General features: G+C 38.3%; 2 protein-coding genes across 2 annotated transcripts; both read left to right on the forward strand.

Moving 5' to 3' along the window:
* Positions 1-8,431: 8,431 nt before the first annotated feature.
* Positions 8,432-34,952, forward strand: LOC139692523 (uncharacterized). The gene is made up of 11 exons (XM_071590744.1): positions 8,432-8,653; positions 11,454-11,637; positions 13,165-13,346; positions 15,463-15,664; positions 18,530-18,610; positions 22,085-22,323; positions 25,713-25,929; positions 28,793-29,016; positions 30,433-30,831; positions 34,516-34,617; positions 34,856-34,952. Exons 1-11 carry the CDS (start codon positions 8,432-8,434, stop codon positions 34,934-34,936), a joined length of 2,133 nt encoding a protein of 710 aa, XP_071446845.1. The 3' UTR covers positions 34,937-34,952.
* A 1,170-nt stretch (positions 34,953-36,122) lies between these two features.
* Positions 36,123-65,100, forward strand: LOC139692524 (mutS protein homolog 4-like). Its single transcript, XM_071590745.1, has 16 exons — positions 36,123-36,186; positions 42,557-42,705; positions 45,098-45,288; positions 45,376-45,497; positions 45,991-46,110; positions 47,547-47,824; positions 50,249-50,467; positions 50,978-51,164; positions 52,035-52,174; positions 54,363-54,466; positions 55,528-55,747; positions 57,765-57,866; positions 59,986-60,099; positions 60,215-60,423; positions 60,655-60,892; positions 64,621-65,100. Exons 1-16 carry the CDS (start codon positions 36,123-36,125, stop codon positions 65,098-65,100), a joined length of 2,937 nt encoding a protein of 978 aa, XP_071446846.1.
* The last annotated feature ends 55,393 nt before the right edge of the window (positions 65,101-120,493 follow it).

Here is a 120,493-nt window from a genome sequence, read left to right on the forward strand (position 1 = left end):
TGCGCCGTGGCGACGACACGCCGTGGTCTTTCGTCTGTCGGCATATCCCAGCAGTACAAGTTGAACAGTAATGGGGACAGCACGGTACCCTGCGGTACCCCAGCAGTTGGAAAAAAGGGTGTTTAGTATTTGTTAGTGATTTTTACTCTGGCAACCCTATCGGAAAGAAATGTGTGGATAAGGGAAATGAAGGCTGGTGAAACACCTGGCATTTTGGAAAGCTTGAATATCAGTCCGTTGTGCCAAACATGATCGAATGCCCTTTCTATATCGAGGAAGAGAGCCGCCATGAAGTGTCCTTTGTTTATATCCTCTGCCGCTTCAGTTGTGAGCAGTGCAAGAGGGTCTGCAGTGGTCCTTCCTGCACGGAAACCGTGCTGATGTGCTGGCAACACTCCATTTGCCTCGAAAGTGTTTCTCATCCGTCCTGCGATGATTCTTTCGAACTATTTCCCCAGATTACTGGTGAGGCTTATTGGTCTGTAGTTTTCCGCCCTCTTTGTATCTTTGCCAGGTTTGGGTAGCATGACGGTGGTCATCTTGCGCCATTGTTTAGGATAGTAGCCAAAGGTGTTGATGGCGTTAAATATTTTCATTATGGCTGGGTAGCAGGAAGGGGCATGCTTTATCTGTGTGCTTGTGATTCCATCTTCACCTGGGGCGGTGTTCCTCCATGGTCTTGCGTATTTTAGGTCGTCTTCGTCTATATTTCCTAAAATGTCGTGCTGTGTTTCCTGTTTCTGCTGTTGTGGTGATGATTGTGGGCTGCAAGGGAAATGTGAGATTAGCAACGTGGTCTTCCACCGTCTGAGCGTGGTCGTTCCGGAAAAGGTTGTCTGCCAATGGTTGGTAAACGAGGCTCAGTACCCGCCGGAACTCTTCAGCCTTCTCCTCAGGGAGGGCGATCGGGGCTCCGTCGGGGACAATGAGACTACTGGCTTCCCTTCTCTTTTGGCCAGTGAGGACCTTGAATTTATGCCAGAATTTTCCCCCGTCTTTGTAGTCGAGGTCGTTGCACGCCCTCTCCCAGGCCGCCTCTTTGTGTTCTATTATTTTCCTCCTGATTATGGCATTTGTTCTGTTCCATTCCGTTTTGAGTGCAGGGTCTTTGATTTTGATCCAGTTCCGGTATAGTTTTCGTTTACCCTTGATGAGGGTGATGATGTGTTGTGGCAGTGGTGGTCATGCGGGGTTGGTGGTCTTTGTTGGGAAGTCCTTCCTTGCATCCCGCAATGCATCCTATACTGTTTTTATGGCTGCATCAATGTCCTCGGTTGAAGTTGGGTTGGGAATGTTATTGGTAGCGTGGCCAATTTTTGTATTGAAGGACTTCCAGTCTGCTTTAGCGTAATTTATTCGTGTGTAGGATCGGGCGTGTGTCCTTGTGGTAAGGCGGAACGGAAATGAAAATGGCAGGTAGTCTGATGTGAGGAAATCATCGACCGTGACGTCGCCTAGGAGGTGTATTATGTCAGGTGAAACTAACGCATGATCGGGGAGGGAAGTTCCGTTACTCAAAAACGTTGGAGTGGGGATGTCCAGGCAAATGATGTCGTGTTTCTGTAAAAGGTGTTCAAGCGCTTGACCTTTGCTAGTGGTTATCCTGTCCCGGAAAGATTGGCTTCTGGCGTTGAGTTCGCCGAGGATAATATAAGGTTGCCTGAGAGAAGTGATATGTTCAATGGCTTTAATGGAGAGACTGTCTTGTTTCCTGGAGTATAGGACTGCTATGTGTATTTTTGTCCTGCCTAGCCTTATTTGTGTAAGGACCCCCTCGTTTTGGTCCTCCATTGTGTCCGGAAACTGCATCCTCACTGCCGGTATGTCGTCCCTGATGAGAATGGTAACCCCACCGCATCGTGGTAACAATCGCGGAGTGCCGAATTCCTGAAAGGAAGGTAGTTTGAAAGGTGAGTATGGGTAAGTCTCCACCAGCCCCATGATGGAGACTCCCCTGGACCTCATGTGTTCCTTGAGTAGCGCCAGTTTTTGCCGCACGGCACCCCGAATATTGAGAAATGACACCGTGGAGTACTTATCCATTTCGGGTCACTGCTGCGTAGGAAACGCTGGGATAAACGCGGTTCCCAGAGTAGAGTGGTGTCACTGTGACCCCCAGCACCGATTCGGCCGCTTCCCTGATGATCCTTGTCATCAGGTCCTTACTCTCCGGGTGAAGGTTGATGTTGATCAGGGTCAACATCCGGAGCAGATCCTCTCTTGTAATCGGCTCCTTTACCTCTGGGTCGTCTTTTTCTGCGGCCAGAAAAGTAAAGGGATCTGCATGAATAGGGGCGGTGATTGCGAGCGACAACGGACGTGCCGGGCGTTTTGAAAGTTCCGAGGGCGCCTGGATGTTATACGATAACTCATACAACAATGCCCAAGGAGTTGCATATACATCCCGTAGAGCCTAGAATGGTAATCATTTTCTTATGCAGTGCACTAAGAATTTTTAGGACCAAGTGAAATTTCACCCATTCCTCCAAACTGAAAATTACTCCTATGAAAACATATTTTCATGGCATTTTTTCTGGCATAAATTTGGAAAATTAGTTCATGCTAAAAAAATGACACTGAGTAAGGACGTAAATAAAATATATAAAGAATACTTCGATAGAAAGTTAAACACGACAAGCAAATGTGATCTTGAATAAATAGCATGAGCGCATATAGGAATTTGATAAGGTAGATTAGGAAAAGAATGGGTAAAATAGGTTTGGACACGAAAGAAGATTTGTTAGATGTGATATAGAATGAGAGGACATGCTGAAAAGCAACAGAATATCAAAAATTGAGAGAAGAGAGAAATTACTAAGGATAATGCAGAGGTAAAGAATACACATTTTAGAGAGAATGGCTGGTAGTATGAAAAAATAAAAGTTATAGAAAGTTAGTAACGCTAAACAGACATTTTATGTTTTAGGGGAAATCTTAAGAAACCCGTTAAATGGCGCAAAAGTCTTCAGGAGCCATTCAAAATCTTCCCATAATCGATCAGCATTTCACCATATGCTGCTTTGTATTATTAACCCAATGCTTATTAATGTGAAGAACGAAATTGAGAACATAATTGAGAACTAACCTATCTCAGGATAATAAAGCAATTGACGGAATGAAGCGTTAGTGAAAAAACGCTTTGGTATTAAACATGCCCCGGGACTATTATGGCCGAGATAGAGCACCGATTCTTAATGATCAAGCAAGACAGGACAAAAGAAATTAATTTATTCTGATGTTTTGTCTTAAGCAAAGTTTCATAAATCTGTGCCGAGATCATCCAAACAGAGTCAATCAACTAGGATATTTAATTTTTTTTACAGCGTGGTAAAACGGCTTCTTATTACCTCCAACACCCTGGGGAAATAGACCCCTCACGGCTCCGGTTCATCCCAGAAGCCCCGCGAATAGCGCCGTCCTCTGAGGAAACCGGGATCACGGATTCGGCCTTCTGGGTTTCCTGGCGCCTGATCGCACCTCCAGCACCCGGGAAGAAGGAGGAAGGACCCAGGGAGAGGAAAGCGCCGGCTGCGGAGTGGCGGGAGGAAGATAGGGGGGAGTCGCGGCCGCGGGAGACAGAGACTTCGGTACCCGCTGAATAAGAGCCCCCCGAGACCATCGGTGATTTTCGACACTGCGTGGCGAAACGAAATTTACCAGATTACGGAATCAAAGACAACACGCATGAAATACACGTTTACCTTTACACATTGTATTACGGACATTGATAAAAATACCGAACAATTTTTTAACGATATTTCATAAATATCGTTCAATGCGATATGGCTACATTGATTGGTAAAAATGCTAATAAACTATGCATCGACTAATTTCTTCTGCCATATAAGTCGATGAATCTACATTTTATAATGCATACAGATGGTTAAATTGAGGCACATTGTTTGCTAGAAATATTAAAGATGTGCATGCACGTTTCCACGACAAATTACACAATACCTTGCCTCACCTTTCATCAATTTTTTTTCAATTTACTGCCCACTTATACACTCGAAAATGGAAATAAAAGAACACGATTAGTAGCCCAAAAACCCCCTATTGTAATGGATTTTGAGATATTTCGGTTCATACTTTGAACAGCTGACAAAACGTACGATTTTTAAATTGAATATCTCCTCAAGTATTTAGCACAGATTAATTGTTTCATAAATTTAACGAAACTTTGTTTATTTAGCATATTACTGTTGGTCTATTTTTTAAATAGCGAATAAAACATAGCTATTAACTTTTCATTAACATTTTCAACCGTTTTTCGACCCTCACACCTGAACTAAATAATAAGTGTGTCCACTCTAAATAAATCACATTCTATTTCCGATAAAACAGTCGCTATTCATGGCAGCTCGAGAAAGAAGTGAACGCTGCTTCCCACTTCTTTTATTCGTCGGCAATCACAATTTCAAAGGATGTATTTTAAAAATTACAGTAAATCGTATAAACAGTATATATTTTTAAATTCCGGCAGGAATTATGCATTAGAATTCAATTATAAACGGCTGTCGTAGAAATAATACATATCTTATTACTCTATAGGTAACATTTTAGCGTTCGGAAAAACAAAATTGTTAATGGGTGCTTTATTTTAATATTGTTGCTGAGATTTGTCACCGTAAGACCCTGCAAAAGTAAACTTTTTGAAGTTCGCGGTTGTTTGGTGAGGTAGAGTCGCCATCGTTCATCGTAAACTTATATTTACTCAAAGTGAATTTATTTAACCCCGATTTTTCGCTCAGATGTAAATTCGTTAAAAAATATGTAGTAAAATAAATTTAAAATAAAAACATCAATTAAAATACTTTACAGAGCCTTTAAGATAATTGATACAGATGAGGCATACATTCCTTCACTAGTTTTTCAGTAACGTCAATTTTCTGTCACATTATATTTTACGCGTGATGCACAAACAAAACCATTCATCACGTGGGAAAATAATAGCTGTGTGCGTAATTTATTGCTGGGTTCAATTAACCAATAATATCCGATGCTTTCGTAGGAAGTGTAGGCCCTATAGCGATATATTGGCTACCCCTACTATTTAATACTTCTATGACGGACTGTAATCATTTTCGGGTTACTTGATCTATCGCCAAATGTACTACAGAAAACATGACTCAGGATTGAATTTTTTGATGAAATCTCGTAACTAGACGAGAGGTTGCATCTTTTAATTATTTTGATAAACATTTCAAGAAAGTGCTGCCGTTTTCACAAAAAATCATCAAAAGAGAGGTGGTTATAACCGAGTTAACGATAGTTAATCCTATGAAGCACTGTGTTCGTCTCAAAAAAGAGGGACTTAACGAAAAAAATGATCACTAGTATCATGTTACGGGATGGTTCAGCCGACAAATTTATTAATCGGGAGTATGAAAACCACATTTTTCCCCATCACGTGAGAGATTCCAACGACCGCAGAATCTTCGCGTTTCTCCGCAGGCTTCTGGAAGGTCTCGGGAAGAGGAGGAGAGTCCGCCGACATCAGCGGGAGCAGCCGGCACCCCCGAGCAGTCGCTTTCCGAAGCACCCTCATCCCCGACCCCCGAGCAATCCCAGGCCGCCGCCAACCCCTTGGTGGACGCTTCCACGTCCACCGCCTCGGCCCCCAGCACACCCCCTCCAACTTCCCCAACTCCTACTTCGCCTCCTCCTCCCCCCGCTTCACCTCCTCTTCCCCCTGCTTCGCCTCCTCCTCCCCCCGCTTCGCCTCCTCCTCCCCCCGCTTCACCTCCTCCTCCTCCTTCCCCCTCACCCCCTTCACCTTCCCCCTCGCCTCCTCCTCCCCCCACTTCGCCTCCGACCCCCCCGCCGCCCAACGACGACTGCGACCCTTCCCCGGCGACTGATGACGACGATCACCAAGAAAGACTGGAGCCCTCAGGGCTCTCTTTAGGCGGCAAAGAAGAGGCAAGTGACACAAATCCCCTCTACACTAGCTCTTGGTTAATATCAACAAAGATTTAATAAACGACATTGAGATCCGAATGTTCGCATCGAACAGATTAGCACTAGTTGCTATAGCTTTCAATTATTCTCATGGGACTTCAAAATGTCCAGTCATCCGGTATGGTAATTTCCATTATGTGGTACGGTAATTGCCACTCTAATTAGATTAGTGGTGGTTCGTTCATGTGAGAGTTTTCGTATTAGTTACATCAAAATGTAAATTTCGTGATGCATATTTCAGTGTGTATTTCCTCCCTCTAGTTTAAGGTAGATAATATATCTGATTATTATAGGTACATTAGTTGATAATACCATTAAAAAGTTTGCAGCCTGTAGATTTCGTCCATACCTAGAGTAACTTTAAATTAGTTCAATAGCGGCTGTTGAAGCAACTCATATACTTTATTAATTAAAAATAGCAATTTTACACAAAAATAAAATTTAATGCGACCGGCATTAAATTTTATTTTTGTGGAAAATTGCTATTTTTAATTAATCATGATATTCCACCATATCACGCCTGAAACGTCTCTTTTTATTCATATACTTTAGTCAGAGCTTGTTAATGAGATGGATCAACATGCCCCGGCATTCTCTTTACTTAAGAAATATTAGTGTTATTTGTTTCCTGGACTTAGTATTAGGGATATAGCATTGAAATTAGGGAAAAGTAATTTTTATCAAGTTATTTCATTTATAGTGTTCATTTCAAAACTTCGACGTAACATTTCCATTTACCCCTAAAATGTTCACTTGTTTAGCTACACTAAACATTAAATTTAACATTTAAAAATAGTAAATTATCGGCTGGAAAAGTAAGCAAGTTCAATCAAATTGTTCAAACTTGGATGGCAGTTTTTTCAAATCAAAGATGACGATTTGTTGTGGATGAATGCTGGTTAAAAAATGTTTTGATGCAAAAACTTTTATTTCTCTTAGCATTATTACTTTCAAGTGTGGTATATTTTGGGCGCCTATAGACGTCTAAAATAGATTCATTATGCTCAGCTTTAATGGATGGATCTCTTTTAGAATTAGAATCCAAAGAGGAATCAGGCAGAATTTCTGACAGGGTTACAACCAGAAATAGCCAACAAGAATATGCAAAATAGCCAATACGTAGGTAAAATAGCTGACTCATCAAGCAACAGCCGAGGAATAAGCAAATAGGGGCGCAGCAACCCTCTTGTGCTCGGAAGCCGAAGGGCCGGGCGGAGAAATTGCTCCACATCTGACGCAGGCTATGCCATCAAAAAAGGGGGCTGCCAGTTCTGAACAGTAACACCAATACCGAAAACCATGAATTTGAGATTGAGTTCGAAAGAGTCGGGATAGCAAAAAAAACCGGTAATTCTTGATGGCGTCTCAGAAAAATAAACCTTGAATTATAAGGAAATGGAAAGGAAAAGACTAGGAAGAGGAAGCGAAAGAAGATAGAATTAAAAAAGTATAAAAAATTTTAAACAGTAACTCAAGTCAAGAAATAAATTTAAGAATAGATCAGAAGAGGATTATGCTGTTTGCATTTTGTTTACATGCAGTTTTTTTATAACTCATTCGGGGGAGAATCATGGGTACGAAGTACATAATAAAATCCAAAAATGGGCAAATGATGTCGGATGTGGCTCGAAAGATATATTTTATATATGCATGAAACACCGTCATTCTGAAGAAGAGTCTGATGTAAACAATTGAGCCTATAATGATGAATAATAACAAGTTTCTACAAAAATTATTGATTTATGAATTGTATTTTAGCACGAAAAAACCATTTCTATGAATGTTTACGTTGACAAGATAATAAATGAATGAAAACTAAATAATTAAGATTTCTATAAGCAAATTGCTGTGGACCGGAACTTAATTCACACATGTGACAACTACGCAAACATGTCATTTTAAACTAAAACATTATGGCTAAAAATTCTATTTTTCATTAATCAGAAAACAATGCATAATTGTTCACTATGCAGTAATTACATATGACGTAATGAGGAAAAACTATCTATGAATAATATTATAATCAAGTCATCACCCCAATTCTAGTAAAGAGAGTTAATTGAAAATTCATGTCACTCTTAATTTTAGATGTTTTGATTCGTCATACTTTTCAGCTCATATGGACGAAAACGCCATTATCATGCATCGGCAAGCCAGCGATAAATTTTAAAAACACCCTCACGAAAGTCCCCCTGTGAAAACCACTGAATAAGGGTTAGATAACGTAATGGAGTATCGCACGAGACTATGAAAAGAGGCCCAACTCATTAATTATTCATCATTGGGTTGTAAGAATAATTCAGCGATGAAATAAAAAGCTTAAATCAATTTCCTACCCAAGAAAGATTTCGGAGATCAGATGTTCAGTGTGTGATTTTAAGGGCGGCGCTCATCTAAACCATTTCAGTTCATCGTGAGACAGTATTCCATTGACGAGGAAAGGACGCACGAAGGGGTGGAGGACACGGGCATGGCCTCCGGGGGAGACTCTCCCGGCGGAAAGGGGCGGCGTGGGGCCGCGGAGAGGAGAACCGGTCGCATCGACGACGCGGAGATTCGACGGGCGGCGAGCGAGGGCGACATCGGGGTCATGGTCAGCGTGGTACTCTCCGGCGAGGGGAAGAGGCTCTTGGGCCTCACGTCGCCAGACCCCAAGACGCAGAACTTCCTGGACAACGTGCCAATTCACATGGTCAGAGAAAGGGAACTAGGCTGTCTGCGCCCCTCATATCGATTTCCTCACAACCAACCGATTACATGATATCAAATGCTTTTTTTTATATTTCGTCCAGTAAATTTTCCAAAGTAGTAATTTCATCAAGTGAAATTACGTCGTCATTAAACTCCCGACGCTCATAATACGAAGGCTCGTAGACATTTCAAGCTCAGGAAATATATCCGAAATTAATTTTTTGTTACTTTTCTCTTAACATCCCGCCAAATTACGTTCACCAGTCTTTCAAAATTCAAGTTAAGGAACTAACGCTACACTTAATTTTTAAGCCGCTATCCAAGGTTTGTCAAAACTTTCTTTGGTCTTCACCAATATTTTTTCTTTACGTCATATATACTTATGATCAGCTCCCTCTTAGAAAATATTTCTCGCGTTCATGCAATCAATCATGAAACATTGCATTTTTAACAATTTGTTTCCACCATTGTTTAATCTTAATTTTGAATCTAATATAAACTTACATTTTTTAAGTTGTGCAAAACATTTTCAACAAAAGAGCATCCAATTAAAGAATAAAGAAATAAATATTGGATACAAAGATATATATGCCTGCAGACACAGGACACTCTAATTAAAATTTAAGAAAAAAAAGGATATAAAGAATATTTTTGACGAAAGAAAATGCAAAGGAGATTGGAAGAGAATGACTTGAAGGAGGAGGAGGAATTTTGTGAGATTTTAGTGGCCAAAAAGGCGAAAGAAGATTCAAAACAATAAAAAAGCATTGGGATGTGATCACATCTCAGTATAGTTGAAGGTCTTTGGAAAGAGTGCAATACAAAGATGAATGCATCTGAGCAATGATATATGTGAAACAGAAATATAGCCGAATGTTTTACAAAAGATTATAACGGTGCGAATACAATAGAAGATAAAACTGCAAGGACTTTAGAACAATTAGTCTTAATATATGTGATAAAGCCTGTGACTAGGATAATTTTAAAGAGGATTGAAATTAAAATGAACGAGAACTTCTTCCGAAAATAAATTCGTTTTCAAGGAAAGGAGGTGATGCATGCAGTAGATGATTTTAAAAATACTGTACCGTACAGACCTTGATAGTTATCTAAAAGAGGTTTACGAGTGACTTTGCATATTTTACAGAATGGCTGAATGCATTCGATAGGGTGAGCTGAAAATGTGTCAATGAATATTGTGAAAATGTAAGGAATAAACAGAATATTTATGAAGGGATTATAAAAAGGACAAAATAGAGAATGAAGAAACAGATAAAATAGGCCTAGAGAAAGGAGTAAGGCTGACCAGTGCTTTTAATATCGACAGAGAAAAAGTGGACGAACTCTTGTAACAAGAACTAGCAAATGAGAGCTGATTAATGGGGGGAGGGAATGAAGCTTATAAAATGTACGGATGCTGCAAAATTGATAGAATGGAGTGAAAAACAATTGAATGAAAGGAGATTAGAGATGAAAATCAACGCTCGAAAAGAAGGCAGCGAAGAAAATATTAATGAAAGTGACTATCGAAAGTTAGGAATGGAATCGCCCCAGGAAAAACAGCTTGCAAAGGAATAAAACAGCCTGTAGTAGCTAAAGATTTAGTATACAACAGAGGAAATAATTGCTAATGATTGGCAGAGTTATTCTGTACTAATTAGGGGATCGTACAAATTGAGAAGAAATGTCGGAAAGATTATAATATAAGTAAATAGAAAGCTATAAAATGTGGTTGCAGCGAAAATGGAAGATGTTTTGGAAGGATGATGAAGTAAACCACGAAAGGTTTCCGCAAGGAATATATGAGAGCTACAAGAAAGAGGAGACGGAGTTTGAGTGAGCGCATTTAAAGGACTGTCAAAACTACAGAAGAATAATAGAAGGTTATGGGGATGAGAGACCGAGGAGGACTCTATCTTTTGATGACTAGGGGAGAAAACGATAGGGAGGGATCGCAAACAGTTAAAGGAAGCTGCGCAGGAAGGGACAACATGGGGAGAATCTTTCAAACGAAACCTAAACTGAGGACAGATTCACCGGGGATGATCTGAGCCTTTCAACATAGCAGATTTTCTTTTGCATCATAGTAACAAATGTCCGTGGAAGATAAGGTTATTGATAGATAGAGTTATTTTTATCAAAGAGAAATGAGAAATGTTGTTGACATCCCTTACATTTAATTATAATTAGTCTGTTCATATAAAATAATACAACCGCGAATCAATCTCAAGAAAAGCTTAGCGTGTGAAGAAGACACCAAATACATCGCTCACTGTATATTCGAATTTACTATGGATCCTTCTGCCTTATCCTTCTTCGAAAAAAATAATTAGGGATATTTAGAAGAGAAGATGGAAAACGCAACTGAAATGAGATTTCCACGGGCATGAAATCCAATTTGCGTCACACAAATTTTGCGAGGTCGATAGAATTTGTGAAAAAAAATTCCATCTATGTTTACTTAATATAACTGTATTATTTAGGATGACAACAGTGACAGGTTTTTCCATGAATATACTACCATCGTGCCATGGAAAAGGAAGCGATCAAGAAATGACAAGGAAGAATTTTTAATGCTGGAATACTGAGGAGTTAAAAAAATGTATGCTGGTAAAAATAAATTCATATTTATTTCAAATTTTAATGGCATCTACAAAGCTACGATATTTCATCAACAATTTAAAGTGATTTACTAGTTAGCAAGATTTTTTTAAAATTAACACTTAAGATCAGAATAATTATCCATTAAAAAACCTCTCTGAGGATAATGGTATTTATTATTTTTGCGCGCGCCATTTCAGGAGATGATCAGCAGCATCCACGAGGCAGCGTCCAAAGGAAAACTGAGGGAAATCCAAGCTCGGTTGGACAGGCGAAAGTTCGCCATCGCCAAAGAGCCAATCGTCGGGGCCACCCCGCTTCACTCGGCCGTGCTGGGCGCCTGGCTGCGGGGCGAGCAGCCCGGTGACGGCGGCGAGGAAGACGGTAAGTTGCGAGGCGCCAAAATATTGCACTGCCTGGCTCGTTACCCCGGGGACATCGTCTCTGCCAGCCCGCGTAAGAAAGTTTAATCCCAAAGCGCTGGATGCTATTCACTTAACAAGGGACTGTCGCATCAATTTATCTACAGTACGAATCTAAAGTGTCCATTTTTCGTGTTAATAGTTTTACTACAAATCACACCACAAGTCATTCTAATACTTTCACTTATGACATTTCATTGGCAGCAAGGATGACTGTCCACAAGAAATCACAAAGGTACCGTGACTGCGTTCTACATCGTACCTAAGTAAAATCAGTACCCAAAAATTTCCAATGAAAATGTGTATATATATATATATATATATATATATATATATATATATATAATTATTATATTATAATATATCATTATGACCAATTATATCTTTTTCCGGTAATTCGCAACGGCTGCCAATCAGCTTTCAACGCTTTCAGCATGTGAGCACTGTCAGGTTTTTAAAAACGATCGTTATTTTCAATCAGCAAAATAATTTTCTTTAACGAAAAAGTGAATGACCACGAGAGTGGCACTATGGCGTGTCGGTCACAGTGAGAATGTTACTCCGAAGTTCCCGCACGCTATTTCAGGTCGAAGGCAAAAATAAAGCACGGATGCCATTTGAATTCTGCACTGGAGTGAGGGAGGAGCGAAAGGAGGGGAGAGAGTCTCCAGGAACAAGCGGAGCATGAACAAACAAGGATGCTTTAGTTTGCATCAAATCCCAATCTGGGATCTGGATTTACCAATGAAAATAAGACGCATTGCGCGGAGTCCATAAGATTCAACGCAATAGAACCGCAGCCCATAATTCCAATTTTTGCGGGTGTAGAACTTTCGGCTATTATAGCCATTTTCTTTAAACAAGTATTTTTCTCTTTTCGGTTTCTTATTTCTGACCCCACGTAGCAGAAACTTAGCATTTACTGCCCTGTGGTCACTAATTCCTTTTATAGTTTCTATAAATGACGTTTTCGGGTACGTTCGTCGTTAACAAATGAAGAATATTATCGCTCCTAGTCGGTGAAGTGAAAGGCTGATGCCATGAGTTCAACGTAGAAGAATTCAATGCTATAAGAAACCTTTGATTTGCTGATCTAATTCTAGAATTGAATTATCTTCGTCGTCCGGCGATCTGGAAAATGCACATGCATAAATAAATTCTCTTGGATTGATTACTTTTAATTGAGCACCAAACGCTTTCCAAACCATTACCTGGAATCACCTTAGCCCTACTAACGCGCGAGTTTTTAACTGCAATAACAACACCGCCCCCGATCTATTTGATTTGTCATTTCTGCAAACGAATTCTGTAAATTCATTATGGCTATAAGAGTGCCATTCTGTTTCACCCATTCTCGAACAATGAGACCAAAAACTGTGCGTTGAAAAAAAAGGTCTGCCTCGAGTGGGTGACGAATGCTCGCAATGTGAACTACTTGGGACTAAGCACCGCTCACATCACATTCAAGTGTTTACTTTGCATTTGCCAGCATTTAAGGTAAATGCGATGATCCGCTACCTGGGAGGTCGCTTTCCGGAGAGCCTCAACCAGAGGGACCGCTTCGGCAGAACGCCCCTCCATTACGCATGCGCCCTTGAACGTGACGACGATCGGCTGGGCGTGTACGAAACACTGCAGGGGCTAGGAGCCGACCCAAACATCGAAGACAGCGTGAGTTGGTGTCCTCTCACCCATATCACCCACTCCACACATTTTAGATGAGTATATTTTAGTACCCTGAAAGCCAATGCTTGGGTGTGTGGTAGGGAGTTAATACACATCAGACTAATTTTGACTCGATGACCCTACCGCGGTCGGATAATGTTATACTGATCCCTTATCGTTCGTGGAAAAATAACATATTAAATCTATATGATCTACAATTGATATTTGTAATTTTATTGACACGTATACAGCATCACTGCAAAAAGACATCCTTCCATTTAATGCAAGAGATTTAATCTGTAATTTAACCTTTGCTCAGTAAGTGAGCACCATTCGACCGGCCTATAAGCACCATTGGGTAATTTTAGACCGGACGAAGCATGTTGATTTTTTTCCATGGACACGGAGTCAAATTCAAAGCGAGGGCATAGTGGAGATAGTCTGAAAGGTTATGCCTGATGGGGCACTCTTTCGGATGGTAAGGGTCTGATGTTGTATCGAGAGTAGGAATGGTGTCAGCCATGTTCACTAATTGCATATATACTGTTGAGAAATTATGTGAAGACGTTTACTTCACACATTGCTTTTGTTTAAAGAGTATTTTTCAAAGGTTGCTTTACTTTAAGTGACGATATCCTTCCATGGCAAATCAAATGCCTCTCTACTCACAGAATATGATTTAAGGCCTCTGTAATAAGTGGTAGATACCAGATTCTCATTATAAGGTAGTGGGTGGCTTTTTTTAGATATAAGAATCCAACACCTTCTTCTTTTCCTCAAGATGGTTCCAAATCATCTTAAATACTTTACGTTTTCGGACTTCACCTTGTGGAATTGTTTGATTTCCATATTAAATGAGTTTATTTTAAGCTACAATGCCTTTCACTGACTTACCGCATCATCAGATACAAGTTCCTTTCACCTGCAGCAGTTGAATATACACCCTTAGGACAGAGAATAGGGGGTGGCTATGTAGGGTGGAAAGGGAGAGTGGGAAGTTGAAGGTGGGGGTTGGGAATGCTTGGGTAAGGGAAGGGAAAGGTGCTGGTGACCTGGTTATGATATGACATCGGGTTTATTCAAAGGTATGAGGGGAAGGGGCGAATGGGTATGTTGAACTGTTAGGTTTGCTTTCCCTCAAGGTCAGTTTGTCAGAAAGGAAAAGGGAGGGATGAGAGTATAATTACTCATTACTAAGTATTGTTTTGATTGGATTAAAAATGGATGCTCTCGAGCAAATCGAGATTTAAAGGCACTTGGCAGACCCTGAAACAATACTTTGTAATAGCAATTATACTCTCATCCCCCTTCTTCTTTCTGAGAAATTGACCTTGAGGGAAAACAAATCAAACAGTTCAACGCACCTGTTTTTCCCAGCCACTAATCACACCCAATGCCACTTTGCACCCTCCCTCTCCCTCTAACACAGCCACCCTTTATTCTCTGTCCTAAGGGTGTATATTCAACTGCTGCAAGTGAAAGGAACTTGTACCTGATGATGCCGTAAGTCAGCGAAATGCATTGTAGCTTAAAAGAAACTCATTTAATATGGACATCAAACAATTCCACTAAGTGAAATCTGAAAACGTTAAGTATTTAAGATGATTTGAAATCATCTTGAGGAAAAGAAGAAGGTGTTGGATACTTATACATAAACAAAAGCTACCCACTACCTTATAATGAGAATCTGGTATCTACTACTTACTACAGAGGCCTTAAATCAGATTCTGTGAATACAGAGACATTTGGTTTGCCATGGAGGGATATGGTGTGATATGGATGAAACACACTGCAACTTAAAATAAAGTCTGTGGAAAACCTAAAACATCTTCATTGCTAAATGAAACTATATTATCTTAGTGACTAACCTTTCTGGTTGCGAATGGAAAAAAATTATCCTGAGTCATCATATCATATTTATGTTCAATTCTTTCAAATTTCATTGATACCAATTTGAGTAGGCAACTAAATTACTATCTTATAGTACATCTGTTTTTGTAGGCAATTAAAAAACCATTCATTTTAGTCACTAATGTGGGATTCATCTAAATATGTTTTGTCAAGCATAATATGCTCAATATGCATTTTTTAATATTGCATGAACTTTTTTATTTTATGGTAGCTGGGTCTTACTCCAGAATACTATGTGAGCAACCCAAATGAATTTCCACATGAAGACTTGCTCACATTTGTGGAGTATCTTAAAGGGACGGATGCAGCTAAAGAAGCAAAAAACAGTTTCTCATCTACCCAGCTTTCTCATGAAGAACCAAGCAATCCCACAGCAGATGAAAGCCAGGAATCTTCTACAGAGACAGATGAAGGTGCAAAACCTCTATCATTATTTGAAATACTCTCTCTTCAATATTTTCCTGAACTACTCACAAAAAATCCCAATGCCACGTACAGATTTTGTCACTTTTACCAGAAATGTGATCAGAAATACATGCAAAGCAACATTTGGTGACACTTGCACTGAAATCCCATTTCAGAGGAAAAGTTGATTTTCTCAATTTTAGAAGGGGAATCGCTTAGTGTCCGACTGGGCACTTTCTTCAATTGCCAACTACAAAATTTGAGAAAAATGAACTTGCCCACTAATATTTTCCTAGAGTAAGAATCTTCCGGTTCATTTTGGTTTTAAAAGGCATAAATAAACACAGCTTAAGTTTTAATTGCAAACAAATTAATTTGTATGAACTCAAATATAAAAAACAAACAGTATTAAGAGAATGAGGTCTTGTTATGTATGTACATGTAATCAAAATCATTATTGCTAGTTTGATTTCAAAATAGTCATTCAGACTTGCTGTATCATCATAATTTCAACACCCTCTTCGTCGCATTGAGTCCTTGAATCAACAAAATCCAAGTTTTCCTACTAACTTCAAGGTTGGTACCCTGGCTAGAGCTTTTATAAACATGCTAGCAGACATATTTTTTTCAAAGCAGAGATATTTCATGTAGATTATCCCCTTTTCAGGAAGATATCAAATTTTATAGTAGGCAACATCAATATGTTTAGTTCCTATATCAAATTTATCCAATTCAATGAGTTTGATGCTCCCTTGATAATCTTCATATAGTTCCATTAGAAGAAATACTCATATCTGCTGGCAATTGAGGCAGCCATTAAAGTTCCTTATTCACATATGAAGTCGCTATGGTGCCACCTTCTGTCAATGATAACTTCACATACGTTTTTTGCTTGACAGGTTATTACATTGTTTCCAAAAAAAGTCATATCTGTTTGTCAATTTTCTGTCTATTTGTCCCCAGCTTAGTCAGCTTCAACAGTTCACTTGAAATTGAACTCACACCTTGCTGTAATTTCTAATTTCTTTTTAATCATAGTAGTAAGATAGTGAATTGTGTATTCTGAAGCCTTCCCATGACTTTCTATGGCTGATACAATACACCTCCATGGAATCCAACAGCTGGTGCAATATCAGGTTTTGAAAAAGTAGTAATGCATAATAAGGATCCAATAGCTTTTCTAAACATTGAATCATTAGGAAATTTGGAAATATTTTCGATCACCATTGATAGAGAATCCATCTCCATCAGAGAAGCTGTTGGTCTTCCCTCCAGATGGAGGGAACATTGTGTTTTCTGGCCTATATTATTCTATGTCTTCTTCTTTTTGTAATTCCATTATCATAAAATTAAGCACTTTAAAACCTGGAGAATTTAAAAATGAAGAATTTGAACTCCTTTTGAGTCTAGAGAAACTTAAAATTTTCCCAGAGAATAATTTTCATTCTTACAATGATTGCTGCTGAATGACTAATCCAAACTCAATTCATTACTAGATTCAGGATTCGATATCCTTTGCTGCATTATCAATTCCCAAGCCAACCAAAGCCTTCTTCATATCTCTGACTAAATTTCCACCTTAGAAACTTAAGACATGTATGCAAGTGGTACACACACATGCATGCTTTTTGCTGCAGATTTTGGAAAAACCACTGCAAAATTGCAATTATGTTATAAAAATGAATAAGAAAAACGTTCCTCATCCTCCCTATAGCCTAGGCTTAACCCCATGTATTTTTTTCCTGTTCTGCATTGTAAAAAGCAATTTTGTGGAAATGTTTTTCACTGTCAGAAGAAGATACAGGCGAATTAAGCATGTTTCAACTTGCAGAGGCTGCAACTGATGCAATACTGGGGTCAAATCAATGAAAAAAGTCCACATATAGATTACAGATTAAACTAAAACTAATACAATTAGAGTTTTGCACAATAAGTTAGTCAAATAAAAAATATGATCAGTATTCATAGAACAGCTCCCATATATAAAGAATTCTAGCTGATTGGCAATGAAGGTAAAGTTATCTATCGGTGATGAGCTCCATATAAACAGAGGGTCTGTCAAGGTTATGACTGTTTTCCGTATATTTTCCGTAACATCTAGCTTATTAATTTTCCATATATTTCACCTTTGTATGAGATTCAATATTAAATATTCTATTCAATTAGCACCAAAGAGATGTATTTTGAGCAAAATAATTTCAATTTAGCTTCAGTTCCATTACTGTGCTTAAATGATATGCTGACAAATTTTGTTTACATCTCCCAAGAATACGTAAGGGGAATACTGTATACACTCTCGTGAATACTTGGAATTTTTTAGACTAAATTTTTGGCAAAAACTCTGGTTAACCTATGTATGAGTATTACTTTTGAGTCATTAACATCTCAGCTTCACAAATTCAAATACTGTAATTCTGCCATAGAATTTGATATTATGATGCTCTAAACAGCAGAAAATAAAATGATTCACTGTACTCATTTGACGGCTAGCATTGAGAAATTAAAATGAAAAATGGTGACAATGATGAAAATATGGGGTTCCAAAGAATAGAAAACTAGACGAGCTATATATAAAACATGTAGAAACAAAATTTTTCTGTGAGATATATGGAGTTGTTTTATACAGAATTATATATAGTGATCTAATTTTTCACCGAATGTGTGTTCTAAGTGAGTATATTGGTCAGAAAAGAGAAGAACAAGTTTTCTGTTTTATATTGTTGTTAGTTTGTCACCTAATGGCAAGCTTGAGGAAAAATAAATTTATTTGTGAGTTTGGAATAAAAACCTATATTCGTCCATGTGACAAGCAGGTAAAGATTTATGTATTACCAACCAGAATTTAATTCTTCTCTCTTTTCATCCTATTTCAGCATCAACAAGAAGCAACGAAATCCCACAGCCAATGGACATGCATGTCCTGTGGACCGAAGAAGGGCAGTATTTGGCACAGAGTAAGTTTGCTGAAATAAAGCATACAATTACAAGGTGATCCTCCATGAGGAACAAAATTGAATGTCAAAGAATCAGTATGGACCCAAAAATTAATCTGAATAGGCCTAAGAAAACTACAAGCTGTAAACTGATTCACCAAAATGCAGGCCTATCAATATCACATTCCAAAACTAAAATTATGCACAGATGGATTGGTATTATAGTTTACAAGAGTTTCCATTCTGCTAACAATTAAAACATGACCATCATGAGCAATTTTTATTATTTTCATAAATAAATATTTTCAATTAATAGCCATAGCTAACTAATAATTATGCTGTAATTACGAATACTTATGATTGATGCTTAATATGGTTAATAATAACTACAACCATATATATGTATGTAATTTTCTGATGATTTTTCATACATAAAAACAAAATCAGAGTAGGCACTTTGCAGCTGATGAAAGCAACGATTTTCATTGGTCTTGTTATCTGCATTCACCAATACGGGAATCACTACTAAATCAAAACAATACGTTGAGTTTCTTTTGAAACAATAAATAGATGGTGCTGAATGCATGCAACTTTGTTCTGACCTGCCAATATTTAAAAATAAGGAAATGGTTCTCACTTTCTCATATATGCCTTGCATATACACCCATGTATATAATGTGTATGGGACTTGGTAGTCCATAGTTGGAAAGTTGGACTACTGACCAGAGGGCCCCAGTTCAATTTCCAGGGATGCCTCTGGGCACCCCCAGCTCCACCCATGCTGTGTAACTTTTGGGCAACAAAACTTCCCGGGAAAGCATAGAAAGCACAGGAATGGGATCTGACTCCCCTATCCTGATGTGTGAATTTCAACACCATCAGGCTTAGTATTAGGTTGACTTTAGCAACACCTATCAAATCAACCTGAGAACATCATTCTGATGAGGACGGTAGTGCTATCGAAACATCAAAACTACATATGTGAGTGTCCTTTCTTTGTGTTTCTATGTTTTAAAAATCTACATCTGTTTTTTTACATATTTGTGCATCGCAAAAGATTATTCCATTTTGAAGATATTTTTATGCATACATATTTTATATATATATATATATATATGAAGAGGGACCTGATATATATATATATATAGATGAAGAGGGACCTGATATAGAGTAGGATGATGGATTTTGTGTTTTGTTAGGAGTAGTAAAATATTTGTTTGGTAGTTGTGTCCATCCAAAAACCTACCTTAACCGGTGGATTACCTTAAAAAAAAAAAAAAATATATATATATATATATATATATATATATATATATATATATATATATATATATATATATATATGTGTGTGTGTGTGTGTGTGTGCATGGGTCGTGGTAGTCCAGGGGTAGAGCATTGGACTACTAAAGGGAGGGACCAGATTTGATTCCAGAGCAAGCCTCTCTGGACACCTGCAGCTCCACCTAAGCTATGTGATTTTTCAGGTACCAGATCTTCCTCGGAAATCATAACTGGCACAAGGAAAGGAACTGGCCCCCCTACCCTGATGTGTGAATTTCACATACCATATAGGGCTTAGTACTGGGTGAACCCTACCATCACCTATCAAACCAACCTTCAGGCTGATTACCTTGTTTATGGTTTATATACATGAGGGTGGTCACAGAAGTACGCAACCTGACCTAGAGATGGCTATAGTTGTTTAAAAAATATCACTGTATTAGAAATTATGCAATCTATGAAGCATAAATTTCAAGTTTGAAGATGTCACATTGTTTAGTATTTGTTGGGCAGCCATCAATAGTGAATATTTTCAGTGAATTTTTTAAAATGGAGAAAATTGGTCATTGTTACGTGATACAATACTTTTATTTGAAAAGCCTCAGCCCAACCAATATAAAAGCTGTACTGGATTCTACTCAGGGAGAGTGTGCTTCTTTGTTTACAACAGTAAATTATTGGGTGGCAGATTTTTAACAAGGCTGTACAAGCTATCAAGATGAGCATAGCATTGGTCGACCAAATGAGGTGACAACTCCAGAAACGGTGAAGAAAATCACTTAAGTGATACTGTATGATCGTCGACTGAAAGTGTGCAAGCTAGCAGCATATTGACTGAAAATTTGGACATGCTGTGGGCAAGATAGGTGCTCAAACTAGAACAAAGCCAGTGTCATGAAGGTGTTTCAATTGAGTTTTTTAAAATTTTCACAGCAACAAAGCAGAAATTTGGCACCATTTGGATGAAGCACGGTTCCATTATTTCAAACCTGAGACAAAAGAACAATCAAAACAATACATTCAATAGGGAGAAACGCCTCCAAAGAAGGTGAAGACCGTTTCATCTGCAGGCAAGGTTATGTGGTTGGTTGTTTGGGATGCGCATGGGATAATTTTCATTGAAAAAGGAAAAACATACGCATGGGATAATTATCTTGAAAAAGGAAAAACTATCAACAGCGAGTATAATATGAACTTATTGCTACATTTGAGCAAAGAAATCAAGCAAAAGCGGTCACATTTGGCGAAGAAGAAAGTGTTGTTTCATCAAGACAATGCACCAACTCACAAATACGTTATTGCAATGGCCAAAATTCATGAATTAAAGTTTGAATTGCCACCTCATGCACCCTATTTGCCAGATTTAGCCCCCTAGTATTATTTTCTGTTCGCTAAATTGAAAAAAAAAGCTCAGTGGGTCAAAGATTTTCCAACCGTGAAGAAGTGATGTCAGCAGTTAATGGCTATTTTGAGGAGCAAGGCAGTTCATATCATAAAAAGGGTGTCGAACTTATTGAACATGCCTGGGAAAAGGGTATGGAGCTGAAAGAAGATTATGTTGAAAAATAAATTCATTTTTTTCCATATTTTTTGTTTTTTCTTTGTTGGGTCAGGTACTTCTAGATTACCCTTGTATTTGCGCATGTGTATATGTGTGTGCGCATGTATATATGTATGTCTGTGTTTACATACACATATAAATATATCTGTGAGCATGCATGTATGTGTGCATGTGCAAGCATGCATGTATACATGTATATACACAGACATACACATACATACTGTTTATTATGATAAAATTATATATATATATATATATATATATATATATATATATATATATACCACGATTGTACGGAAAAACTCACACGAGCGGCACAATAATGGGCTGACACAATATAACACAAATAGAAAAGAATAGACACATTTAAAAGAACACTCACACGGTAAATTGTTCTTTTACCGTGTAATTTACCGTGTGAGTGTTCTTTTAAATGTGTCTATTCTTTTCTATTTGTGTTATATTGTGTCAGCCCATTATATATATATATATATATATATATATATATATATATATATATATATATATATATATATATATATATATATATATATATATATATATATATATATATATATATATATATATATATATATATATATATGTATAGTCACCCTCCACTGAGTCATCCCAATGTCCTACTCCTAAAAAAGGTCTTGGAGAACCACTGGTGCGGGGTCTGGCTGAAGTATCACAGAAGAGGCCCAAGGACCCTGTCAAATTCCTCGCCCATTACCTTCAGTCCCTGGCAGTGAAGGAGGATGTGGGGCATGGCAGTGAGGCATTGGGGGATGACAGTGTTCCCACAGGGGGCCTTGCACCTCTGCCCAGCTCCCCACTGGCCATCGATGATGACATCTTGCCACACACCATCCACAGTCGGGAAGAGAGAGTAAGTGGCACTCCTTCAACAGCAACTCTATCTTCTCCCATTGGCCCCAATTTCACCCATACTTGCAGGAGAAAACACTATCTGATCATATCAGTGCGTATCAGAATATCAGAATGTGTATGCAACTAGGAGGTTTATTCATGGATTCTAATGCTCGGTTTTACGCAGGTGTTAAGAATCAGACTTCTTCCATCAGTCATTAAAGGTCTTTATTGTCTCAATAGTAAATGGAGGAATGGTTTCTGACATCCACCCAGGGGCTAGGTATTAGAAGAGACTGCATAGTCTCCATCTCAACCCAAAATAAAGACGACTAACTGTCTATCTATCCATCCACTTCATTTGCCAATAGTTATTAATGAAAATTTACCAACATAAAAGCAAACCCTAATATTCACATTTTACAAGCATTCTTATGTCATCGCTGAACTCTCTTGTTTGGATTATTAACTTCTTTTAACAATTGCATGCCATATACTTTTGCCAATTGAAGAAGTATGACAAAATGATAAGTAAATCAGAGATTGATCAATGTCAGAGTATTGATGCACCTCAGTAGGTTGATGGATGCTTAAATATTAGCACATGTTGATTTAATATGCAAACAGTTAACTATTTGATGGTGGTTTCATTCTGTTCTGGCTGTTAGAAAATAATTCCTTAAATTGCAGTTCAACTACATGAAGCCCCTATACATTTTCATTCACTGGCAAATCATATTCTTTTTCAACTTAATTTGAGCTTAATTCTGAACCATTACAAACACGACAAAATCAAACAATTAAAAAACATGAATCCAGGAAAAAGTTCTTGATTTTATGAGGAAGTGGTGAAATAAAGGAATCTGTCCAGTATTCAAAGTATGTACTTAGGCTTGATGTATCATGATACCAAAGTCAAAAATCTTGTTTTTTCTTTATGGGATTGGTTAGATACCTTCACAGCACCTATAGAGTACCATCAAAATACTGGATGGCAGTCAATTGCTAATTCCATGTCAGTAAATTGTTGATGATATGAAGAGAGCTGCCCATTAGGATTTGGAGCATCTAGAAATTCTGATCTCAGTTAAATTCCATGCTCATTCGATTTCTACATTTTGAAGACTAGAAACAAAGTACCTGTCGCGTCGAAAGTAGCGTCGAAACTAGTCGTACCTGTAATAAAGTGGTGGATTGGAACAAAGTGTTTCTTTTTCATTTACTAGAAACAAATATAACTGTATCCAATAATGACAAGTGCCAACAAAATCACAAGCAACCAGTAAATTTTGTTCAGTAAAAATACACTGATTTTGATCTTTTAATGTTGCTGAAATTGAAAAATGAATGTTCCTCTTTAAAAATTTGATTAACAAAAACAGTCATTTCAGCCAAACATACTACCTTGATCAAAAATTTCCCGGAATTTATTCAGAAAATTAAAAATACAAGTTTATTCCTCTAAATCTATATTGTCCCCTTCAAAGTAATCCCCATCGACTGCAACACACTTATGCCAGCGCTTGATCCAATCCTCGAAACATTTTTTATATTCGGTTTTCGGTATGTCCATCAGTGCTTCCTGCGATTTTTCCATTACTTCCTCTCGGCTGCTAAAACGCGTTCCCCGTAATGGTTTTTTAACTCGATTGAACAGAAAGAAGCCACAGGGAGCCAAATCAGGTGAATTCGGTGGCTGTTGGATGGTATTTGTTGCATTTTTCGTCAAAAAATTACGAATAATGATAGCACTCTGCGACGGTGCGTTATCATGGTGCAAAATCCACGAGTTTTCTGCCCACATTTCTGGTCTCTTTCGGCGAATTGCTTCACGCAAACGTCTCATAACGCCCAAATAATACTCTTTGTTTACTGTCTGGCCTTCTGGCAAAAATTCATGATGCACTACACCGTTGTAATCCATGAAAACCGTCAGCATTGCCTTCTTTTTTGACTGAAAACGACGTGGTTTTTTTGGTCTCGGCTCATTTGGTGAACGCCATTCACTTGCCTGATGTCTGGATTGCGTGTCGTACTCATAAACCCACGTCTCGTCTCCAGTAATGATCCTTTTGATGAATGTGGGATCGGATTCAGCCTCGCAAATCATGTCTTTTGCGACGTCAACACGGTCTCTTTTTTGCATGAAATTGAGGTCTTTTTGCTGCTACACGACGGAAACCCAAATCATTAACCACAATGTCTTGGGCGGATCCATAGGCAATGTTCAAGTCCTCCGCTATTTCTCTGATGGTTAATTTGCGGTTATTGACCAACATTTCTTTTACTTTATCAATTTTTTCACCGACTTTCGATGTCGATGGTCTGCCACTGCGTTCATCATCTTCGATTGACTCACGACCACTTCTGAACCGCTCGTGCCACTGGTAAACGACCGTTTTTTTTAGAGAATCGTTGCCGAAACACTTTTCCAACATTTCCAACGTCCGTGCGCCACTAAATCCGTTTTTTAAGGCAAAATTTAATACAAGTTCGTTGTTGCAAATTTAAATCCATTTCTGAAATTGTAAAAAATCGCCAACACACACAGAGATAGATGTACTCTTGGCTACGTAACTTTTGAAAATGTCAAGTTATGACACTAAGATTTAAAGGGAATATCAACAACAGATGTACCAATTTAACAAAAAAAAAACAACTCAAATCGGAACGATGGGAGCGCCACACGGTGGTTATTCCGGGAACTTTTTGATCAAGTAAGTATCATTTAACACTCATGAAATTTGTCCATGCTATCAGAAAGCAGCTGAAATTAGGAATATAATGGCAACAAATGTGCTATGCTTGTAAACACACACACATATATACATGGTTGGGAGAAGCTTACAATGCATATATTACACAGCAATAGATATGAATTCATGTAGTTTTCTCTTTTTAATTATAAACATTATTTTATTTAAGTACAGCACATAGATATTTCTCTTGTGTAAGTTCTCAATGTATCACAATATTTTAATGACCACAAGCCAACATCTATTAATGAAATTTCTGCAGCCATGTAAAGATGTATTCAAAGCCACTGGCAGCCCCTTTTATAAGGTGTTAATAGTGTTAAAACTCCAAAATTTTATCATAAAAGCACACCTTGTTACAACTGAATGAAATTATGTAAAGGACTCTAGTTATTTTTTTTTGTTTGAAGGTGTGATTACTTCAATAGAGTAAGGCATTCCTCCATTCGTTTCAATTCAGTGCCTAATGATAAGTAAAAAGGGGAAATTTCCTGTGTCCCTCGAGACATTTCAGAGACAATGAGATGAGATAACCAAAGTCGGAACAATACCCTATGATGCAGAATATTTTGCAACCAGCAGACCTTTATGAACATCATTAAGAGAACAAGCTTATTTTCTTAACTCTGCACTCTTTCCTTTATTCTCCCAGGATGAGCACGGCCAAACAGCAATCCATGTGGCGGCAAGCCGTCCTAGTAACCGGGGTGCCCTCTTGCAGCTGATCCAGGAGACCAGAGCAAATATAGCATTGAGGGATGAACTCTATAAGACCCCAAGAGATGTGGCTGTAATGGCTGATCTCCAACAAAATGTCTTCGAGATTGATGTATGGATCCAGATGCTTGTTAGGCCTGCGCCTTTCAATGGTAAAACATAATGGTGCATTACTCTTAGCAAAAAACAATATTGTGAAATATGATTTTTCCAGAGTTACCTGGGAAAAACGTGATCCCAGAAAGATATTGTTCCATAAAACTGATACTCTGTATTGTAAGCATGGTGTAAATATATGATCAGTATATATTAACAAACTTATATGCTTTATGATCATCAATAAGGCCTTTAAAGTTACATAAAACAAGATAAAAATTACGTGAAATAACTTTTTAGTTGGACGGTACATGCTTACCATAGAAAATTTGACATAACCCTCCCCATGGACTATAACCTTGATCCGGAGGAAGAGCTTGTGAGTTCTAATGACCCCTAGAGCTGTGCTGGCTGGCAGCAGCAGTGTAAATTGCTCCTGCCAGAGTCACTCATACCAGATCAGTGGAATGGTAGAACCTGGGCTAAAAGTAGTCCTAGCAGCATCTGTTCCTCAGTGAGGCAACTGCAAAGGCATCTGACCCCAGTGGGGCTGCCATTAAGTGATGGTGTTACATTAAAAACACTATCCAGGAAGGCAATGGGAAATCAGCTTGAATAATTATCCCATTCAACAATGATGGTACTGATTTGAGTAGTCTTGACAATAATTGAATTCAGCCCAATGGGGTCCAGTGTTGTACACCTGGCAGTGAGGCAGGCAAGGTTTCTGGGGTCATCATCTCTAGAAACCCTTGCACAGCAAAATCGACAGTAGCAGCAGCACAAAAAACACATTTTATTGCAACTGAGCCATTTAGAAAAGATACTGGGAATGTTAGGACGGTGTTGATACTGGCAATGAGCAAATACAATTTATAACTTGGGTAAAGCAGGAGACTGAGAGGGGAAAGATATGTATTTTGAGGGATGTGTGACGTGAGATGGAAGGAAAGAGGAGATAAATAGTGATGCACAGGGGAGTGAAAGAGAGTCAAAAGATAAGAAGATGGCATAATAATGTAATAAAAATAGAGTTAACAAGTGATAGAACATTATAAGAAGATGTAAAAGCTGAACCTATTAACTTGGTCACTGCTCATGTCTACATGCAAATGAGCAATCATAGAAAAGAAGAAGTTGATAGGATATATAATCAATAAGAGGACATAATTACAGGTGTTCCTGGAAGGAAGCATTGGTAGTGATTGGGGACTGGAACATGAAGGTAGGTGAAGGGGGAGATGGTAGTAAGGTAGGAGACTACAGCTTTTACGGACTATGGTACAAGGAACGATGGCAGGGAGAAAGCAATAGAATTCTGCAGGAGAAAGGGGTTAACCATCATGAACACTTGGTTTAAACACCACAAAAGGCCTAGGCATCGATGAACAATGCCTGGGGATCACCAGTGAGACCATGTTATGGTTAGGTGCAGATTTAGGAACAGTGTGATTAATTAGCAGTTTCTCAGGAGTAGATGTGGATTCAGATTATTATTTAGTGACAATGAAGTTTAAAAAAGGAGCATCAGCTGCAGAGAAAATTGCAAGTGAGAAAAGGGACAACTGGTACAATAGAAGGAAAGTGGGAACATAATAAAAGAGATATCAAAAGGCACCAACTAAACTATAGAAACAGTAAACAGGAAAAGTTAAAGAACTAACAATACGATTAGAAAAATATAAGGGAGAAGGAAATGGAAGACATAAACAGAGTTAGGTAAAAGGAAGTACATAGAAATGAATATTAATTTGAGACAGGTAATCGATAGAGTAAAAGAAGCATAGTGGAATACAAGGTGCAAGGATATGGAAAGTATGTAGAGGAAGGCTGAAATTTGTGTGCTATACAGCAAGGTCAAAACAATATTGCAAAGTATGAAGGAATAATCCACAAAAAAAATTAAAGATAAGTCAGGTGAATATTGATTTAGCCAGGAAAGATTCAATAGAAATAGATAGAGTATGTAAGAGATAGATTGTAATCAGTTCTTAATGATAAAGGGCAATCAAAAAGCTCTAAGGAAAGACAGATAAATGAGGATAGTATTACTATCATAGGTATTTCACAGATTGATGTAGGTTTTTGATGGACACAGCCTGTACAATTGTACAATAACACATTTACTCAGGATTACTGAGAATGGCATACCTCAATTCAAATATCTCCAGCTAAGTATGGACTGGGGAACTTGTATAGTATCTGATAATGGTTGCTTGCATTTTTATTTCCTCCATTACCTGTTCATGAAAGTCTTTGATGAGTGTTTTCCTCTAATTTTGGTGCACAACAGTAGTCCCAGATTTTACAAAAAAATAATTAATGTTTCAATATAGAACTTGATGAGAAGAGATTGAAAATCATTCATTTAGATGTCACATCGAAAAGTAGAAATGACAAATAAACAATAAACTGAGGAAAGGACAGCTTACTGACCAAATAGAAAATCAATGAGGAAGGCCACATCTCAGATTCTAAACATTAAAGTCCGGCTGCTGGGAGTATCATCAAAAGGACAACTTCTAGCTCCAATGTAATTGATAAAATCAACATCTCACCTGATGAATTTAATGACTTTTTGCATCCTCTGCTGAAAATATTCCTTCAAACATAAACATCTATTATTTATGCTAATGATTTAGTAAGGAATAGCCAATTCCATAAGTATTCCATGAAATTCAAAGCAAAATAGCCTTCATGGTAGTTGCTGTGATATTAGTCAATACGTTTCTTTTAGAAATTCATGCCACTTCAATCTCTATGGATGTCATGTATGCAATTTGAACCTTTCAACTATAGGCTGGTATGCCAAATAGAATTCAACTATTATTAGTGTCCACAACTTCTCTAATAATACAAAGCAAAGGCATTTATTTAAGCAAAATTAAATTTTTTTTGTATCCTTCTGCTCACAAAAAGAAGACGGCAATAGATTTGAAGCACCTAAAGCTGAAATGGCTGTAAAAATGCTGAAATCATTACTGCTAGATGGCTATGACCATATTCTGGATGCCACTTCATCTTATTCTGATGGGGAAGATGTAGAACATACTTGGCCAATGAAGAGAAATCTCTTAGATGCTGAGAAAGAGTCATCTTATCTCCCAGTCATCACCCTTCTCAAGACCATACCAATTTTTGAGGTAAGATCTCAAAAGTTTTATCACTAACATTCAAAATGTCTGCCATCACCGCCACATCCATATACAGGGACCATACAATAAGTATCAGGACTGGTAATGAGTTCAAGGGCCTCCAAAGTGGATTTCCCGAGTTAAATGCAAAACTTCAGAGTGTAGCACTGCTCGACGGAGCACTTCATGCTGGCATGACAACATCACAAACAATCACACGTCACAAACATCCACCTCCTGTCTCAACACATGCCCAGAGGTGACTGAACTAGAATCCGCCTGAGTGGTGGGGGTCCCCTCTACCAAGCTAACCGGTGAGACCCCCATCCACCTCTCCATTAAGGCTACAGCAATACTTATTGTACCGACCCTGTAACATACTGAGAGACAAAATGGGGATTATTTGAGAATTGGGCCAGGATTTGTGTCCCTGTGCTGGAAGCACTCATCAAAATTTTAATTCTTAGTACTCTCTTATCTCAATCTACATTACATAATTTATTTACTTAAGATTGTATTTATGGGGGCCCAAAATGCAAGTGAAAAATAAGCATCTATTTACAATTGCCAATGAAACCAAACTGCATACTTTGTTTCTTGAGGCCACCAAATGATGAAGCACAAAACACCTCATACATATTAGAAAGTTATATAATGTTCTGTAAAGCTACCAACATGGCATATATTAAATTATGTGCTTGTCCATACAACACCCCTCTATGAAATTTAATACATAATAAAACCAAAAAAATTCTCTTCTCCTCTCCTTCAACAAAATTCCTCATTCACCACACAACTAAACATTTCACACAAACAAACTCTACACATTCATTAATATATTAAGCATTTCCATATAATTTTGATATTCTCACTCCCAGCTAGCATGTTCTTTGGCTTGTGGCCTAAGAAGTGGTATTTTAAGATCTGCAGCATTTGATTTTACCTACTCAAAAAGAGTATCTCCACTTTGCCCTCATAACCTGATGTAATGATATTTTATACTTCTATGTGTCTTTCTATTAGATATAATTGTTAAATCAGAAATAAGCACTACTCCAGTATTCTTCACAAAAAGTTTAAACGGCTTTGGTACAAACCTTTTTTTTTCCTAACTCCTGCAATAAATCACCTGACCATGCAAACTCTGTAACACCTTCAAACATAGCAATCTACTCCACATGAGTAGGCAATGTAGCAATACATCTTGCTAAGGCAAGAATGACTACATAGTGTAATTACATTTCACAATTGAGTGCTTTACATGTTAAAAAATTGACAATCTTGGAACAAGAAAGATTTATAGTAAAGACACTGAAGGAGAGTAGATATCTATAATTATTATACGACCTTTGAATAAAATATTATGCTTCATACAATAGATCACACTATGTATAACAGAAAATAATTGTTTTTCCATTAATACAGGAGAGGCGAGAATGGCTACACAGTGCAATTAGAGCTGGAAGCCTTGAACATACACAAGAAATCTTGTTCTCAGAATCAGAGTCTTTTGATGAAGCTAACAGCCTGGTGGATACACCTCCACCATCCTTGCCCACATCACCTTCACCACCAAATACAACAACCAATGGCAATTTTGACTCTCCAAAGCTACAACAAAAAGGGAATGTGGAATGGGCGGCCATGAACTTTAGTTTGAATCAAGAATCTTCCCCAAACCTCGTGCTTGGGCCAGAAATGCTCGCTATTGCTAAAAATCGTCGAAGTCGCTGCTCAATGCATGTAGCTGTCTTGTGTCAGCATTTGGAAATAGTGAGATTTATAGCTCAGCATTTTCCGCAGACACTTCATATTGGAGATAATGTGAGTAATTGCAAACTTAGTACCAAGCAATGTAAAAATTTTTAAATTAATGTGAATTATAAGTAAAAATACTCTCAATAGTGCAATGCAAAATTATATAGTAGTACCCAAAATAAAATTATCCACTGGACCTATAAGCTACCATCTCGTCCTTCACTGCAATTCTATTCCCCATCACTATCTAATGTTTCCCTCCATAAGCACCTGCAATTATTCATTCTAATTGATGGTATACCCTCTTGACCTCTTCATCCCTATGATTGATTGGTGGCATGCAGACCTGAATAATGACCTAGCTCACCTGTTCATCTTTTATTTCTTCTTATAATATTCTATCAATAACCTGCTCTATTATCTCAATAGTTTCAGCCTCAACTTTGTGGAAGTTCATTTTAATAAATGAAAAAGAAACACTTTGTTTATTATGCTTCTTCCTACCTTTATGCCCTATAGGATCATTATCTCTCACTAGCTTTCTTCCCCAAACCTCGTGCTTGGGCCAGAAATGCTCGCTATTGCTAAAAATCGTCGAAGTCGCTGCTCAATGCATGTAGCTGTCTTGTGTCAGCATTTGGAAATAGTGAGATTTATAGCTCAGCATTTTCCGCAGACACTTCATATTGGAGATAATGTGAGTAATTGCAAACTTAGTACCAAGCAATGTAAAAATTTTTAAATTAATGTGAATTATAAGTAAAAATACTCTCAATAGTGCAATGCAAAATTATATAGTAGTACCCAAAATAAAATTATCCACTGGACCTATAAGCTACCATCTCGTCCTTCACTGCAATTCTATTCCCCATCACTATCTAATGTTTCCCTCCATAAGCACCTGCAATTATTCATTCTAATTGATGGTATACCCTCTTGACCTCTTCATCCCTATGATTGATTGGTGGCATGCAGACCTGAATAATGACCTAGCTCACCTGTTCATCTTTTATTTCTTCTTATAATATTCTATCAATAACCTGCTCTATTATCTCAATAGTTTCAGCCTCAACTTTGTGGAAGTTCATTTTAATAAATGAAAAAGAAACACTTTGTTTATTATGCTTCTTCCTACCTTTATGCCCTATAGGATCATTATCTCTCACTAGCTTTCTTTCCCTCTGCTGTATATTACTGTGTAACTATCACTCCAGTAATCCCCACTATCCTTACATCTCACCTTGCACAGTCTTAAACTTTATATATTTCTTTTCTCCATCACAACTACATATAAATGGCCTGATTTCCCTACCCTCAACATCATCCTAAGAGTCCAAGTCCAGATTTCAGTATTCTTCTGTGTCTTTGAACTGCTGCTGCTGTTAATTCCCTTTGTTAGGGTTTTGTGAGATGATTACTGCAGAAGTCTTGCCTCTGCCATGTACAGCGCATATCCTAGTGGGATAAGTACAAAAGTTGCCAGGACTCCTTGCTATACTTGTTTCTGTCATAAATTAATGGGATGGATTGAGTTGGTTTTTTGCTGCCTACCTCAATAATGTTTTTAATGTGGCCTCATCACTCAATAGTCATTCCTCTGGAGTCATATACAGCCACCTCAAAGAGAAAAAATGCCTCATTGCATACCTACACTTTGACTTACCTGGCATAGGTATGAGTACTGACCCTACTAAGAGTAGTTATCATAACTCCTGCCAGTACAGCTCAAGAGTTCAGCAGAATGCCAAAGACCTTCCACCACAATGCACTGTAATGCGCTGTAAGTGATCCACTGTGGTATAGTGCTACAGTTTACTGTTGTTTACATGGATTTGCAAATATTGTTAAAACTATTCCAATGTCAAATATGTTAAAATTTATCGGCAAGTCATATGTTATGCATACTGACGAGTCATATAGTCATGGTAGTTGAAGGTAAAGTAAAAGCACAGAGGAATATATAGCTCAGGGGAGTGTGATGAGAGCCATAGGACTTAGTAGGACTGAAAACTGAAAAAAAATGTCACCACCACAAACAAGATCTGAGAAAAGAAAAAGCAAGAAGGTGGATCACTACTGCTTGCACCCTTGTCCATCCCCTGGTTTCTGGTACCATTACAGCCCATAGGCATTCACAAGATGTTTAGCACTGTCATAGACAGCAAAATAAAGCCAGGTAGTGAAATGTTAAGAATTATGTGGAGGCCATTAAATCAATTAATATGTATGTATATATATATATATATATATATATATATATATATATATATATATATATATATATACATACATATTAATTGATTTAATGGCCTCCACATAATTCTTAACATTTCACTATATATATATATATATATATATATATATATATATATATATATATATATATATATATATATATATATATATATATAATGTATTGGGCAATGTATTATGTGAGCTCTTACCTCACTAATTAAATTGGCCTCTGGATTAAACACTGTTTTTTTGTATTACATAAAATAAAAATCAAATTTCCCCATAAATTGGTACTATCAAGTCCTGAAAGTGGTGACAAATGAATTAAATTTTTTAATCATCCATCAACAGATTTTTTAAATCATGCTGAGTGTAGAGAATAGTAATCCTAGGATGATTTTTATATGACCATGTTCAAGGCAATTTGCATTGTAAGGAATGCAGCAAAAGATTCATGCCAATGCAATGTGGGTGAAGAAATTTGGGGGAGAAAGAATTCTAGAAATGAAATGAAGAGAATTATTTGGAATTGGAAACAGAAAGAAAGAATTGAAAAGATTAAGCCATGATTTATGAAGCTGTTGCATATCTGGCTGCCCTAGCTAAAAGAAATTTTGCCTTGGGCTGTGGTGTTTTCATATTGTTCTTCCCTCCCCAATTACAGAACTATCCCTTTCTGTGTGTAAATGACCTTAATTTTATTAGAAATTGGCATTTCATTGTTGTAGCTGGATTTATGTCATCGTATTTAGAACTTATTCTGCTTCATTTTATAGTTGTATTTGCAATATTAATGATTGTAATAGCAGGCCAGGTTGCAAGCCAGAAGCAGCTGATCCTTAGCCACATGCTCATCAACATGGCTCCTACCTGAGGGATAAGTGTGATATGAATGCAATTTAGGGGAAAGTAATTAGATGCAAAAAGAGAATCACTGCTAAGTATGAACTTTTTGGGGTCACAATTGGGAAGAAAGGTGAATTTAACAAAGAAACATTTTTAAATGATTAAATTAAGAGCAATGAAAAGGAAAATAATAACAGTAATAATACTAATAGATAGGATATAACAATAAATTGCCAAAAATAGGGGAAAGCAATAGTGAGGGGCATGAATTCATTCAGTTTTGCTTTGTGCCTATCACTGAGATAAAAGTGTATTGGTTAAAATTCAATATCTTACCTCAGGAGGCTCCTTTGTGATTGCTAGAATTAAGTGAAAATTTGAAAATCTGCACACATAATTTACCCAGAAATTTATTCATACAAATCAGGGGCACCTATTCTTATCAATAAATAAATAATTAACGGATGAAGCCTACCATCAACTGGTCTGAGCCTTTGGTAAACTAGCACTGTTTTACTGAGTACTCTGCTCACCTGTAAGATTAACAATTAATGCTGTTTGGCCAAACTAGCTTTATGATTGTTGGGATCAATGATAGCAAGAAAACTCAACTACAAAAGCATTTGAGACATTAAAGTTTTACTGATCATCACCACTTTTGGCTTACAGTTGGAACGGACACCACTACACTATGCAATGGGAGTTGAATCAGTGGACAACCTGAGTTCCGTTCTCATCCAAGCAGGTGCCAAGCGAGTTCAAAAGGATTTGGTAAATTATATTTCAAAATATGTAATAATATTTGACCAAGACAAGGCATATTTTGTTCCCTTTTTCTTTCATGTCCAATATTCATACCACTCACTACACTGCTTAGTCCCTATTCATCTTTATAACATTCCATATTCATTACACAAGTACACTTCCTCATTTATGTGCTTACAGAAGATGTCTTCATAATGTTAACCCAGTTCACCAACACCACTAAAATATCCCATTTAAATTTCAGAGGGGAAAGCAGCCGAGCTACTATTTCATCAACAAATCAGATATACAAAAACTACAAGATGAAGAAATATTTCGTGAATAAAGAGACAATCTTAAAACAGTGCTCATCATTTTTCTCAGGAACTGTGTGGATTAAATTTGAAGATCTCAACCCTATCAAGAGATTAGTTTTTATGGATCTAACTCTGCTTCAAGAATTTGTCATTTGGAGTGGATAATTGAGAAGATTACTGCAAAACCAACACAACTAAATTAAACATAACTTGGCCTAAGATTTAAAAACAGATACATTTTGACAGTGCTAAATTCACAAAAATCCATTCTAAATATTCAAGTTTAATTTAGAGCCTAATAATTATAGAAATGATCAAATAGAAAATGTTTTCAAGGATTTCTCTTCTCAAAAGTGTGGAAATATGACATATATATGAAAAAGCATCTTAGTCCATACTGTAATACTGTTTCTACTCTATAACATATGTTTTTATAAGCTACCCTCTATCTCTTTGTCCTAATATTCTGAAAAAGGTCATATTTACAGCTTGGAGACAGTTCCATGCTAACCTTGATAATTTTTTATCAACATGGGAGGGCTATATTTTGGCCATTAATGTAATCAGGCTTACTCAAAACACTATTCAATCAAGTAATTAAGAGAAATTCAAGTATATTTTGCTGGGAAAACAATTGCTAAAATTAATCAAGAATATGAATAGCCTATTTAGCTTGAAATTAAATCTGTCATCCTTGAATAGGATTAGTATACATCCCCACTTGTATTTTACCATTGAACCTCAAAAACAGGCAATAAATTAAAATCTTTCATAAATAAAAGGACAAGGCAGATGTATTGATTGTGTGATACTCAAATATATTTCTATAAAAATATGGATTGATTAGATAAAGGGTGCAATATTGTATGGTGAATTTTTATATTTTAGCAAATATCTATAATTATTTTTTAAATGCAATTTAAAAAAAATCATTGATAATTTTTCTAGGGAATCCTTCTATCACAAAGCATATAATATTTTATATGAACCTATCTATTGTTGCTAGTATCCTTGCTAAACCGACAATCTTTGAATTAATAGACGGCAAAGTATGTCAAATTTTGTAATGAGTTATTTTAGATAATATTTCCATGATGTGATCTCTTTCCTTTTTACTACCATAAAATTAAGATACACCTATATTTTCAATATTACCAACATAAGGCTCAAAGGGAAAAGATATGAATAGCTTGAATATGATTCATGCCTACAAAAATGGTTGAAAAGTGCCATACAAATGGGGTTATGAAGTCACCAACTAATTCTCAGACAGCTGATGGTTAGCCACCTAAAGACACAATTATGAGGGCAGATATAAAATGCTTGCAAAACTAGTTTATCAGACAAATTATATTATTTAACTAGGATTAAATATATAAATATTTGTTAAAAATGGGACATGGTAGTCCACTGGGCAGAATGCTGGGCTACAGCACATAGACACCAGGTTTGAGTCCAGTTGATACCTCTGGGTACCCTCAGCTTCACCCAACCTGTGTGATTTTTTTAGGACCAGACCTTCCTAAAACAATTGTCTCTGAGATAGAACCTAGCCCTGTATTTCCATTTAGGGCTTACTTTACGTGAGTTCCAGCCACACCTATTCAACCAACCATTGAGCTGATTCCAGTGTTTTTCTTTATTTGCTTCAAGTTTCTCATAATCCATGGCAATCACATGGTAGCCAAGTGGCCAAGTAAAGTACTTGACCACTCAGTTCAAACCCAAGTGACACTTCTGAATTGCGCCGTCTTCCCCCAAGCTATGCAAGTTTTCAGGATAGGACATTCCTCAGAAGTCAAAGTAGGTTGATGGTAAGGAACTCCCAAGCCCCCATACCCTGATATGTGATTTTCACACACATTAGTGCTTCATATGAGAGGAGCCTTACCCTTCACCTGTCACACCAACCTTCCAAAGGATATTTACAGTGAACTGTGGCTTAAGAGATAAGAAAAGTGTAGCAGCAGTGGGCCTAAGGTTTGTTGACTAACACAATATCTTTAGAAACACATCACTTACTTTCAATGGGTTAATCTGGAAAGGCTCAGAACCAAGGTTCTTGGGAAATTGGTGATGAACCTACACCAACTACATCTGTCTGTAAAAACTTTGTGAATGAATTTATCCTTTGAAAATTGAATAAATAAAAATATATTTTAAATTCTAAAACACAATCTTTGTTTTCAATAATGTATAAGAGTTAGATAGGTCATGCAAGCTGTCATGACTGGAACATAGGCACAGCAAATGATGAGAAAATGATGGTCAACAAGAGAGGATGAAAATATAACGAAGAACCCAGCAACTCCCTTGTATAGAGAATGACTGCACATTCAATGAATACTTGCTATTGTGTGCGCCATTAATGAATATAAATACTTTACAGAAAAAATACTGGGCATGCACTGGACAAATTTTGAATTTTTACTGATCAAATACGTAAACAGCTATCTTTTTTAGGCTCTTCATCCTATCGCTTCCATCTCAGCTGAAATAAAAGATTTGCTTTAACAAGTATTGTTTGATGATAACCTCATCCCAATTAACTTATCGAATTCAACAAAATGAACTTCAATAAAGTGGCATGACTTTCATTGGATGCATAAAAGTCATTGCTACACTAAAAAAAAGTCCATCAGATATAAGATGTCAAAGCTTAACTTCCACAACGACCCAATTGAAGAAAATTGATTTAGTTGTGCTGACTATTCTTATTTATTCTCCCCAAACTTTCACTTCAATGTTGTGAGGCAGGTAGTATTGGGGGATAATTATTCCAGTCCCTCCGGACTTGAATAATTATCCCCCAATACTACCTGCCATTCCAAAAATCATGGAAAGGTATATGGCAAACTAATTGCTGAATTTTCTGTATAAGAAAGAAACAATGTCAACATTGCAATTTTTTTCCCAAAAAATAAAGGAACCACACAAGCCATTGAACTAGCTGTGAACAGTATCAGAGATTGAATGGATAGAAGGTTCAACACGGTAATAACATTTACAGATCTTAGAAAAGCTTTTGACACAGTAGATCACAATATATTATTAAAAAAATTATTTCAAATAAGAGTTGGTGGACCCAGCGACCTTTGGTTTTCTAGTCATTTAAAGATAGAAAATTGGTCACTAAAATAAATTGTATGTGGTGAAAATCATGAGATAGAATCAGGTGTGTCACAAAGATCTATTCTTGGCCCTTCACTATTTATAATATACATAAATCACATATTCAAGTTCTGTCATTTCTGCGAGTTGATATCGTATGCTGATGATGCAGTACTCATATCGAAGCATAGGGATCTAAAAGCAGCTATTCAGGGCATGAAACTTGACTTAAATAATGTCAGTAAATGGGTACATTATAATAATCTCGTTATCAATGAGAAAATTCCAAAGTCATGTTGGTGAAACACAAAACTTCTGACATCATAGATATTCAATTATAGATTCATTAACATTACTGCCTACATTACCCCACCAATAACTGTAATCGCCCCATGCTGGAAAGCATACATAAATATAACTACTTGGGGGGTAATCATTGACCAAAATATTAACTTTGGTATTTTAAGATATGGTATAACCGTCTCAGGATACACTGGTTCTTCAAAAATTAATATGCTAAAAAATAACAGCAAAAAATCCTACAGACAATTTCTGAGGCTAGATCAAAAAATGCCAACATTGTAGATGCAAGAAATATCTTTCAAAAATTAGGAATTCTGCCAGTAGACCGGCTATATAGATATGCCATCATTACAGGAAACTACTTTGATGACAAATACCTGATTTCAATAAAAATGAATTACAATTAAGGGACAATATTTAGTATATAACAAAATGTTCAGGCAAGTCAAGGTAGAAGAAAATTGGAGGGTACTGCACCTCTAATTTTTAATGAAATACCTAAAGAATTAAGAATATCAGTCTGTAAATAACGTGAGAGGGATAATAAAAGGCTATCTACTATACAGAATGGATTAGGGCTTGGAGCAAAATGGGACACAATATTTGTAGCTTTATAATTGCAACACCTCAAGCCATCATTTTGGTTTACGTGGCACCTTCTGTCAAGCCAGAACTGACTGCCTACCAGAACCTGAATTAGAATTTCATTTTTAATTTATACTACCGTGGTTTATGATAAAGGTTGTCCGCAATTCTTTGTATATCATATATGATGAAGAATATATTAAAATTGTAAACGTGTTAATGACAATAACAAATAAAGAATGCGCAGTCTAGTCACCAATACCTCCCTTTGCAGTGGTGGCAACTACTCAGATAATCATAACCCCAGGCAGTAACTTATTTCTTGAAAGCATAAGTACACATTGTCTGGGTGACCAAAAGCATTCAGTGAAACGATCCAAGTATTACATTTTAAATGAAGGGTAGAGCTAAATGACAACACTATAGACTAACGTGCTCTGGTAAAGCTATTGACAAGATTCTGATTGAAGCTAATTCCTAGCATTAAGGGTTAAGGCATGCTTGACGTAAAAAATAGGAAAAAAAACTTGGTGAATGTATATACCATCAAAGTTTAAAGTAGACACCGAAGGCAATACGCCCAGTTCTGTAACCGTGGGTCACTTTTAATTATAGTCCCGAAATGCTACGAAATCAACTTTTACCAATGTAATCTTCAATTGAAAATCCCAACTGAAGGCGCTCGTAAGTAGTTAGTGCACAATGTGCACCTACGGATACATAATGTGGAAAAAATTCTATGACAGACGCGGTGGTTGGCGGTTACGGCAGAATGGGAGAATGTTTAATGTCGTTACATTACTTACGCCAACTGCGCATAAAATTCTCGTAAAATCAGATGGGCATAATTAAGATTTTTACAACAACTCTCTTATTTTTAGACTCACTATATTTGCAACATTTGAAAAGTCTCCATGATTCTTGCCTGCATGCGATATTTTACCTTAATTACATACTTCGATTCTTACCGTACTTTAAAAGAATGTTTTTTGTCGCTCAATTGTTTCCCACGCAAATTTCAAAAAGGAGCGTCACGAAGGCTTTTCTTCAGGTAGTCATTGAAAATATTTTTCATACACCAGAGAACCCCTTCTGCAGGGATCTATTTAATACCTATCGTAATATAAGTTTAAACAAAAATGAACGTGACCAGAAATGAACGCCATAACCTACGCGGAAGAGGATTATCTCGGATTTGTTCCAGCTACCGAAGAATCCAACCATGTATAAAAATCAATTAATTGAAGCTTTTCTATTCGCTGTCATAAAAAGCACTTATGATCATGACATGATTCCTTTGTGACATCTGGACTTACAGTTTCATCGAGGCGAAGTAATTTCAACCGCAATGAATCGTTTAACATACAAAGAATTGCTCGCACTCCAAATCGAATTACCCCTTCGAGTTCCAGACCTCCGAGTACAACTAGGCGGCTTCATTTGTAAGATAACAGAAATATGTTACTGACTTATAATTAGAGTATTGCTCTGACATTAAATGGAATTTCAGTTCTACTACGTCGAGTAGCGGACATCCATATTCCACCCCGTCTGAGCATAGGACTCCAAGATCTGGAAACAGCTCATCAGCCGAGTCTGCTTCTACATGTTTTGTTGGTATAAGACTTTAGCCTAAATTATAGGGTTTTCGTGATTGTGCCTACTTTGAGCAACTCAATAGTATGTTGTTAGCATCGATAAAATACGCAAATATTAGTGTTATCTGAAACTTACCTACATCCGCAGAGATGCATTAATTATTGCTGCATTTTAATCTCGTTCTGTTGGTTTAATAATTTAATTGTCGTAACTTTGTCATTTCTGATACATTTCATATAACGTAGCCAATCATATTGATGGATAGGTACCTTCATGCATTGCATGAATAAATATCAATTGCTACAATATCATACTAATGCTTCATTTTAAAGTTTTTTTGCTGATTTTTTGTCAAAGAAAAGTTATTTGTAAGGTTAATTATCACGTTTTCATCATCCTGAAGTACTTCCTTTTTTAAAATCTGAATACCATTGTAGAATTATATTTTTGAAATTTCATGATAAATAGCAGTAATAGTTACACATTTACTATTTAAGTGGGAAAGGTGTCACCCTAAGGTTGTTTAAATTTAAAATAAAATTTATGTTAACTCTTATAAATTCATTACTTACATTTCAATGCTCAAATAAATGAAAATTGCTATTTGAAGGATAGACTGTCCTTGCTTTATGATAGCAGTATTTAATATGACCTCCATTGGGTTTACTCAATCTTTCAAAGTGAACTGAAAATGGTATAAATGTTGTTTAGCAATGGTCTCAGCAGTTCATATAAACATAGACTTAAAACTATATGCATTCAAACTCTTCCTTCACTTTCTTTTTCTCTTTATTTCACATGCTGTTAGCTGCCTCGATGTAATTTGATATTCAACAGATGAAAATACCTTTGTCCTTTTTTCCAACTAACAACCTGCATAAAATGCACTTGTAGTCATGCACAGACAACTGCAGGAGAAATGTTCTTAAACGTTTGACCACTTCTCACTCCCAGGGCCAAGTGTCACCTCTTATCTTTATGGCCCAAACTATTTCTTACCGAGAAAGAGTCAAAACCCCCTTCCCCCAAACTGATTCCATCTTGCTCATTTTGGCTTGCATTCCCTCAAGATATGAGAATTCTGTTCGTATTTCCTACGGTATTCACTATTTCCAGTAAGTAAGCATTATGTGGCCAAAATTTAATGAATATACAGACTATTTGGTGTCAAATTATTCAGATAATCACGAGTAAAACAAAAATGTTATCAATTTTCTAAACATTTTAAAATGAAAAACATAAATTGTTGGAATTCACTAGCTCCAATAATGATTCAATGAGATTTACTCTATAGTGGTAGCCCATCAGGACATGAGTAATGGAAAGGAAAAGGATGTGCTCCGTCACCTTTCCTCTATGGAAGGATGCTTTGTAGCAATCGGCCTGCCACGGCTGAAGGACTGAACCTCTCTCATGAAGTGCTCATTTTGTGTTTTATAATTTTATATTTCCACAAATATAAGCATTATGACACTTAGTAGAACTAATATAAAGGTATTAAACCTATTTGGACATGCTTTTACTCCATATCATTTTAATTATTCAACAATTGTTGCAAAAACATAAATGGCTTGTAGCAATAACATTGTGGAAATGTCGTATTTATGGCATTATGGCCTCAATATGTTGCCAGCTTAGTATCACAATAGATGATGCAAAGGACATCATTGTGGCTATGCCTGTAATGATTATTTTCATGGGGTCATTTTGGGATTAAAATAGTTTGGTTTCTGTCTGGAAGTAGCAACTTCCAATTTAACTTTCTTTTGAAATCAAACTAACATATGATCAACCTGCCCTCTTCTCTTACCTGCCCCATAATTTGACTTCAAACATGACTCATCAATGGCTGTAATGACCACTTAGATATTTCCTACATTTAGAATTTACAGTTATATATTCACCATTCAGTTTATCCAGCCTGCAACTGAAAGTTGTCAGATCAAATAATTATAGAATTGAAATGTTTCTCCAATGTGAATAGTCTTTTAGAAATTTAGGTTAGAAAATACTAAGAAAAGTTAAGTATAACTATTGTGGTCATTCTACAGCTATATCAGAAGGCAGAGGACAGGCTCGAGGAGAGGTTGGAATAGCAGCAATTGATATTCAGAGACCTCACTTAATAATGTGTCAGATCAGTGATGGACAAACATATGTAAACACGCTCACCAAGCTGCATCTCTTCAGTCCTTTAGAGGTAAAATATGTTTCTAGTTTTGCCTAAAAACTTTTATTTTCCGCAAAAATCAGATGCAGTATCTTTCATATTTGCTTCACTGTAGCTTAAAAGAATTTATGCATACATATATGTATAATTTACTTTTTTAGCAACCTGGTTCAATACTTTGTATGCATTGATGAATGTAAGCCCTCGAAGAGCTTTTGTTTAATTTCATGTAATATATGTTCATGAGAAAAATTATAATAGCCTCAGCCCTAGTCTGATAATTATATGCTTTCTTTATGTTTGCTGGTGATTGTAACAATTTAGTTATAAAAATATATATTTCTCTTCCGGCTCCTCTTCAAGTTTTCTCACACTGTAGTGCTGAAAATCTTAAATCCATCTATTTGAGATGCTGTATACTGTTCATCAGTTATTAAGAGATTTTTGCCATATACCCTACAAATTACTCACGCTAAATTATTTTAAACATAGAGGAACACCTAGGATTTAACCTGCTAACTTTCAAGAATTCTAATTTGTATTTTTCCCCATTATTCAGACTAGAATCCAAATTTACCTTAGTCCAGTAGAAATTCCTAATGTTCAGTAATACTGATTGTTTAATTAGGTAAATATGTTCCCTGGTATATGAACTATTTTTTTATTTTGAGGAGATGAGACCTCAAAGTAAGTTACTTTAATCACTTTTCGCCACTTTGGGTTAGTTGCCAAAAGCCCATTTTTATAACTTTTTCTTCAAAGACCCATTTTAATTATGTTCTCTATTCAAGACATACCAGGTGCTTTTCCTTTCAAATGGAAGTTTCATAGATGTGGAAGTTTATATATTTATGCTGTAGCATTATCTTATGACTGAGTAGAGTATTTGTTGCCTTCATCTACAGCTGAGGAGGTATGATGTTTTTCGAGCTTCATACCTCTGCAGCCAAAATTAAAACTTTCTCATGGCCATGCCTACTGTCTACAACAGAGTGCTGGTTTTTGTTAAAATAAGATCAGGGTAGAATTCCTACTGCCACTGATAGGAAGAAATGGGGTGAGAATTTGATTTTTTGCTGGAAAAAAGCTATTTTTAGTCCATTAACTATGGTTGTTGGATTATTTTTTATTTTGGAAAAACTGAGCTTGACATGTTGCTCAGGTCAGTATGAAGCTACATCCAAGGTCTAAGGAGATTTCGGCTGGTCAGTACGTATGTGGATTTAGAAACCAACCTCATCAGGAGTTTTATTTTAGGAGGTATGTTATAGCAAAGGTTTTTGAATGAATGCATGCTCTGGATTGGGAGATAGTAGATAATATTAATGATTTAATATTTATTAATTTTGAAATGTGTGTTGGCCCAAAAGTCCTCTGGTCAACTTGAAGTGTTTGGCTTTCTTAATCTCTCATTTTACTTTTCATGGTTAATATTTAGAGTGATAATACATATATAGAACTTTCAAAATGTATTAATAGAACATTCCGAATTATGATACGGAAAAGTGCTAAGAAGTTCTGTGCCTAAATAAAGCTAAGTTCTGAGTGAAACCTCTGAAGTCCTACCTGGGTAAAAACAGAAGAAATAAAAATGATTAATGTTAAAAATGATACATTTATTTGGATTCTTATATCTTTATTTTTTTTAGTAGATAAAAAATAGCAAATATTTATTATATTTTACTGGGCGTTTGCTCAGATACAGCAGACATTAATGAGTCATTTTGAAAGTGTTTCCTTCAGGGTAGCCAATGATCAGAAGTATCCATCTGTTCCATCTCCAATAAGCTGATATCTTCATGGTACTCACAATTTTTCTCCTCAGCAAAATGGTCATCTAAGTTGTACCAAGAATAAAATTGGTACAATAAATACACTGTTTGTGGTGATGCAATTTTTAGGACTTAGACGCAAGAAGAAAAGAGTCACACCCCATTTATTCACTGGTATTTTGGCAAAAGAAAAATCCTGGGGGTGCAAGAGTTTCTACAGTTTATGCCTAAGTGATAAGAGTAACCAGCTTGAATGGCTACGGTAACAGATGGTTTTGTGTGTCTATTTTTGGACAGATGTTGTATACATTTTTAGCATTGATTTATGAGCTTACTTTAAATGCATAGTTTCTAATTGTTCCATTTAACAGAAATCTATAAAAAAACAGAATTACTAGCAGAGATTCCTATGATCAATTATTATATTACACACTCATGTATTTTTACGGTCATGTGAGATATATGGATACTGTTACATTAAGTATGAAGTTCTGGCCAAGGGTACAAAAATTTCTTGGCATATGTATATCGCATGTGCAAAAAAAAAGAAAGAGTCTTAGTTTCCTTTGAGCAGAATCATGAAGGCTCCTTCCAAAGCTTATACTCATAGCAAGTGCACCTTGTGTATTAATGTTCAACCTACATTACAGGTCCTTGTCCCTAACACTTTCTGTGATGGGAAAACTCCAAGTAAAGTGTTTTTAGTAATCCGTGAGCAGTGCCCCCTTATAAGAATTGTTTGTGTACAGAGACGGCACTTTAATGAAGCCGAGGGACGCAAACTTCTCAAACTTTTATGTGCACCTGAATACTCTCCTGTTGAACTGTTGCTCACTCACAAGTAAGCATATGTACTCTGATTATTTGTGTAAATAGAATGCTTTCCACATCAATAATTCCTATTCTATATTTTTTATGAATTCTCCAGATTTTATGCATTATCTGCTGCTGCTGCATTGTTAAAGTATGTGGAATACATTCAAAATTTGATCTTTGCCCCAAAATCACTGAAAGTTGAATATCAAGGCTCACAAAATACAACAATTATCGGTAAGATCTATAAATACTATAGATAGTTTTATAAATACTCAATTATGGGATATTATGGAGTTTATTATGTAATCATGTATTAGTAAATTACTGATGGTATCTATGCTTTTTTGGTGAATAAAAACCACCCAATATTCATGATCCAAAGCTTAATGAAATTTTTAATGGAATACATAAAATGTTTTTCCAAAACTATTCATATTCTGTTCTGTGTCACTTTATAGTAAGACCAAAATGTGTAGACCTCATTCAAAAAATGATATTGAAAATAATTAAGATGACATCCCTAATAGCTCTTTGGCAAACACTTCATTCTGCTCTCAGGAAGAATTTGTACCATGATTTTTTTGTTGACAACAGCTTCACAAAGGTTATTTCATATGGCCACCATTAATTAAATGTGATGGCTGACCTTTTAAAGTCTGATTCTGGCTATTCTGGAGTCCATTGCATCTGAGGGGTCAATCCACATCCCTTGAATGCTTGACTTCAGCAATAAAGAAGAATGGATACCCGAAACAGATGGCCCTAAAAAGGGCTGCAAGGAATGAAGCAGAATTGAGCAAGGACCATGAGAATGACCAAAGCAAAAAGCTGAAGACAGAACAGCTGTGTATGTCTCCATCAAATATTTTACAGGAATGGCAGAGAAGATGAGCAAACCGCTAATTAAGTATGATTTGGTGATTAGTTTTTCTGCAGTAATGAAACTTTGCAAAATAATCTCCTAAACTACGACTTGATCCCTGACCTCATGGGTGATAGAGTTCATGAAATCAAGTGCACTTGTGGAAACTTCTACATTGGCCAAATAGGAATTGCAATTAAATGAAGACATAAGGAACACCAGAGTGATAAAAAGTAGAAACTTTCACCTCTCCACAAATGTCAAATATGTGCGGTCTAAGCCAGGACGTCAAATAGAATTCAACAAGACAAAGGTGTCGACAAAACGACCTTTGAGACAAAAACTTCCCCAAAGCAGAGTGACACATATAGTAGTAGGCATTTCAGTTCTCAAGAGTTTTCTCATTAGAATCCCACTGGCCATGCATATATGTATTAGTTTTCATTTTTTTGTAAACTATGTACATTTTTGGCTGTGCAAGGAATAGGTTTTCATTTAGTAATGATAATCTCAAATTGTTTTAAATTTTAGATATTCTTGGAATTGATTTTATTTATTTTTGTGTAAAAATCAATGAATGATAGTTTGTTTGTGGCCCTGAATTTTTGTTAATGTTTCTTTTCTCACAAACAATGTATGCTTACAGAGTAAAGAGGAATCTTACTTCCTTTACTCAGTGTTAAATTTTATTGAACATTTATCACCCACTGGTGATGGATGCTGTTGTTAATGTAGCGGTTATGATTGATGATCAGCTCCTTCTGCCTCCCCCTTGTATTGAATTGAATTCAAAGCGACACACATATTATTCCTATTGAGCATAATCTACATAGCTGACATTTTGTTGGGCTTGAAATCTAAAATATGTCAGTTTAATAAATTTTTCAAAAATCATATAAAATCAAAATTTGCCACAATGTCATGCAGTTACTTAACAGGATGCATTCCTACCTTTGTTATTCTCTCTTTATGTTAATCCACAGGATTTTTCAAACTCAAGCAGTGGCAGAAAGTCCTTGAATTCGCACAGTCTTATACCATTCTAATTCTTAGAAATGTTTGAAATAGATCTCTCTCACTCATGCTTGCCACTAATAAAAGTTTAAATGCCAAGTTTTTATAATTGGGGTTGAAAATCCTGTAAAGTAGTCTTCTTCTCATTGTTTAATGTTATCCCATTTCTCTTTCTTATTTGACATCAAGCTGCAGCAATTTGGGATCATATATTATTTTTTTCTGATTCATGATCATAAATTGCCTTCAATCATGAGTTGGTACCCAGCTCAAAGGAAAACTTTACATAAGCTAAAACTTCTTGTGCACCACTGCAGTGTTACATATGTTTTGCAGTGAACCAGCCTATAAATTGCGATCAACCAGGAAATTTCCACTTTACACATTATTTGTTTGCATTGTTTTAGATGTTGACACTGCTTTACGCTTGGAGTTGGTAGCCAGCTTATTTGGGCATTCTGGAGAGGGTAAGGTCTGGAATCGAAGAAAGGGCATAAGTGGTGGAGGTGCCTCTGAGTCAAAGCCTTCTCTCCTAAACATACTTAATCATTGCTACACTGTTGGTGGCCTGCGCCTCCTGCGTGCTTCAATCCTCCAGCCACCTTGTTTGGCCTCCATTATTGAAACAAGGCTTGAAAGTGTCACAGAGCTTGTGTCTAACCCAACACTTTCTGCAGCAATTTCGGTGTGTATATTGAATTCTTGATCTCACTCCATGTACCATTTTCAAATAGATCTTTCTTATAAATTTACAAAAGATATTTTCTCCATTAAACCGTATATGCAGTGGTGTAAAAATATTTTTCCATTAGCTTATAATAATTTTATCAGATGAAAATCTATTGAATGAGTTCTTATGAAGTGTGTATTTTAAATAAATTTTTACTACTTAATGCATAGTGTTGTTTCAGTTAAAGGCCATTTACTATGCCTTTATTAAGTCCTTTAAGTTATTGAGTCTTAGGACAGTCATCCAAGTTCTCAGGTATTAAAAGTATGCATAGAGCAGGTAAAGTTATGTGTTCACCTATGTTCTTCAATTATCTGAGTACTCTGTGTACTGAGGTAATTGAGTATTCATGTGACAATCTTGGGTATAACAGTGCTTAAATTGGTACTTAAGTATTCAATGAGGCTCACCAATGTGTGAATCAAGATATGCCATTCAATCACACCTAAGTATCTCTGTTTATCTTCGCAGGCCTTATCTTACTTCACCCTCTATTGAGAGACATTTAATTACAGTTGCACATAGTGAGGTAGTGGCTCTTGGGTTATGTAAAAGTACAGGTATGAGCCTAAACATTTCGTTCTTTGAATTTACAAGGGCTGTCCAGAAAGTAACTTACATTTTGTAATAAAATATGAACCTAGTGACAAGAGAAAGTTTTATTATGTACATTTGAGATGAACATTCTTAAACCTTTTTCTACATATTCGGCATCCAAATTGAGGCGCTTATCATAAACATACACAAGCTTTTCAATTACATCTCTGAAGAAATCTGCTGCCACCTTACATTTTAACCACTTGTTACACCAGCATGCAAATCTGCATCACGGTCAAAGCGCTTTGTTGCAAGCCAAGTCTTCATCAGTGGTAAGAGGTGGTAATTGCTCAGCACCACATCTAGACTGTATGGCAGGTGACCAAAAACCTCTCGTCCAAATCTCTCCCAGAGCTCTCAAGTACAATTAGCTGTGTGTGGATGTGCTTTATCATGAAAAAATAAAACTTTTGAGCTGTTTATCTCGAGGATTGTTTTGTATCATCCACCTAGTTTTATCAATGCATTGCAATATTTATCACAGTCATTTGTCGAGGCACGTTCAAGGAAATCAACCAGAAGCGTACCCTTAGCTTCCCAAAAAAATATCTCATGATTTTCTGGCTGACAAATGTTTACAAACATTTTCTTGGTTTGCTGGGAGAACTTGTGCGTCCCCATTCCACAGACTGCCTTTTTGTCTCACAATTGACGTACTTTACCCATGTCTCATCCCCAGTTATGACATGATCTAAGAGTGTAATACCATCTTTGTCATAGGCCTTGAGGTAAGTCAGGTGAGATTTTCTTTTACAATGTACATTTAACAGTTCACAGTGAGCAAAGGAGAAGAACCACAGTTTTCACATTGCAACAGCAGAATTCGTTCTGAGTGTAAGGACGTTTAGATACCAAGATGGTGGCTCTAGCCCTACCCACCACTGTGCTAGACGGAAACATAAGTTACTTGCTTGATAGTCCTTATATTTGTTCTATGTTCATGAATATATTTTGGTCCGATGTTCAGATTAATTGTGGTAACTGTGTGTTTGTAACTTTTGTTACCTAGAGGAAATGCTTTAGTTTGTTCCTTGGTCTCATAGGTGTAAAGAAGCATTACTGAGGCTTCAAGAATATTGACTAGAATTATATGCTTTTTTGCAACAGAAATAGAACTGCTTTCAATACTTTTGGTATTCTTGTTCTGGTATACCAACTTTTGTGAAACTGTGCACGACTTTTTTTCACAATGTGTTTTGGTTTCATTTTCCTGGAAAAAAGTGAGGGTTCAGTGTCAATAAATTGATTGTAAGATGTTATCTAATCAGTTTTTAATGTTTTCACTGTATAATGAGGTAAATGCTGCATGCTGTGAGTATTGGTAAAGGATACAAAAGTGAATACCTATCCCTGCATGTGGATGAGCTAACTCTGGACTTCTGCCCATGGCTTATGCTCACAAAATCAATGTAATTGTTTCCAGAGCAGGTTTTGGAAAGGTGTCCTTTTATAATAATCTTTATCTTTTGCCTTGCTTGCCTCTGTTGAAATGTGATTTGTGTATTATTCTGCTTATTAAGCTGCATTGAGTTTCTCTTTCATTACCATTATCAGAAGCAAACCCTCAGTTATGCTGCCCCTGCTCTAAAATTTTCATACTTCCTTTAAGCATTCTTCAACATAAGATGTGTATCTTATATTTCTCCAAATTAGTATGATTACTTCACTCTTTGATGATAAAATAAAATTTCCTTCATCCATGGATTTGCATTTAAATGAAACATTCCTGAAGCATATTATGTCATTACTGCAAAGACACACAAATTACTTATTTGATTGCAGTGTGTCCTTGGACAGCTGAGTGATGTGGAGAATCTACTGACTTTGTGCATGATCTCACCAGATGGTGCAGATACTGGTGTTAGTGGTGACACATTGCTTAAGTTGGCAGAATCAAGAATAAACTATGCTCTCCTGCTGAAAACATCCTTGGGAATGGTAGAGCCACTTAAAGATGCCTTGGAAGAAGCATCCACTCCATTCTTACGAGGCATTAGGAAGGTATGCCCCATGTCTATCATCTTTCCTAAACTTTCAAAGCCTTATACTGCGAAGTGTTGGCAATTAACAAGTGCTGCAACATTAATTAGTGTCAGCATGTTCGGACACGTAATTAACCAATTGGTCTTTTAAAGTGACTCGTAGCTTTGAAAAACAGGTGCCTGGTTACATTCCTTTTTGATTCATGAATAATCTCTGTTCATATACATCTTTTGCATGGCTAAGTATGTTGTTATCTAGAGTGAATACTTTTAAGGGGTATCATTTCAAGTATGTCTCAACATTGAATGTAGGTGACAACTATGAGTAGGAAATCATTACACTTAGAATCTCAGTAATAGGATTTTATTGTATTTCTATGTTTTCATATCTAGATCAAATGATTTAAATTTATTGACACATAGTGAAAACTAATCCATGAAGTTGAAAGTTGAAGGACTTTAAAAGTTTGTTGCTTTAAAATTGATGATCATTGCTGCAAAGGATTAACCTCCCACTGTTCCCTATCAGAATTTGATTGATCCAAGATATGGCGAGATGCTGGAGCAGATAGGAGAAGTTCTTCATAATGATGCACGTTCTTCCAAAGGGTTTGCATCTTCCCATTTGCAAAGGTGCTTTGCAGTGAAACCGGGAATAAATGGTTTACTTGATGTGGCACGCAAGACTTACAGTGAAATTGTTGGAGACATCACCAGTGAGTCTATCTGATGTTACTTCTAAGTAAACTTGAATTTTTCAGGAAAAGCAATTCTCTTTAAGATATTTTGTAATTTTTTCAATTGGACAACCTTTCCCAATAAATGTCACTAGCAAATGAGTCCTAAAGTTTGCTTTGGAATGCATTCAGCTTTAACCTTTCTTAATGTTCTACCATAATAGTAAGATTCAGAAATCAGAACACTCTAACTTAAAGCAATGATTTTACATTTTGGAAAACAGTCCCGTCAAATTAAGCATATAAAAGTTTAGCTAAATTGTAAGAGCACCGGGCTACTGACCCTGAGTTTCATTCAAGCTGTATGATTTCTCAGGTAGATGCTATATCTTACTAGAAAACCACAGATGGGACAGGGAAAGAAACTGGTCCCGTACCCTGACATGTAGATTTTACACTGTGTGTGAGCTTAGTATCGATTGGATGAACTCTTCCATCATCTATCAAACCAACCTTCTGGTTGGTTTAATAATCAACTTTGGTTAAAGTAGGGCTGGATATTAGGGTGATAAACTATTCTCTACCATGTAAAAATAGTAATTAACCTCTTTCGTTCTGTATGACAAGATTATCTGCTTACAACGATCTGCTACAACTAGTACTTACTCATGAAATTGTGACTTAAACTTAAGATTATATAGACCTTATTGAGTATTATTTTCTGTATGATATTAAAGTTTTGGAAAAGCTGATAACAGTATTATTTTTTTAAATGGTAACCACCATTCCAATTGTATTATATAATGCTCCAAGGGTTTATAATTGAAGTACAAACATATTTATCTTTCTTGTTAATGGCTGGAATTATCTGAATTCATGTAACCTACCTAATGTTTCAATCTTTTGCAGCTTACGTGTCAGAATTGGGAGAAGAGCATAGTTTGAATTTAAGAGTCAACTATAATGCAACTCGTGGCTTCCACATTCAGTTAGTCCCACTTGACAACATAGTTATCAATAAAACACGACTACCAGCAGAGTTCATGCAGGTAATTCCCCAGTTTTTGTCTTTATTTAGCATGTTCCCTCCAAAATTCACACTTTTCTGCCATTAGGGCAGTGTGCTTGTTGTATGGGAAGTTTCATAAGGAATGGAAATTTGCTTTCACAAATGAAGTACATAATAGCTATGGTATGAAAAATGAATGGAAATCTAGTGGTTGGCTGAGGGCAGAGAGAAAACTTTTAAATATGCAAATGGTAATGCGGAATACCTTTACCCAGTGTTTACTACATATATGTGACTAGTGAACACCACAGCCTTGTTTAATATAGCAAAGTTTGACAAAATTCTTATGCTTAATTAAATATTGTTTCATGCAACCACCACTCTTGTATATTAGCAGGTCAGATGCTCAATTCTTAAGGCTAAATTTCAACTTTAAACAACTTATTTATTTCATCAATGCAATGCTGCTACTTTTCTCCTAGAAGCAGGCAATGACCAATAGAGAAAACAGAATATTTTGAGAATGGGGTTCTTAGGTTTTCTCAGATATTGACATGTGCTCCACACTCCCATTGTTTTTTGCAGAGTCCTCTGCAGGGTCACCACTCACTTGAGAAAAACTCAGCAATGAATCTATATCTGCAAAAATAGAGCTTCATATGGGAAAGGGTCAATTTTTTCAGAAAATTATGGAAATTTGAACTGCTAATTGTGAATATGATATCGAAATTCCTTTTTAGAATGGTGTTCCTGTTAGCTGTGAGATCAGTGTTTATTTTATATTGGCCATGGTGCATGCAGGGCCTGGCCTAGACTGAAACTTCTTATGTTAGAACTAATTTCAGTGACACCAGTTGCATACAAAGTGATGGGGCAATGATCCACCTTAAAAAATAGCTTACAGATTCAAAAAACACTCGGTAGAGAAATCATGGATTAGGATGGCATGTTCATCGCGAAATACAAGGAAAAGTCTGGAATAGGAATCCAGAAAATGAATGGCCACTCCTCAGTTGTCATGACCACTAATCCTCCTTAGCACGACCTCTCACCAGCCACATAGTTAATGAATCAAGGTCCCCAAGGTCCTCTCTTATTTTCAAATGCTCAGTGAATATGGCTTTTATCTAAGCCTTCATGAATTAATCAAGATTATGAAATATAAATTACCAGTAAATGTTGGCTCAATAACTTTAAAGCTAAATTAGACACTGACTCCTTATAAACTTTTTGAAGACTTTCATGGTTTGGTGTGAATGTATCCATTTCTCCATACTAAAAGACTTTGTGCTTTTCCACAGACTTCCCCACTCCTTTCCGAGAAACAAGCCTGGAAATGGAAAAACCAACCCTTCAATGCACCTGATCACCTCCACCCCTCTCAGGTCCTTCCACCCCTCCCCACCCCCACTCTGTCCTGAGCATATATATTCTTGCACTGTTCATTAAGAAAATTGGTACCTGACGATGCCACAAATCGGGGAAATGCATTATGTTTATTAGTCCGTGGAAAGGTACAAAGTATTTTAATATGGATAATAAATACTTCGACGATATAAAGCTTGAAACAGTAGAATATATGAATCCATTTCTGTTCCAGATTTCATTGTCATGCAAATATTTTATCACAGTTTCACTGGAGTTCCGTTCAGCTCAATTTCATTGAAAGAAGCTGACTGGAACATAAGTGGAACCATTGTGATAAAATCATTACTTCTAAATGAGATCTCGAACAGGACAACTGTGTTAGATGACTCATCATAGTGCAGTTTGTACGCTTATAAGTTATATGAGTAAATTGCTTGAAGTGCAATCAGAAAAACTTTTTTTACTATGTAAATGTCATTTATTGGTTGCAAACATGCAGTGGGAGAGGAAGGAATAGGAGTTGATAGGAGGGAGAGGGTATGCCTCTTGATGAGATCAGTGCACATTGGGTGACCAAATGTAGGATAATTGATGATGTACTCTCCTATGTCCTTCCAGTTTTTGTAAAAGGTACTTCTCATGTGTCATGTCCAATAAATATATGAATAAATTGGATTGGTGCATACATGTAAAAATAATTCAGCCACATGGTCCTATCCATGTAGCATTTAAATTGAAGTACATATATACTTTATTCATAAGTTTTATGAACAGTGCATATATTGTAAAACAGATAAACTTTATGAATCTTATCTCAATTTGTTGGAAAAAGTAAGAGCATATCCTCTTCATTTCTTCAGGTGCAGAAAATGGGCAGGTCTTTGTCCTTTGTCACCCAGGAACTGATTGAATTTGACATGAGGTGCAAAGTTGCTCTGCAGGAAATTCAGACAATGAGTAATGTGTAAGCTAATTCTATATTTATTCTAAGTTTTGCTTTTATTTGCCATATCAATATACCAGCCCTTTAAGTGCCAATCCAATGGCATGGCATTATGATATTTTAAAAAAACTGGCAATTTTTTTCTGTAAAACTTACACCTAAAAAAGGTAATTATATAGTTTAACTTTAGTTTTCAACAAATTTATTTACATCCAATATGTGTAAAAAAGAAACAGAACAACAAATATTTCAAAACAACTTTGTTGAACTAGGTGCAGGAAAAAACTGTTGACCATTTGACAGCTCATATTCTAGTTAATCAGATGAGAAGAAATGTAATCGCACCTTAGCAAATTGATTGCAAGCCATACACTTGTATTTAATTCAGTATTTCACCTCTAAGCATTATCATGCACAAACTTGACTATGGGTAATCACTGGAACTTTGGTCAATCTTTGCAAAATAGTTAAATATTTCTTGCAGGATATGAACAAATAATATGTGCTACTCTTAAGTATTATGAAGTTAATATTAAATTAATTACTCTCCGCTGTGAATGGGCCAATTTAATCAAAACTGACTCCCTGAATATTTCACATATGCATTAAATGGCCAAAGATTGGTTAGTTGGTTCTGTAAGCATTATCTCCCCTCTTCCATTCAATGAGTAATGAAGAGGTTAGAAATAATAGGGAACCGAAACTCAAATGATCCAAGTAACAAGAATATAATGTTTGCTGGTTGAAATGCTTGTGTTATCTTGATTTTTTATTGAAGTATTAAATAATGATTTTATGTTCATTCTATTCCTCACAAAGCCAACAATTGAAATATTATTATTCAAATAATTTGTTAGAAGTTCCACTAAGTAACTTTAATAGGAGACCTTCTATCATGCACAAAAATTCAAGAGATTTCATAATAGAAAAATCATTTCCCTATACTGGCTATAAAATCCAATGGCCAAGGTGTAGATTTTTGTGCTCATGAGTCTCACTTCTAATTCAATGACTGTAGGCATTAATTGGATTCATATCGTTGAGTCTTTACTCTATTTTTTTACTATTCTCAAAATCTACAGGGTGATCCTTGAACTCCTTGGAAAACTGAGGGAAAAGATTGGCTCTCTTTACAAACTCTGTGAGTCTGTGGCAATCTTGGATATGCTTGTTTCCCTTTCTCAAGTTTCTGCTTTGCCTGGCTATTGCAAACCTCGTTTTGACCACTGCTTGAATATTGTAAATGGAAGGCATCCACTTTTGGACTTCTTTGGATCAAGAGAACCTGTTCCAAACTCTGTAGTAAGCCTCAAGTCCTCACTCATGACTAATTCATTTCACAAGGAGTTTTTGACTCATTGATGTATGTTTTATGAAACACTGCATGAAGGTAGTGGAGGCTAGCTGCTTCTAGGTTTCAATGTATGTGTTACTTTCTGCTGATAACAGTTTCATCAATTTTATAACTGGTGTGAAAGTGAGATGTGAAATTGGCCGCCCTTATTGGCAGCTGATGGTGTTACTGGTCTCTGATTGGTTGGATTTTGATACAAACATTTCCATGTGCTGTGGAGCTGGTGACCCCTGTTGAAATTTGCTTGATGTTTAGCAATTTCAATGACCTCACAGATAAGCTTAGAATAGGAACATAATTCTTTTGATATCACATCAGCTTCACCCAAGTTTGTCCTATACCCAGGCTCAGACCATGCACGCCCTGCCACTGCTTCAATGATACAGAGGCGCAGACATAATTCCATCTTGTGTTATGCTGAAACGTCATTTACAAACCAGTGTAATAAAAAGGATTCTTTGCCACATTAGGAAGACACTCTAATATTTCCAATCTAGGAACTATAGCATCTTTACTTGTAATTGAGCAGCATCCTGCATTCATGTCATTTAAATAACTTGTAAAAGATAACTTTTGACTCATCCTAATATATGCTTGGAGGACTCCAAAAGGAAAGTCCTCAACTTATACAGGAGAAAGCCTACTCTGTGGACAGCACATTCATCATCTGGCCCCATAGAATCAAGGAGCACAAGAAGTTCCTCCAGCATCTGAACTGCCAACACAAATCCATCGAGTTTACCATGGTGATAGAGGAAAATGGTGGAATACCCTTCCAGGGTAAATTGGCCATCAAGAAAGCATGCAAGAAGCTGGGAAATGTGGTATAAGAAAAGAATATACTGATCAGTTCCCTCATGCCTCTTCCCACCACCAACGGCTACAGAAAGCATCGCTGATCAAGTCACTAGGCATACTCTATCTCAAACAGTGAACCACTTACCCCTGAAAAGAGACATTTCATCATTGTTCTGCAGAAGAATGGTAATCCCAGAGAATTGATCAGGAAAAGTACCTCCTGGAAGGAGAAATAAGTGCAGGACTTGTCCCTAAAAAGTACCTCTGAGGAGGAAGAGAAACTGAGACCGGCAGCATACACTATTCTTTAAGAAGTAGGAGGAAAGGAAGGAAGTAGGAAGAAGTAAGAAGAAGGAGCCACAGAGAAGATTGCTTGGATGCTGTACTGATATAACGTCTTCAATTGAGCCAAGAAGATGGGTGATGTTCTACCCAAACTGATAGACCCATGCTACACACTGCCCATAATGCAGTCTATGGCAAGTCATACATAGGACAGGCAGGCAGATCAGTTAGTGCCACCAAAGAAAACACAAATCCACCTTTTAGCAGTCATAAAATATGATTGGTCGGAGCCTGGCTATACGATAAACTTGGATAATGCCAATGTGATCCCAAAAGATTCAGGTTACTATGCTTGGCGTATCTGTGAGGCCATTGAAATTGCTGAAAACTTTGCAAAATTTAACAAGGAAGATAATTACCAGCTCCACAGCACATGAAAGGGTTATTTCAAAATCTGACGAATGAGAAAGCAGCAATGTCATCAAGTCACCAACAGCTAGGACAGCCAAAGCCAAAGGAGAGTCAAAATATTATAGCCACTTCAACCTGAAGACCTGCGTTAACATTGGCAAAAATGTTGTCAGCAGTTAACTACACTTTCACTGACAACCTGAAGCATGCATCCTTCTCACATTGGGTATCTGTTCATGATAATTCAAAAAACGATTCATTGAATGGCATGCCAGTGTGAAACCCTTGGTAGTTATTATAATTAAGGTATTCTAATACATGTGCTGTGCTCTATTTAATGCATATTAATTTTACTGTGCTTTGTACATTTTTCATCATAAAACGCATAAGTCTGTTAAACTATGGAATCAATATTTTTTTAAATATCTGTCATTAACTGATTTCATAGTTGTGTTGTGGTTTCTCTTTTAGTATGCCTCACGCCACTTCAACTTTCATGTCATCACTGGACCGAACATGAGTGGAAAGAGCATTTACATCAAAATGGTTGCCCTGCTGCAAATCATGGCTCAGGTTTGTACAAAGAAGAGCCACTGTACACTGCTCTGTTGAATTTTGTAATTGGGTGTTTTGCTTATTACATCTTTAGACCCTGTCTGTTCTCAAAAAGTACTTCATAATTATTGATTATATGTTGAGATGAGGTGGAGAACATGAAGAGTCATTCAGAGATATTTTAAAAGAGAGGTAGAATAAGTGTTAAAAGAGTTCATTGTAATATTTTGAAGCATTCAGTACATATATGTCATACATGCATCCTTAATGCTTCATATTTAGAGCATTAGTGCTTCTGTAAAGTTGCCCAAATCAAATTTAGAAATGCCCCCCTTATTTTCAGAACTACAAGTATAGGTATAGCATACATTTCCCTTGACAGCCATGATGTGCACATATAAACAGGTATATGTAATATGTACTTTGACAAGCAGCTTGTTATTTCAAGGATAGGGCTGGACTCCAGGTTTATTTTTTTGTTCACAAAGAATATATTATTTACCCCTTAATCTTTTCTGGTTTTGTGTAAAATTCTATGTATGAGGGTGCATTTCCTAAAACAGCATTTGTGTCCCTCCGCTTGTATTTTAATGACCTTGTGCAATCTCATTTTGCCAAGCATCTGTAGGAAGAAAATCATGGGATTGATATCAACCGGAAACCAATACACCAAATGGACAAAGGAAGGAGGGTGGACAAGTGGGAAGAGCTGGAAATCAGAAAGAATTTGAAAAAGGGTCATTTGGTCAACGATATATTGTTTGAATACCTCTCCCCAATCCTGGAAGCATCCATTTCCTTCAAGGAAAGATATAATTACCCTTCCTCCCCCCACTGTGAACCCCACTAATCGCCTTTCCTGATGCTTAACACCCCTCTCCTCCCCATCAAGGCTGATCACAACCCCTCCTCTTTTCCCCCCTCTCTCACCTGTCTCTTCCCCCCAAAAGAATGGTGTATAAATGAACTGCAACTTGACTAATTTGTACCTGATGATGACACCTAAGCATTGACACTAGTAGTACCAAAATAAAGAATAGTAGAAAAATACATTCTGTTCTTCCTTTAATGATCAGTTAGATTATTTAATGATTAGGGACAGCATGATGAATTCTCACACTTTTGCAAGAGGAAATAGGAAAAGGACAATGAAACCATGAATTACGGAGGATATTATTAGAAAATAGATCAGAGGAGGAAATGGAATAATGTTAAAACAAAGTTAGGTAGAAGGAAGTACAAAGAGTCAAATAGTAAACTAATATGGTAAAAATTAGAGAAAAAGAAGCATGGTAAAAATGCAGTGTGAGGCAATGGGAAGTTTACAGAGGAAGAGTGAAATTGGTGCACTATCGGGAAGTGAGAAGGGAAAAAAACAATGCAAACAGTCTACTGTAAGATAAACCAAGAAAAATATTGGTCGGGCCAGAAAAATCCATGAGATATGGAAGGAATATATAGAAAAACTAAATGGTAAAGAACTTTGGCCAGCAAGGCAAGACACAGAAAGAGAATATGACGTAGATGAAAATAGCTTATTTCCAGACTTACTCAAAGTTGAGATAGAAAGGGTATTAAGGGCAATGAAATCAAATAAGACCATGAGGGTAGACAACATTCATATGAAACTGCTTTAAGCTTTAGGAAAATTTGGGAGGAAGAGTCTTTATGGACAAATTCATATCATTAATGAGAGTGGTAATTGGCTGGAAGATTTTGTCAGATAAGTGTTAGTTCATATTCCAAAAAAGGGGAAGGCAGTAATATGTGAGGACTACAGAATGATAAGTGTGAATTCACATGCAGCTTAAGTGGTCCTCAGGAATATCCGCAAGTGGATGGGGAGCAGGGTATATGATTTTTTAGCATATAATCAGTTTGGGTGCGGGGAGGGGAGGAGCAGGCATGATAAGGTTTTGTTTTGTTATGAGAGGTAAGAGAATTATTTAGTAGCTTGTGTCCATCCAAAACCTGCCTTAACAGGTGTATTACCTATAACAAATATCCCTCATACACCTGTTTGAACATTTCATTTTGGTTATTGTCTGGAAAAGATAATCTTAAAGATAAATCAAACTAGGTATGGATAGAAAATTTCAAAATGACAAAAAATAATTTATCTTTCATATGTAACCAGGTTGGTTGTTATATACCAGCTGAAAGAGCCACTTTCTGTATAGCAGATCGGATATTTTCACGGATAGGCTTTGATGACAGCATTGAATGCAATGCATCCACCTTTGTCCTTGAGGTTAGTGCCTTTACCACAGTTCTTTTCATTACTTCTCCAATAAGAGCTGTGCTTTGAACACTAGCTTAGTAAACCACAAAATTTTATCATTCTTCATAACATTTTTCTCACTTAGCTGAAGGAAATGCAGTATATTTTGCAAAGCCTCACCCCAATATCGTTGGTGATCATTGATGAACTCTGCCGTGGGACATCAGTGGAAGAAGGAACTGCAATGGCTTGGGCCTTTTCTGAGGAGCTTCTTAAATCATCTGCTTTCATCTTTTTGACAACACACTTTAGCTTTCTGACAAAACTTGCCTCAATCTACCCAAATGTGACCAAGTAAGTTATATGACATCTTTTTCATTCACATTGTGATGGTACTTGTGCCCAACTGTGACTATATGCAAAGACAATGATGTGTAATGCAAAGAAATGTAGTTACATATAGGTCCCTTGTATTAAGATCTTGGTGCACATGACTATCAATGTTGACTACCGAGATCATTGATACATGCAAGGATTTGAATTTTGAATCAAAATTGGTGAATAACTGACACACTTCTCTTGTAGTTATCATCTTCAAACTGAAGAGCAGGATGTCCAAGAACCTGCCCAAGTTCAAGAAAATGGGGACACATTGAGTGTTCCCACATTTGCACGTTCAAGACTGCACTATACGCATCGGTTGGCTTCAGGTGTCACTACTGTTGAGAACTATGGCCTTCGCCTTGCCCAAGTAACTGGACTGCCATCGTCAATTGTATCTGCTGCATTTAGGATACACGGCGAACTCTCCAAAAACAGAAAGGTAAGCAGAACTCATCCATCTTATACTATGTGGTCTTGCCTTGTCGAAGGCCAAATTCTGCATTTTCATGTTTTTTTTGCAGGAGATTACAATTGTTGAACTTTGGAATTATTCCCTGCAGTGGTTAGTTAATTGGTGATGTTTCTTCTCCACTCCTGGAAATTCTCATTGAGGTCACTGAAAAATTGTCATCAGTCCTCCATTCTATCCTATTCCTTGTCAGTCTTTTCATTCCTGCATACTTCCATTACTACTCCCCAACATTACTAGTTTTTTCAATTCATCATTAGATCTTCTCTGTTTTTCTTCCCTTCCAATGTTCCTTCTATTGCAGGTGTCAGTAAATAAACTTTAGTGTCCTTAAAGTGTAATTATGTGGCTCCTCTTATGGGTGTTAACGTTGCCCTAAAGTATATCATTGCCTTTTCCAAAGGACTGCTTCAGTACTTACTCAGTTTTCATTTCACTCCATTTCATTGTTGTGTTTTCATTCTTTTGTTTGTGGTATCGTGCTTACATAACTTCCAATCTTTTTTATCTATGAAGCTTCTATAACAGTAATCATGCTAAATATATTGGTAGTGTTCAGTTGTTTACATAACATAAGATTTGCCTAGATGCCAAGTGGGTTTTCCAGAGGTGGTAGAAAGAAATACCCAAAATATAATTGTCCAAACTGAACTGCAAAGACTGCACCTCCCAAAAATTATTTTATGTTATGGACTGCAAAGTTTTTGACATCATTGAAATTTCTGAGATAGACCAAATATTCATGTTCTTACTGTATGTAATATTATGATCGGGTAAAATTTCACCAAAAATTGTATTTTGAGACTTATTCAATGTGATTTTTAGTTCTGATGTGTGGTTTTTAATTAATTGAGAAATTTAATTAGTCATTTAAAATCCAACTGCCGTTTTACTCACTTTGCAGGAGCTCCATCAGAGGCCTATTGTTTTATTGCTGTTTCAAAACTTTTTGAACAATATACTTTAGCATTAAGTATTGCATCCATTTCCGTAAAATGTCTGATGTATACACTGTGAAAATACACGAGCATTAGGTTTACCACAGTTGTAAGAAAGTGAACAAAATATTTTTTTATCTTTTTTCAATTTTGGGAATTATAACTTATATAATTCAACCTCTTCTGCATATACTTATGATGTCGGATTCTGAAAAACATCACAACACACAAGTTTTCAGCTCAAAAATTGTAAAAAGAGCCATTTGATTTTTCTTTTGCAAATGTTTGGGATAACATATGGAAATTTGTTTTTCCTTCATATATTTCTTTTGTTTCTTGTAACCTTTTGAGATCTCCATTGAGAACTCCTGGTTTTTTGTCAGGCTTCCCAGGACTGAACCACTGATGGTACAAAAAAACCACTCAGTACATCAGCACTCAAAACTTTGGTACATCCATGTTAGCCTATAGTACAAATTAAATCCAGTTACAGCGGTAGGGATAAATTGGTCTGGCAAAGCCTAGCACTGCCGCAAGCAATATGGTGATGCACTCCAGAAAGAGATTACAAAAGGGAATGGAGGATAAATATCACAAAATTCGGATAGAGTTTAGAATGTATCTCAATGACTCTTATCTCTGGCTACTAAGTGACCACAGAAGGTCCTGAATGTATGATGTTAACTTAACTCAGATGAAAGTTTGTTTATGAATTAGAAATAATCAGTCTATTAAATCTGATGGAAGGATCAAAGCACCTTGCTCCCATTCATTCAAATCTCTCTTTTCTCCTCTGGGAACTTGCGTAAAAACACTATCACTGGGATGTCAGCAATTGTGCTTTTACACGTACACTCATGTTTCATATAACAATAATGTTGAGTGGCTCTTCTCAGTAGAAATTTTTTTTAATTACATTTTTATTTTCAATTCAGTTGAATTTTTGGACTTTGAACTAATATAACTATTATTCTTCATGGATGATGCAGTAATAGAATCAGAATAGTTTAAATAATAATGGCATTATTGGATTTTAGGTACCAGTGAACCTTGTGCCATATAAAACCATTTTGACTTGAAAATGTATGAAATGTATTACACCCTTGCATTCACTGGAATTAATACTGTGACCATATGGTCAGTCAGCAAATAGGTATTATACATATTTCTTTTTATTATGTATAAATTTAAACAGATGATAATATTTAATGGGTTTTCTGGTATTCAGGGGGAATTTTTAAAATAGGAATCATGATAATTTGATAATCGGCAGGTAGTTCAGATGGAAGAATTTTCCTGAAAAAGGAAAGAATGGTATGGGTTGATAATTTACAGGAGACAGAATTACTAATTACTAATGATGAAAATGGTACTTCTGCTTGACATCGTCAATAAAATTCTTGTAAAAAAATCAGTCCTACCACTTTTGGGTGCGACCCTGTATGATAATCTCTCGAAAAATCTTTGGTAGTAATGAAGTTTCTTGAGATGCAGAAGCTTTGTGAAAACATGGTCCGACGATCGTTTAAAGGGGGAGTAGCATTGCCATTGCCGGTAGCATTCAATGGTGATTTTTGAATGTCTCCAAATCGCTAAGCCTCATCCGATGAAGGGAATCGCTTTGATCCCCTTGCTACTTTCATTCATTTTTAAACTTGCTGAACTATGGAGGACTGTCATTCTTCCTACTCTCCACCTTTCTCCCTAAATGCGTCTTTATTTCCTCCAATAAATTAGACGCTCGCCCCGCTCGTCTCCAACATCCATCTAACGGAGCCGTATCAGAATTAAGCGCCCATGTATGAAGTACGCGTCATATTGTTGCTGTGATAGTTGTCAGAACTCATAGCGAATAAAACAAGCGGATGACCTTTGTCTCCTGTTTCCTCCTTTGGTTGCCGCAAGCATGGAAACGGAGCCTGGAGTTGACGAAAATGATTGCAACGCAAAGCCGGATGCATGGATATTACGTACAATTAGTGCTGCTCAAATGACATCGCACCCTTTCCACAAAGCTCTCACGAGTATCCCCCGAAGAAGAGTGGTGCATGGGATAGACGCACCCAAATATGCGGACACGGGAGAATAGAATTAGGGAGAGAGCATACACCTTGGAATTCTTCGATCACTGCCCCTGTCTCACTCAAGTAACCGGCGAAAAGGCAATGTTTCACACGCTTTACGTCACTGGCGGCTTGGGTTCTGCAGGTTAACAGCCTGCTCCCCCTACCATGAGTGAAGATTCAAAGCGCTGGCTGTTTCTCTCCGCAAGCAAAGACGTTCACCGAGTATCCCCCTCTCCTCAATCGCCCCGCTTGCAAGTGGCATTTCATTTCATTCAATATTGGCAATTGGAGATTCGAACGATGCGATATATTCCAGTTAAATGACAGACTATTGGCTGCGGCCAGAGCCGTAGCTCTACGGGAGCCCTTTGCCTCCAATTCCCGCCATTACTTTGTCCCATATCCAAAAGGGCACTTGGAAAGGCCTGGAAGCATTTCCATTTCCCTCTGTGTACTAACTTTTGCATTTGGCATCCTGGCATTCAGAGAGGCTTAATATGATGTGAATCCTTCGGGTTTAAGAATGGTGGTGGAATGTTTAGGTTTAATAGATTTCTTTGCTAAATTAAGGTCACATTCACGAGGTAGATTAGACAAAATCGGTATTTTAAAATTTAAAATAGGGTTATGTTTTAATTTTATGCACATTTTACTGTGGTGCTTGTACAATGAATCGTTATTAACTTGCTTTCAGCCTTTGCCGGCCGTGGAAGGAGAGGTAGAAACCGAACACAAAGCCCACCGTTTAGCTGGAGAACTTATGCATTTGGCGGACGATTTGGCTGATTTTTTGGCTACAGATAGCTTTGGCGAGGCTGCAAAAGAGAAACTACTGGATGAATATAAAGATCTTACTCGACAGGGCGTGCAACTGGGCTTAGTTTCAGAAACTGCAGTTGGAGCAGTCGACAACTTCTCAGAGAATGTGCTACCTCAAGCGGACGGCTTAGGTGTGGAAGTATCAGGGAGAATGGATCGAGAGGACTCATGCACGACCCGTGGAAATTCGGAGGAATGCCCAGAGGAACACCTCAGTCAACTTTCCTGCCCCAATGATGCGAATGTGAGCCTCGGCCTTCTCGAGCCAGTGGACCCGTCACCTCATGATGAACCAACCGCAATGGAAATGGTTGAACCTGTAATTGTTGAATGCGATGTCATCATTGAAGGGTGAACGTTATGTTAGAGTTTTGCAAGTGTGCAGCCTCTCATATTTATTTGTTCTTGTTGATTAAGTTTTTAGAATGTTTGCAAAGTTGTGCTTTTGTCATAATTTAGCTTGCAAACAATAACAGTTGATGTATTAAGTTCCATCAGTACGCATTGAAATGGTCATCGGTTCTATAAACTGTTGTGTTTATTCTTGATGTCGCTACTTATGCCGTTTCTCTAATGCCCTTGGAATCAATTAATGTTGTTCCTACTCCACACCTGGCACCAATTAAAGGAGAAGGAAAGGCAGTACATAGCTCTGCCTTTAGTTTATTGACAACTTATATGGTACTGTGGTGAGACCGACGAGCTACGCGGTGAAAGTCCGAGGGGGCCTAGTCTTGCGGGATCACAGAGGCGCACGGCTAGGGTAAAACACCCCTAGTATCGATGCTGCCGCGCTTGTAATCCCCTCCGGAAGTTCGGATCGAGTCATCCTTCAATGCCGTAGCAGGTCGGACTGAGCATGGTACTGAGGCGAGGCTGACGAAATGCGAGCTACGCAGTTGAAGTCCCAGGAGGCCGAGTCTTGTGAGATCGCAGACTCAACATGGACACGACTAGGGTCGGACCCCCCGAGCATCGATGCTGCTGCGCGTATAACCCCCTTCAACGGTTCTTTGGGCGGATCGAGTCATCCGTCGATATCATAGCTGGCCGGGGCCAAAGAGTTAAAGGAAAGGGTGAGTGGATTCGCCCCCATGTCCCTGTCCCCGCGTACCCCCACTACGACATCACCTAGGGTAAGAAAAATCCGATCCTTTCATGTTACAAAAATTATACTCGTACATGCATCAAAAAAGATAGATAATCATAGATATAAGTGATACTATATAAATGATCTTCAGCAAGCCCTTTGTGTGTGTCAAAAATAGCATAGAGAGGGGCACAATACACAAACAGAGAACCCCTTCATAATCGCAAGAGGGTGCGAGTAAAAAATTGTCCTCTGTTTAGCCACTTAAAAAATTATAAGGTTCCTTTCCTTAAAAAGGCTTTCACAAATAGGTTAACTTGATGAATAATTAGTGCAGTGCTGATGAATCCATCAGTGAACTTTCCCCTCAAGTTGTCCGAACCGGCGAGGAACACTTACCCCGTGCCTCACATTTGCCAAGCGATGGTGTCGTCGTCCGAGGCTTAGGCTGACGGCGCCAGTGCTGTGCGTTGCCGCCGGCCATCGAAAAGCCGCCTCCGCTGAGGTATTGGTGCATGTCGTTACTGTAGTACACTGAGTTGCGGGACGATGTGTAAAGGGTCCCTCAGAGGCCGGCGGTGTTGTGGAACACTTCCCCGTAGTGGGCGGCGTACATAACGGCCTGGGCTGCATCCGGAGCATAAATGCCGCCTCGTCTTCCGACTTCTCCCTTATCTCTGGAGAGGCCAGGGAAGTTCTCATGTTCCCAGCGCGCCATGAGGCGCTGGTAGCACTGCTGCTGCCTCCACACCTCGTCCTCCTCGATGTCCGTCGTTAAAAAGTAAAATCGGAGCAGTTCCTTCAGCCGATACCTTCACTAACATCGGGAGTACTGTGGCACAAACTCCGAGGAGTTCTTGGTTCTCTACTTCATTATTCCGTGCCCCACACAGCATAATTGAGAAATATGGTACCTTGATATTCCCTTGAATGCGCAAAAGGAGCCACTTTCCTCTCCGGAAGACTTATCCATCATAACTGAGGCTACGGGCCGCCCAGGGGCAACGTAAGAAACACCGTTACATAAAATATAACACGGATTCACGAAATCACCGATTTCTGACTGGCTGGCGTTAGCATCGCCTGTCTCATTACTTGCGTTTTCCCCAAATTTTTCTCTCACGGGTTACCCCTCTACGTACATATATTTTCTGAACTGAGACTACGGTCCGCCCAGTGGCAACGTCCGAAATACCCTTGCATAAAATACAATACAGATACACGAATTCATAATTTTCTGATTAACAAGAATAAGGATTCGGCTGTGTTTGGGAATGAGGGTAATACGGGAGCCTTGATAGAAGTGGGAGGGATGGGTTTGAAGAAGCCATTAGAGTGGTCGCTTATAATACACAATACCAGTAAAAAGATAATATAAGTGGTAGCCGAGTACTTTAACTGTATTGCGATTGAAAATTGAATGTCCTATCTACCAGCAATCACCGCGTAGTTATCTTTGAGCTCAATATGAAAAGAAGTAAAGTAAGACAAGAAAAGTCCAAAAATAAATATAATACCGCGGACAATGAAGGAACTATCTCATAGCTAACTCCTTTCCTTCTTCGTTGGAACACGAACACGAATTTTCAAGTGCCTAGCCATTAATACGAGGGTCGTTCCTCCTACACACCTGGCATCAGTTAATGTCGTTCCTAACCCACACCTGACACCAACAAATGTCTTCCCTACGAAACAGCCTACGCAAATTAATGTCGTCGTGATTTCAAGGGCGAAGGGAAGGTAGTACATAGCGCTGCCTTTAGTTTATTGACAACTTATATGGTACTGTGGTGAGACCGACGAGCTACGCGGTGGAAGTCCGAGGGGGCCTAGTCTTGCGGGATCACAGAGGCGCACGGCTAGGGTAAAACACCCCTAGTATCGATGCTGCCGCGCTTGTAATCCCCTCCGGAAGTTCGGATCGAGTCATCCTTCAATGCCGTAGCAGGTCGGAGTCAGAGGAAGGGGTGAATGGACTCGCCTCTCTTCGACACATGCACGTACGACCATTACAAGCGTCGTAACAGGTGATATAAATCAGGTTTGTTTCAATGTGGTACATCATTAGCTAAGTCAAGCTGAAGATATTTATATGCTATGTATTTGCATAATAGGATACATTATTTAAATGGAGAATCACAGTTTTTATTTTTCATATTGTTGTGAATTCGCGAGATCCATAGTTGACATCACCCATATATCCATTTAGAGCTGCCACCTGCCAGAAAAATCTAGTAAACCTAGATCGTGAGCCAGGGCATTCATAAAAAAATCACTAAAATATATTTTTTTGTTCCGGGCTTTTATTCTCTTTGCCACAATACGACACCGATTTCGTCCAGTGGTTAAAAAAGGAGGTCTGAGTGGGTGATTTTTCGTTAGATTTTCCCGTTCCCCTTGCTAATTTTAACTAAATAAATGAAAAGTACTGCTATTAACTGCCGGTGTCCTACCATCATTATTTGTTGGAATGCATGTCTTCCTGTGATTGCACTCTGAATCTGAGTCAGGATGGCCAAGGCGCGATTCGATTTGAGGATTTGGCCCTTGGGAATCAAATCCCACGTTTAATGCCCTACGTAAGCGTACATCAAGGATCAAATCCGAAGGATGTAATCGTTTTAGTCGGACGTTCAGCCCGCTCAATAGTTTTTCGTCCCAGAAATGTGATCTGCATGGATACATCAGGATTCAATTAGTAATAGTGTAAGCCTACCTTGGTTGTTAACAAAATCCGAATAACTATTGATATGGAGTAGAACTCACCCTTTAAAATCAGGAGTTAAAGGAATTTGGTTGTCAGAATTAAGTGCCAACCCTGCCATTGTTGATTCAACTACGATTTTTATTATTAAAGCGGTCGAGATTCCTATAGTTATGACACCTTTCCTTTCTTTTGTTGAACTTTAATTGATAATCCAGCGGTTTGATATCCCTCGCAGCTAAAGTTGTTCTCAGGATCATAAACAAAAGGATAGAGAGTAGGGCAAATGATTACTTAGGGGATGATGATTTTGGGTTTAGGAAGGGCAGAGGTACGCGTGATGCCATTGCAGTAATGAGATTATTAATCGAGAGAAATATAGAACACAACCAGGAGGTATTTGCCTGTTTCATAGATTTCGAAAAAGCGTTTGATAGAGTGAACTGGGAAAAACTAATAAGTATGATGCAGAAAATAAGAATAGATTGGAGAGAAAGGAGGCTAATCCGCAACCTGTACATGTCTCAGACTGCTCAGGTGCGGGTGGGGAACGGGGAGTCCGGATGGGCAGTGTTGGGAAGAGGTGTAAGGCAGGGTTACCCATTATCACCGTTGCTGTTCAACCTGTATGCAGCGGAAATGATCAAAGAGGCATGGGAAGAACTGGAGGTAGGAATGAAAGTGGGCGGGGAATTCGTAAAATCAATTAGGTTTGCTGATGACCAAGCTTTAGTTTGTCAGTCAGCCAAGGGGCTGCAAGCATTGCTGAGTGAATTGGAAATTCAGTGCGACAGGTATGGGATAAGAATCAACATTAATAAAACAAAGGTTATGCGATTTTCTAGAAAGATAAAGGCTAAGCTAAATATTAAAATAGGAGGGCAAAAACTAGAGCAGGTAGAACAGTTTACGTATCTCGGTAGTGTTTTGGACCAACACGGTCAAAGTAGTAGGGACGTAAGGAGAAGAATTGCGCTAGGCAAAGAGGCTTTCACAAGGAGGAGGGAGTTGATGACGGGGACTTTGAGTAAGGATGTTAAGAAAAGACTCGTAAAAACTTTGATATGGAGCGTAGCTATGTACGGTGCGGAAATGTGGTCATTTAAGCAGGAGGATAGACGTAGATTGGAGGCTTTTGAAATGTGGGTGTGGAGAAGAATGGAGAAGGTGAAATGGACAGAGAAGAAAACAAATGAGGAAGTACTTGGTATGGTGGGCGAAGAGAGGGGTTTGTTGGGAGCAATCCTATGGAGGCAGGAAAAGTGGATGAAGGGGGTGTTGACCGGCAGTGGGATGTTGAAGACTGTGATAGAGGGAGAATGTTAGGCAAACGAGGAAAGGGAAGGAACAGGATAGGGATGTTGGACGGGATGAAGGGAGGAAGAAAGTACTCAGAGATGAAGAGGGACCTGATGTAAAGTAGGATGATGGATTTTGTGTTTCGTAAGGAGTTATAAAATATCTGTTTGGTAGTTGTGTCCATCCAAAAACCTACCTTAACTGGTAGATTACATTAAAAATCCAGCGGTTAATATCATTGCTATACTTTGCTCAAGTCTGGCCTGATTGATCCACGAAGGAATCTCGAGTGAATCCAATCTGGAATAATTCATTCCATTTGTTTTTCATAAAAATTTCATTCCAACGCTTTCGTTACCGATCAATTCCGGTGAACTAAAACCTTGGCTTGAAGCCATTTAAATTAACCATTCCGAACGATAGAGTAGCTGAGGATATTTAAAGCACCAATGGTTGACCATTTAAACCGGTCTAATTTTGCTGTGTTCCCTGTGCAGTGAGTTTTTGGGTATTTACCCGAAAACTCACTATACATGTACAGGGAACCAATATTACACTCGTGGAATGGGTTAAATACTTGAGGGTAACGATAATTAAGAAGTAGGGAAAAAACATTCGGGAAATTTGCGGAATAACAAATAAAAAGTCAGGATCCATAAAAAGGATACTTGGGCATTGTAATGTGAGGGTCAAGGAACTTTGTTATTTCACGTTAGTAGGCCCCACCTTGAGTATGCTGCAATAGTATGGGATCCTCATGAATTAGGTATAATGTTGGAACTAGATTGAGTCCAACGTAGAGCAGCTGGGTTTGTGAAAAGTTATAGTGAACAAGGTAGCAGTGTCACGACGCTATTGGAAAAATTAGGATGGGAGCCGCTAGTTGACCATAGGCTTAAATGCAGGTTTAATTGACTGCGTAAATTGGAGGCAAGTTACTTATCTGAGGATGTTAAAGACATATTACAGGTCCCAACTTAATATGTTAGATCAGATCACCGGCGTAATATCAGGGAGATGTATTGTATCCAATGGGCAAACAGGACAGAAATGTAAAGAAAGGATTAAAGAACACCAAACATGTGTAAAAATTAAGAACATAACATCCCTCTTTGCAAAGCACCTCGTCGAAAGTGACCACAACAGTGACTTTGCGACAAAAATTATTCATTTTGAAGAAAAAGGTCAAAGGCTCGATGCTTTGGAGCAGTTAGAAATTTTGAAATGTGTCCGTTGGAAAGATGGCCTTGCCAACGAAATTTTGTATCCCTCCTACTCCCCACTCCTAGACCTACCACTCTACTAAGTCAAAAATGTAATTCTCTTTTCTTCCCAGCTACATTGTAACCTTTTTACCCCTCCAACCTCCCTCTCTGACCAACCTCCCTCCTATGATCAGAAGGTATATATAGCCAGCGTACTTCTATGAGGACCACCTAGGCACCATGGAAGGAAGAGGTGACCTATCTAGGCGTCATACTGGATAAAAGACTGACATTCAAAAGTCACGCTCTCGCTGCCACCAGGAAGGCAAGAGGAAGACGACTGCAACTCTCGCCGCTGCTGCGTTCACCGTCCCTCTCTATCAAGACAAAGATGTATCTATACGTGGCGGCAATTCGCCCAATCTTGATGTACGCTTCACCGGCATGGAGTGGCAGAATGACTCAGACGGCCTTCCACCACTTGGAGGTGACGGAAAGAGGGGCACTCAACTGTATACTTGGGCTTGGCTGGAACTATGCCGCAGAAATTCTCCACGCCTTAACTGAAACTGCGCCCATCGGAGATGTCATCAAGACTCGCGCGACGGCCTTTTACGAGGAGCTTGAAGGCAAAAAAGAAGAGCACTTGCGGTCGATCTGCGGCTTAAAACCTGTCTCCTGGGAAATGCACAAACGCCCAAGAGCAGCAACGGGACGGGACGACGACCAACCACCATTGAAAAGGAAAATGAGTTGATTGTACCCTCCTTCATCGACGGGCTAAGAAGCCGCAAACACAGCAGCTGAATGATTAAATCATCGGGCAGCTGCAAGCCAAGCGTCAAGAGGGAACGTTTTGGCAAAAAGAAGACGAGGAGGACCACCTGATGATGACGTTCAACGTCGAAACCTGGGTCGTGGCCAAATTAGTCTGGTGTGTATTCACCTCCTGCCATACATCAAAGCGGTGGCTTGCAGGGTACTAAAAATAAAAATCACCTCTTATTCTGGCCGCAAAACAGTTAATCTTTTTGTGAAAATATCGCTTTTACAGGGAAATTTCCAACGATATTTACGAAAAATTATACGTTAAAAATTATAAGGAGAAAGAACCTGTCATTCTCAAAGTATCGCAAAGGTGTTCTCACTAATTGTGGGATAAAATGATTGCATAGGTCTAGTATTATATTTTAATCCAACCTCTCTTCTTGTTTTCACGCCAGGATTCTGCTGTTTGGATGTACGTATATTGGCACTTTGCGGGGACGCACACTCCGGTGGATTTTAACCCACTAACGGAAGACAACTATGAATGGAATCAATTAGCAGCATAAATTAACGGAAAATACCTACTCCTTGTACTGCTGAGGAGATAATAGTGTTTCAGGCCGGCTTTAGAAAATTGATATGCAATGGAAATTTATGAAGGGCGTTTTCACGGAGCGCGGGCGTTTTATTTGAACGAGGCAATAAACTATTACAGCGGTATATAGCGGTAACGCGTTCAATGGGTTATCATCCATAGCCGAACCCTTCATCCATATTAAGAGCAGTCTTTCGACCAAAGGCAACTTTTTAATACGCTATAGTAATATAGCAAAATATTACACAGCGAAAGTTCCCTCCCATCTTGAATTAAAATAAGCAATATATTGCAATCCAATTTTTTTTATCAGAGTAAACAGTTTTTTCGTATGAAGGTACACATTCTGCCTTAATGCAGTCCAATATGTCAGGTCTTTTCTGCTGCTGCATCTACTCCAATGCTGTCCAAAATGCATGTTCTTATCTCCCTTATTCTAGTTTCACCCTTTGATGTATACATTCTTCAATATCCAATTGCTTCTTAATGTTGCGTCAACCCTGCCCTTGGATTACTCCCGACACCCTTCTCTCTGCATCTACAATCCCTACTATGTTTTAGTTTGTCATTCTTTCAGCCCAATTTATATCTCCGTTCTCAGCGCGCTTATCGCTTCTTCCCGGGGGCCAAGTTTCGGAACTAGACCGCAACTCCGCTCCATATGGAAGCTCTTAGTACTTGCATTTACCTATTGACTCAAATACTCCAATAAATCAGTCACATCTTTTGAATACTTATTTATATCGCTATTCTTTTCACTATGTTTTTACTAATATTTCCATTTTCGGTTTGAATTACATGTTCAATATTATAATTTTTTAACCTGCCTTCATACCCTCCTGCCTTCATGTTCAAGTGAATCTTTAGTTCTTAGCTAGCTCTTCTTAGCTATGATCATATCCAAAATCAATGGTGATAATAGAGCCCGAACCCTATCTTACTCCCAATCCTGATTCTCAATCTGATACCCATGTTTGTGCCACCTGAGTGATGTACAGGTTCCAAGTACGTTAACTATCTCGCCATTCAACTCCTATCTACTGCAATATGTCTGTTTACGTTGTCCACTTTATGCTCTTCCTTCTCGGAGACACTTGATTACCTGAGAGGCGAATCCATCCTCGCATTTAGCATTCATGGATGCATATAATTATCACTTCGTAGAAATTTGTTTATTTTGTAGATCTAATAAACTTTATGCATATTTGTTGACAAGCATTTTATAATGCCCAGTGTTGGTGAAATCGCGAGCAATTAAAACTTTAGGATACGCGAATCATGCGACCGGCGAATTTAAATCACGCCAAGTTAGTTAAAGTTTCCAGCCCTCACCGTTCGTGCTGGTGGGTAGTTTTTCCTCGATTACTTCATGGAATACGAATGTTTCATTTTCTAATGAATTCTGATGTGGTTTATAATTAGTGTTAATTCGATCAAATCCAGATTGAATTTCCTTATTGCCACACATATTAGTATGTGAATGCAAATTAAAGCGAATAAAATAACCTTAGGTATATCACCAGTGATTTGCATGCAAGCCGTACGATAGCACATGTATGCACCCTTGCTATTTTCAACGTATGGCCTGATGTTATACCACTGTTTTGTATGCCTATTATACTTAATGCACCGCATTTCATTATCCTAGATTGCTATTTTAAATTAAAAAGAAATTATGTGGCTTAACTGGTGACCTCACTATGATCGATTGTGTACAAAGTAAATAAGTACAGGCAAGAGCAACTAAAAACATGCTTTGAATGCTGTAATAACAGCAAAATAAATTGAGGCTGAGTCTTGCGGAAAATGTTTCACACTGAGGAAAACCCAACTGCAGGTAGAATAATTATTCATACAGCCAATCTCACAATATTTCCAATTATTTCATCACGCAGCACTCGCTCTTACAATTGAATCGAATGCTACTAGTCATCCGTTTTATGATCACGTTTAACCTTCTTTATTTTTCGTCGCAACAAAGTTTCCACATCAAATAAAGCGTTTTTCTCGGAGCCATCGTATTCTTAGTTCAGTAGTTGGCGCTTGTAGCTTACTTCATTGTTGATCTTAAAAGCAATGACCGGTCAATGTGTAGATTTTATGGCGTAAAAGTGACGTCTTGGCCTGGATTCGAGCCCGGATCTCTCTAATGTCCGGTCTTTTGCTTTAGATAATTAAGTTACCGGGGTAACCTCTTGTTCTATAAGTTTCCGAAAGAACTTCCAGGATGAATTACGGAAATCGAGCGTGCCGCGTTCGAATTCTTTTGAAGCGAATGATTTTTGCACAATTGAATCCTTGCATTGTGGCGCACATCAGCGGGCGACTCCGTTGAAGCAACTGCCAGGGTATTTCCCAATGCACTTTGAATTACTGTTAAGAAGTTAAATGTTCGTCTGTTAAGTACCTGCATTTATGCATTATGGAAAATTTTTGCATTATATTTCAATTCATTCGAACGCAATTACCGTCGAGGGAGCAAAGGATGCTTTAGTTGCTTACCTTATTATTTATTATATGTTTACCTACCTGTTTATCAGCCGTGAAGGTTATTATTTCTGCTTTGGTCTAAAGATCTGATAGACATTGGAACTTTTACGGACGTGTCTCGGTATATCAATGAAATAGTTTGAACAATTAATATTAATTTATTTTCTTAAGAATTGCCCAGCAAAGGTCTTGATGAAATGCTTCAAAGATTTGAAACGATTGTGAGCGAGGCACTTCTCATTTACCAACAATTTCTGGGAGTCACGTTTATTTATTTATTTTGTTTAGTTATTATATTTATTTATTTTGTTTCGTTATTCCGACAAAAACTTTTGTCCTATGGTGCGGGAAGAAATAGAAGAAAAACGCAGTACGATCAGCCATAACTACCATTGTATTTGCATCACAAATGAGTTTCATTTGAAAATTTTCATTTTTCCAGCTGATCAGTAATCAGCTCAAAATTTGATCTTCAGCCTAAATCAGCAATTCGGGGACTAATAATTTAATAAAATAATTAATTTACAAGCGTTACCTCCCCATGCCATTCCCTCTCTCGCTCATGACCTTGCCCTTCCATTCCCGCTGCATCATTTCCCTTTCCCGCCGAGAGCGTATGACACACACCTCATCTCACTTCACCAGGAGACAGTTTATTGCATTTTTCCTCGTTCTTTTTCATATACCTATAACCTGTTTTCTCCCTGATTAAACGCGTTAATTATATGTGGAACATTAGTCTGAATGAAGACGACGTGGACTAGAAACGCCGATGGGTAAATCGTTATTCGACCCCGAACAGAGTCATTAAACGAAGTAGACTGTGTACGCATGGCTAAAAGTAGCACACCAGAAGCCTGGCTGACCGATTACTTGGCCACAACGATGTACGTACGTCACGATCAGAAAATTAGGTAGATAACGATTTTAAGTGTGGCCTAGAAATCTCATTTAAATTATAGATGCCCGTCATGCCAGAGAAAAGCCATCGAATGTAGTTGGATGATTTTGCACCATTTATGCGCTATATCCCTCAGTACAGAACATGACATGGTTAAGAAAAAGCCGATAAGGTATATAGTTAAAAAAACTAGGGGGCAAATATATTGGCCTGGTAAACAATATTAAAAATTATGTAATTTCTGCTCGGTGAGAGGAGCTATTAGTCGTGGTTATCGGATAACATAAATTGTCCAAAAAATTAATAAAAACTGACAACTTATTCAATAAATTATCTCATTTAAGACTTAGATGACAGCTCTACTGATTATAGTACACGAAAAATGACACTTTAGACGAGCTTGCTGCGGACTATTTATTATTTTTTAAAGTTTCTCATCGTCTTTTAATGGGGCGAAAATGTGAGTATACAGTCCCTTATTCCACGTAACTCCTTAAACATACCGTTGGTACTCAGATACCTATGCCCTAGATTGGAGAAAATCAATATAAGCTGGAATCGAATGCACGACCTACGAGTTGGTAGGCGAGAACGTTACCCTGCCGACACCGGGTCCAGTAGAAATTCCCGGGTAAACATTCCCCTCAAACTGGGGTTCCCAATTCCTAACGAATTAGTCTACCCGCCCTTTATCAACCACTCCCAAAAATCGGATTTATCGTTACTATACGGATATGTTTTATCGTATGCTATACTTTGAAGAAGTCATAGATTGTATGTACAAATGTAATGAATACAAATCGTCGGCAAGATCTTCGATATCTCTTCATGCGATAATACAAGCAGCATTAAGAGAAATAGTGCGAGGAATATGCCAGGGGCATATCTACTGATGGTCAGAGTATTCTCGCGACGGAGAGGTGACACCACTACGTGATGACCAGCCTCATGCTGAGACCGACCTAGCGCTGGTTGTCACTCGTCAAAAACGGCTACGTAATTGTTGACAGTTTAGATTGAAATGTGCTGAGGGCAATTTTTCTTGAGCGATGAGTGGAACTACAAGGGTTCGTCGGCTGATACGGAGGGCGATGGCACGATCTCAGTGGGCTTCAGAGAGGCCGTCGTAATGACGGAAGGAACGAAACGCTCACACCGACTGCTCAGCCGGTGGGAGCGTTGCTCTGATTAACGTGGTTATTGGTGAAGGCAAGGGACTAACTCCGTAGGCAAGGGCATGGGTTGCAACGTTTTGAAGGGGCCCCGATGAGGTTGCAAGGACCGCTATAGAAGTGACTTGATGAGAAGTGGAGATGTAAATCGAATTGACGTCTGACGTCATACAGCTCACTCTGCCCGAAAATAGGGGCCGATCGGAGCTTTGGACCGGGAGTCTGGGCACAGAGGATGGCCCGTGCCATTGATTTCCCATGGAATGGCAGCGGTCTCAGATCTCTACGGTGAAAGAATAAGTGTTGGGTTAGTAGACAGGTTCCCTTTAAGGACTGGAGATTACAGTGACCGGAGGGACCTAGCCCTGTAGACTTAATTACAGAGTACCACATTTAATAAATTCACCTAGACATGCCTGCTCTCTTGAGAGACTCAAGACCGCTGATTGTACTACTACTGCGGTTGGGCATTTCCCTTTCTTCTTGAGATTCACACTCCTAAATATTCAATAAGTAAAGTGATAAAATTAAGGTAACAACGAATATTTTGTATGTTTTTCACTGTTAGAAGCATATTATTAAACATTGTTTTCTAAGAATACTTAGCTCTCTACTAAGGTATGTAATATATCCGGTTGAACGCCGGTTAAATGTAAACGTTGGAAAAACAGAACTCATGAAATCTATTTTTTGAAAGTCGGTGGAAGTTAGGTCATTAAAATGAATAAATGTCGTCACATTTGCGATGAAAATTATTTTTTTTCTTCGACTTATCCATCAAATTTGGATGAAAATTTTTAAAGGTTTTGGCCAACTTAAAGTGATTCGTATAAAATAGTATTATTAATGCAAGCCGTTAGAAGAAAGTAATTTCCTAATGTTTTTTTTTTATATTCTTAATCTAATAAACGTTACATATTGAAGAAAACTGAAACTTTTTCGCTGAACGACGAAAACTACGTTGTTTGAGGCAACTGGATTTTCTGGTGGATAACCCACGCGTTACCTACGCAAAAAATAAATAAAAATAACAAAATTAAGGATGCCTGATGTACCAGAGAAAATCTCTTTTTCTTGAATATCAATTTTTTTAATTAATCACCTGCTCATATAAAATATGGTGTAGTTTCTACTCACGTAAAAGGTAAACATACTTGGCTTTTCACAATTTAATATTTAGCAACCTACGAATTCATCTTCCGGTGAACTACAAAAAATTATTTTCCCCATCTAGTAAATATGTAGCGCAAAGAGTGGGTGATATATGGGCTGGTGATCGGTGGATGGGGGTCAAGGGTGGGGGGAATCGGATGCGTAGGCAGCTGTGTAATGGTTGACCGACGCGTTGGGGGTGGGAGAATATCCCCGTGGAGCTCAAGACTATTTGAACGAGAGATTGAATCGGAATAGGAAGGTCTAGGAGGGGCGTGGGGGGAAGCCTGCAAGAAGTCATGTATTATTTCCCAATATGAACCACAATCTTAATAATATCTAATGCATATTCGAGCGCACATAGACGTAGTACCGTCTCTCTAAATTTCAGCAAAATATCCTCGTATGCACAAAAACATCAACATGCTAGCAGACTCATTAGTGATTTCATTGCTAAAATGCTCATTAAGAGAGGATGCAGTCTCCCTGTGTCCACTTGCTGAAGTGAAAGGGGCGGTCTAGCAAAAACCGGTTCTACCCACTTGCTAACTGCCGCTCACCCACGACCCTTTGTAGTAACTGCGTTGACTAACTGCTAACCGTAGTCAAGTAAGTAAAGATGTTATGTAATATATATATATATATATATATATATATATATATATATATACATTATTTTTATATATATTTAATGCACATCTACTTGATGTGCATTAAATATCTTGGTTTCCAATGCAACAGTTTCAGAGTGTAATAGTCATTCGCCTTGCCTGGGATTTTTACACTCTGAAACTGTTGCATTGAATTGCACATTAGCGGATGACTCCGATAAAAGTTACTGTTGCATCTCCCGCAGTTTCTTTGGAAATATAAGTTTCCATTGGACGTAGTCAATCTCAGATTTGCAGAAGACGCAGTAATTAATGAAGACAAGGTTGCTAACAGATTGCAGACTACTCTCTAGTGATTGAAACCAAATATTAGAGTGGGAGTAGGAATACAGACTAGAAATAAACACAAGGAAGTGTGCATCACTGAAGTTTTGGGATAAGAGAAAAGAGTAATAAGGCATACATTATAAAATAGATAGGATCGAATGAAACAACTCAGAATAGGCCAAATTACCTTCCCATAAACACAGGAAAATAATATGCGGGTCAACCTTTATAAAGGTAGGTTTTATTTGACAAGATGTTGGGAAATGAGATGAATAGGTAATATTACGTTTGAAATATGCGGGAAGTATTTGGGGTCCATGGTAGAAATGTTAATTATAGGATTGGAAAAGGTTCAAAGGAAATCCGCTACATGTGTTAAAAATCACAACTGCCTCCCTCTCTCTTATTTTGCCGCAGTGGTCGAATCTACCAAAATAATTTGGGGTCCTATTTATCACCTCACTGTTGAAGAAAACTCTAGGTGCCCTACACCTTACTAAAAGTCTAGTCTTGCCTGCTCTATTCGTGGATCAGGAGGAACCAAACATAATTTCTTTAACACACTTGTCACGCTCACAATCTTCTCGGAGCAATTTTAAATAAATCTAGTGGATTTTATCGTCAATCAATTCAATAAGTGTGTCTGATAATGTGTCACTTGGTGTGAATGTTTATGCTGTAGTTTGTGTAAAGCTTTGGTAAATCTCGCAAAAAGTGGACATTTGTATCTCTAAATTTATAAAGCATGATAAAAACACTCCAATTAGGGTTAAAAAAACTAATTCTTTTAAAATACATTAATTTTTCACGTATTTAACTGTACCAAAGTTCGGCATTAAGAGTTCAATGGGATATTTTTCATTCTCCAAAGTAGCGGCTGGTTTTCGATGTCCACGTGCAAGGATGAAAAGAAATGTGATTATTAGAACGGTTTACGCACTATGACTCACCTTTGAATGCTTATTTTAGCAACGATAACGAAATACTTGGCGTATAATCTAGAAAATACTTGGATGTTACCCTTGCTGTAGACCTTTTACGGGAACTCATTTGCCAATGGGAAATACAAGCACGAGACGGCAGAAAATTTGGATTTGCCAAGGGTGACGTGTAAATACGACGAAAAGAAAGAGTGATTTTATCTTTCACCTCTGAGGCCTCAATTAGACTATGCGCTCAGTCTATGCGATCCTCACGATGTCTGCTTGATTGCGAAATAGATCGTGTGCGGCTAAGAGGAACTAGATTCGTTAAACGCCGTCATGGTAAACTTAACAGCGTAAATAATCCGTGCCCTTATTGTGCGTAATGAGAAGATCTAGGTATGGAATCACCCACGGAACGAAGGTCAAATTAGAGATAAACTCTCTGACGTAAATTAGTCACGAGTCTCATTCATAATGGCATTTAAAATATATTTGTAAATCCGTCCTAGTGCGCTGAGAAATATCATGAAAATAAGATTAGAGGGATAAAATATTGAATGTACACGTTTCATATATTTTTCATGCGAGCTACAAGAGATCAGAACAATTGCAAACGAAGATGATAAAGAGAATATATCGTAATAAGCAGCTTAGTTTGTGGCCATTATTTCATCTAAATCTTATTTTATTGTAAACCATGCTAGCAACTTGTCTTGCATGAGCGGAGTGATATTTAAACCTAGCTACGCATGGACAGCTTTGAATGGTATAACTACCTCGTTCATCGCTCTATTTAAGTAGTATATAATTTGTATTTGATTCACCCCCTGCCACACGCCATAGCACTGGATCCCAAGGTTCGACTGTAGATAAGGATGCGTAGCCTCAAACTATTTCAATCCCCATCCTATTATCAGCAACTTTATTTACTGACTATACTATATACTGCAATTTTGTTTACTGACGCCCTCTCCTGAACGCTTCCTGCCTTGCGAAAACTTGCCAGGAGTCTATGATAATTTTGAAGGAGGTGAAGGTAAAATTAAATAAGAATTATTAATAAACATCTCAATTAACATTTTTCGTTTTCATTGGGATTCGTGTAATTCTCAATCAGCGTTGAATGATCTCCTACGGCCTTAGCAATGTTTAAAAACAATGGAATAAACTCCACTGACCGCAATAGGTATGACGCTGATGGTAAATAATATTAGGCGCATTTTTTCACGAAGTCACGGTTTTCGACTCAAGGAAGGTAGGTTACCCCAAGTGACCGTAGACCATAATATTGCTAAGAGGTTCCTGGTGCAATTCATCCCATGCTAGAGACCCGACTTGCCCGATTTGTTCCGGCACTGAAAGTTTCCACAAAGTTTTTCAAAAAGTGGGTTTTCCTTGCACCAGAAGCCATGTAAAGGCAAACCATTCTCGCCCAAGCGCGTTAATCACCCATAAAAACATTTCGAAAGCGATGTTAAATTAATTGGGTTGGCTGGGACCTAGCAATTCGTAAATAAAAAGCAAGGGAAGTACCGATAATCAGGCAGAACTAGATTGAGAAGTGGTCTTGAGTTAAGGCAATGCCCTTGAAAAAAACTGAAAACTTGCAAACAACATGAATGGTGCAGGGAAACGTTTTTGACCACTAAAGGGATTTGCAGGAAGGTTTGTTTGAGTGAGTGCCTGTGGGAATTGGCATTGGCCTGTGGAATTAAATTTTCGGAACGACTGCCAATCGACAGGGCTATTATTACAATTGATAATATTTGATGGGACTTGTTAGCTTGCTGTTCACTGCCAGCGACTGGCTCAGCTTCCGTGCGGGGATATGCCAGGGGTGCGTCGAGCTTTGAAGTTGCATAAGGTTGCTCGTGTCGCCAGCTGAGGTCATTTGCGCCATTAGGGATGGATGGGAAAGGAAGAAGGATGGAGAGAAACCCGGCGTCGGCATTAGCCCACTCTAGTAACGGAAAGCACCAAGGGGTCCTCAGTTAAACGTCCCATCCGGAGAAAGGACGGCGTACTCACTCAAAGTTCTCACCCAGAGGGCACTCAGCCCGGGTTCGATTCTTAGGCCCTCTAGGTGGGAAGCCAGCACGCTAGCCTTCGTAACATCTCGATCCCCATTTGAATCTTTACTCGTCATTAAATTAATGGAAGTATTATTTTATACTTAAATGTTGTCTTCCCCATAGTCAAATTTTCCACTCCAGTTGATGGTCACTGTGTTGACCGAAATATAGAGTTTCTCTTAAATATTCAATATTAGCTATATGTTTGACACCTTATATATAAATTACGACACTTTAAAACAACCTTAAAATGTGATTAATTGTAGTTATTTCTTTAAGCAAAGTATTATACAATAATATCCCCGAAGAAGATCTTCCGTTGTATGTTATAGATGATAAGTCGAAAAGAGGAGGTATCAATTCCTATGTAATAGGCCCTTTTAAAGACCGATTCTAACGATATAGATTGAATCTATGATTAAAGGTAAATTAACGATCAGAGGTAGGTTTTAGAACGTCTGCAACAACTAATATTCTCCTCATCACACGACATTCCTTTTGCTTGCCCCATACTACATTCATCCTAAGTTATTCGTTATTTCTACCTGCCTTCATACCGTCAAAAAATCCTATTGCATTTCTTTCTCTCCCCCTCCTTCCTAGCTTAGTCTCCATTCTATCAATGCCTCAAGCTTCCCACTACCTTTCAGTATTTCCTCCACCCTTTTTTCTGCCTTTTTCTGATTTTCCCCGGCAACATCCTCTCTTCGCCCACCCTATTTAAAACCTCGGTGTTTGTTTTCCCCTCTGTCCAACTTATGATCTCCATTTTTCATACCAAGAATCCGAGTTTTCGAATCCATAGAGCACTAAACTTCACATTTAAATTCCTGGCTAATGTTTTCTTTGCACTTCCACTCAGTATATTTGTCATCAGTTCTATTCATTTTGTGAATATTTCTTTCATCCACTCATCTTTTCCTGATGCCTCTACGACTTAGTCCATTTTCCTCTAAAACATTGCCAAATATTCGAACTGACTACGTTAAACCACAATGATAAGATAAATGAAGTGATGTATTTTCAAGAGTTTAAGTTAAATTGGGTTTTAAATAAAGATATTCGTCTGGGTGGGCGTGAATTGCGGTTGTATTGTTTCATTTGTGTCATCCTATCACCCACCGCAACACACCCTTGAGGGGTATGGCGTACATGTGGAACTGCTCCACCTGCTGAAGTTTATTCCACCCTATTTTACCCTTTAATTTGGTGTTATTACTTCTTGAAAATAATTTCATTGCTATGGTTTTATTATTTTGTATTGTACACGTATTGTATTACTATTGTGTATATTATTTTGTTTAATATCCACTCTCATAGCTCTCGCGTTTTTTCTGTTCGTAAATGAATTAATAATAACTGTAGTTTATTGGCTGACTGACTGATTGTTGCTCGATCAGCTGCAAATCAAACTGACTTAATCAACATTTCGCCCGCTTTTATGTAAATCTCAGACCATTTTAAAGGTACCCTTGACATTTGATTAGTATATACAATTTTAAACATACTCGTATTTTTTAAATTACCGGAGATTACGGGCTACCATTACAACAAAAGAGTATAGGGGAAATGAGATGAGAAAGTGAATGAATATTGTTACTCCTCGCTTGCAATATGTGACTAATATTTCCGATCTTCTTGAGGTAAGCTTAATAAAAGAATTAGATCTTGTACAGCGTGTGGCTGCGAGATTTGCTCAAAATTTAAGGAAAACAGCATTTTCACTAAAATATTAAAGGATTTATGGTGAGAACCACTCCAAAAGTGAATATTGGTTTATACATCTACATCTAAACAATACCTCGCAAGCCGGCTCAAGGGCGTGTGGTGGTAGGTGTTAGGTCACCACCCGTTAACTTGAATAAAACCTCATGCTAACATGGTAAGGAGGGGCCTGTAATATGTCTTTAAGATCCTCAGACCTGCCTCCAATTTACGCCGTAAATTTGATCTGTATTTAAGCGTACGGTCAACTAGTGGCTCCCGTCCCGTCCTAATTCTTCCAATAGTGTCGTGACACTGCTAGCTTGTTCATAATAACTTTTCACAAACCTAGCTGCTCTACGTTGGACTCGATCTAGTTCCAAAATTATGCCTACTTCATGAGGGTCCCATGCACCTATAGCACACTCAAGGTGGGGCCTAACTAACGTGAAATAACAAAGTTCCTTGGCCTTTTCATTACAATTGCCAAGTATTATTTTTATGGATCCTCACTTTTTATTAGCTATTCCACAAACTTCACGAATATGTTTTCCCCAAGTCGTATCCGCAGTTATCGTTACACCCAAGTATTTTACCGATAAGTTGGTTCCCTGTATAGTGAGTTTTTCTCTCCCACCCACATCGGCTATGGGATAAATAGCAAAAGTATAAAAGTCCTAGGCATTCTTTTTATTTACTTCCTTTCTATTGTGTAGCTTAGAGAATTACCAACATTAACTCTTCTAACGTTTTCGTTGGCATCGGTAGTTATTTTTCTTCTTTTTTCTTACGTAGTTAATATCTTGTCCAATGCAATGTAATTATTTTTTTAGATTGGAAATTTTTTCCTTTGTTTGCAGGATGTCTTTATTAACGGTGATATCCCTTCCTCCGCCATTGTTTTCATTGTCTATTAGTGTGGTTATAGCTTTAGTTTATTGTTCCTCTTGTTACTAATAGTTCCTCTCTTATGCTTAGACTTGTATGTCTAACTTATATACTGTAGTGAATGTATCTGTTGCTATCATGATCTGCATTATTTGAATTATGTGAAATATATGATTTAAATTAAAACTAACGAAAACTTACCTTTTGACGCTGCCTGCCTGGTGTTGAATCACCCCCTGCTTCTCTCCTCCTACGGATTACATGCAAAGTACCATGTAGACGTAGATGGGGGTTGAGGGTATTTAATGTTAAATAAGTCAGCGCTTGGGAGTATGGTAGTGTAGTTGCTCGCTAAGAGAATTACATAAATTATGGATAAAATCCCTCAGATTCGTCCAAAATTGTTACGCTAAGAAGACGAGTGTGGCAAGTCTGTTAGAGGAATTCGGCTAGAAGTCGCTTGAGATTCGAAGAAAACAAGCGAGACTGAGACTTTTAGAGAGATTCAGAGCAAACGGGTATAGCAATGACACGAAAGGAATTATTATGGCCCCGAACTCTTTAATTAGGTTTGACCACAAAAATAAGTTTCGGAAGATAGGCTTCAGAAAAGATACAAATACTCGTTCTTTCCCCGGACAATCAGGAATCATAATAGTAAGAAATCAAAGTCACCATAGAAATATTAAATAAATTCAATTTACAAGTCAGGAAATGATTAAACGTTGCGCAGACACGAAGTATATTCCTAGGTGTATGTGCACTTGCATGTCAGCACGAGGTTATGCATTTGCGTATTTGTGTTTATGTACTCGTCTATGAATTTGCATGTGTGTGAGTTAAAATAGATTTTACAAGAATGCTTGTATTTACGTCTATATGGGTGTAAATTGGCATGAATTCATTAGTTTTTCACATGTTTCATTGTTTTCCCGGTGATGACTTAACACCCCCGCCACACGCCCTTGCGGTGACTTGCGGGGTATGATGTAAAGTTGTGACAGGGCCCATTGAAAAATCTAACCCGATATACTACTGCTAATATTATAAAAGAAGTTTTTTTGCAACAATCAGTCTTTTATGTACGATGCTTGACTGCAGCTCTTCACTTCGTGAACATACAGGGTTCGTCCGGAAAATAAGTGTACTGACTCCTGGGCTGGGCGCGCCGCTCCAGGCGCGCCCAGCACCGCTCTGACGGGCTGCGATTGGAGGGGGGTATGTTGGCAAGCGACGCTGAAAAAGGCAGTCGGCTCTGAGCTGTGGTGTAGTGAGGAGCTCTGTTAACTCGAACCTCCACGCTCGACCCACGTCACGGAACGCGATGCCGAAGTTTTTGGAGCAGCGTTATTCCATCAAATTTGCGGTAAAGCTTGAGAAATCGTCTACCGAAACTGTCGGTATGATTAACCAGGCTTACGGGGAGTCAGCCATGTCCAGAAACATGATCTTTCGGTGGCACAAGATGTTCGTGGAGGGCAGAGAAGAGGTCGACGACGAGTCTTCGAGAGGTTCCCGATGATGCCTTCGCGGGAGCGTTCCAGGAATGGGAACGCCGCTGGAACAAGTGTATCGACTCACAAGGGTCCTATTTTGAGGAATATTAGCTTAAGATATGTAAAAGTGTAATAAATTTTTTTTCCTGAGCTCAGTACACTTATTTTCCGGACGAACCCTGTACCTGGTGTGGATGAATCTCAAGCCACACACCATGCCGGTTACTTGCAGGTCATCATGTAGAGGTAGACGTGAGAAAGGATACAATATAGGGCAAACAAGGGGAAGTTCTCGTAGAATGTTGATTGGCGTTGGAGGCCATCCAAAATCTACCTTAAATATGTATAATCCCTTTGATGAATGGAAGTGAATTGTGTTTTACCTATTCACAGCCAAAGAAAGATTCAGTATAGCACACGTACCTGTTTGTGTCCGTCGTCTATCCCATTGCGTTCTATATTAAAACTATATACTGCTTTCAGTACATTACATTTTGTTTCATTCTTCAAAAAATGTAATGTCATTAATCTGTCTTAATTTTCAACTTTAACCCATTAATTCGTTGTAATTTTACTGATTTTAGATTTATTTTCATCAATATTTATATTTTACTTAGAATATATGACGTCCGGCTGCTATTACCAACTATGGTAATCCAAAAAATGACACAACCTTAAGTTTTAGATGAAACAATTCCTCCTCTTGGGTACAAGATCTCTTACGGCCTAAGCACTGTTTCTGAAATTTCCAAACCAGCTAACAAATCCTCTGGAAACAGGCCTAAATATTAGATAAAGCTTTCAAATCAAACAAACAATTCAAAACTCGGAAAAAACTGCATTACGTAGGTAAGTGACAAATACTACACAATTTTACTACCGATAGACTTAAATCTGCAAATCACAAGGTCTTGTAAAATGACTTGTTGCTTTGGGAAATGGACCCCTAATATTCCTAGACTTCGCCATGATGTGGGTAACACGTATTTTTGCCGACCTAAGCTGCGTTAAATACGTTCTCTTAAAAGTGTATATTTAGAAGAGATGGGTTCCTCTTGCGGAAATCCCACTTCACTTTGTTTTCACCAAATTCCATTTGTCAAATCTTGTATATTTGACTGTAACAAATGTGATACAAATCATTATGACAATGTTTAACTTGAATCGGAGGGTTGTTTCCATCATTCAATTCATAATCACGCTAGAAAATTTCTCTGATACATTTAATAGAATTAACCAATCATTCCTTATGCTCAACATCTTGTACATTAACAAATATTATTTTCCCAGGAAATAAGTGGAACAAAACCATTTGCCAGGACTACTGCGGAGCTAACTGCCACTTCCATAATACATTTCTAGGTCCGTTGATTATCCAAACTCATTAAGACGATTCGTCTTTCATTTAGGTTCGAAAACAGATGGGTTATCGGGGCACTCGAAGTGGAATCATCGACGATCTTTTGACTGGGTAAAAGCCTCGTCAATTTAGTGATTCTAGTCTTGGAAATCGAGCGAAGCGTTGACTACGTGACTATTCGACGTGCTGTTCAATTTTTCTCCTACAAGTTTCGTTGTACCGTGTGAAGGGGCCCTAAGGTGGCTTACCATCGCCTTCGGCTGCCTCCCCATGACCTTTCTCCTCAATGGAAGATCGCCTTCTTCTCCCTCCCCCACCACACCCCTTCCAACAATGGCATCTCTGGAGACGCTAATGACACGAGCGCGGTGCACGTAATCCGTCTTCCGGTCTTGCGTTCGCCTGCTTCGCTCGTCACCTTCCGCGGGCGGGTTCACGCAAGTGCGGCCGGGGGTTGTGGGAGGTGGGAGGGGCGAGCAGGCGTGGCGGGTGGTGCGGGGGGAGAGGGGATCCTCCCGAGAGAGAGAGGAGGGAGGGAGAGTGGTAAAGGGCCCCTTCCCCCTACGAGTTTCGTAATCGCAGGGGCGCTAACGAAAGCAGGAGAGACCCGTGGGCTCCGGCCTTGTGCGTCACACTTTTCTGGAACCGCGCTGCAATATTCCTCATTCGACCCGCGCATGTGTGAGCTTTCAGGTACGTAATGTGTCCACCGAGAATGTGCACCCGTCATTATCGTGATTTGGACGATCGGTGATGGCGGACACGTGGTGGACGCCCGCTGGGACTCGTGAGCTCTCCGCTCTCTCCCTTCTCCGTCGAGCCTCATAACCCCACTTCTCTCACGGCAAAGGGAGGGAGTCCTCACCCCCTCCCTTTGCCGTGAGAGAACCCTCTTGAAGAGTATAACGAGACAACAAGCATTCGAATTCATATTCGCCACGGATTGCACCGAATTTTCGCCCTTGTGAGTCTGCTGTTAGCAATTGCTTTGCCAATTTGCTGTTGAGTTGCATGTCCATATATGTAATAGTAGAATTTCCCCTTATTACTTTTTAATTCTGCATGACCCGTCTTGTTATGGTGGGGGCCTGCCGCTTAGGGTCATTATTTATTCCCCTTTTTTGCATAACAAGTGACTAATTTATTAGATGAATTAACCCTTGTTTTGAATTAAGTATTCTTCTAGCATGGATACCAATTTGCACGTAATTTGATGGTTTTTTTACCGAAAAATTTTCCCTTTTTCCTTCCTCTTTCACATTCTTCCTTATCACTTACCCTTCCCACCTGGTGTTCGCACCGCCTGCCGCCCACCTTCTGGGTGGATCGGGGGGTATTCCTTTATGTCGAAGTCGAATCGCTGATACGATTACAAGCTCTGCGCTTAACTTCTTACCGTGTCATAGGTGAGGGTGTCAAAGAGGGCGCACTAATCTCTGAAAATTTCCCTGAAAATATCATTAACATAACCTACCAATGCTCTGCAAAAACCACGATGGAGGTCACGTTCTTGGAAATACTGCCGATAGCGACACGGACGGTCGTTTAAGTTGGTTAAAGGATATGGATAGATCATCATCACAGATTATAAGCATTGAGTTGCAGAAACAGAAGACTTCCTTTTATCCGGGTTCTACGCCGCCACACCTGCGGTTGGGCAAACAAGTGGCCGATTATTCTGAGAGCATAAAATAAGATGAAAACAAAAAAATTGGCCATTAATTGGATGGAAGACTTTATAAACTACTGGTAAACGTTTTAATCACAAATAAGTTGAACAGTAATGGAAAACCAATTTTTTAAATAAATAATGAACAACGGAAAAATCATTGCTCTAGAATTTTAAGTTATTCCGGAGGCTAATGAATCATATGATTGCCATATCAAAATCATTGCTTATCATGGCGCTTGGGACAAAAGTAATGGCTACATCTTATTTTTAACGTCAGTATGCCTCTCAGTAAGGTACAGGACAGCCCTTCCTTTCAGTAATTATACGTATTGTATTCTCTAAGTCTCCCCGAGTATTGTTTTATTTAAGAGATTGTCGCTCTAAGGAGCATGCACAATAGACAAAGGCTATTCGAAAATTAAATAAAGCATTATTTGCGGAATGGAAGTGATTGTTTTCTGTGACATCTTGCGGCATTTGTGCACCCCGCGCATTCACTCTGTCAGCATCACTGAAGTAAATCGTGTAAGGTGCTTGAGATGAAGGGTGCAATTAAAGGAGGAAAGTATGTAAACCCTCTGGCTCACATCGCGATCTCGAAAGTTACTTAAGTTTGCTCAGCACGCTTCATAAACCTCGGGATGACCCCAGCCACATGCCCTTGCGGCGGCTTGCGGGGTATTATTTACATTATGTTACAAAGACAAAATAAGAGAGATAGATTCCAGTACAGATAGATACAAATACTCATTCTTTCCCCGGACAATCAGAAATAATAATAGTAATAAAACCGAAGTCACTTTAGAAATATTAAAAACATTTAATTTACAAGTCGAAAAAAATTAAACATTGCTAAGATATCAGGTATATTTGTAGATGCACGTGTATGTTAGTTGGTAATTTATGTGTTTGAATGTGTGTGGGGTGAAAGGAGTTTCGCATGAATGTCACACATGTATTATTTTTGCACGTGTCTTATTTTTGAATTGTAAAACTATTTGGCTTTTTTATACGATTTTTTTCTTATCACATGAGGTGCCGTAAAACCCCCGCCACACCCCTTACGCCGGCTTGGTGGGTATTAAGTAGATGACTTCGAGTATGATTCCTTCACCTCCCCATATGTACTGGTGCACAATGCCACAGCCATGAAAAGGCAAAGTCTTCATTTACATCAATCCATCTACACAATACCCTGTTAGTCTTTGACTGAGGCTAAAATTCCCCTGTGCTGAAAAAGTGCCTCAATGACGGCGGTGGCATTTTTAGGTACATATTTTTGGATACGAAATAGACCTGACATTGATTATGCTTTAGACCTGTTTGTATTTTGTATTCTTTCTTTCTGAACGACCTTTATTAAAGGTTGAGGTTAAAGAGTTATTTAATAAGCTCTTATATTGCGATTCACATTTCAATTATATGGCATCATCAACATCAGGATAAATACGTCAATGACGGCTAATTTATTTGCAACGTCGGCAGGGTGCGGTGTTTGCAACGTCGGAAGGGAGTGAGAGGGTGTAAATAGTTCGCATTGGAATAAAACTAAGTTCATAAATTGTCACATTAAGCTATCCAAGCCATCCTTTTTACCACCAATATCTTTCTTTTCTGGAATTCCTTGAGTCGATGTCTTACACGACTTGTATCTTATAATTCATTAAGACTCCTCCTGTACGTTTTCAATTTGTTTCCTTCCACCAAGTTCTTCAATGAGCTCCTGTGCTTCGTGTTAACAAATGTTTTTTCTTTTTATCGGCATTGTCTATTCTAGCTTTATCCAGCTCGCTCCTCGGGTGAATTTTAACATCTCGATCTGCTCGTTTGAAATTCTTCATTATCCTTGTAGAAACAAATTTTGATCACTTTTTGGTTTCTTTTCCCAGATGCTGCTGTCTTCCGCAACTTTCAGATTTAGAATTGTAAACTCTGTTGTTAAGTTATTATGGACCGTACTCTGATGCACTCACCAGCATCATTTTTTTTCATGGGAAGCCTAGCTTACGTTTTGGGTGTACTGGAGGTTGTTGATCGTTAAAAAAACAGATAAAGAAATAAAATAATGTTAACGTCTCTCCGGTGTTATTTATTGAAGGGTTTTTTAAAAAAATTAAGAAAACTAAATAACTTAGGCTCGACTATAAGTGCAATTGCGTATACAACTATTTTCATCTTGATCGAACGTTGTACGTGAATTAAAAATTTGAAAAAGTTAGACATTTGGTCTTGTTTTTCAGTCGATTAGAAATATCAGCTTTTAAACTGTCTTTAACTATTACAATAAATGGTTTTCAGATAAGTTAATCGACGATACAAATATCTATGGCAAAAAACTGTTCTGCTGTAACTAGTAATCTATACTTCGGAAATAAGCGAAATACCTTCTTTAGTTTGAATAATCTTGCGACTTCACCAGTGCTTTGAAACAATCACTTGTATTGACTTGTGTTTCATTCTATTAAATTGTGCTCAGGTACTGACGAAACTGTAAAATTCTGCATCCAAGTATTGTAGGTAAACTGAAAAAATCTTTGTAGGGCAACAAGTTTATTTTCAGAAAGAATAAATTTACTTTTGATATTGGAACGAACTAGGTGCGTCAATTAGTTATAATGAGTTATCGCCTCTAATTTGGTTGCGTGGTTTGAGGACGTGCTTACATTCCAGCTGAAATCATGCGCCATGCTGCTTTATACGAGATTATACGAGATACGAGATATACGCTCGTATTAGACTCTCTTGAATTCTTATGTGTCGCAGGGCGGAATTTAGCACCATGAGGATTAGAATATTTTATATTCTCATAATTTTCTTACACTTTATAGGGAAATACTTGGAGAATGCGAACAAAAATCATGAGTGTTAATAGATACATGATTCCTCTCCCTAGTCTGTGGAGTACCTAAGAAATTTTAACGTAATTTTCGTAGACCGTGTTCTTTCGCGGTGTTCGATTTCTAGCTAGTTTTTCGGGTCATGTTTGCACGGGTTGTGCTTAAATATTTCTATTTCGTGAAGAAATCAGGGACGATGTGGATCATGGACGCTGACCCTATAGCCTAAGTGGAAATTACGAAATGAATTTTAGTCAGGAAAATTTCCTTGAAGGAATGAAGTAACGACGAAGAGCATTCTCCCTCTTCTTATTTATTGGCTGAGTTACTCGAAAAAATTTCTCCATAATGCATATTAACGACCGAGCAATGAAATTAGCACGATACTTCGAGTTTTCAGTCCATTACACTCTGCAAACCATCGCTATTAACTGCATTTCGGTGGAATCAGAACTCCTGCTGAGGTTAGCTTCGTATGCATTAAAAATTAGAAGAGTTTCCAATAATTTCCATTGTACGTATCATGATCAATTGATGGAGTGTGAAAACAGGTTTTGACTTAAGATTTCTTAGTAAAACCCACCGTAACCGGTTAATAGGAAATTGCACTCTCGTATTGAAAGTAAACAAAAATGGCAGTTGAAGCGGTGACATGATTAACCTTGGTAGAAAAGGCAAAAGAGTTATGAATGAAGCGGATAGTTCTTTCGTCATAGTCATCGTACTCGGATCATGAAATCTTGTTTAGTGGGAATAATGGGTCAGGAAGTACGCTATATTCTGCTTATTTTCGTTCGGAGCTAAACACGTTCTCCAAGTTGAATCCTTCTTCTGCATCGACTTACGTGGCTGAGACGGTTATTGCGGATGTGTTGCTGAATATATCGATTAATCAATTAAATCTATAGAATAAAATGACCTTAGTTTATCAATACAATGTGAGGTCCTTAGTTAATCTGATTTCTTATAAATAAGCGAGAGTTATGCCGTGTCTCTGATATTTTTATGACATTCACCATTGTATTTTGAGTGTCCTTGTGAATTCTAGAGTTGTTTTGAATCTATTGAATGCAGAATTCAAAAATAAGATCAGATAATTATAAGATGAATCATTGCAAAAATCAGAACCATTGATGAAAGCAGAGTAAAAAGAAAATTGCTTGAAGGGTTTGATTTCAGTGTCTCTTGATTCACGAACAGAGCAGCCAATACTTCAAGATAAGACAGTCAAGACACGAAAGGTACGGTACATGAGAGTTCTCTTGCGACACTGAGGGAATTATCATGGCATCACAGTATATGGGTATATTCGACCACCGTGATAAAATCCCTGAGATGGAGACCGACGGATTAAAACGCTCGCTCTTCCCCCGAGCAACGACTCAAATGATTCCACGCTCGTCGATATCTTCGGGGAAAAGTTGTAGACGCAAAACTGAAATGATTGATAGATATTTGAGAGGTGACCGACAGCTGAAATTCTTCTAGGGATACATGGGTAATTTGGGAGAATGAGGGTGTTCTGAGAATGAAAGAAGAAGGGCAGAGAGATCCACGATTTCAAAATAAGCGTATACTAATAAGAAAACAGGACTATGTTACTGACCCACTAAGTGACCTGCCCTTTTTTAGGATAGAGGGCAGGTCACTTAGTGGGTCAGTAACATCTGGGGATAGCGCGTATAATATTATTAACAAAAATATAAAAGTCACCGACAAAACTGGCATTGATTTAGAAAGACATGTGACACGCACTTCCCCACAAAGGCGTCCTAAATTACAGTCAGGCACAAATAAGGACGTTATTCAACATCAAAATAATTTAACTATACTTGTTATAAATTGCAGAAGCCTCAAGAACAAATCAGCGGATCTAGAACACATAATCCAAACTCATTCCGCTGATATAGTAATAGGCACAGAGAGTTGGCTGTGCAATGACATAAATGACCAAGAAATTTTCCCAATAGATTTCAAAGTTTACCGACACGATAGAGATACAAGACCCGGAGGAGGTGTTTTCGTGGCAGTTAAAAGTCATTTTGAAAGCAGGCAAGTTTCATTTGAGAATAATAACATAGAAAGTGTTTGGTGCACCTTAATACGGACCAATCAACCCAATATAAATTTATGCTCTTTCTACAGACCTCCAGACTCAGATTTGAAAACACTTCACACCCTCAACGATCAAATTTACAATTTTACACGTAAATATAATAACAGCATAAACATAATTGGTGGCGACTTTAATCTCCCTGGTATAGATTGGGACAACAATATCGTTAAATCTGGGACCCGCGATCGCGAATCTTGCAATTCCATGATAAAATTGGTTCAAAGAAACTCCCTCCATCAAGCAGTACGCATGCCCACCCGTGGAAAGAACATATTGGATCTATTTCTTACAAACACGCCTGAACGTATTATTAGTGTATCAACTGATGAGGGCTTGAGTGACCATAAAGCAATTAATGTCCACTTGGACATAGAAATAAAAATGATTGTTAAACCAAAAAGAAAAATTTATAATTACCACAAAGCAGACTTTGAATCTTTTGCCAATCAATTAAACTCTTCACTACCCGAGTTCAAAACCCGCTTAAGTCATGTCAACGTGGAAGAAACTTGGACAGAATTTGTCAATATCATGCAAAAAGGAATCGTAGATTTCATACCTATAAAATACGTTAAAGCAAATCGCGACCCCAGGTGGTGCAATAAAGACGTTAGAAAAGCCCTTCGAAAGCAGAGAATGCTACACTCTAGGGTAAAGAGGGCAGGCGTGATCACATCATCCCCTGAGAATAAACAATTATGGGACACATATAGATCCTCTAAAATTGAAACCAAAACAAAATTACGTAGCGCTTTACTGGACTTTAAACGCAAAGTACTTTGCGAGCACTTGGACACTGACCCCAAAGCTTTCTGGTCATATGTTAGGGAAGTTAATGGGAGTAAACAAACCGTGGCTTGCTTAAGGGATTGTAGCAATATAATTCATACAGACAGTGAGGGTAAAGCTAACATCCTAAATTCATTCTTCCAAAGCGTTTCCTCGAATGATGTTGCCACCGCATATCTCCAAGAAACAATGCATACTCCACCCATGGAAAAAATAACAGTGGACCAACAAGGAATTCTAAAATTGCTTAACGAGATTAAACCCAACAAATCCCCGGGTCCCGAAAATATACCAGCTAGGGTGATAAAACATTTAGCTCCAAACATTGCCCCGTACCTTGAATTTATATTTAACAAATCCCTCACAGAGTGCAAAGTACCCAAGATTTGGAAAACCGCGCAAATAACGCCTATTTTTAAAGGTGGTGACAGGGAGGATCCCAGTAATTACAGACCTATATCTCTCACTTCTATCTGTTGCAAAATCTTAAAGCACATAATTGTCAGTTCAATAATGAGACACCTTGACAATATTAACTTTTTAAGTGACAATCAACACGGATTCAGGAAAACTCGCTCCTGCGAAACCCAATTAGGATTATTTACACATGATTTACTTTTATCGGGTGAGAGAGGTAGGCAAGTGGATGCCATCTTCTTAGATTTTCAAAAGGCATTTGATAAGGCCCCACATGGTAAACTCATTCATAAATTAAAGGTCGCGGGTATAAATAAGGGCGCCATAAGTTGGGTTAAAGATTTTCTTTCGGAGCGGGAACAGAGGGTAGTCCTTGATGGCGCTAGTTCCGACAGCGTTCGAGTCACGTCAGGGGTACCTCAGGGAAGTGTGATCGGGCCGTTGCTTTTCTTGATTTTTGTTAACGATTTGAACCGCGAAGTGAAAAGTAAAATTAGGATGTTCGCGGATGACACGGTGATCTATCGGGAGATATCTGGGGATGAGGATCGTTTTATTCTAGAGCAGGATTTAGATTGCATTACTAAATGGTGTTCTAACTGGGGATTGACTCTAAATTATAATAAATGTTCAGTGGTAAATTTCTTTAAAAGATCAACGGGATTTGCTTACAAATTAGTAACGCGTAGTAAAAAACTGCATCCAAAAGCCAAAAAAATACATACATGCATTCCACAAACAAAACATGGTATGCATCCATGCAAAAACCCTTAAAACAAACTAGCAACTAGCATGCATATACACCTTGATTACAAATATGCTTCAGTAGACGATGGGACGTGATTTAGAGACTGCTTCCCATAACCTTTAATCTCCTCCTGGAGGAGAAAATTTAAATTTGAGAAATATAAAATTTTGTGAGGTAAGAGGTGCGGTGTGTCACAGGTCATCCCTGTGTCTTTGAGGGCGGAGACCATGAGTTGCATGTCTATGTGATGGTAGAATTTCCCTTTGACTTTATTTGGCATGTTATAGTATATAGTATGTTTTCACTAGATTTGAGTGTTTTTTTTTGAGTATTTAGAGTGTTGTAGGGTGGCTTTCGTGCTGCATCATGGGGTGCAGTTTTTTAGTTGTTTTGCGGTATATGTGTTTGCATGAGTATTGGATGAAGGGATTTTTGCATGAGTGTGTGCGCTGCTGTGGGTGTAATTTTCCGTGTTGTTTTTTTGCATGTGGTATTTTTCCTTTTTACGGTTGGTGACCTAACACCACACGCCCTTGCGGCGGCTTGCGGGGTATTATGTAGATGTAGATGTAGATTAGCTGGTGGTGACCTAGCAGTAGTTGATACGGTAAAATACCTAGGTGTCACATTCACAAAAGACTTAACTTGGGGGACTCACATACGTAAAGTCTGCGGTCAAGCATATAAAAAATTGGGATTCATTAGACGCATTGTCGGCAAAAGTGACTCGAAGGTCAAGGAACGTTGTTACCACGCTCTTGTAAGGCCTCATTTAGAATACGCATGCAGCGTGTGGGATCCGAGTGAAAAAGGTCTAATTCGGGAAATTGAGTAGGTTCAACGCCGGGCAGCCCGTTTTGTAAAAAATTCCTACGATAAAACGCAAAGCGTCACCGAAATGCTCATGGATTTGGGGTGGGAATCATTGGCTGAGAGACGATTCAATGCAAGATTGAAATTATTAAATAAATTTAGATCCGCATGTTTCAGCACCGAGGTCTCGCAAATTATTCGTACTCCTACATACATTGGTCGCTTGGATCATGCATATAAAATTCGGGAAATAGATGCCAGAACTAGCCGACTCAAGGACTCCTTCTTCCCACGGACAATACGGGATAGCAACTGCAGGGTTATAGATAGCAAAAATTCCACTTGCCACCCTCAGCGTCTAAAAAATAATTAGTTGTATTTAAATGCATGCTCTTCCACTAACCTTATGTGTTTTGCTATAATAACCCATTCTTTCCGAATGACCTCATTCGTGTTCCGTTCATCTGTTTTTAAGTTTCCCTTTCAATCCCTCGTCCCTCTCCGCGGGGGCAAATTCCTGCTACCTGCAACGTTGGGTCGCATTCCCTGCCAATTAGAGACTCTTTGGGGGTAGAGTGTTTCGTGGTGCATTTTCATGTGGTAGTGATGTTTCAATTTCTTGCTTGTTGTGTCCTGGCTTCCGTGTTGTAGAATGTCTTTCGTGCTGCATCATGGGGTGCAGTTTTTTAGTTATTTTGCGGTATATGTGTTTGCATGAGTATTGGATGAAGGGATTTTTGCATGAGTGTGTGCGCTGCTGTGGGTGTAATTTTCCGTGTTGTTTTTTTTGCATGTGGTATTTTTCTTTTTTACGGTTGGTGACCTAACACCCCCCGCCACACGCCCTTGCGGCGGCTTGCGGGGTATTATGTAGATGTAGATGTTAAGCACCAAGTTTTAACGCCCCATCCGTCAGACAGCCAACTTCACCTAAGGTGCTCTCTACGCGGAATCTAAGAACCCACCCAGAGAGGTTTACCTCTCTGTTACAATCAGGATCGAACCAATTTGTTTTTTATACTGTATTTATATATAATTGAGTACCCTGAAAGCCACCGCTAGGGTGTGTAGCAGGGGTTGAATACACACCAGACTAAGTTTGACCCGAACATGATCCTACCGCGGTTGGACAATGTTATCCTGATCCCCTATCGTTCATGGAAAAAATTACGTCTTAAAGAAGTTCTCTCGGGTTTCCCACCGGGTCAGGTTGCAGTACACCGACGTTTCGAAGGCTGACTCTGCCATCGTCTTCACCCTGAAGACGATGGCAGAGTCAGCCTTCGAAACGTCGGTGTACTGCAACCTGACCCGGTGGGAAACCCGAGAGAACTTCTTGAATACCATACGCCGGGAAAACCTGAGATCCTTAATTACGTCTTAAATTTTTCTGTTCTACACTTAATCTCTCTTATTTAATTAGCATGATCTCTTCTACCGCAGTACGATGTGGATAATAGTAATTTTCAACATCACTGCTAAAGAGACGCCCTTCCAATTTATGCAAAAGCTTCAATCTGTAATTTAACCTTCGCTCTGTGTGTGATTCCCAGCCCAGCTGCTCTATTACTTTGGATGCGCTACCAAGTTTATCAATTACCACGTTTTACAAATCTAGCTCCTCTACGCTGCATACGATCCGATTCGGCATTTAATTCAACTTCGTGAGGCTACCACATATTTGCAGCATATTCCTAACCAACGACGGATAACATTTCTCTTTGACCTTTTCGTCACATTTACCCAGTTCTAATAAAACATAATTTTTTGTTAGCTTGCTCATATATTCCCCGTATGTGTTTCGCCCAGGAGATATCGTGAGTGAGGGTAACGCCTAGGTATTTAATTGAGTCTACACATTCCATTTCGATGTTCCCAATGCAGAAGGCGTTCGGGTGGGAATTACTCTTTTTCCAAAATTTTATGACTACGCATTGTTTTAGTGTAATTTTAATTGCCAAATGTCGCACCAGCGTTGAATAGCATAAGGGTCATCTGATAAAGCTGCAGTGTACTTTAGGCCTGTGTTTTAGGCAAGTATAGTCCCCTTCTTTAAACAAGTAAATTTTCCTTTTAGGCTTCTTGTTTCAGACCCCATGAAGCAAAAACTGGCATTTACTGAATTACTGCCCTGTGGTCACTAATTCCTTTTACAGTTTCTATGATTAAGGCTCTTTTTGGGAATATTCGTGGCTGACAAATCAAGAATATTATCGCCCCCAGTTGATTAAGTGACAGGGAGTTCAATGTAAAAGAATACAATAGCGATTCGCAGATATCTTTGTCTTTACCGACCGTTTTAAAATTATGTGTACTTTAGTTAATTGATGGAACATTGAAACCTCCACAGATTATAACATCAAGATCATTGTATTGGGATAAAAAAACTTTGATTTGCTGATCTAATTCTAGTATTGAATTATCTTTGTCGTCCGGCGGTCTGTAAAATGTGCATGCATAAATAAATTCTTTTGGATTTTGAACTTTTTATTGAGCACCAAAGGCTTTCCAAACTATTACATCTACATCTACATAATACCCCGCAAGCCGCCGCAAGGGCGTTAGGCGGGGGGTGTTAGGTCACCAACCGTAAAAACGAAAAATACCACATGCAAAAAACAACACGGAAAATTACACCCCAGCAGCGCACACACTCATGCAAAACTCCCTCCATCCAATACTCATGCAAACACATACACCGCAAAACAACAAAAAACTGCACCCCAGGATACAGCACGAAAGCCATCCTAAAACACGCAAGCCAGGACACAACAAGCAAGAATGTGAAACATCACTACCACATGAAAATGCACCACAAAACACTCAACCCCCCCAAAGAGACAGTAAAAGGAAGGGAATTCGACCCAACGTTGCAGGTAGCAGGAATTTCCCCCCGCCGGGAGGGAAGAGGGACTGAAAGGGAAACTTAAAAACATAACCTGGAAATACCTCAGCCCTGCTGACGCAGGAATATTTAATTGCAATAAAGAAACCGCCCTGATTCTACTTGTTCTGTCATTTCTGTAAATGGAAAACGATTTTGGGAAAATTTCACCGTCGGCAATACAACTGGATAACCAGCTTTCTGACCCAATAATTATATCTGCCTGTGCTTTGAATAAAGTGATGACATTCTGTGACTTTGTTTTTTAAACTTCAGAAATTTACTACCAATAAAGATAATGATTTCTTAAAATTACGGTTTTTTTGAATTTTTAACGAGGATCGTATTCTGATTAATATTGAAATATATTTTATATCTTTCTTATATAGTTTTCCAATGTAATGTGATTGGTGTTAAATCAACTATTACCAGCACTGAATCTCACTTCATTTAAAGCTACATAATTTGGCAAAGAAGACTTTAGAGACCCACTAATTGACCTACGCGCTGACCTACACTTTAATCCAGAAAAGCCCTGAAGTGCTCGAATATCCTAACTGCTTCACACTTGGCGGCCTCAGACGTGCAGGAAACACCAAAACGGACAAGGGGGTTCCTAAACGATTAAATCGCCGGCTGAAGGTCAACGAAGGACGCCCCGATATCCCTGCAGAAGGATTGAGAGGAAAGGTTAAATATACGTACATGGACCACAAATTACACAGATTAACTGTTTTCCTACGGGTGAATTGGCCCGGAAGTGTATGCAGCGTTCAATTAGTAGCAAAACATTGACACTTATAACATAGGAAATAGGTTTGGCTTTAATTATGTTCGTCCTCCGGAAATAGAAGAGATCCAATATTATTGTTATAGCGATTATGTTTGTCTAATGTCTCTACATAGAACGGCTATCAATAGCGCTATTTTTTACTTTTTGCACACATCTGATTCTTATTCTTTATCAAAATTGCAGAAATTTGCCAAACAATCGTGTTTAATTATTTAGCTGTGGAGGTAATTCTCATTCACAGATATATTAATCACATAAAATACAACTAGCTGTACTTTTTTATTCATATAGCTGTATGAAACGCGGGCTTGTAGGTGCTGCAATTTTGATCCCGTAGTATCCTATTATAGCCTTTTTGTACTCTATTAACAGCAAATTTGCACAATGTAATCTACGTCAACCACCATTTAACACGGGAGTTCCTAAGTCCATAGTAGTAGTTGGATCTGAAGAAGTATGTCTCCAAGGCAAGGGGTACATACTCGAAATAACTTCAATGGTTGCTCTTGATAGGTTTATAGTGCGCAATGTACTATATGTATATTTCGTGTGGGATGTTTAAATAACTTTGAGCGACAACGTTCAAAGTCACCAATTATTTTTATGACTCAGCACCCCCTGCCGCACCCCTTCGTGGCAGGGCAAAATGTAAATGACGATTTTACCCACAGCCGCTCTCACCCCACCGCCGGCCGTGGCGCCGCCCCCCGCCCCTCTCTGCCCCACACTTCCCCTCCCTCGGCCGGACCAAGCACGCCCATGGTGGCATTATAAGCCTTAGTAGGGTTCGCTCGTTGTAAGTCTCCAGTCTAGGTCTAGACGGCGAAGAGCGAAGTTTGGTGAGTGGTTCTCGGAGACTCAAAGCGCTCCCTTCTTATCGCTAAGGAGTCTCCTGCCCTAGTGTCGTCTTTTCTGTCCTCCTCAACGCCCAGGACTTGTGGAGTAGGGCCATAGATGCCTTTGAGGAAGGCCAAGGGCGGAGAGGAAGAGGTGGCCGACGGTGGGAGTGTTATGGGGCGGTTCGAGCTGGTGCCCGGCATCCACATCGCTGCCTCCAGCAAATCGGAACTCAACCGAAGGTGCGTAACCCGCGAGGCCCCTAAAACTCAATTTAATGCAGCTATGTGTGTTTGCTCTTCCCCTGTCGAGGCCGTCGAGCGAGGAGTTTAGTGTATGTTGTGTATTTGATGAGATAGTTTGGATTTGTCCATTATGCCTCTTATCGCATTTCCATCTCGCAAATACGATTTAAAATCGCTTAGTTTTAGCCAATATCATTACTTCATATAGTCCTTACCCGTCGGCATTCAACTTTTGGTAGTATAGCCATCAAGCAGAGTGCTTCATGAAAGTTGAAAGTGGACTATTTCGATTCAAAACAGCCCTACCCGTCAAAAAGCGTATTAATGAAAAAGTTAATGAGCAGTCTACCCAGGTTTACCGTTGTTACACATGCATCAAGGTTTAAACGGCATTAACCTTCAGCAAATCAAATAATTGTGATCAGATCCCGCTTTTCGTGCGTTATTCTATTGAAACCTGTGTCTGAGTCTGTAAATTTTAGGTAAATTATAACGAACTAGCACTTTGCGCGTCAAAATTTGCTGTGGGATATTTTGCTCGCAATGCAGCCTGATAGGCCAGAAATATTTTTGCTCCCTCAGAAAGGTAACAATTACAGCTTGCTATTTTTACTAAGATAAAATTGTAAAGTGTATTCCCAACTGTCGGCTTCAAGATTAAGTTCCTCGAATAAACATTTAGAAGTTGAATAATGGTTTGACCCAAATGTTATGGCAGGAAATAATTGAAAAACTTAAACCAGAAATTAAAATATTTATTTTCATTTCTCATGCAAGGAAAATATGAACTGGAAACGTAATAAATCTACTGTATTTTTTTGTAAATCCTCAAAGACTATTTTTTGAATATTTCTTCTTTTAGAACATGTTTTTGTGCACAGATTGTAGCTGATAATCGAAATGGCAAATTTATTCATTGATATACATTAACAGATTATTTCTTATCGTACGACTAGTGACGAGTTGGTCGTAATCTCTAATTTAATTCTAGATTATAAAAAAATTCCTTGGTAGTAAATTAGCGCTTCATGCTATTACATGATCTGTTAATTAAAGTGGGACTGTGGAATATATAATGGTAGGGAAAGGAGTTTTAATGTCCTGGAGTTCATATGAAACCAGTAAAGACATCAACCAGAGGCTTTGTTATGGTCGGGGTTCAATAATTAAGTATAGCATTAGATTGTATTAATATTGTCATTCAAGATGAGAGAAGAGAAAAATGTGTTAAATACCATTTATATATTGGAGGTTTTAAATGTTTCAGTATATCTCTTGCCAGAAGTTTTAATGAACTTCTCTGTTCTTATTGAGAATTAATATCCTTGGTAAAATCAACGGACGCAAGTAACTGACGAAAATTTCGATTGCGAATAAAATATTTGGAAAACTAACTTTTGAGTGATAAAATAATTCTTGAAGGTAGATTATTAGTTACTGCTCCTGCTCCATATCAAATATTATTTTGGGTTAATGATTCTCCTACATATGATCCTGAAAATAATCTCAGGAAATGCAGGCCGGGAAGAAAATATCCAACCCTTATATATTTTATCCTGCACTCCCTTCTCGATTCTTCGGACAGGACCGAGTGGTCTTACTTTCAATGACTTCCTTTCCGTAATTTAACTCCAAAACGAATAGCTTACTCCTTAAATGTCAAAATGTTCTCGAGCGGAACAACACATTAGAAAGTTGAGCCACATGACCTTTAGTAAAATTCTTTCCATTTAACTTTCTGACCTCTTGGCACGGCAAATAGGCGGGACTGCGTCCTGAAAGGAGCAGGGAAGGTTATACTTGACCCATATCCAGAAGCCCTAATATCTCTACGTTGTAGATATAAATACACTCAGTTATTTGCGAAACACATTTACTTTAGATTATCATTTTGTCACACAACATTTTACGCGAAGTTGATTTCGTATTTTAGGAAGTACTTCAGCACGCTCTTTCGCCGGGTAGAATCAAAGATCTTGAACTCTCTTATTAAAACGGCTCTAGACCCAAAAATTAAACGTAACTGTAATCCCGTAAGCGTAAGAGAGATTAATCATGAAACAGATAGAATTAAGATGTCATTCTTTCCACGAAGGATAAGGGATCATAATACAGGTAACCCCTGTAACATTGTTCAACCGTGGTACAGCCATATTTGGGTAAAATTACTCTGGTGTGTATTCACCCCTTGCTACACACCCTAGCTTTGACTGGCAGGGTGCGTATATATAAATAAAATAAATAACAATAAAAACTACCAGATATTTCGTTTCTCCTTACAAAACACAACCCATCATTCTACTCTACAACAGGCCTCTCTTCATCTCTGTCAAGTTTCTTCCTCTCGTCCAACATCCCTATCTTAATCCTGACCTTTTGTCGTTTAACATTCCCCCTCTATTACAGTTTTCAACATCCCTCTGCCGATAAATATGCTTTTCGTCCATTTTTTCTGCCTCCATATGATTTCTCCAAACAATCCCCTCTCCTTCCCCGCCATAGTTAGAACCTCCTCATTTGTTTTCCTTGCGGTCCATTACACCTTCTCCATCCTTCTCCACACCCACATTTCAAAATCCTCCAATCTACGCCTATCATCCTACTTCAGTAACCATGTGTCCGCACCGTTCGTAACTACGCCCCATATCATAGTCACCATACCAGCTTTTTCTTAGTATATTTACTCACGTCCTTCAACTCCATCATCCTTGCAAAAATCTCTTTGCCTAAACTATTTTTATCCTAACGTACCTACTACTTTGACCATTTTGGTCAAAAACACTTCCGGAACTCGTAAACTTTTCCACCTACTTAATGATTTGCCCTCCTATTTTGATGTTTAATTAAGACTTTTCTTTTTTGAAAACCGCATAACCTTTGTTTTATTTATATTGATTCTCATCCCATATTTTTCGTATTGAATTTCCAAATCACTAAGCAATGCTTGCAACCACTTGGTTGACTAAGAAATTAGAGCTTGGTCGTCAGTAAACCAAGCTTCTTTCACGAACTCCCCTTCGACTTTCATTCATACCTCCAGTTCTTCCCATGCCTCCTTAATCGTTTCCTCTACATCCAGGTTGAACAGCAACGGTGATAATGGGCAACCCTGCATGACACCTCTTCCTTACACTGCCCATCCGGGCTCCCCGTTCTCCACTCGCACCTGAGCAGTCTGAGACATTTACAGTTTGCGGATTAGCCTCCTATCCCTACAATGTATTTCTATTTTCTGCAATATACTCATTAGTTTTTCCCAATTCACTCTATCAAACGCTTTTTCGAAATCTATGAAACAGGCAAATACCTCCTGGTTGTGTTCTATATTCCTCTCGATTAATAATCTCAGTACTGCAATTGCATCACGCGTACCTCTCCCCTTCCTAAACCCAAACTGATCATCCCCTAAGTAATCATTTGTCCTACTCTCTATCCTTTGGTTTATGATCCTGAGAACAACTTTAGCTGCGTGGGATATAAAACTAATTGTCCTGTAGTGCTCTCATGATGTAGCTTTCACCTTTTTTGGAATAGGGACTAAAACTGATATCACAAAGTCTTCCGGCCAGATCCCTTCCTCATAGATACTACGAATCAGCCCATATATCCTCTTCCTCCCACATTTACCTAAACATTTCAATAGTTCCGCACAAATGTTATCAACACCCACGGCCTTATTTAGTTTCATCTCCCTTAATGCCCTTTCTATCTCATCTTCTAGTATGCCTGGACCTAAGCTATGTTCATTTACGTCATATTCCTTTTCAATATCTAACTTTGTTGGTCGAAGTTCTTTATTATACAGTTCTTCTATATATTCCTTCCGTCTCTCTTGGATCTTTCCTGCGTCAACTATTATCTTACCCGCCTTATCTCTAACTCTTAGCATAGATCTTCCCTTCTTACTTCCCGATAAAGATTTAACTTTGCTGTAGAGCGCACCAATTTCACCCTTCCTCTGCAAACTTTCCATATCCTCGCACTGCCTCTTCCACCATGCTTCCTTTGCTTTATTTTTTGCCCGCCTAATTTATTATTTAACTCTTTGTGCTTCTTTTTGCCTAGTTGTGTATTTACATCCTTCCATTTTCTCCTCAATCCATCTTTGTAATCGTCTTATCCGTGATCCATGGTTTCCTAGTCCTTTTCGCGTAAACGGTTCTAATAATCAATGCAACAATTTCAGAGCGTAAAAATCATTCGCCTTGACTGGTCCCAGTCAAGGCGAATGATTTTTACGCTCTGAAATTGTTGCATTGAAATGCACATTAGCGGATGACTCCGTTAAAAGTTACTGTTGCGGCATCTCCCGCAGTTTCTTTGGAATTTGGTTCTAATAATATATTTTGCGGCTTTCGATAACCCTTTCTTGATACATTCCCATTTTTCTTTGATAGTACTCAGGTCTTTGCCATCCTCCATGATTTTTTCTACAGCCTGTTGGTACTCCTTCCTTTTCAATCCATTTAATGCTTCTACATTCCATTTTCCAACCCACCGTCCCTGCCTTATCTTTTTGAATCGGACTCTGCACTTCATGGTTTCTAAATTGTGAACAGAGTGCGTATCCACTCCCGGAAACCGTGCGAAGATATCGCACTGCTCCTAAAACTGTGCCAAACCATAATATACTGATGCCTGTCTGAGTTCTCTAGCATTTTCTATGTATACCTATGGCTTTTGTGGTGGCTAAACCAAGTGTTAATGATGGCTATTCCCTGTCTTCTGCAGAATTTAATTACTTTCTCCCCGCGGTCATTCCTTGTACCTGAACCGTAGTCCCCCACCTCATCAACATGTCTTCCTTGGCCTACCGTCGCATTCCAATCCCCCATCACTATCAAAATTTTCATTGCAGGAACACACGCGATTATGTTCTCTAACTGGTCGTATACCCTATTGTCTTCTTCTTCCTTATGAATGCTTGGTGGCACGTATACCCGAACAACGATCAAATACGTCGGTTCTGCTTTTACCTCTGCAAGCAATATGCTATCCTTTGGTTGCTCTATGTTGACTCATCATATACAATATCGATTAGAAACCTACTGCCGTGTTGTTTACATATACCTGTATATTATCTATTTTTCAATAACATTGATGTTAATTTTTTGAGAAAAATCATACTAATTTAAATTTTTTGCTACTCTTTCTAGCGAAAATAATGTCTATTTTAGGTCGTGTGCTTTCTTTTGAGCCAAAATACCTCTAATCCTGCCCTTAGGTTGGGTACTGAGTTGTCAATTGCTTTATTTCTTGTGCAGAAGTTTATTCAACGATCCTCAACGTTTATACTGTATTGAAAATGTAATTACTACTGTGGTTTCCCTAAGCTTTATTATCGCCGTTTATATTTCGACGATTTAATCATCGAAACGGTTGCTACTATCAAGGACCAATCTAAATGACCTCTTGTATTATTTCCCAATGAATGTAGATTTCAACATACATAAGCTCTAAGTTAACAGTTTCAGGGTTAACTATAAGCTCAATCGCTATTTAATTATTTAACCGCTCAATCCTACAAATATTTTATTACTAATAATAGTTCATTTACTCTATGGTTATCTGTCGATGCTAAATATGCAGGCCTGGGGAATTGCAATTTTCTTATGTGGAATCATTTGTTGGCCATCAGTTATCTTCTGGCAGGGCAGAGGCCAGTGACAAGCGGAGACACGTGAGACAGGAGATAATTTCACGCGTTTTAAACTTGTTCAATGGTGGATTGAAAACTAGATTGAGGAGTTTTTCGTGTTTTTTAGATATGGTCACGCACACACACACCCCAAAATGCTTGCTATCCGTCAATTTTAATGTTAGCAGACCTCTAAGGACCATTATTTAGCTGATACCCTCTTTTATGAACGATATGCTAAAAATAACTAAAAAACCCGGCTACTCAGAATCCCTTCAAATTCACATGATTAAGTCTTACGGGTATTGTCATAAGAACTGCGGTACTAGTGTATACGTGAGCGAATCTTGAAAATATGGAGGAACACGCTAAATACCTAGAAGATTTTGATCAATCTTTGAAAAACTAGTATGTGTGCTTAAGATAAAAATTACATGCCTAAGAAAAAATCGCAATATTCAATGATGTGTCACAAGTGCAGTATCTCTAGCCATAGTTCGGCAGAGTCAACACTTTTGCAATGCAGTGATCAATGCGATAGTGGAAATCTATTAAACCTCTCTCCTCCGGATGATCACTTTAAATGCTTTCGCAATCTCTGTCTTAGCTTCCAGAAAATTGCGTTAAGTACACAAAATTTTTAAGGTGGACCAAATGTAAAAAAATTATATTAACAGATATTCGTTCGTATATGGGGCTCTATGATTATCCCTCACATTAGAGACTGCAGATATTCAGCTTTAATCTATTGTTTTCCTTGTTAATTCAAATTATGGGGCAACAGAGTAGCCTCAAAAATGGGACATCCATGCTTCTGAAAACTGGGCAGTCGTGTAAAGATTGGTTCAATTTTCATCCCTCTATTTTCAAGGGGAGTACAAAATTTTCTGAGTTTCAGTATCTGATATGGATAGCACCCCATGCACAGGTTGGGACACCCTATTCCACACGCCATAGTGATATATCTGACGGCTTCAGGAAAGTTAGCATGTTTCTTACCACGTGGAATTATTACAAATTCATTACCAGTCTTTCATCGATTGAATACCCTATACTGCCATGCATTATATATATATATATATATATATATATATATATATATATATATATATATATATAATATTTGTATGTGTGTGTGTTTTTGCGCGCCTCTGCATGAGAGAGGGAAAAAGTGGGCCTCATGAAAAATTTCCTTTCCGTTAATGCCTAAGGATTTCTTATCTCCTAAACACGTAAATAAATGGTAACGGCGAACGTATCGTAATACTGGTACTCGGTGACAATAGGTTATTGCGTACCCTACGGAGTACTGTGATAACAGCCGATTGAAGTTTAACCTGCCTTTAGTGCCTATCATGTCTTATGATTACTTGTCGGGGTTGTCCTAGTGATTAGAACAGATGGCTCCCGTACGATTCCGGGTGGCTCTTTGGTGGCATGACATTTCGGGTTCCAAATATGCCTGGGAAACCGCAGGGAAAGGAAAGTTTGCATTCCCTCCTACCCTGATGCGTGAATTTTACATGCCGCATATGGCCTACTCGCATTAGTTTGGCTCTTCCATCGCCTATCAGTGATCATCCTTCGGGTTGATCAACTTGGAGTGTCGTAAAGAATTCAAATACTGGTCCCAAACAGTCCGGTGGGCAAAACCTTCTCCAGCTGACCATTATTTCGTGTTTTCGAATCCAGCGTGAAACTCAGGTGAGCTCTTCGGGAGGGATCGTAAAAACTAAGTAATAACTGTTTTACTAATTGGATTAATTAGGGCTCATTACATAAGAAGAAGAGATTTCTTCGGTAAAAGACCTCTCTTGGTCCATTTGTTTATATTTATTGTGGTATTGGCAATGATGCTTGTACGGAATTCTTTCCTTTCGATTTTGCCTTTCATCTACATCTACACTATACCCCGAAAGCCGCCGAGAGATCTGATGGCGCACTCCTTGTAATGTTTTCCGATGGAATGTAGATCTCAGGCTTCGTCCCACCTACATACCGATCCGGTTGCTGACGAATCAGAAGCCGAAATGGGACGGTCCGACAAGGACGGTAGGTCGAGTACTCAGCGGAAGGAATGTACCACCAGGTCGCATCATGCGACGAATCCTTCATCAAACTCATATACAGTTTCTTAATGTCGGGCAGAGAAAACATCAAACCTTTACCCTTGGATAAAACATGGATAACAGATATATTATCACAGTGTATTTTAGCATATGTAAATGCAGGAGAAACAGCAAATATGTCCGTAGCGTGAAGTATTAGGAGGGCACCGGTCATTTATACGCAGTTGAACGTAGATTCATCCCTAATCTAATAATTATCTTGAGTCGCCTTGAATAAACTGTTGGATTAAGTGTCCATGTAATTCACCGTGCAAGTAAATAATGATACGTAGGGCACATAATGAAGCCCACGGAAGAAACACGTAATACCACAACACTAATATCATGCCCTGGGTGCATCAACGAAGCGAATTCAGGGTGTGCGCCCGGAAGTTGGTGAGCGGTGCGTGCGAGCGCTGAACACGCCCTCACTGGAAACCTGTATTAAGGCCGGAAAAACTTCCACCCCCAACAATTGATTGCGTCAGCATATATACAAATATTAACCTGTTTTCGTTATGGAGGGAGGTGGATGACGCGAGTGCAACTGAAAGCGTTTGAAAACATTTACTTCTGAAAGTCGCGTGACCCGTTCTCCGAATCATTCCGTTTTACTCGTCTCGTTGCTCTTTGTCATTTCATGTGGACATTAACCTCTTCTGACGCATTAGGCAGTGGTGTGTTTGCTGGTTATTTAGAATATCTGTAGTTTTTGTTTAATCAGTGTCTTGCGTCAGCTCATCGTATTACCAGTAGAAGATTTCGAGGAATATATGCAATTTATTCAAACTAGCAAAAGCGTTAATTAAAATTTTAATGTTTCAATGCAGACTGTATTACAATAACGGTGAATTTCATTCATGAATGATAGCATGTGACCTTCCTAAAAGAACGGCTAAATCGAAAATGCATTTGTTTTCTCTCCTTTCTCCAAATTCCTCGTGCCCCTGAGAGCGAGGTAATAAACACTTCCATGGCCAGTCACCTTTGGCGGGCCCCGTCAAGCCAGAGTAACCCTCTCGGATAAACTAGTGCTAATTTGCTGACTTGATATCTAATGCATGTTTACTTAATTTAGCATTTCGTGGCTCTTTAGATGAAAGCGCAACCAATTGAAATTAAGGCAAGAATAATTTTGTATGTGGTATTGTTCCTTTTTACAGGTGGTGACCTAACACCCCCTGCCACACGCCCTTGCGGCGGCTTGCGGGGTATTATGCAGATGTAGATGAATAAGTGAAAATAAATATAAATAGCATTCACTAACTTTTATACACGATGCACATTGACAAGTCATTTTGTTTAGTTGTGCAATGCATCGTTCTCTGTGGCATCGGCTGCGCATTGCAATCGAGAACATTATACTTTGAAGGGATTACATATATTTCGTCTTTCTGTTTATCATACTGCGAGGTAATGTGCAGAATTTGTAATAAATCATAAAATATCCATTTAGAAAATCCTTTCGCATTAGACTGTCTTACCACTCACTCGCACCCGTCTTTATTTAATGGCACATGGACCTTCGGTTACCATCCACCTAAAGCGGTCGCTTTGGGTATTGCATCATTAGTCCGAGATAATTTAATTCCTAACGTCCATCTTTCGGCACGATTTTAATATTTATTTAAGTTAATCTAATCATTACGAGAAAAACAAAATTTGCACTTTTCGACCGATTTATTTGTAACGTACAACGCGTTTCAGTTCATCGAACCATCTTCAGGCACAAGACAAGATTCAACATATGATGCAACATATTTATACCTGTTTGAGGAATAGGGGGGGGGAGAGAAAATAGTGAGGAGTAAGGTAGACGGGGACAAAGAAGGGAAATATGGAAAACCCGAAGGTAACAGGGAAACTAAAGAAATTAAGGGGTAAAAAGAACGTTTAACGTTAACATTTGTACGCTAAAAATAAATTGTGGAAAAGTGAAAGTTTTGTTTTCCTCACAATGACGAACTTCCACTGCATCTCGCATGAATTTGTTGAATATAATGTAATCATTACTGCCTCGGAGTTACTTCTGCCCTATTTCTTACAAATCCAGAAATTCCCTCTTAAATTTGAGCCCTAGTGTGAATTTTGAAGAATATTACTAGTAGATTTAGGAGAAGCGACCGACCGCTGAGGTCATTTTCCCGATTAGGGAGGATGGGAAACGAGGAAGGGTGGAGAGAAGCACGGCGTTGGCATTAGCTTACTCTTTGACTGAAGACGCCAAGGGGTCCGCAGTTAAACGTCCCATCCGACGGACGACTTACTCACTCTATTAAGTACTATTTTCATAATACTTTGTTAATGCTGTTAATGACATCAGCGCATCATGATTCGCCGAGGCATCTAAATGGTTATCATTGTAAATTCTGAAGAATAAAAAGTGTGCTATCATCAATGGTAACTAGGAAAATCCTCCCTTTTAAGAAGTCATGGAATTATGTCATTCAAAGATTCATCAAATGGGACACTCGATTTTGCTTTCTTATTTTACAAAAAATTTTTCCCATTAAATGCTTCCCCATCAATCAAATCCCCCTCCCCGTTTCTACCATCTTCCTATCCCAAATTTCCTCACCTCCCCTAATCGTGAACTCGGAATTTGAGACCGCTCGTTATTTAAAAGCTATTGGTTGTTGAATATTCCAGTAAGTCAGGCTGATTTTGTTGTCCTTTATTTGGTTTTTTAATGAAAAAATGTAATTTTCAAACGAAACGTAAACGTTTTTTCTGAATAAGTAAACTTTGTTTTTTTTCACAAAACTTGATTACGCTACTACCGGTAGGTAAATTTTTGTGAAAAAAGGCAAAGTTCATTTATTCATTTATCGTGAATTTTTGCAAAGTAGAGTCTGAAACCATCGAATTCGTTTGCCTTTTGTTCATAGAGCAATGACGTGCACGGGATTTCACACAGGGGATCGAGATGGTGCGGGGGCTAACGTACTGGCTTCCCACCCTGAGGGCGCGGGTTCAAATCCCGGCGGTGTTGAATATTTTTCAGAGGTATCTCGATCCCTACTTGAGGTGCTTTGTGGAGGGCACTTTGAGTGAGTACGCCGTCCGTCGGATGGGACGTTAAACTGCGGACCCCTTGGCGCCTTTCGTAAAGAGTAGGCTAATGCCGACGCCGGGTTTCTCTCCACCCTTCATCCTTTCCTGTCCATCCCCTATGGCGCAAATGACCTTAGCTGTCGGTCGCCTCCCCTAAAAACTACTACGGGATTTCACGAAATTACGCAAACGTGCGCGAAGCGGTTTCCTCCCCAGCATGCTGTGTATCGGAATGTTAATGGAAGGTATTCGCAGGCGTTTGAGGGAAACAGTCGGGTGTGCCCATCACGCGAATTCTGCGAGGAGGGGCGGGGTTGGAGGAGAGGAGGAAGGGTAGGCGTTATGGTGGAGGATCGAAAACGCAGTGGAGACGAGGCATTGGGAAGGTGGAGAAGGTTGAGTGAAGGGCGAGAAAGACCACGGCCATAGTTGGATGGGTCATTAACAGTTGTATGACGCCAAAAAGAAGCCTTCGTTTGCCAACCATTTTCAATAACCCCATCCCAAGTTGCCTACTATATGTACATTTTTTCTACGATCTGTCACGATTGGGAGTGGGAGATGGTGTTATATCACCAAACATAAGTGTGGTGATTAATGGCATACGGGATATTAACATTTTTGAGCGGTGCTACTCCTTATATTTTGCTCTCGCATTACGAGGGAGGGGAAAAATTATTCCTTATATCGATCGTTCAATTTCCCTTAACCTCTAATTGCTGTATTGTAGGAAAATGTAATGAAAACGGAAGGGATATGTGGCACTTCCCTTTAGTTGAGCCGCATTTATAATACGTGACAAGTATTTGGGTTCCATGGGAGAACATGTAAATTAAGGAATTTGACAATAGTCAAAGAAAACAATAGTCTTTTCTTGATTCGCGATCATAACAAAATCGAATCCGAGAACCGGAAATGATGAAATAAACTTCAACCCTAAAATTAAGTGAATAAGTTAACCTCGTGGACAGTGGCGCCTCGCGCACGACTACGAATGCATGTGACATTGTATGTACGGTATTTCGTCATAACATCTAGTTCCTTTAAAAGCCCCAAAATTTCAGAGTTTAAGAGGACGCCTCGGTAGCTTAAGTGGCTAAAGCACTCGACCGGATATTGAGGGATCTGGGTTCGAGTCCCAGTCAAGGCGAATGATTTTTACGCTCTGAAATTGTTGCATTAAGTGAATAAGTTATTCACAACAGTTATTGCATGATGTCTCTATGCGTGTATGTGTACGAGTGGATCTTATATGAGATAACAAATATCCAAAGGAATGTATTTAAACAAGTAATTCTGAAAGTATGAACAACATCCGCCGCCACACGCTCGTATGAGATATTATGTAGGCGTTGAGATAGATCGTGGTCTACCAAATTAATGTTATGCGCCTCTAAAATAATATCTTCTGCGTAAATCCATCGGATTTTTATGCATTTTCTGAAATTTTAATTTTTGCTTGACATCTTCGTACTTTCTGCGTCTCCCAACACAGATTAAACGATAAGTTGGCGTTATTCGTTTGATCAAAGAATTTCAAAACTGAACGGAGAGTTTTTCTTTTTAACATGTTTTCATCTAAAATAAAGTACACATCCTTCAATGGAATTTTTTTAGGTTAAAACTAATGAGTATATTGCAGAAAATAGGAATAGATAATTGTTTGGCTGAGAATAAAATAAGTAGCATTTTCTAGTGGCCACTGACTCTATGTATGTCACATAATGACGCAGGTACATATATATATATATATATATATATATATATATACCCCAGAGAAAAAACAGTAGTTAAAGAGGCGGAAATATGTTGCTTCACCAACACCAAAAAAGCAAGGCAATACGGTCGTCCGGAAAAATGATGGTTTCAGTTTTCTCGGATGGGAAAGGGATTCTGCTGATATAGTTTTAGATATTCCCACTGGTCGAACAATTACTGGACACTACTACGCTAACCTTTTGGACTAACTTCTACCAAATATACTCGAAAAAGGCCAGGTTTGGCAAGGAAGCAAGTAATTTTTCATCAAGACAATGCACGTCAATACACAAGTGTCTTTGCCATAGCAAAAATATGTAAAATAAAATACGAATTCATGCCACATCCACCTTATTCGCCTGATCTGGCTCTATCAGATTTGTATCTCTTCCCCACTTTTGGATTGAATGCATCAATTTTGGCAATAATTGTTTTTAATCGACTCAGATCTACTACTTAAGGGGCAGACCTTGTAGCTTTGAAACCGTTACTTCTACCTGCGAATCACTTCATGCTCCTTTGATTTCAAGTCGGCCTTCTATTTCATGTAGGTGTCTGCGAATATCGCAACTATCTGAGATTTGCAGCTATTAGTATCCTTTTATCACTACTTATTTCGGCCAATCACATCCTCGATGTGATGATGGCCAAGGCATTGCATAGCGTTCACTTAAAGTTTATGTCTCTGGGATGTGGTGGATTTGGTCAGATAAGGTGCGAGAGAAGCTTAATTTGGTAACTACCGATGCTAACGCATATGTGTCGTCGCTGAATGCACAATTAGTTTGGGATTCATTTTACTTCTCCTCCACGTTACCGTTACTCGTTGAAGTTACCGTTGCGATATACATTTTGGCATATTGCCGCACGAATGATGATAAATGAATGCATGAAAAGTTGCAGGACTGATGCCCGTTCACCTACTAAACGTCTTCGTGACGGTCTGCAGGTTAATATTGATATATAGATTTCCACAGTATGTTAGTTTATTTTGAAAATTATATTTGCAAATAGCAGATTTGCCTTTCAATGGCACATGTGGAGGAAAGCGTTTAACACTTAACTTTATTAGTGTTCCTATTTGATGAACATCTGGAAATCACAAGTTTTCATACTGTTCTATTTGCTTGTGAATCGTAGGATAAGTGCCTCTTCGAGCATCACGGTGTGCCTTTGCAGGCATGATGAGTCCTCGCAGAGTATGTGGACTCTCTGAAAGGTGGTAAATGGTCTCCTTGGCAATCGAAATGTCATATCGAACGCCGGCGCAGAAAAGCCATTTCTGAAGAAATTGGAAATTGTATTCTAGAAGAAAAATTGATATTGAACCTTAAATTATACCAGTTGGCCAAATTAAATGACAGAATTTATTGGGTAGCAATGCTTTCCCTGAAAAAGTTTATAATTTTCTCGAGTAAAAAACCCAGTTTAATGTGAGGAAATGCCAAATATTGATAGTTTTTCATTGTCACGTTAGAAAGTGAGAATGCTATCCAACATATGTAGATAAATCCTTTTCTTATGGAAAAAATGTGTGCTTTTGAATTCCTAGTCGCTGTCCAAAACACAAAGATAAGACATCACCATTATTCTTGACATCAACATGCTGCAATAATTTAATCTCATCTTGACATCTTGTTAAAAGGGAATAAAACGTTTTCTGTGTGTTGATGTCAAGAAAAATGGTGACGTCTCGTCTCCTTTTGGACAGTTTCTTTTCACTATTAAGGCGCAACTGAAGTGGAGTCACGTTATCCATCGTTACCTGAAAGTAAAACTGCTACTAATTGTTCGTTCCTTTCCCACGATTGCAAGATATCGTGTATAAAAATCCCCATCTGCATATCACATGATCTTTCCTTCCTGAGTCCGTGTTGTTTTCTGGATATAAGATTGTGAGTGACGCGAAATCCCAAGACTTTGCTAACAATGATAGGGCTAGATAAAATATGACATAGAAGTTCTTAACATGGTAATATCGTTATCTTTTCATGTTGAAGGAAATCCTACAACGTAATCAAGCGCGTGGATAATAATACACGTATAAACGTTAAATTTACAGCCATTAAAATTCTTAATAATAAAACAAACTTAGAAAATTAGTGGCCGAAGCAAATTACTCAGAAAATTTGAGCTTCAGCTGACCAGAGAGGCTTTCCAATATCATCTACACCTTACACCACTCAGCTAGCAGTCTCAAGGTCCTGTGTGTTTTGGTCGTCGGTGGTACTATATCTACTCTAATACTTCAGTAATTGATCAAAAGGGCAAATGGAATGGGGACGACTAAGAAGCCTCTCCTTTTTTGGCCTCGGTTGTTTGGAAAAACGAATCGCTTGTACAATACATAATTGTTTTTCGTCGCGCCCACCTGCCGAATAGTTTGTCAAGTTGCCTGCATAACCTTGAGGTTAAAATCACGCGTTGAAGTCACTGGTCCAGGAACTTGATCGGTCGGTCGTGCACTCCGATGAATCATCACGGACGAGCATATTTCCTGGAAACAAGGATTGGAGAAGAAAGAGCGGGAGGTGGGAGGGGACAAACAAAACAAGATTGCATGATCTGGTGATGACCTTGAGCCAGCAGCTAGGTAACCGTGGCATCTCTGAGAAATTACGTGACCTAGGTAATAAGAAAGTGATTACACAATGAGCAACGCTAGTCAGGTGGTAATCATAGCCTCACGACCTTACAAGGATGTACCTCAACACTTGAGAGGTTTCATTGATATTTCTATGCGATTATTGTCTGAGGTACTTAAGAAAACGTGAACACGATGCTTTACCGAGTCGTGCGTGAACTCCGCCATTAGGTCAACTATAATGTTTTTTATGTATCACTCGGTTGAAAAAATTAAATGAACAAAAATATTTTTCCACTAATAATGTTTAGAATATTCAATTTTTAATGGATATTTGAACTGGAAAGTGAACTTAGAAAAGTATATTCAAATCAAGGTTAGGTATTGATGCCTGGGAACAAATAAATTCATGGGTGCCTGGATTCTTACCCTAGAAGTTGGTTGCCCCGTACTTGATTTTCGTTTCAGAACTATAGTGAATCATCTTTAAAAATTTGTATCTTTGTCTTAAATCTTCACAAATTAAAAGAGAACATGTGAATAGAAAACCTGTTTCATACGAGGAGTAGAAATCACATTTTTTCTGCTAATTATTAATATTTTTCAAGCATAAAGGTTGACCAAAAAAGATCAGAAAGCAGCGAAAAGTGCAGCTATGGGCATCTATAGCTTCATAATCATTTAGGATTTAACCATTTTACTATTACAGGATGACCTTACGGCATATGGTTATTAGTAATTATTATTATTTATTATTATTACTCTAATAGTTTTGAATGGACACAGCCTCTATAATTGTGCAACGATACATTCCCTTGCCTCTCACAAGAAAACAACTTGACCTCCGACACTTCAATAAGCTCTCCTCAATTCCACATACTCCTTCCTCCCTTCATTCTGTACAATATGTCTTTAATATTTCCATCCCTTCCTCCCAAGCTTAACGTTTTTCCCTGTACCGTAGCCTGCAACACCCCATTGCGATAAAAACGCTTTCAAGCCATTCCTTGGGTTTTTCCCAACAACCTCGTCTCTTCCCTCACCATGCCTAGCACATCCTCGTTTGTTTCCCTTCATGTCCATTTCACCTTTTCCACTCCTATATTCAAAAACCTCCAATCTACACCTATCTTCTTGCATCAACGATCATTTCTCCGCACCGTACATTGCCATCCTCCAAATCAAATTTATAACGATCCTAGTCGTAACATCCTTACCGTCGCTGTCATCAGTTTCCTCCTTGTGAAAATTTCTTTACCCAACGCAATTTTTCTTCTTTTATCCTACTTATTTGATCATTTTGTCCCAGAACACTTCCGATATTAACCGTTCTTCCTGATCAAGTTAATGAAATCCTATTTTTATATTTCACTTAGCTTTTATCTTTATCGACAACTTAAATCTTTGTTTTGATTATATTGATTCTTATTCCGCTTCTATCGCAATGACTTTCTGATTGGCTCAGCAATGCTGGCAACGCCTTATTTGCATAACTGGCTAAAGCTTGATCATCCGGACACCTAACTGATTTTAATGGAATCCCTACTCACCTTAAATCTTATCCCTAGTTCTCCCCATGCCTATTTAATGATTTCCTCCATGTATACGTTGAAGTACAGGTAATGATGGACATCCCTGTCTTCTTACCCTTTTTCCTAACGCTGTCCATACAGACTCTCTATCCGTCACTTGCATATGAGCTGTCCGGGATGCGCCCACCCCCCTTTCTGGGCAGCCCATCATTCCCCAAGTAATAATGTCTCTTGTCCCTCCATCCTCTTATCCTGAATACCACTGAAGCTGAGTGCAAAATGAAACAGCACACAGTCTATCTCTCTGAGCTTGGATAAACGATCATGTCTTCCATAGTAATTTGGAATTTCCTTTTAAATTGTACCGAACGTCTTCGGAAAACTGATCGGTCTCAAATTTGCTTAAAATATTCAGTCTAAACCTTAACCTTTGTTCTTGTAGCGGCTTTCACCCCAAATCTTTCAAACAATTTGTCGTACTGTCCTCTTTGTCATACACTCCTTTGACAAATATCGCTGTTCCACATCGCGATCTGAACTCCTATGAAATCCGCCTCATTTGGATTCAAAATACGAGCCGCAAACTCTAGGTAGGTCTAAAAAGTAATAAATAACATCGCTCTTTCACATTTATATCGTACTTCCCCAATGCCTTTTTGATGAAACCCAATTTTCGGTTCTCTTCCCTACATTTATGTCGTATATGTTAACCACAAGGGAGATCATGGGTAAGAGTGGAGGCTAGGTATTTTATAGATTCTACATTTTTAAGGTCGCTATTATTAACGCTGTAAGCAGTGTGGAGAGAGTAATTTTGTCGCCAGTAGTTCATAAAAAAACCTTTTTTAATATTTAATGCCAAGGTTGGATTTCAGGTTATTTTGTTATGAGAGGAAAAGAAATGTAGCGTTGAACCGTTGTATAGTCTGCATCCACCCCTACCTTAAACGGTAAAATACCACTTTTAATAATACTGAGCTACCATAATCATTTAAGCTTAAAAGTTGGCGGACAGTACAAAATCAGATCAGTTTAAATTTGATAAAAATTAGTCCAGAGTATTTATTTATTTTCCAGTTGACACCTTTGGGAGCAAGGCGAAATATAAATACATCAAATGCGTGGATAGCTATCACCCAGCATTACAGATTAGCGGGTTCCTGGAAATCCCTTCGAGAAGTGGGGACAAATACCACTGGAAGCAATGCAAAAATCCTTTGTGCATCTCTTTCGCCGAAATAAAAATTTTAAAGATGATTATCCTTGCATTATGGGCATTCTGTTTCCATTTTGCACAAAATATCACGCATGGTCACTACGTGTTTTTTGAAAGAAGTTCGCCTCCGAAAGTGAAAAACTGTGCTGGTAACTTTAAAGTTCGCAATAAGGTACAAACTCTGTTTACTTTATTTATACTTCTCTGTCAGTGCCAGTAATTCATTTTAATGCAGTTAACAACCTTAGTATCAGTTAACTCCTTAACCAAACCTCAACCTGAGTTGCTGTTGGAAAATTAATCGAATATGTTTTTTCTCGAGACGATGTAGAATGCTTTAAAGCAAAACATTCTGCATTTCAGATTTATTTTAAGTGTTTTAAAATATATGAACATTTTACGACATCTCAGGTCACTGACTATTGAAAAATATATTTTAGCTGTCAGGAAGAGCCAGTGAATTGTGCGTCAGTCTACAACTTAGACGAAAGAACTCTACCTAAATGCGGCAGGGATGATACGATATTTTACCATTATTAAATAGTGGTAATCAACTGGAAAGCATCAGATAATAGAATAAAGGAGTTTCATTCAAATATTGATAAGGAAATAATTAATATGCCCAAAGAAATGTCCTTGTTGGATTATTGTAGAGTAACCTACCGGTTAAGGTAGGTTTTTGGATAGACATAACTACCAAATAAATATTTTGTGACTCCTAACAAAACACAAAATCCAGTATCCTACTCTGCATCAGGTCCCTCTTCATCTCTGAGTACTTCCTTCCTCCCTTCATCCCATCCAACATCCCTATCCTGTTCCTACCCTTTCCTCATTTGCCTAAAATTCTCCCCTCTACTACAGTATCCAACCTTTTTGGATAGCATTCTGAAAAAGATTTACATTAGCAAGGTAGTCCTTTCAGAATACCATATCAGCCTCACATT

The sequence above is a fragment of the Hetaerina americana genome, unplaced genomic scaffold (genome assembly GCF_022747635.1).
Source record: "Hetaerina americana unplaced genomic scaffold, ioHetAmer1.1.p SCAF_4, whole genome shotgun sequence".
Taxonomy (NCBI): domain Eukaryota; kingdom Metazoa; phylum Arthropoda; class Insecta; order Odonata; family Calopterygidae; genus Hetaerina; species Hetaerina americana.

Bases quoted from the DNA above. Each gene is read 5' to 3' on its own strand.
- LOC139692523 (XM_071590744.1), top strand. From the start codon at position 8,432: ATGGCCTCCGGGGGAGACTCTCCCGGCGGAAAGGGGCGGCGTGGGGCC. The intron at 8,654-11,453 runs GTCAGAGAAAGG...GCGCCATTTCAG, and splicing joins ACAACGTGCCAATTCACATG to GAGATGATCAGCAGCATCCA. The intron at 25,930-28,792 runs GTAAAACATAAT...GCTCACAAAAAG, and splicing joins TAGGCCTGCGCCTTTCAATG to AAGACGGCAATAGATTTGAA.
- LOC139692524 (XM_071590745.1), top strand. From the start codon at position 36,123: ATGGTTGAAAAGTGCCATACAAATGGGGTTATGAAGTCACCAACTAAT. The intron at 42,706-45,097 runs GTAAAATATGTT...CCTACATTACAG, and splicing joins ATCTCTTCAGTCCTTTAGAG to GTCCTTGTCCCTAACACTTT. The intron at 51,165-52,034 runs GTGAGTCTATCT...AATCTTTTGCAG, and splicing joins AATTGTTGGAGACATCACCA to CTTACGTGTCAGAATTGGGA.